This window comes from Populus nigra, chromosome 18 (genome assembly GCF_951802175.1).
Source record: "Populus nigra chromosome 18, ddPopNigr1.1, whole genome shotgun sequence".
Taxonomy (NCBI): Eukaryota; Viridiplantae; Streptophyta; class Magnoliopsida; order Malpighiales; family Salicaceae; genus Populus; species Populus nigra.
In genome coordinates this window covers 12,569,206-12,680,479 of record NC_084869.1, presented here as the reverse complement: position 1 = coordinate 12,680,479, position 111,274 = coordinate 12,569,206, and the positions used below count along the sequence as shown (strand labels likewise).

Sequence of the window (111,274 nt, the reverse complement as noted above, 5' to 3'; positions counted from 1 at the left end):
TGTCCAAAACGACATTTTTACCAGATCCCAAGAACCAAAACCAATTACAAAGAACCCCAGAAAAAACCTCAAGACAAAGCGTTAAAAAGATGGGGGGGGGGGGGGGGAAACCTCTACAGATAGAATAAAGTGGGAACCTTTTGAGGAACACCATGGGGAGAGACAATGATGTAAGATAGCTTAAATATGGTTTATAGATCACTTGTAAACATAACAAACTTAATTCCATAAAGACTCCGGCTTCTAAATGGCAGTGACATGCAGTTGAATACACGACCATTTCCCCCCACTCACCCTTGTATAGTCATTGAAATTATACAGGGTGAAGGGGAAAAGGCCTCCACTTCTAAGATGTTCAAAAGAAGTCCCACCTCACGACAACTAAAACAAGATCCAAAACTTAAAAGAATCCAAGAAAAAGAGGGGAAAAGAAAGAAAATGGCGTTATCAAGCTTCAAGATGAACTTGTTTAAATCTTTAAACAAGGGGCATCGATCAAAGCTTAGTTCTGTCCTTATAGTCATAAGGACATGATACTGACATCAACGAACGATGAAAATGGAATACATTTACCAAGTCTTCGGACTTTGCCATGTCAAGGAATCAAATATTATCAGTTAATCATCAACAAGCCAATCACAGGACCGCCGACAAGTCAAGCTAGTGTAAAACTTGTAATGACTAAATCCAAAAAATGGAAATTCCAACGCTGAAAGTGACAAGCATAACCTGTTTCTTATCGCGACCATCAACTGAACACAAGCCATTAATTCAAACACGAAACTGTAAGCCACAGAGTATCAACTATATATCATACTAAAGCAACACAACCAATAAATAAAATTAATCAGGAACTGTGGTAAGCAATGTCAACCAGTGGAATAAAGAACATCGTATCATCGTTGAATTGACAGTCTGACACACATTCTCAAAGAAAAGGAGACCAATTTAAACAAGTTTCCACACAACCATCTCAAAGATTACATACATAACAGCTTACTAATGATGCCAATTCTGTCTTCCTCTGTGTTTCCACCAGCTCAGGCATCCAGGTTCTCCATCTGAATGCTGCTTTTCAAAGGCACATACTCTCCAAGATACCCACCAAGATGCTCATGTAAGGCAGTCTTATCAATCCCTTGATGATGATAACTCTTGCAAACATAATAAAACACACTTTGCACCAACAATCCCACCAAATTCACAATCACCAAAGCCCCAACCAAGAAACCACCAACAACAATCCTTGTAAACACTCCATATTTATCTCCACCATGAACCACAACAGTTGCAAAAACCATAGAAACCAATCCACAAATAGACAAATACCCAAAAACAAGAACACCGGCCACTCGAATCTTCCCTTTCAACAACTCGTAACTCTTTTTCATAGCAACAAGACCATAAACTGGCTCCAAGACAGAAACCACACTAGCCAAATGCCAAAGTGCAGTTATATAAACATGAACAACCAAGAAAAGCACACCAATCACCATCAAGGAGAACAAAACCAAGAGGGTGTTCTGAATATCAATACCAACAATCAAAATCACCAAGAAGAGCAAGAAAACAGAATTATAAACCAACATCAACAAACAAACCCACAAGAAAGTGATAAACAAACGCTTAAAAACTTGAGGGATAGCAGACGTGGTAGAGGAAAAAGAAACAGGCTTTGAAGTGTAAAGAGAAGCAACAGTGAAAACAACAGCAGCAGTTGATAGAAGAGAGAAGGCAAACAAAAAGATTAAATAAAAGAATTGAAAAACCAAAAGAAGGGTCCATTGATGAGTGTTTTGGCTTGATGGGTGATCTTGAATTTGGTCTAATAGAGGATGAGTAAAAAGAGAATGCGCCAAGATTGCAAAAGATAAAGGAAAGATTAAAGCAACGGTGATTAGCTGAAAAGTTTTTGGTGATTGTTTTGGGATTGAAATAGATTCCTTTAAGATTTCTGGTATCGTCAAGAATTGTAGCTCTTCTGTTGCAAGATCCATGGTGGGCTTCTTCTCTGTTTCTTGAAAGAAATATCAAAGCTTTTAGAGAGCGAGACAGACGGTGGAGGAGGTTGAAGAGATGTGTCGGTGATGATGGGTTCTGGAAATTTGCGAAGCGAACGAAGGAAGGAAGGTAGCTGATTTTTTTTTTTAATTTTTTTTATTGGATTTGGTGGATTTGGAATTTTTATTGTTCTTTTTGTTTGGTTTTGATTCATAGTTTCATACACAGGGTAGATCTGGTGCAGTAAAAGAGATGTGATCATGTTTTGACATGTGAACTAGCATTTGCCTTCTTTTTTTCGTCCGAGTTTGATGACATTATATTAATTTTTCCCAGTTTAAAAACTAATCGATTTGAGGCAATTAATTCAAAAAAATAATTTCAAAATGATTTTTTTTAAGAAAGTTAACAGATTTTTAGATCAGTTTTACTTGAATTAGTTAGGTCCTGGATTAAATTTAAGTGTTTGATCGTGTCTGGACCATTCTAAACCTTGTTCTAGATTAGTTTGAGTTTTATAAGTATATTTTTCTATTAAATAATTTAAAAATATTAAAAAAAATACTTTAGAAAACCCGAACTCCAAGGTAAAATAATATATAATCGAGCATCATGGATGCCAAGCGAGTTTCTACCATTTTCACGTGTGGACCACCCTTAGTTCTCACATATTTAATGCGTATTATGAACTCCATGCCACATTAACTTAAGAAGATACATGATAGTATAATAATAATTATTTTTAAAAAATATATTAAAATAATATAATTTTTTAATTTTATTTTTAATATTATCTCATCAAAATAATTTTAAATATTTTTTTTAATTTTTTTAGCAAACTCCCGTAAAAAGAAATATGAACTAAAATCACAAGCCAGTATCCAGTTTTTAAGGTGTCTTTAGAAACTCAAAAATTTTGAATTTTTTTATTTAAAATAATCTTTTTATATTTTTAAATTGTTTTGATATGTTAATATAAAAAATATTTTTTAAAAAATAAAAATAATTATATTAATATATTTTTAAATAAAAAATATTTAACATTGAGTTAAAAAAAAGAGTCCATGTTAGCACCCCAAAATATATATATATAGATCCTATTTCGCAAGCCTAATCAAGTTCTTAACTCAGTTTGGATTCACCACTTAAATTCTCAACAACATTAATTTGAAATTTTGAAGAAGAAAGACTGATAAATAACTTTATCATTAACCATTTATATTCATAATCATGTTTAAGTCAAATGACTTCTCCTAATTCTTTGAGATATATTAATAATACCATATATGTAATTGCTTGTGAGATGTGATTTGTATACCAATTTGATTCGAAGAGAATCATTTTTTTTTTCTTGAAGTGAGAGAATTGTTGCAATTTTCACACAATTTTTCAACATCTAATCGATTTCGTTTCGAAGAAAGAAAATAAAATTAATTCATTGTGTACGTATTTTGTTGGGCTTTTTGTATGTATTTCAAAATTTAGCCCTATGCCCCTGTTTCTTGTATACGGTCTGTTGAGTCCACGTACGTATCCATTCTTCTGGCCCCTGTCGATCCTCGGCCGGCTGGCAGGTTGCCACCGGCAAGGCAAGTGTGATATAGTTAAGGGTAAGAGTGAAATACTATTTTTAAAACAAACACCTTAATTAATTTTTTCTATTTCTAAAAATTTGTTGCAGCCGTCACTCTCAACTTTGCTTTAATGATAACAAAATAATCATTAGTTATCAACACAACAACTATGGAAATTAGCCTAATGAGAAGAGGTTGAAATACAGTACATAGACAGTATCTTGCAGCTCTTGGATGTGTATAATTAGAAGTTGATGCACGCAGTGTGGAATCTGCAGAATTGTATTAATAATGTTTGATTATAATATATATATTTATCTCTGCAACGTTCATGTCTCCAACGTTAATTAGCCCTCAAACCCAATCCATGCAAGCGCGTTAACCTTGATTTGGGCCTGAAGGAACTTTTGGGTGGGGAGATTGACAGCAAGTGAAAGAAATGTGGGATTACCAGAAGAGTGGATTCTCTCCGGCGAGGTCAGCAATGGTATCTAATTCTTGGCCAAGAAGTTTTAGGACTGGAGTAGCAAATATGGAGATGCATTGCGGTTTATCATGTTTAATACTTATATTGTAAAGTATCGTTTAGGATCAGACTTGTGGTCTTAGAACTTGGTAATGTCTAAGTTTTTTGAGTTTGACATGTTTGTCAGACCTGCGTTTCCTTAGACTTGATTGACTGATAAATCTAAGCTTTTTGGATCTGACATGTTCTTCAGACCAAGTTTTTTGGGTCAATTTCTCATCAAACTTTTCCAACTCTTATACAATAGTATAACCTCTACCAAACTCAATCATTTTTTTCTATCTACTCGTGTTTGCTTAGCAACTAAGTGTTTTTTTTTATCTAAAGGTTTCCCCACACTTTCCTCTGTTACGAGATAAGCGGAACACACAAGTAAAAAGGATACAACATATACAAGCACACAAATTATTACAGGAATCCAAACCTTTATTAATCTCAACAACAAAGAAAATACATAATTTATATGTGTGTATGCTATGGAAAAAAATCACATGCTATACACAAAACTAGTATATTATACACCCAAATTGACATCTTGTACACAACCAACAACCAACACCCTCCAACTTATTTATAAACAAGCATATGGAAGATTATAAAGCATAAAACTACCATTCCTATATTTTAAGAAGTAAAGGGGTATTTTCCCTCTATGTTCACATGAACTTAGTGGGTGATTTTGACATATGACTCTATAATCTTAGTGTTTTGAGAAGTAATCTCATCTATGTTTTTGTGTTCAGCAGCTATACCCTTATGATTTGGATACTCATTTCTCTTATAAAGCTATGTTCTCATGAAATTAGTGGGTGATTTTAATTTATGATCTTATAATTTTATTGTCTTGAGAAGCAATCTCTCTCTCTCTCTACATTTGATATTGGGATTTTGGTCGAGGAACATGTGCATCAATCGTCCTGACTTGAGTTAATTTTCGTAACATTGTGTTTTGTTTACTAGGTTTTAGAATAGATGTTAGATCTAGTTGAAGGACTAATTGAAAAAGGATCTCAGCCAATGAATTAATAGGTAAATATTTGTCAATTGTTTTTTTTTGTTTTATTAAAACGGTATTTGTTTTTAATTTTTTTAAATCTTGATATTGATATGAATTTGACGAATTCTATTAAAATTTATTTGCCAATATCTTTTTTTGTTTAACTTAAAACCTGATCCAAATTAGATTTTGGGTTGTGAATTTAATGGGTTGATGAAATTTTAATTAAGGTTTATATCACAAGATTTAATAATTAAGGTTTCATATTTTTCATAACTGAATTGCAAATGAAAACGAAATTTTGATTTTGCCATTTTCTTCCTTTCTTTCTGCAAGAATAAATAGAAAGAGGGTGGTAATATGACTATGCTCAGATCTTTCAACCTACATGTAAAACCTTGTGTCTGGTTTCAAAAAAAAGAGAAAATTCTGATAAATATTTCCCTTGCTAACAATTCCATATAACTAAGCTTTTGCTTCCAATTAATCAAGTTTCACCCACACTCAAAAAAAGAAAAAAAATCTATATGGAAATTAAAAATAAAATATATATCATGATAAGCTCCATGCTAATGTGCGTCTTAGCATCCTAACTTTTTCCTGCCCACTTCCTCTTTTCATGCAAATACAGAACCTATCTGCACAAAACATAATCCAATAAATTTAATTAAGTATATATGTCCAAGAAATTAAGAATAAATAGATTAGTGCATGCTTTGTATGTTACCATATATAATTGGAGGGATCAGGGATGGAGAGACTGAAATCTTGAAGGTTAGGCTGTGTAGGCTGGACACGGTAAGGTTGGAACTGTGGAGGGAGTGGAGCAAGCTGAAGTAGACTACTAATTGGCTGATCTTCATCAGAAAACTGAAACTGCTCGAGCATTCGTTGCTGTTCCATTGGCTTCACCATTGCTGCAGCTGCCTGTTGTTGCTCCAACATGGTAACATGATGCTGCATCCCAATGTCAAAAGAAAGTGTGATATATCTGACATTGCTAGTCAGTCAAGTGAATCAAGTATAAATTCATCGAAAACTAGAGTTGAGGAATCAAAATTAAAGATTTTTTTTCCATGCTTAAAAATATATTATCGGATCAAACTATACAGATGAAAGACAATATTGTAAGTAGGCCTCAATGTAACCTAAGAGGCAAAAAATGATTTACTTACCAGATGGTACTGTATTTGTTGATTTTCCTCCTCCAACATTTTCTCCTAACACAAGAAATTTTTTTTGCAAGTGATACAAGAAAATAACAAAGTTTTCATTGGAAGATATAGATGATAAACGATTTACCTTTCTTCGCAGATTGTCCACCTGCTGTTGCAAAAGCTCAAGCTGCATTTCAGATATAAAGAGAGTTTTGATTTTGGAACTTTGAGACATCTTTCTAGGACTCGAATATTTACATGCAGAAAAAGCTTGATGGATTTGGGTGATCGACTTGCATAATAATGAATCAGAATCAATAAAATTCCTTAACAATTTTGAGGTATCAGGCATGAATTATTGACTTGCATATTTTGTTTTTTCCCCATTTGTTTCGCCTGGTTTTATTAGCTCATACTTTTGCATATTCTTGGCCTATTATATGTTGTCATTGCTTAATAAAGCATTAAAAAATGCCTTTAATTCTGTTTCCAATCAAGAGATCATCAAAATCTTCAACTTAGCATCATAATTATTATAATTATCAGACCCAGCCCAAGACCTAATTCACAAGTTTTATGACTCAATCTGGGTCACTCTCAAATCGTTGTAATGAAACCCATGCCAAGTTATAAACTTGACCCGTCAGCCCGATTTAGGTTCTAGGTTATAAATTTGATCTATCAGCACGAGTTGAGTTTAATAATTATGCTTGGCATGTATTATTATTATTGAATGATTGGAAGAGTACGGTAAAACGAATTAATACCTTCTGAGCTCGAACCTTGTTAACCGAGCACTCTAGCTGCTTTTCAAGTTCGACCAAACCCTCATGGTGCAAGGAACTCAGGTTTTCGCCTTTGTAGCATCGAACACTCAACTGAAGATCATCCGTCTCTTTCCTGATTCTTTTCGATTCCTTCTGAATTTGTTCCTAAAATATTAAGATCAAAACATCACAACCTTAATCTGGTTAATAGAGACATATCGATAAGGTAAAGGGAAGGTTTGTACCCAGTCATTGCTTTCTAGAACACGCATTCCTTTCGAAATCTCATACCTTCTGATGATGTGTGGTATGCTGCATGTGTCAAATATAAAATGATGATAGTTTTTATTAGCTCAGTAAAATATGATTTCATCAAACAGAACAAGACTATATTCATATGCGCGCAAAGGTAACAACTTTCTTAGAATTCCTTGCAAAAAAAGCTTTTAGAACCAACAGATACACAATTAAGGAATCTACTCTACAATTACCATTTGGGGCTTGCTAAGCCCTAAATTATGTAGAAATTAATAACAAGACAGAATTAAACATAAGTCATATTACACTTGTGGCAAGGCAGAGATGATCATCATGAAGCTGATTTATAGTGATATATATGTATGGACCTATAGTAACTTGGAGGTAGAAGATTGAGAGTCAAGGATGGCCAAATGTTGGACCTTGCTGAGGCTAAAGGAGCTAACAAGAAAACTTATCAATTAAGACAAATCGTTATCAGCACTGGAAAGAGCACTTTAAGGGTTAAAAAAAGAAGCAGAAGGCTGTCAAAACATATGATAAAAACATGATAAAACAGCATAAAAGTCAACATTTTCATAGAAAATATTATTCATCTCATCGATCGTAAAAGTTATATCATCGAAGAACTCATTTTTGCTCCAAGAAATAATTAGCTGACCCCCTTAAATCCATTAATGATTTAGATAGATACAAATTAAATCATTTATTAAAGGAATTTGTTAAATTTAATGGTATAGCATTATGGTCATTTTTGTTTTTTCTCTTCTTTACCTGGACGACTCATTGCAGAATTCATAAAGCTTCCCATTGCTCGAGAAGATGATGAGTCCTATTTCAGCATCACAGAGCACAGAGAGCTCATGGGTCTTCTTGAAAAGCCCTCCTCTGCGTTTGGAAAATGTGACTTGCCTGGCTGTGCGGTTCTCAATCCTAGTTATTGCTATCTTTCCTCTTCCCATTTTTCAAAGTGTCTTCTTCTCTTGTTAGGAGAATACTATGAAAAGGAAATCCTATCCTCTCTGGTATACCTCATTCAAATATTTCCTGGTAATATCAAGAGGAAAAAAACACATAAAAATTTAGCACTACTAAAAACTGCTTGATGGCACAGAAATAATGGGTTATGATTTAGGGGAAAAAATGTTAACTAGGATGCATGCTATATGTGCAGTGCTTAAAACTATTAAATGAAGAACTAATTGTAATGAGAAGTGGAAAACTTAGTTTCTAAAATCCCTAAAGACGACAGTGAGCGTTTTTGGTAGCAGATGGAAGAGATCAGAAAATCAGAGAGGTAGAGGAGGAAAACTTTTGTTTCTTTTTCTTACCTTTATTTTATCGTCTATGCTTCCTTAACTTCAAGTTCGATCAACTTTATATATAGGCCATGCTATAACCTATTCCCTAGTCTTCCATTGCTTTCTCACGGACTGGCACAGAAAAACAAAATTATTACGGCATGTTGTGATTTGTGACTGTTAACTACTCCAGCGCTGTCATGCATGCGACCTTAGCTTTTGGAATTTGCCAAATTAGGGAAGGTCTAAGTTTTGAATGAACACAAGCATGCTTGCCATGTAAAGAAACCCTATTCCCTGTGGAAAAAACAAGGTGCATGTATCCCTGGCAAATGCCTGGCAAAAATCAGAGCACTCGTTTCCATCACTTAGAACCCGTTTGACTGCGCTGCAAATGCCATGGTTCAAAATCAAGACTTTTTATTTAAATCTAATGGCACAGAAATTCTTGCACAATCCTCCCATGCTTGTTTTCTTGTGGGTGTGGTCAGTGAAGATTGTCCTAATTATTATTTTTGTTTGCTACAACTCGATAACCCCAACTCTCTAATTAGTAATTAATCTACTACTTTGCCATGAAAGGAGAAACCGCCCTAGAATTTTAGCCTCGCTTTTGACCTTTGAACATGGCTGGATTATCAAAATAAGAAAGAAAAAAGAAAACGCGTTAACATTTCTAGAGACAACAAGAATATCATCCTCCCTATAAAACCAGATTCGTGCACTATTATCTGAACGTGTTCATGAAGCTATGAAAAAACCTTTATAAATAATAATAATTTTTAATGATTGATAAGTTTTGAGTTTGAGTTATACCTATAAAATAAGTTTTTTATGGATATAAAGACGCTTTGATTTAAATCAATATCTCATCTTTTTCTCAAGTGATAAGAATGTAAAAACTCAAGAGTATAAAAAATAATATCTTTTATGTGTAGAAAATATATGTGTGTTTAATGTCTTGTTGAATGTGTTTTATATAGTAGTGAAATATCAAGTATAATATAGTGTTGTTCAGATGAATAAACACTCGTTGTTTAACAGTATCCGGTACTCAAAACTAACATAAATTTTTTATTTAATATTAGATTAAATTAAAATTTTAGAAGCATGTTTTTACGAGTTTGGTTTCTTATAAAATAGTTAGATAGCTTTAAATAATCATCTTAACTCAATAACTTAATCTGTTAGACGATGTTTCAAAATATAATTTAAATTATTTTCTAACAAATAGTGCATGCATGCCTGTCGATATTATTTCCACATTCAAATCTAACTTGAAAGTCACCATTTTATAATTTATTTATTTTAAGATTCATTTCATTTGTAGTAGATGTTAATTTAATTTACTATTTAAACAATTATGTGGTACATAACTTTTTATTGATGTTCAGAATCTATCAAATTAGAGTTTTCTTCGCTTTTTATAGTTCGGAAGACTGTAATTTCTTTCTTTTCCTTACTCGTTACGCCAAATTCATGAGTTTGAGTTGTATCTAATTAATCTTAGCCTATACATTGAATAATCGTTCACACACATATATGTATAGCTGGTATTCTTTCAGCCTGAACGCACAATTATGTATTCACACTCTTTTGTAAAACATAATATATATACACCTTAATTGAGTTGAGGAGGCATAAAGGCCACCCTGCAAAGATGGAACCAGAGCCACAATAGGCCTAGCTAGGTCCTTAACTAATGGAAAACTATATTTTCTTACGTATATATATTTTCTTACAATTAATTTGATTTATTTTCAAGGATAAGTAAATTACAAATGGAAGACTACTGTAAAGCCATCATTGACCGAATCAGAGCATCCAGAGAAAAGAAGATTATGAACATATTGTTTGTCTAAAATTAGAAGCAGTTCTACGTCCACTTCAACTTGTTACAGTGCTCACATGGTCCTCGCAGACTGATTCCACAAGCACAGTGATTTGGGTTGGCATGCAGTCCTCCGTGAAAAAGAAGATGTTCAAGTTCAAATATATGATTCTCGAGCTTCCGAAGGTACTCGATCCTATCCGAACCCTTAGCTACACAAGCCACGGCATGATCCCGAACCAAACCACCTGCAGATAATCGCTTTAACATGGTGCTGATGTTGACCCTTTGTTCCGCCGTCTTGAAATTACTAGTTATTTTTAAAAAAATTTTATTTTAAAATATATATAAAAAAATATATTTTTTATTTTTTTAAATTAATTTTGATATTGATATATTAAAATGATATAAAAATAAAAAAATTTAAGTAATTTTTTTTTTAAATCACAAAAAAAAACAAATAACTTCAAACAACCAATCCGCATTAACGATGCATCTATTTTCATGACAATAACGTAATAAAATGACAAGGCACCTGTTTTCATTACAATTAAAATACAGGACGATACACTTAACAACCGAATAAAAGAATTTAATAGTTTTTTTTCCCTATAATTAACAATTTGTATCAGTTTAAATGATTCAATTTAGATTAAAAAAATCAATTAAATGTTTTGAATTATAAAATCATTCAATTCAATTAATTTTATAAATATTTTGAATAATTCCATTGATTTTGAATTAATCTACCCATCTCTGTTTATAATCTATAAAACAAATTATGGACTGCAAAACATGTTGCTTGGCCCATAGGCTATATTAAAAACCCCAAAAACTTCCAGAATAATTGGGCCACATTTTAATTATGAGCCCAAACCCATTACCAAAACCCACTATAAAAGAAAACCCAATTCGTTTTCTCTCCTTCTTCCTCTTTACCTTCGATCTGTCACTCCCCGAAACACAACCCAAGCACATCGTATCTCCGTCCGTTTCAATTTCAGGTAACTCAATTTTATCTCCACCGTCAGATCTCTCTCTCGACATCAAATCGGGCATTGATCCATCGAATTTCAATTCAATATCTCATAACGCAAATCAGATCTGAGATTTTAAAACTTTGAACATTTAATTTTCTTTCGTTTTCTCGGTAACCAAACAGACCTGTCTGGTGATCTCGCCGTTCATTTAGATCTGAATTTCGCGATTCTTTAATCACGTAGATCTGTGGAATTTAAATTCTGATTAATTTAATTTTGTTTTGTAGGCGTTCATTTCTGTGTCAGTATATCAAGATGGTAAGATAGTCTCTCTCTCTATCTCTCTCTCTCTCTCTCTGTAATATAATTTAACTATGAGGTTTTTTTTAAAAAAAAAAAATTGGTTTTGATTTCGGTTTTAATTTGTAATGTAGGTTGTTCTCGCGGCTTCTATAGTGAGCAAGAATGGTAAAGGTGAGTTCCTTGTGCTATTTCTTTTTAGCAATTTTTTTTTATAATTTCGATTTATATAATTTCGAATGCAATTAGTTAACAATGTTTATTGTGTTTTATTTTAATCTGAATTATCTTTCATTTTTATATTGCATGTAAATCCGTAAACCTCGCGTCACATGATAATGTTTTTTATTAACAGTTGTAAATTGTCTATGCAAATCTTCGGAATTACAATTGGACATACATCTTTCTGTTTAGATTTGAGTTTTCATGGGTCCTGTTTGGATCCATGATTGGGAGTCTTATCATGTGGGACCCACAAACGCTCAAATTTAAGCAGAATGCGGAAAATGTTAGTGTTGGAGGTTCTTCCATTTGTTGAGCTCGATAACGTTGGATTTGATTTGGTTTTATTATTATTAACTGTGTTGTTGTAGTGAGGCATTTTTTGTTTTGTTGCTTTGCTTGATGCCTTTTGAGTTTCCTTGCAGTGCTTGTTTCGAGACAGTTTGTGGACATGTCTCGGATTAGAATTGAGGGCCTTCTTGCTGCTTTTCCCAAGTTGATTGGGATTGGAAAGCAACATACTTATGTTGAGACTGAGAATGTGCGTTATGTTTACCAGCCAATAGAGGCTTTGTACTTACTGCTTGTGACAAATAAACAGAGCAACATTCTTGATGATTTGGAGACTCTGAGGCTTCTCTCAAAATTGGTATTTATTTCTTATGTTTGTCTCTCTTTTTTTTTTGGCAGTTTCATATTCTTATATTGGGACTTTAAATTGTTCTATACTCTATAATGGGTGCTCAGGAATCTGGTTGGCTTCTGGCTATCCCCCTTCATTTTGTGCACCTATGGTCATCTCTGACATGTTTCTCTATCTTGTGATGTTTGTGCTATTCTCACTTGATTTGAAAAACTTTGAATCATGAGTTACTTTCTGTAAGATTCATTTCATTAAAGTACATTTAGAGGCTTTAAGTTGATTCCTTAAGTGTGCTTCTAGGTACCTGAATATGCCATGTCTCTTGATGAAGAGGGTATTTGTCAGACAGCTTTTGAGCTAATCTTTGCGTTTGATGAGGTTATCTCTCTTGGGCACAAGGAAAATGTTACTGTTGCCCAGGTTAAGCAGTACTGTGAGATGGAGAGTCATGAAGAGAAATTGCACAAGCTGCTATTGCAGAATAAGATTGATGAGACCAAGCGTCGTATGAAGGAAGAAGCTAGTAAGATTGACCAAATGAAGGTATATGTGTATAGCTACACAGAATATCTGAAGAATATTTATGTGCTGTATAAAGCACTATCAACATCTCTCAATTTATTTATTTACTTATTTAATTTTTGCAGATTGAAAAGAACAGAGGTAATAAAGGAGGATTTATGTCTTCAATGGGCTCTGGACGAATTGAGAGCAGCTTTAGTGATATGAGCATTTCCAGTGGCGGAGGAGGTGGTTTTGGAAGTGGCTCTGGGTTTGGATTAACCAATGATATTGACTCATTTGCCAGCAAGTCTAAAGGTTTATTTCTGTTTTTTTAGGCCACCTATATCCGTTGTAGCTTCTGATTTTTTGATAACTAGCAGATTAGGTTTATGTCTGTTAGATACCTAATTTTTATAACTATGATTTGTAGTATTTTTCAAGTTTTTAGAAATTTTGGTTTACCCTTGAACTTCTTGACCAGGTTTGAAACTCCTTAACCATGAGGTTATATATCTTCTTCTATTTAATTCCATTAGCTGCAACCTAATTTTGAGCATATTATTGTAAATGTCTCTGAAAAATATGGTTCATGTATCGGGGAGTGTGCTTTTAATTTAATATATCTATCTGGCATCACTAGGTCGTCAACCTTCATCTGCCACTGCTCCTCCTAAAGGCCTTGGCATGAAACTCGGCAAAAACCAAAGGGCGAACCAGTTTTTGGAATCCTTGAAAGCAGAAGGTGAAATGATTGTTGAAGATGCACAGCCATCAAAGTTAAGTTCTCATATAGCAGCAGCTCACCAACCAACTGATCCTGTTACTTTGACTGCTGAGGAGAAACTCAATGTCACTCTAAAACGGGATGGTGGAATGAGTAACTTTGATGTTCAAGGGCAATTATCACTTCAAATTCTTAACCCAGAAGATGGGCTCATCCAAGTTCAGGTTCATCATCTCTTCCTCTCTGGCACTCTCTGTCTGTGTGTGCATGGCTGCATGCACATGTGGGCATGCATGATTTAGGTAACAATAAATAATAATAAAAAAACTGTACTTGAATGTGAAAAGAATGTCTTACGTTTCATCAAGTGAGAGATAACTTGGCATCCATGACTTCACGGTGAAATTTCATGACTACATCTCATATCTGTGAGCAAAAGGGTTTCTACCATCTTCTTCCATTGGCTACTGTTTCGTAGCAAAATGCTCATCTTTCCACATCAGCCACATCATGTACATAAAGATGTGAAATGCTTGTGCTTAATCTAATGAAGTTGTTCCTTGATTTTTTCAATATTATCTGTGGCTATGTGGGACATTGCTGAAGGGTTGGACCTTTTATAATAAATCACACTGTCCCATCTCATGGATAAACTTCTTATGAATAGATTGTTTCTATGTCTAATAATAGACGCTTGACATTTACAGATTACTATAATTTGATACCCTTTGATGACACTATCAAAATATTGAGTAGGTTGTTTATATATGGCTTTGGTTTTGGTTTTGAAGTTATTTCAGTAGCTTTTATGCTTGGTATTATCTACATTATGATGCCTGGTTTATTTTGCAGATTGAAGCTGGGGGGAATCCAGGCGTCATTTTCAAGACACATCCTAACATGAACAAAGAATTGTTTGCTAATGAAAACATTTTGGGGTTGAGGGATCCCTCCAGACCTTTCCCCACTGGTCAAACTGGGGATGCAGGTGTTGGTCTTTTGAAGTGGAGAATGCAAAGTGCTGATGAGTCAATGGTGCCCTTGACAAGTGGGTACAAATCTGAAGCAGCAGCTTATCTGAGCACTGTACACTTTCTGTTGTATGTTCTAATGTTATGTTTAATTTATGCATATTGCAGTCAATTGCTGGCCATCTGTTTCTGGAAACGAAACATTTGTCAGCATCGAGTATGAAGCTTCATCAATGTTTGATCTACGAAATGTTGTGATCTCAGTTCCTCTCCCAGCCCTTCGAGAGCCACCAAGTGTTAGGCAGATTGATGGAGAATGGAGGTAAGAATTTTCTCTATTCTGTTCTTTCAATGATGTATCAGGGTGAAGTTAGTTTGGTGTGGATCTATATGTAGGGGCGAGTAGAAATCGTATTTGATACTGATGTTTTTTCTTTCTTTTTTGAACATTTGGCTTTAACTAAAGTGAGATTCATCTAATGAATGTATAAAGTTAGAATCTGATTTGGATGTCTGTTGAAAGTGAGGTGCTCAGACTTTTTACCTTAAAATTATTTTTCAAAGCAAATTAAATTAAAAGGATTGCCATTCAGGCACGTGGAGAGTAATCGTGAGAAGCCCTTAGGTGGAAGCATATATTCTCACCTAGTTATAAGTACTATGTGCTAGGATTTCAGCAGATTCCTAGGAATCCTTAAAAATCATGTGATTTTCTGGAAGATTCTTTTCATGTTATTGATTTATGCCAAGCGATGTTATATATTTGATAACCATTGTATGCCATCCTTTGTCTCCTGTTTTTCATGATTTACACGGTCCAGTCGAAGCAGTCATTCAATATTTTTCATTATTCTTAAACCTGTAGGTACGACTCCAGAAATTCCATCCTAGAATGGTCCATTCTTCTCATTGATAACTCTAACCGCAGGTAAGAAAATGTTAGGTGTTTTTATCACTTTCAGACCCTATGTTTGATATATGAAAAATACTCCTGGTTTTAGGGTTTCTTATAATGTGCCATTTAATATTTTTGGACAGTGGATCTATGGAGTTTGTTGTGCCACCAGCAGATTCGTCATCATTCTTCCCCATTTCTGTCCGGTTTTCAGCCACCAGCACATACAGTGAGCTAAAGGTTTGGTTTTGTCTAAAATCTTGGTGATTTTGTTTGCACCACCCTTAATAAAGGAACTTCAACCTGTATGTAAAATGTTTGCTTTTCCAATTTGTGAATTATCTTCCTCTGCTGGCCTTTTTAATGATTGTAGCTGTTCCACGCCTGTATGAATATTTCCCATCTAAAACTTACACTTGATTAATAAAATTCGCGTGTAATATAAGTTAAAGCCATCTAGTCAATGCTAGCTCATAAAGACAAATTGTGCGATCATCATTGCATGAAATTGTTGAGTTACAGTTACTGCCAGTTGTTGCAGTTCCGTATTCTTGTTCCCCACCACTGTGTAGTTGGTAATATCAATGATTCAAGCTAATTAAAAGCTTGTTCTTTTAGTCTACCTCCGATTGTCTTTACATCGCCCTTCATTTTCCTTTTCTTTTCGCAGGTTGTTAATATCCTTCCCCTGAAGGGTGGAGCTCCTCCCAAGTTTTCCCAGAGGACTCAATTGATCACAGAGAATTACCAAGTAGCCTGAATGATAGAGCTACTTCACTGAAGCATGAGTTATATCCGGCATGTTTAGTGTTTGTTTTTTGGGGTAAAATTTGACGCAATTTTGAGATTGTTGATCTTGGAATCTAATGCACTTATTCTCTCCATTTATTTTCTTATTGTAAATAATCTTTACGGCAACTACATCCTCACTTCTATTCTTTGTATGCCGGTTTATTTTGGATGCAAAATTTTTCGCAGCTTTGACAATGATTTTTTTTGCATTTTAGTTGTAGGTGGTTTAACTTTGAACTCTTTTGAAGTTATAGTTGGAGAAACACTGTTATGGTAAAAAGAAAATCTGTGAAACACTTGTTGAAATTCTAGGTTATTGTCTGCAATGCACTTCTGTTCACCAGATTATTTCAATTTATCTCTGTGAAGGTGGCCACCGGATAGATTCTACGTAGGTTCAGCATAGAAACATGCTGACTTGGTCGTATTTGCTTTCAGAAATGATTTGGTGAAAATATGTCATGGGATTGGTAGAAAAAAGGAGAGATTTCTTAATCGCCCGCTTCTGTCAAATTTCTGAATCTAGGTGTTTGGTGCATTGCAACATTGGAGGCCTTCGCTCAATATTCTCAGGATTGGCTAGCATATTTTAAGAAATCAAGGTTGTCAATTTCGTTCCGTTTCGTCTGGAATGATCGAAATATTTTATACCAGTTTAAAAAACTTCGGCTTAAACGTTCCGGTTTCATTGCACATGTTCCGTTCCGCTCTTGAAAATCCATTAAACCTTATTCAATTTAATTAATTAAACTATCCAAATATAAAAAGCTCTTTTTCATTACTATTTTTAGCAGTAACAATGATATTAATAATAATATTAAAAATTATTATTACTATTTTCATTAATAATGATATTAATTTTTTAAAATTAGATTTATCACTAATATTTATAATTTATATTCATGTTTTTTTTTTCATGTTTATACTTTGTAGGAATTTGAACAAAACAAGGGATGCTTTAGATTCCATTAGCCTTGATAATATTGACCTAACTTTATATTTAAAATATTTGTGTTAAAACATTTTACTTTCATAATATTTTGATATTTTGTTTAAATTGAATTACTTTAAGTTAAAAATCTATTTAATCTTGACTATTTAAAAATATTTTAAATTTTGAAATTATATTTGTGTGGCATTGTGTTTGTATTGTATAATTTATAATTAATTTATCTTGAATTTGAATTATGTTTGTTAAATATATATATATATAAACAGTACAACATTAAAACAGCACGTTAAAATATTTCAAAACTAAAACATTTTATTTTAATTAAAAAAATAAAACACCTACTCCAATGGAATTGAGAACTTGCAAGAAATACTCACAATCAATTCGCTAGTATTCTAGGTATATTCTCGGGATTCTCAAGACAAACAGTTTTTAATTTGCTATATTTATTCTTAGCATTCTCGGTAACAACATTTATTCTTATCCATCATCAACTATAAATAAGAATATTTTCAAGGCGGAAGAATAAAATAAAAACTAAATCTATGGTTCTAGGATGTATAAGAAATTGAGATAAAAAAATGATATTTGAATAGAAAAGAACTTGTGCTCGAAGTTATAAACATAAACAATTTAATATAAAAATATTTATGATTTTAAAACCTTATGATTTTTTAAATTCAAATAATTATTTAACGAAACCGAGGAAACCCTTTGAGAAAAAAATAAAAATAAAAATAAAAATGAAACTGATAAAGAAAACTAAAACTCTCTTCAAACTCTAAATTATTTACCAGTATGTCTTCGATGGAATAAAACAACGTGGTGTAGTATGGTAGAGTGGTGATAACTAGTTTTCTAAATAAACTTCTTATATATCACATCACATTTATCAAGTATACTTTTATTAAATAATAGAAAGCTACCCCTCAAAATAGATCAATAGGATTATTTTAACATTGATATTTATCTAACCAGGGTACGCTCCCTGCGCCGATGACACAGCTCCATAGAGGTCTTCTTCTGTAAAGAAATGTTCAATTCCGTTCTTGGAAGGACTTTTGTCTGTAAACTTAAGAGCATCATCAGCAGTGGTAACTGCGTTGCTCAAATCGTTACAAGCTGACCAGATGGCAATCCTCAGGCTGGCAAATTCCTTCTCTACCACATCTAGTTGGCTCTTAAGACGTCGCATTTCCTCGTCCTTCATAGCTAGCTCGTGCTCAAGACGTCGTATGTCCTCGTCCTTTGATCGTATCTGGTACTCGAAGCCATTTACTTCTCTTTCACCTACAGGTTTTTGATCCTGGAGGGAGTTTCTTTCTGCTGAAACTTCATTATTGTGATCTTCAACAACCTGGAATGAGCTATCCGTATAATTATTTGTGACCATCTATTTAGTAACAAAGTGGAAAATATGTATAATTTCGAGAGGGATATTTTACTGCACCTATGTATAATTTTGTAGCATTAATTCTGGTCTCATACATACATGTTAAATTAATAAGAAAAAAAAAGAGAGAGATTATTACCAACAGAGCATTATGTCACTGGGAAAAATCATTCAGGACTCAAATATTAGTGTTATATCGTACAGTACATCTTGCAAGCTAGCGATCAAATATGCTAAGAAGAAGGTTGATAGTTACCTTTATTTTTCGTAGCTTCTTTTTTATCCATCGAATCATCTTCTTCTTCTTCTTCAATAATCTTTAACTGCAAGGATTAAACCTACCTTATGGACTTCAATCCTCAAAGATTCTAAACGAAACCTACAAGTTTGTGCTTCACAAATTAATATTAGCAATGCTCCTCTTATACATGCGTGTGATGACCAAGTCAAATGCCATCAAAGTCAACTGTTTACCAACATACACAATTCTAATTAAAAAATCTTCTTTTTCATTTCAATTTGAAGAAGTGTCGCAACTCAAGATTTCAATTTATTTCGTGAAGTTAAAGGAATAATTTCATATCACTCAGGTAAAAGACTTTTGATTATATTGTTTTTAATTGTTATAATTTAATTAGATGGAATGAAGTTGTGAGATTACAACTTCTAATTATTTAATTATTGATTTCTTTCCATAAAGTTTTTCGATCCATAATTCGCTTAGATTTCTATAATATTCAAAGCATATTGAAGTTAGGAGGGGCAACCACTCGTCAGCACCTCCAAGTTGCCAATTAACTTCTCCGGTGGCAATTAAAAAATGGGAAAGGCCAAAGTGCTCTCTACTACTTCCGAGTTGCCGAGCAACTTCTGGGATGGCAATCAAAAAAAGGAAATGACAGAGAAATGCTCTCAAATTCATGAGTTAGGTAAGCACCGGCCCATTCAGGACAAGAATGGTATTCTCAATGGATCAGTCCTATTTCTAGACAGTAAAAGTTTTGCAAAATGAACTTCTTTTGATGATAGATGATGATAGATGGCGATCTATTAATTAAGAAAAAATTTTCTTCCTTTCTTCTTTTTATTCTTTTAGGGGCGATTGAAGAAAGAATTTTTTACCTGGGGACTCAATTGAGAGTGGCTTAATCATTGCTCCAAATAATTACCGTTAAGAAATATATATATTTATCTTGTTTTCTTATTATAAGTAAAATAATATTTTCAATTTAGTCTATATTTAATTATTTTATATTTAAGTTAAAATATATATTTTTAGAATAAACAAATTAAAAAGAATTCTAACGTCCTTCTTATTCATGTTTGTATTTATTTTATATATCTTTTCTTGTTCTTGATCTTTTGATTTTCAATATTCTTATGTCATGGGATATATTTTGAAGACATATCAACCTATCTGGCAAGTCTTTTCAACTTATATGAAATTTTTCTGGCTGTGCATGTTAGGACCATAATATATTGCACATGATGTGACTTCCTGTTGAAATACGAACCATGACATTCTAGACCACTCATGGACTAATCTTTCGAATGGCTATCCTAGTGCTGATGCAGGATATCATACTCAATCGGAGCATCAAGGATGCACTTGCTGCGGAGGAGTTGTTCTTCCATAGTCGTCTAGTATGACTGCCTTATCTCCTTATTGTTATACCTAATTTGTTGCAAAATCAATTACAATAATCTATTGCGGAGGAGTTGTTTTTCCATAGTCGTCTAGTATGACTGCCTTATCTCCTTATTGTTATACCTAATTTGGTGCAAAATCAATTACAATAATCTATTGCTTTATTTACTCACATGTTGTTCTATAATTTGTTGCAAAATCAATTACAATAATCTATTGCTTTATTTACTCACATGTTGTTCTATAAGTATATAATGGTCTAGTTGATCGCTGTGGTGTTTCTCAGCTGGCGAAGAAGTTGAATTAGGTAGAATTTTTGCAGCATTATTTACTTTCAGAATACCTTAAGAGACATCATTTCAAAGTAGATTGTCACTACTAATAGAATTTCATTTTACTATTGTAATTGTTATCAAATTCATAACATATCAAGAATCATACAATCCACTTGGATTTATCAGTTCTTGCATTCTTCCTAGCTAATACAAACTTTGTCTTCCCCCTTTACGGAGATTAGATTTCATTAATTTAATTTTATTAATCCAGCGTTAGCGTTCTTGCATTCTTTCTAGATAATACAAACTTTGTCTTTCCCCCTTTACAAGAATTAGATTTTCATTAATTCAATTTTATCTTTCCCCCTTTACGAGAATTAGATTTTCATTAATTCAATTTTATTAGTATCATTAACACTTTCATTAATTCAATTTTATTAGTATCATTAACACGGACCCCTAATCAACTCATAATCTTGGTCTTGAAGTTGATACATATCATAGCCAAAACCAATTTGTCAAAGTAACATCTCCATTTCAAATTCTTTTCTTACACAAGTTTACAACGCTACTAAAAGTAGAATCATCTTCTCACGAATGAGACAAACAATAGGTTCTATTGGCTTGAAGTAGCACGTTTGTATGTGCCGCAATTTTACTCAAATTAGATGTTTTGCCCCATAATAGAAAATGACAATTTTATATATAATTTTCAATCGGATATATAAAAAGTGATAGGTGACATTACCATTACCAGCCCATGCCCTCCCAAAAGAGGAGGTTTTTATCGTAGGGGCCAGCTGGATCGAGAACAACTTGCAAGCTCTCATCCTATGAAACAAAAGATGCCACAAGCACCGTATTCCCAATTAGCAGCCATGGATTTTGCGAGAAGTACTACAATTTTCAAGTCAATTTATTTGTTCGATTATTAATTGAAATTAAATTTGCAGGAATGCCATGTTCCCTTCATCCTTAATTTCACTGTTCTTCCTTTAATCAGTAACTAAATTAATGGAGATCTTCAATTAATTAATCTAACATGATTTAGATTCAAAATCTTCTTTGTCAATTTGATCCAATATTGATATATAATTTAGCTCTTTAAAGAAGAGGAATTAATTAACACTTAATTTTTTAGCCTCCGTTATTGTTCTTGTTTTAATTTAGCTCCATTTCTACAATAGAACATGCCACAAAAAATTCACATGACAAAGTTAACAACTACAACATCAAATCAACATCCTAGAGTAATATATGTTGCTCACGTGTCATAAATCAGTGCAAATACAAGAAAATAAATTCACAATATATCAAAACGCAAACTAATACGAATAAGGAAACACGGATATCCATGTAATCCATAACAAGTAACCTTGCTTTATTCATCAAAATCCCACTAAATAAAGATCAAATATCTAAACTATCTGATTAATCAAAGAGAAGTAATCACACCCACAAGCCCAAAAGCTAGTCAGACCACAGACACTAAAACACCTACAGTAAAATGAAAAAAAAAAAAACACAAACAAAACTAACAATCAAAACATCAGAAAGGGAACCCTTTAAGAAAAAGATTAAAGCTTGCAATTAAGTCACAAGGATACGATCTTTTTAAACAAGATCCACATAATTAACGCAAGAAATTAACAATTAGATATTACAGAGTTAACAGAGATACGTTAATAAAATATTACACATAGCTGTTCAATTAAAACACATAAGTTAACAGCAAATTAAGTTAACATACTACTCCAGGGATGCCTGCTTACGCTGCTTCTTTTTGTGGGGCTTTTTCGGATTGTGCTGGAAGGAGGAGTCAGAATGTCGGGGACTGGTGGCACGGTGAGCAACACTAGGGGTGGCAACCTCAACCACATGGACTTCTCGTGGAATAACAAAATCGGTGCATTTTACACCACTACACAATAAAACCATTAGAGATAATTCCAACAATATAAACAAAAAAAATCAGACACAACTTACTTTTCTGAGAACGACCGTATTGATATCCCCGTGGGGCAGTCCTCGCCCAGAAATGCCGCTTGACCCCTTATAAGACATTTATCACTTGTGATTTCAATTTCTGCGTCGTGCACACAAAGGGTGCTTTTTTTTGCATTGAATATTTCCGGAAAACTGCTGGACGATTCCTCCATTTCGAAATAACGAAACCTAAAAGGAAATAAATTAAAATTAAAAAAAACACCACTCTCTTTCCATAACAAAACTCTGTAGAGATAACATTACCATGTTCGTCTTCTTCGGTTTCCTGTTACCTGCAGTGATCGTCGTTTTTCATAATTGTTGTATCTGTGAGTCATGGCCGGTTATTATAAAAATGAGAGAAGATAGAAGCTGAGGGTAGAGATGTTATGAGAGTGATGTAAATGTTTTGCACCGTCGCTTTAAATGTTTTCAGCAGGTTTTCTCTGAGCTCAAGATCGTACGGCGTGATTTTGCGAGGTTGTCAAATGTAGCCGTCTCGTCACTGTTAAGTGCTAGTTAGGTTCCAGTTCGATTCTGATTGTAGGATTAGAGCTCGAAGGATGCAAATAGACTTTAGGTTCCAGTTCGATTCTGATTGTAGAATTACAGCTCGAAGGATGCAAATATGAGTCTATAATACTGACAATTAGCAATTTAATGGTAAAAAAAGAGAGACTACAATCTACACGCATTGTGGTTCTAGCATGTGAAGTCTTTCTTAAATTGAATAGACGAGACAGACAACATTTATATTCCACAGCTAGTCAAAACCTACTAAATTAATTTTATGGTTTAATGGCTACACAATTTAGGATGATGGAGCTAGCTAGCTAGGCTTCACGTGTGAGAAGGACTTGGCTGAACCTGACGTGGAAGAGAAATCTAGCCTAACATACTAGTTGACAACATGTGACGTGAATAAGATTCTTTAATTTTAAAGTTTTATAGCTCTAAACTACAGAGAAAAAAATATAGGATTTGTAAATCTAAATTTACAGTCCTTAATGGTAAAGAAATTGTAGAAAAAATTAATTTATTGTATTCTAAAAGGTTTCTTTAAAAAAATAGTATATAAAACTATTTAAATACAAGAAAAAATGCTATAATTATTAAAATTATAATTAAGTTGAAATCCTAATTTAAATAGAAAACAAATTAAAAAATAACAAAAAAATAAAGAAAAGTTCAAAACAATATCTTCTATGTATGTCTAATTTGGATCTAGCTAGAATGAAAACAACTAGTTAACTCTATATAATAAGGTTTTCAAAATAATCTAATAAAATTTCAGCACTTAACAATTGAATAAAAGTTTATACTGGTTTTATAAAACTGAATATTGAACTTATACAATAACAAATAATCTTACCATGAATAATAAAGAAAGCACTCATGTAACTAATTAAGGAATTAACTAGCATAAATTAATTGCCTTCTCCTTTTTCAGCTTTTAATATATAAAAATGTGTTTAATAAATTATTTTAATTGATAGCAAATAGTATTATTGAATTCATTCTAAAAAATTATTTCCATAATTTATCAACTCAATTCTTAACTCAGCTCAGATGATATTTTAAATTAAAGTAGATTAACTTGTGACATAATCAATCCAATAAAAACAAATTGTTTCAAAATCACATTATTTAATTTTGTTTTATTTTAATTTCTATCCAGTTACCCAACGCATAACCTGGATTTACAAATATTAATCGAAATCAAAAGATTAAATTACTTTTATTTTCCTATGTGCATCATGTTATAACTTTGAATCGAAAATTGAAAGGTTTAAAACGAATGTGTGCTATATAATGTGATTATGGAGTCATTATCGTTCCATCAATTGTAATAATACCATCTTAAATATACTCTGTCCCACTAAGAGCGTGTTTGGCAGTGTGGTTGCGGGTGCTTTTCAAATAACTTTTCGTGCCAAAATGCATGCCAACGATGTTTTTTCATTTTTTAAAAATCATTTTTGACATCAGCACATCAAAATGATCCAAAACGTACAAACCATATTAAATTTTAGCAAAAAAAAAAAACAAAAAATTTTCAAATTTTTTGGGAACGCGGCCGCAGCCGCGTTCCCAAACGGTCCCTAAGAACATACAGTGAACAATGCCAGTAGCAAATTGTGTGGTTATGGTTAGGCCGAACTCAGCCAACTGTGAAGGAAAATACAGTCCACCATCTTGGTTATTAAAAGCTTGTTTGATATTGTGATAGCTGTTGTGGTTGTGATTTGAAAAAAATTATTTTATAAAAAATATTTTTAGCTGAGGTTGGTTTAAAAAAATAAATGTTTGGTTAAAATTGTGATTAAAATTAAGGTTGAGCAAAAAATAGTTTAATATATTTGATTAAGAATGCTTTTGAAATTAAAGTTATAAAATAATTTTAAAATATATATATTAATATTGATAATTTTTAATTTAAATATTGTAGATTTAACTACTGCTATTACATCATGAAATAAATAATACTTTATATAAAATATTTTTTATTGTTCAATTAAACTATCTATAATTTTATCACGTAAGAAATTCATCCGATAAGGAATACAGTTTCAATAGTTTTTTGAGCGTACAACAAAATCAAGTAAAATATCATTATGAACAAAATTGGAATTACGATCAAATTCTGCAAAGGTTATGCTATCATGTGATTTCCTTCTAATTTATACTGTGTCATTGAATAATATTAACACTAATTTTTTTTAATAAAATATGTTTTTTTAAAAATAGATTTTTACTGTTCATGTGAACAGTGTAGTAATTTTCACTGCACTGTCCACGTATAACACAAACGAATGTGCAGAGCACACTGTTCACTTAATAAAAGTGAACAGTGCCGGCAAAGCAACTTGCTTCTCCCCTACCTGCGTTTTATGTGATTTTCAGTGGGTCCCATCAACTAAAAACACTGCTTTTCACTTTAACCGAACAACATAAAATTGTGGTTTCTTCAAAACGCAACTGCTGTCGTGTAAACAAACACAGCCAATTGTCTAAGCTTTTCACCGAGTTTTCTTTTAGCACAGATACGCCTGCATCAACTGCGATATTTTAATGGATAGAATACTGATGAGATCGTACGGCCACCGTAGGGGAAAGATCTTTTTACTTGGAAAGCAAGCTGGTTGGTTCGATTTCAAAATTCAAACGACTCATTAATGGTGCTTACCTCTCTGCCTGTCATTTTCTAATGGCACTTTCTTTTATACAACCATGGGAAATGAATTGATGGAGCATCGAGTACATGAATAAGAATTTAAGATTAAAAAAAAATATTAAGATTAGATCAAAAGATCATATGTGGTTAGTTTACCCCATGTTTATGTATATATGACCTAAATGAATTGATGAGACATAAGACATTTAATGCAAAGCCTTGCCCTACTTCCATGGCTAGGAAATTTATGATGGTGCTGAAGATCATGCACGTGTGACTGTGACGTGCATTTACAAATTGGGTCTTGGCGTGGAGGAGAAAAATTGCCAAAACATGAAGGAATGATTATATATTTTTATAATAATTATATTTTTTTTAAAAAAAAGTAACAAATAAAATTGAAACTATATTTTTTATATATAAAAAAACTAAAAGTTAAATTCATCATTTCACTTAAATCTTGATCAAGTCGATTGAATTAACTTTAAGAAATTTAGTGATATTTTTTTGTTATTTTTAAGTTTTATAAACTCTTTAGTTATTATTTAAAATATAATGACAGTCTTGTAATTAAATAGATATTTTTTGTTTATTTTTTTGTGTTAATTCCAGAGAATATAAAATATAACTTTTGAAAAATTAGGTGTCCAATATAAAAAAAATACTATATATATATATATATATATAGTAGAGAAAAGAAGTTCCGAACAAGGGAGAAAGAAAGATAGCAAAATAAAAGGCAGGAAAACAAGAGCAAAAACTATATATATATATATATATTGGTTTGTTTTATGATTTTTAATTCATAAAAATATTTTTAAGTTGACTGGGGTGGTTGGTGTTGAGGTTTAAGTTGATTTTTGTTATGTATTAAAATATTATTTTTTTATAATTTATAAATTATTTTTAATTTTATTATATTAAAATTATCTAAAAATATATAAAAAAATATTTTTAAATAAATAAATAAATTATTTAAAAAAAAATGTAATTCTAAACTGTCTATATCCAAGTTGTAGATTCCGTTTAATTGTGATTTAATTGTGAAAGTAGTGCTTTAGCAGGACGAAGAAGAGTTCGCGGAGCAACTCTCTTTAAAATGTTATGAAATAATTTTTTTATTTTTTAAATTTATTTTTAACAGTCCTATATTAAAATAATATAAAAATACAAAGAAAAAATAAATTTAAAATAAAAATAATTTTTTTAAAAAATATTTTTAAATATAAAAATAAACGGTCGGTAATGCACTGATACTGGATTCTTTTGATTATCATTTTAATATGATTTTCGAAACGAAAATCAGATTATTGGACCCCACCCTGACACAGCTTGGGCAGGCTAATGACAACCCTAGGTTTTTCGTTTATGTTTTTCGATAATAAAAATAGTCTGACACTTTGCAGTGTTGCTCTATGCCAGAAAAGAAATTATACAAGTAGGGGAAAGATTTTTTACTTGGAGACCAAGCTGGAAACCCACTCATTAATGGTTCGATTTTATACAACCGTGGGAAATGAATTGATGGAGCAGCTCTCTTGAGAGATTCTATTTTACTGCAGCTTTTTTAGTTTTCAAAGATTTATGGAAGTAATGAGAATTTATGAGGTAGATCATATGAATGTGCTAATTTGTACCCTTACACACGCGTATCGAAAACTAATTAATGAGTGGGGACTGCGTTATATGTTATCTGAAAGAGTGGGGCCAAACTCAAGCATTCACTTGTCAAAAATATCACAAGACGGGCCAGCGGGTAGAACGAGAACCAACAATCTCAGCCAAGATTGTCAAAAAAAAATATTTTTTATTGATGCTTTTGTTTGTATTTATCAGTTTTAAAAAAGCATAAATCCATTATAATAGTATAAAAATCTGTTGATTAATGATAAATTTATACTCTATTAATAACATGTGATATATATTACCACAACATGAAAATTTTCATGTAAAGTAATAGATTAATAAATTATCTCTAACAGATTCAAGACCATATAAAATATATCTAGGGGGGGGGGGGGATCATATATCTATATATAGTTAAGGAAAGCCATTGTCAATTATTTGTGATGATTTGAAGAATCGATTTTGATGTTGTCTTAAAGCCACAAGGATTAACATTAATTATTAACATTCGTGAATTGAATTAATTATATTTTAGTACTGGAATATATTCCGTTGAGGAATAACAACAACTTAAAATTAAAATTGAATTAGTTGATTTTTTAAAAAAATTTATCAATTTTTTTTATGATTCGATTTTTTTAATTATTTTTTTATTTTTTTACTCAGCCTGTAAAGACGTATTGTAAAAAAAATCATTGAGAAGCCAAATATAACTCGGCCTACTTATCAACCAAATGAATGCATCTCGAAAAGTTTTGGGTTCAAGTGATAGTGCTATAATAATGTTTTTCAAGGCCGTATCAAAGGTATTTAGAAATATAGTAATAATGGTTTTTTATAGTAATTTTATTTAAACATATATTAAAATAATATTTTATTATTTTTAAAAAACTATTTAATATTAAAATATCAAAACGATTTAAAAATATAAAAAAAAATTAATTATTTTAAAAAATCAAATTTACATGTAACACACTTTGGACCCGTTACTAATAGAGACTGGTTTATTTTATTAGTTTAGGCATTCAGCGTGGGGATGAGATTAATTGAACTAATTAACATGTAATACTTTGGACCCGTTACTAATAGAGACTGCTAGACTTAATTAACATGGGTCTGGCACCCCTGCCAGATCCATTGCGCTTGAGATCTGGATGCTTTGTCGAACCCATGGCGCCTGAGATCTTGTTGTTTTGCCAAACCCGAGCGCTTTGGTTTGGAAAATGACAAAAACACCCCTACATGTAGCATTGTTTTTGTTGAAACCCAATGGTAATTTTATATTTGAATTGTTTCAATAAAATAAAAAGATAGTGAAGCCCCTCAACACAAGTATATATTTTTCCTCCCTTTAGGGTATATATATATATATTCACTGTTTAGTTTTTTGGAAAAGACAAAAGAAGCCCTCAACCTATAGGTTAAAATTTTGTGTTTTGAAGGGCTAATTAGTATCTATACTACAACCCAAAAAACTTGAACGGATCATTGTATCCCCAATCATTCTTTTAATGTCAAATGTATCCCATAAAAAAGATAATTTCTCCTGTAATTGCATGCTTAACAAGGATAATTACATCATTACACTACTTTAATCACAATGATCTGTGTCTTGGTAAGCATAAGCAGTAAAATAGTAAACAGTGAAACACTAATCTCCTATAATATATTGTATAATAATTTGTTAATAGTACCGTCAGATTTCTTATAAAATATACTTGTAAAATGCCCAAAATTTTAGTTCAATTCTACGGTAATATTAAAAGCTATCCTTATTAAATAACCAAACTAATTTAACTTGTTGGAACTTTTTATATTTGTATCTATCGATCTGGTTGAAGAATATATATATATTTTTTATAATAATTGAGTGTATTAATAAAAAAGAAATTATTTAGAAGATGACCCCTACAAAATATGTTGAGGAATATACCTATTAAATGTTACAAGTTCATTGATATATGTCTCGTGTGAGCTCACCTTGGACCCGATCGCTCAGCTCCAAGGAGGTCTTCTTCTGAAAACATATATTCCATACCTTTCTCCGTAGGATTTTTGTTTGTAAATTTAAAAGCATCGTCAGCAGCAGTAACTGCGTTGCCCAAATTGGAACAAGCAGACTGGATGGCAATCCTCAGGCTGGCAAATTCCTTCTCTCTTGCATCTAGTTGCCTCTTAAGATGTCGCATTTCCTCATCTTTCAAAGCTAGCTCGAGCTTAAGCAGTCGTATTGCCTCGTCTTTTGATCGTATTGCCTCGTCTTTTGATCGTATCTGGTACTCAAAGCCATTTATTTCCTTTTCACTTTCAGATTGTTGATCCTTAAGGGAATTTCTTTCCTCTGAAACTTCGTTGTGATCTTCATAAGAAACATCAGCCATGCTTCGTTGTTCAATTTTAACAACCTGAAATGACGATATCCGTATACTAATCTGTGACAACCTGTGTAGTAACAAAGTGGAAAATATGTCCAAAATATCGACCATCATAATTTTCTTATAACCATAAAAATCAATTCCGCTACTCTAAAGAAAAATTTATTTTCTTCGCAAGGGCAAATAATTCTTCTTCTTTTTTTGCCCCTTATTTTCAAATTATATGCGTTTAAAAAGAAGTTAGATAGGAGCATTACTTTACTTTGTGAGGGATATTTTTCTTGCACATATATATGTATAATTTTTAAGTATTAATTCAATTTGCAAGAATTTGGTCTCTTACACGTTAAATTAGTAAGGAAAAACAAACAGAAATTATTACCAACAGGGCAATTCTGCCACCCGAAAAATCTTTTAGGACGCAAAGATCAGTGTTGTATTCACTCAATACATCTTGCAAGCTAGCGGTCAAACAAGCTACAAATAAAGTTCATAGTTACCTTTATATTTCCTCGCTTCTTTTTTATCCATCGAATCATCTTCCCCTGTAATCTTAGTTGCAAAACCAATCACTACCTTCGATGACTCCCTTATGGACTTCAATCCTGAAAGATTCTACACGAAACTTACCCAAGAAATGGATGGGTATATTTGATGGGTCACAAATCCAACTCTCTAAATCTATCTCGACCTTGCTTAGCACAGGAATAAACAATTGAGCTCGATCGCCTCTCTACTAGGATGAATGAAAGCAACCTGTTGCAGGTACATAATAGACACGGCAATGAAATTAAAGAGCTGCTGCGATTTTCTATGGTCTTGAGGTCTTCTTGAAAACCCATTGAACATCATTAGCTGAATCTGATTCTACAATACGTTCAAACCTACCAAATATAGCTTATTCTTTACATGTATGTTGGAGGATTCATTTTCTTTTACTTGGCACATTAATGTCTTTTTCCAAGAATACAATATAAACAAAAATATCAAAAATAATTCTTTCACATTATATATCCTTAGTATCCTATTAATTTTATATGAAAATATTTAAAACATAAAATATTCAGTCTACCTTGACAAGAAATCTCTAATTATTTTGCTCACCTTTGACCCGATAGCTCAGCTCCTAAGAGATCTTTTTCTGTAAATAAATTTTCAATACCTTTCTTCGGAGGACAGTAGTTTGTAAAAAGCATCCTCAACAGTGGTAACTGCGTTGCCCAGATCGGTACAAGCAGACTGAATGGCAATCCTCATCCTCGCAAATTCCTTCTCTCTAAGATCTAGTTGGCTCTTAAGATGTCGCCCTTCCTCGTCCTTCAAAGCTAGCTCGTGCTCAAGACGTCGTATGTCCTCGTCTTTTGATCGTATCTGGTACTCAAAGCCATTCACTTCTTTTTCACCTACAGATTGTTGATCCTTAAGGGAATTTCTTTCCGCTGAAACTTCGTCGTGACCTTCATAAGAAACATAAGAAATACCACGGTGTTCAAGTTCAAGAACCTGGAAAGAGGATATCCGTGTAATTATTTGAGACAACCTATTTAGTAAAGTGGAGAATATGTATCAACTATAATAATTTTCTTTTAACCATAAAATTCAATTCCGCTGTGCTAAAGGAAAATTTTATTTTCTTTGCAAGGGAAAGTAATTTTTTTCTTTCCAAAAAATCAACTATCACATGTGAAAAGGTATGACTAGGTGGGCAAGGCCTGGATTAAAGCATGTCTCCGTGCTGTAAGGCCTGTTTGTTATGTTTTTGAAAAAATTTAAAAAGTTTTTATTTTTTTATTTTAAATTAATATATTTTAGTGTTTTAGAAAATATGTTAATGTTAAAAATAAATTTTTTAAAATTAAAAGTATTATTTTAATATATTTTTAAATAAAAAATACTTTAAAAAATATTCACTATTAAACAAGTAAATATTCTTAACACTGCAGTAGTTAGGTCCTCCAGCATCTAACGCTAAATAACAAAATTTTAATATATTTTTAAATAAAAAATACTTACTATTACACTCATAAACATTCTTAGCAATACAGTAGTTAGGTCCTCCAGCATCTAACGCTAAGTGACAAACACACATAGGGTTAGAGTTCTTAGGCAAAATGGTCTATACGGCGGCTTGGGCACGAGGATCCCGAGCCAACTTTTAAGGAATTGGACTGAAATGAATCATTTGAAAGGATGGATTAAAAAACCTTCTTGGGAAGGAATCCCATGCGTCATCATTTCTATGGCCAGACAACAGGAGTTCTTGGACCCATTGAGCAAAAGCCCTCAGCTCGAAGTCTGGGTGCAAGGATAGAGGGCCCTTTTTTGTGCAGGCCCATAGGTTTTGGGTTGTTAAAAAAAAAAGGAAGAAAGATTATTGCTATTTCAGGTAACATCACTTGCAAACTATTGATTTTGTTGGCTAGAAATCTTTTGATTTTTCGAGATGAATTGCCCGATTAGAATTCAGTTTTTGAGTTAATTCTTTATTGTTTTGCCTGCTATTCTTTATATATATATATATATATAGATATATCATTTGTTGTTGTCTTCCTTTTCTCTATATTCTTCCTTTTGGTTTGTACATCTATGTTTCAGTAATTTTTAATTCTAGTTTACCAAAAACTTACTGGCACTATAATTAACTATCATATTTATTATGTATACTTTTGATTATTATAAAAAAAATAAAAAAAAATTGCAAGCTATTGATCAAATAAGCTAAGAATAAAGTTCATAGTTACCTTTATATTTCCTCGCTTCCTTTTTATCCATCGAAGCATCCTCTTTAATAATCTTTAACCGCAAAGATCGAACCAACCACTACGTTCGATGACAACAACTTTATGGACTTCAATCCTCAAAAATTCTACCCAAAACAAAGATCCATGACTTAAAACTTAGTAGCGTAATTTAAAACCACTTTGAAAAATTAATCATTTCGTTTCTATATATATGCTAAAGAAAAAGGAGAGAGACTTGTTTGTAGCAAGCGCAAGGAGTATACATAGTACGTAGTTTAAAACAATTCATGAGGTGATCAAATATTATAAGATACTCCTAATAATGAAGCAAAAAACAGTAATATTTTTAAAATTTTAAGTTTTGATTCAAATTGAACAACCCATTGCGGGGAAAATCGAAACAGCTAAATGCATGTAAGGCCCAGATTCTTATAAACAACAGAATTCATCACAAAAAAAAAAAAAAACACTCACCTAACAACGGGATCAGAGGTGTTCTTGATCGATCAAACCAGGGTACGTAACAATCAAGAACTACAAAAACATATATCTAGTTTCAGCAAATCGGAGACGATATTCTCATGGGCTTCAAAGAAATATTTTCGGAGTAACATATAATTAAGGCTAATCAGGTAACAAATCTGTAGCGGAACTCATGCATCGACATATATAAAATTCCCAGAGCATGGGACGTTACCTCCTTCTTGGGAGCCATCCTTAAAGAAACTCTCGGGGAGGGGATGGATGGAGTTGAGACAAAATGGGGCTGATTTGCCGATGGAAAATAGAGTTTCTAGATAACTTTGTGAGACATGGTCTAAGAACAAAACATGTAAGAGACAAAATTAATTATTAGCCTGTAAGAGAAGGTGACCCTTCTATTTTTTTTCTTATTCTTTTTTTATTGATTCAATCTTTATTGTTTATTATTTAAATCATTTTCATGTAATCAAAATACTACTAAGTTTGAATTCGACACTATCTGTGATGGACATTGACAGACAAATGGAATATTGATAAAACTGAAATAGGGGCTGATATTAAAATATGCAAAAGAAGGGGGTCCAATATGGTTTAGAAGTAAGAGTTGAGGGGCTAATGTAAGTTACTGTTAATTCAATCAATGTCATCCTTTAACTTCTCAAGAAATTTCATTTGCTTCTGAAAATGTTGACCTGTCCTGAGAGGGAGAAACATGGTACTTCAATGGATGTCATGGCGGCCGGACCACCGGTTTCGTGGCGGAAATAAAAGGAAAAAAAATAAATTAGGTTAGAGGTTTGAATTTTTGGAACGTGCTAAAAGAATTGACAAGGATAAATAAAATTTAATTCATAGAAAATTAACCTACAATACAACACCCATCATCCCATTAACTACTATCGCTAAGCCCGTAATTATTTAACTATTTACTATGCCGGGTAACATCGAAATTACAAATTGTTATCCTAAAAAAAGAGCTTAAGAAAGATTAAATACAAATTGCGAACACACAAATTTGTTTTTCCTCATCTTTTTTATGGATATTTTATAAATAATAATATATGACGATTAATAAAATTGTTTGTTAAATAATCATTAAATCTTTTTTAGTGGAATTTGACATTGTAAGAATATATGGTTATTAAACAAGATTTAGGAAATTTTTTTTAAAAAAAACTTAAACAGAAAGAGAGAGATTTATGCAGTCAAAATATATATATATATCAAAATTAATATTTTGACTTGTAAAATATCTATTTCAGAAGTTAATTTAATGATTATGAGAAATAAGATGAGATGGTAATTAACCAATTATAAAATTGGATGAACTGCCAAAACAACTTGGGAATTATATTAACGTTAACGTGAAAGACTTTCATAAATAATGTATGAAAATTAATATCTATTTCACTATTTAAATAATCATGATAAAAACGAGATGCCAATGATCCAGTAATAATAATAATAATAATAATCAATAAGTCTCTAATATCACACATCATTTATCAAGTATACTTTTATTAAATAATAGAGAGCTACCCCTCGAAACAGATCTATAGGATTATTTTAACATTGATATTTATTTAGCTATTTAAAACATCATTATCTCGCAAATATGGACTCTGTTTCACTTTCTGGACCTGGCTCCGATTGCGCAGCTCCATAGAGGTCTTCCTCTGTAAAGACATGTTCAATTCCTTTCTTGGAAGGCCTTTTGTCTTTAACCTTAAGAGCAGCAGTGGTAACTGCGCTGCCCAAATTGGTACAAGCAGAGTGAATGGCAATCTTCAGGCTGGCAAGTTCCTTCTCTCTTAGATCTAGTTGCCTCTTAAGATGTCGCATTTCCGCGTCCTTCATAGCTAGCTCGTGCTTAAGACTTCGTATGTCCTTCATAGCTAGCTCGTGCTCAAGACGTATCTGGAACTCAAAGCCATTTACTTCTCTTTCACCTACAGGTTTTTGACCATTGTGATCTTCAACAACCTGGAAGGAGGTATCCGTATAATTACTTGTTTAGTAACAAAGTGGAAAATATGCCCATAGTATCGATCATAACACTATTTTATTTTTTATTAAATAATAAATAATAATCATAAAATAAATATTTATATAGAGATATCTGAAACTCAATGCACAAAGAATAGACATCTAAGTATAGAGAAACGCAACTTTCTTGTTTTTGAGAAACTATAGCATATAAAAGGAAAAGCATGTTGAATAGTACTAGTTCTCATTTTTTAAAAAACAAATCACACACATATGTATATTTATTTAAACTGCAGGAAATAATATTACCCTGCCTCTCCTGATTAACAATTGTCATGGCAATTAATTAAACTTTAATACGCAAGAGATCAAGGGTACATATGCATCAAAGTCACCAACGTGAAGTCATCCGTCCAAAAAGATGTGCTTTATTTTTCAAACAGATGTGACAGCAGAAACTTCGAACAAAGTAATGCTATTTGGTAATTCTATAGAATTAACTATTTGGTAATTCTATAGAATTAATATAGTATTTAAATATATTTGCTTCCTATTTTGAATGCTTATTCCTTTCAAAGAATTAAAAAAAAAAAAAAAAACTATCAACTACCCTAGACCGTAGCCCCAACCAAAGTGGCAAATCTGGAACAAATGTTATAACACTAATCTCCAAGTCAAGACGGTGTATTTCTTTATCTCTGGCATCATCTTTTTCCTTCTTGCTATCAGACACTGGGTAATTGAGGCATTTTAATTCCTTCACAGGGGTAAGAATTCTTCTTCTTCTTTTTGCCTTATTTTTCAAATTATAAACGGGTAAACAGAAGTTCAGTAGAAGATTAGTTATTACCAGCAGCAGGGCACTCATGGCACCCGGAAAAATCTTTTAGGGCTCGGAGATTAGTGTTATATCCAGACAATACATCTTGCAAGCTAGCGATCAAAAATGCTAAGAAGAAAGTTGATAGTTACCTTTATATTTCGTAGCTTCTTTTTTATCCATCGAATCATCTTCTTCTTCGATAATCTTTAATTGCAAAGATTGAACGATTCACCACCTGCGACGACTACTACTTTATGGACTCCAATCCTCGAAGATTGTACGCCAGGCTTGCAAGTCTGTGTTCTACAAGTATTAGCAATGGCAGCTCTTCTTATATATGCGTGTGTTGACCAAGTCAAATGCTATCATAGCCACAGCTGCTAGCTAAGATACACAATTCTTTTTATTTTATTTTTTTTATTGAGAGGATTGTTGTAATTATTTTTAAAAATATTTTTTATATAAAAATATATTAACATAATATTTTTTTTATTTTTAAAAATTATTTTTAATATTAGTACATCAAAATAATACTAAGAAAAAACTAAAAAAATATTAAATTAAAATAAAAAAAATTTAATTCTTTTTAAAAACTATTTTTAAACCCATTTTCACAAAAAATCTATCTACGCTGCTTCCTTCAATGATGTTTGTCTTTTTTTGCATTTTCTTGCTTTGTTTATTCTACGTTATTTGTGACATTTGTGAGTCTTTTCCCGCGTTGAGGTTTTCTCTTGCATGAAAGACATTGTGTTTGGCAGTGTAGTTGTGAATGCTTTTTAAATAATTTTTTGTGTTAAAATGTATGTTAATAATATTTTTTTATTTTTAAAAAATTATTTTTGACATCAACACATTAAAACAATCCAAAATATACAAACCATATTAAATTTTAATAAAAAAAAATTTCAAATTTTTTAGGAATATAACCGCAGCCGCGTTCCCAAACGCTACCGAATCTTTCACGACTTTCCTTGTTATTTCTTGTCCCATTTATCTTCACTTCCTTTTGGGATTTAAAAGTTCTCTGTTCTTTCAAGAAAATAAGATTTTTTTTTAAAAAAGGGCATAGTTTTAATTAAAAAAAAAAGGAAAATTATAGATTGATTGAAAAGTTTTCTGAATTGACTTGCTATATTTATTCTATGTTATTATTGACCTTATCTTTTTTATTTTTTTTCATATGATACGGGATTCATGATGCATCATTGATAAATACGATAATTTTATAAATACAATAATTTTAACCTAGTCCGTCTAAAAGAGAAATTTTTACAGTCTCAATCTTATTAGTATATATTTTTAGAGATTTTTCCAGTTACAGTAATGATCATCAAACTAATTACTTTCATAGTATTGAAACATGGTTTGGAATTAATGAAAAATCTGGGTTCTTGAATCATGACATGATCTTCAGCTTAGTGGGACAACTTTTCCGTGCAATACAAATGAATGGTAACATGCTGATTGCCATGCCTATGTATATGATAAACTCATTGAGTTCACATTAACAAGTTCATTTTCTGAGTTATTTTCTTATACAGTCCCAGGAATCAGGGCAGATTATGACAAAAAGCTGATGCACACACAAGTTCATAATTGAAGCACACAAGGACAGATTACTGCGCAAAGAAAAAGTCTTTAACCTTATTCGTGATATTGAAGCACACAAGGACAGATTACTGCTTATAAAGATATTAACAACGCCAGCATATTGCATTTGGCTGGAATAGTTGCGCCTGTGGATAAACTTAATGTTATTTCTGGGCAGCTCTTCAGATGCAGCGACGAGTACCTATCTCTCTAGGTTCTTCTGTCCCTGCAACTTTTTTTTTGCATTTTTACGAGTTTCAGTATGATCCATTCTGGGCAGTCGCCTGGAAAAGTATAGATATGCTATGTAATAATACCAGCTGAACAAAGAGTTCTTGTAACATTTGCTTTGACAATTTCTTGAGCATTTTGGTTAGTGTATTATGATAAATAAAAGGCAAAAAAAATGTATTTAGTTGAGGGAATAAAAATAAAACTTAAAATAAATCGGTTTATGAAATATTTTTTTCGATTAATTTTTTTTTTAAATGAAAAAAATTAAAAAGACATAATCATATTTCTTTTTTATTTTTGGGACAACATTGGAATGGTATTTAAATCATGAAAGTAATTAGAGGAGAAAAAATTATCTTGGTGGTTCAGGACGAATGGCCGAGAAAAAACTTGAAAATGTCATGAAAAAATGAAAGATAATAAAATTAAAAAGAAAATTAAAAAAATAAAAAAACCTAAATCCAACGATACATTGATTCCCCTCTCCTAAAATTACCTCTTAATTTTCTCAAACGCATCGATAGACGTGGCATCTTCCAACGCATCAGCTGCACATTGTAACATTGCTCCGGCAGGCAGCTGGCCTTCCTCCACAACTACTTGAAAAAATGATCGAGAAATTATTGAAAACCAGAAACCCTAAATCCCCAAATTCCAGCAAATTTCCCCAAATTATGACGCGAAAATCCTCTCTGTTAAAACAAACCCTAATTTTATCCGCCTTCACAGTCCTCATCATCTACGTCTCCTTCAACACCTTCCTCAGCTACTTCACCACCACTGCCATTGCTGGTGTCTCCGCCACAACTTCATCATTCTTCGCCGAGCAGATTTCCAGAGAGAATTTCCAAGAATTTCCCGTGAAAGCAACGGGAAATGAGAGGAAAGTTAGGGTATTCATGCACGATCTGCCCAAGAAGTTCACAACAGGAATCATCGAGAATCACGGGCTGGCGCGTGGCTATTCTAACTTGTCTAAGGTGAGTTACCCCGGTCACCAACACATGGGTGAATGGTACTTGTATTCGGATCTTTCCCGACCCGAATCGGACCGAGTTGGATCACCTGTGGTCAAAGTAAATGACCCAGAGGAGGCTGACTTGTTTTATGTTCCGGTGTTTTCTTCTCTCAGTTTGACAGTGATTCCAGTTCAGGTCGGGAAAGTGCCCGTTTCGGATCCGGTTTATAGTGATGAGAAGATGCAAGACGAGCTGGTAGAGTGGTTAGAGAAGCAGGAGTATTGGAGGAGGAATAATGGAAGGGATCATGTGCTTTTTGCTGGGGATCCGAATGCCCTTTATCGGGTCTTGGACCGGGTCAAGAATGCAGTTCTGCTGCTGTCGGATTTCGGGCGGGTTAGAAGTGATCAAGGGTCATTAGTCAAGGATGTCATCGTGCCTTACGCGCATAGGATTAATGTTTATAATGGCGATATTGGTGTGGATGAGAGACAAACGCTCTTGTTTTTCATGGGCAATCGGTACAGGAAAGATGTAAGCTTATTGACTGTCTTAAAGCTTTATGTGATGTTGCCGAAAGGAAATATTTATATTGTGTTTGAGGAAATGAAAGATCAAATATTTATATGCAGATTCATTTAAAGCTAACGTTCTTGGCATATGTTAGAGATATTGTGGTTATGCCCTTGTTTGGTTGAAAGAAGGACGGCATTGTGAATTCTTTTTTACACCCCCCCCCCCCCCCCCCTGATGGGTGTGTAGAAAAGACCTTAGTTTTTAAAGGCTGTAGAAATTTGTTAGGGAAATGTTATTATGAGGCCGTATAAAGAATAATTTTTTTAAAAAAATTTAAAATATATAATTTTAATGTATTTTCAAAAGAAAAAAAAGCAACCATTACACACTTTTAAACGAGCTCTATGACATTGAGAAATTAAAAGTATGATTATTATGGCTATATGGTGCAGTGAAATTTATGCTCTGTGGTCCAGATGTGTGGAAATTTGCACTTGTATTTCACCAGTTGTTTTATTGCTGTTGGTATCAGCATTAGCATTACTAATAATGTGAAGTGGTGATACTATTATGTAGATTTGATTAAAGTGACTATCCTTGGCATTGCCCAGAATGAGAAAAGGGGATTATAGTTTTGCATGTGCTGATGTGTTTTAGTGAAAGAAAATGTCGTGTGATAACTGATATTCATGATGTTATTTTTTGTTTCAACCCGTACTCTTTCAGGGTGGAAAAATTCGTGATATGCTTTTTCAATTGCTTGAGAAAGAAGAGGATGTTTTAATAAGTCATGGGACACAATCTAGGGAAAGTCGGCGCACAGCAACGCGTGGCATGCATACTTCAAAGTTCTGTTTGAATCCTGCTGGCGATACCCCATCAGCTTGCCGTCTTTTTGATTCCATTGTTAGCTTGTGTGTGCCGTTGATAGTCAGTGATAGTATTGAGTTACCGTTTGAAGATGTCATAGACTACAGAAAGATAGCAATTTTTGTGGATACTGAGTCGTCTCTAAAGCCAGGATATTTAGTTAAATTGCTGAGAGCAGTATCCACAGAAAGAATACTGGAATATCAGAAAGAGATGAGAGAGGTAAATTCTACTTGCATTTTTCTTATAATCAAAACTTCTATTTTGGTGAAGGTGTTGTGCTCTTTGTTGCTCTTCTTAATTCTTTCATTGTACTGCAGATGTTCTTTAGATGTCACATTGATTGTTTTTTTTTTTTTTGGTTTTCTTGAGAATAAAGGTGAAAATTTTTGTTTAAAGTAGGGATATGGAATTCCTCTCTATTAAATAGATGCGGGAGGAGAAAGAATATTACTAGTACAATCTGAACTTTCTTTTTCCTGGCCCAAGGACAGCTAATTAAAATGATCTTACACAATTTTGTTACGCAGATGACCATAATAAGAACCGTTATTTGCATGCTGTGTGTAGGTGTAATAGAAAAGATTCTAGCTTTTGAAATCTGACAATTGTATTCAGTTCATTTTTCTCTTCATCGTATAGCTGATGTGTTGAAGTTGTTTTTTAGTGATCACAACTTGTGGTGTAACATCAGTTACTTGTATTTAAGTTCTTGCCATTTGAAATGTGTGATTCAGGTGAAACGATATTTTGAATACAGCGATCCAAATGGAACTGTGAATGAAATTTGGCGGGAAATAGGACAAAAACTGCCTCTTATTCAACTGATGATCAATCGTGAGAAACGGCTTGTTAAGAGGGATTCTACTGAACCAGACTGTTCTTGTCTGTGTACAAATCAGAGTACACTTTTCACCTCCTTGTGATACCAAATTCGTCTCGAAACAGATGCGAAGGCCTAGTTCAGATGTCTCCTGATGTCTCTGGGGAAGGCTCTTTCCTGCGTCCAGAAGAATGCCGAATGTTATCGTGTAGCTTTATTGTCTGAAGTAGAATGAAGGAAGCCCCCTGCTCCTTGGAAGGTTGGTTTTTAACAATGCACCAAGGTGACCGATCATGAAATTGTCTTACACAGCAAACATAGCTATAGATTTCCTTTCATATTTTTTATATAATTCTTCACAGGTTCACACACAACTCATGCATTTGATCAGTCTCAATATTGGACTTCCTAGTTGTAGAATGTTTTATACATGTAGAAAATAAAACTTTCCAAAATTTTGTTTGATTCTTTCACATCCTTGTTGCTTGCTTTGATAACTAAGCTAGCTTTAATTTTTTTTGTATGTAATACCATCACTTCCTATAAATTTCCAATTTTTAGCATCTCGTCTGATCTTGGATGTGGCCAATTGCATTCAGGATTACGAATAGCATCACTAACTTTAGCGATCACGCTACTCTACAAGTTAATTTTTTTTTAACATAAAAAAAATGTTCAGCCAGTATTTTTTAAAAAAATAAGAAAAATCTAAGCTAATTAAACAAAATATTATGAAGTGTATATCACATATTTATATGTGATAAATTAATTTAATTTAATTCAATTCAAAAACAAATTTTTCTTTTAAAAAAACTAAATTTAACAAAGAATAACAAATAAAAAGTCATGAGATAACTTGTGTTATTTTTATTTTAAAATTAATGAGAAATCTTATATAAAATAAATAATAAATAATAGGATTTAATCTTCAATTAAATAATTGTTAAATAATAAAACTGAAAAAATATTAGTTTTAAAAAAAAATAAAAAGCAAGTAAATCCAGGTGAATTTTTTAAATCTGAATTAATCTCTTAAACTCAAAACTCGTGAAATCATCATAAACCAAAGCTAGATTAAAATGTTTAATTATCAATCAATATAGCATTAAAGATAAAATTAAAAAAAAATATTAGTTTTAAAACAACTTAAAAAAATAATATCGAATTTGATAGGAAAAAAACTAAAAGACGATAAAATTATAAAAATATAATTTCAAAAAATTATCTCAAATAAAATAAAAAAATAATAATAACTAAATATAACACAAAAAAATAAAGAGAGGTGAAATTAATAAAAATTTAATTTTATAATTTTTTTAATATATTAAATAGTAATTAAGAGAATCTGAATTAAATAAAAAAAATTATAAAGTCTCTTTAAAATATTAGAGAGTCAAATATGAAATAAAAAAGAAAAAAAAACAATCAACAAACACTGTTTAATGGTTTCGATGTGATAAATTTTCCAAAGTTTAATGGTTTCGATGTGATAGCTTTTTGATAGATGATACTTTTGAAGAAGTCATGGGTAAACTAACTTCCATTTACTTAGAGGGGGGAGATTTGGAAAAAATGAAAATTATTTGGGTTTGATGGTATAATATTAATGTAAGCATTGCAAAATAAAGAAATATATTGTGAATCTAGTTGGGCTAATCCAAAAATATATCCTGAATCTTGCAACCTAGTAGAAGTTGAATTTTGCAATGCTTGCAGTAGTTTAAAGATATGTTTGAGATTGTTATAGTAATGAGTTTAATGATAGTTTAAAATGTTTTTTTTTTAGAAATATATTAAAATAAAATTATTTTATTATTTTAAAATTATTTTTGATATTAATATATCAAAATAATTTAAAAACATAAAAAAATTATTTAAATAAAAAAATTTTAATTTTAAAAATATAACTTGAACAACATTCCCACCCTAATTCATGAAAAAAAGTAATTTCTAGCATGTAGCGGTTACAAGCAATTGAATACGCAACCATTTTCCCAACTTCCCTCTACATCTAGTCAGAAGTCAAAGAAGGTGAGGAGAAAAAGCTTTCGACGATCAAAAGAAGTCGTTGCAGCTTACAACTTTAACAGATCTGAGTATAGAAATAATCCAAGAAAGTGATGGGAAAAAAACAGAAAATGGTGTTATCAAGCTTCAAGATGAATTTATTCAAATCTTTCACAAAGGTGGCCATTTCATCCATCTTCCACCCAGGACATGTAACTGCAAATGATTGAGAGATTGACCCGGAAAGAGAGAGAGAGAGAGCACGAAATCCATCAAGGATGCCTTCTTTTTCAGCCACAGCTTTGGCAGCATAAAGAAGGTGGCCCAACACCTCTCCGTGTCTTGCTTCCGCCTAATAAGAAGGAATAATCAACTGCTAGCTACCATTTTAAATTACAAAGCTGTATAGTCATTTCCATAAAGTAAAAATTCCCACAACAACAACAAAATTACAAAATAGAGAATAGAAGGATGACATCAATACAAATAAGAGTAAGGAAACCAAAATAATAAGAAAATGAAAGTAGAGGGACTAAATGCATCATTAACCTAAGCCACCAATTTTATTTGGTTAATATTAAAAGAGAAACAGAGGGGAGGGATGGGCGAAGGTGGGCTACATAAAAGATGGCAAATTTTGTTTTGAGACTGCCAGCAACCAGTTTCAGGGGCTTCTCTATTTCAGCTTCATCAAATGGTAATCTCTGTCGTTGGAATTTTTAATTTTTTTATCTACCAATAAATAAGAACTATTTATTTCTGTGATTGAGGAGGTTGTTTTTGCAATATTCAGGGGCTGTTCCAGGGACAAGTACTAGAGCACAAAATGGAGGGCCAGTGATCTTAGAGTTGCCACTTGATAAGATCAGGAGGCCATTGATGAGAACCAGAGCTAATGATCCAAATAAGGTGAAAGAACTCATGGATAGCATCAAAGAAATTGGTCTTCAAGTACCTGTAAGAATCTTTTGTCTTTTGTAGTATATACTTGCTGCATTCATTTTGGTTTCTGGGTTGCTGCTACTTGAATACTTAAATTCTTTTTTTAATAGTAATTGCCTGTCTCAATTTTTAATTTTTTTTGTTTGGTTGGTAAGTATATTGATGAAATGAATACGAGTGGTAGAAATTTTGTGACATTTAGGTGAAGTAACATGACAGAATATAGACCTAGAAGATTAGATTTCTTTCATTTTAGAAATTTTATTTTTTAATTTTCCTATTTAGAATTATTAGGCTTCTTGATTTTTAATATTTAAAGGGAATAGTTTCCTGTTTTTACTTTCCTTTTTCTAGATTTTTCCATATAAAGGGCTGTAATAGTTTTGTGAGTGAAACATGAATGAATGAATGAAATTAAGTATTTTGGTGTCTCCCATAGTTATGGATTTTCTTCATCATTGTTTGGGTTTTGACTTGTAACAAACCCACCAGAAAGTCTTTGAGTTGTCGAGGGATTTGATTTATAACAAACCCCATTACGTGTCAAGTGTTTTGCTGTCAATAAAAAGATAAATGGAGGGGAAAAGGTTATGAATTTTGAGAACAATAAACTTGAGTTGTTTGAGTTTTGTGTATTGTTTAGATTTTAGGCCATGTCATATTTATCTGTATCATACTCTATATACGACTGATATCTAAAAATAAATTTACAAGAATGAAAGGCCAATCTCCTTCAAGTCGTTGATTCGTGTGTCTAGGAAGATTGAAGGCTAGTTCCAGATATGTATGAAACGCAACCTATTCTCTTGAAGTCTGACTTCTCTGTGCAATCAAATGGCTGATTTTATCGAAACAAGATTTGCAAGATGAAACTTGGGAAATCTTGAACATGTTTCCATACCTTTTGGCATGCTTGAAACCATGTAGCAAATACACACAAATCACAGAGTTCATATTTTTGGCCCATTATATTGAGTTTTATGGTAAATAAGAGTGCAAAACTGGTGGCCTAGGTAGATAGTCTCATTACAGCTGTATCTTTCCTTTGAAGATGAGAGTAGTTGCATCTTACTCATTCTTCATTGGATTTCTTACTTTCCAATTGTTGCTTGAGGAAAAGAAAGAAATGGATCGCATCGAAGTGACCTTTAGTCCCCTCGTTAATCTAGTGCTAGAAATTCCTAGACAGATTTGATATGTGCAACTCAAATGGCATGAGTTCTAAAGAAGCTTTGTTTCCTTAATTTCAAATTCGTTGTGCCATCACTATCCTTTATAATCATTGCAGATTGATGTGCTTGAGGTCGATGGAGTTTACTATGGTATGTGCTCATATGCTCATATGAAAATCTTGTGTTTCTCTTCACCATCTCATATCATCACTGTTCTCACTTGTAGGATTCTCAGGTTGCCATCGTTATGAAGCTCACCAGCGCCTTGGGCTCCCCACAATTCGTTGCAAAATTCGACGCGGAACAAAAGAAACTCTAAGGTTTACTTTGATCTCTTGTCAATCCTTTATGATCTTCATCAAACCCTGTTAATAAGTAATTTGATCCTGCTTTTTCCATTTTATTTTGCAGGCATCACCTCCGCTGAGTCCTGGTATGAAGTCTTTTCCAAGTGATTAACCTGTAACTTAGTTTGGAAATCGCTATTATCCTGGACCGCTGTACTCTTATTGCAAGTAATTACAAGGGTTATATCAATATCACATATATACAGGTGTTACAGTTTATACATTTTATCATTCTAATAAAAATGGTCATACACAAGCTTCTTTTATGACTCTAGTAGTTTTGTATTCTAGTATTTTTTTCCCTTACATTTCTAAGCTATTTTAGCTATAATGGGAGAAATATGATTTCACATATTGGTGCCTTTGGCCTCCTAAATGACGCAGCTGCATTCCTTGCACATGATGAATGAGCAATGAATGAAAGGTTTTCACCAGGTTCACTTCTAGTTTATATCCTTCTGTGTCTGAGCATTCAGTATTTCTTCTCTTCACGTGCTTCTTCCTTAGTGTTGTTTCATCTAGAATTTGCATGCCAACGGACGGATGTGTCATCTTCCTTGCCTAAATTTCTCTAATTAATTCTCTACTCTCTCCATGCTGGCTGACACACACACTCCGTAGAAGAGAAGGATGAAGAAGGTAAGGAGCTCGTAGAAACCGGCTTTAGTATTTGTATTTCTTAGGTATAGCTTTTAGTTGGGAGATAAAAGACAGGAGGGGTGGAACTATGGAGATGAGACAGTAAGAGATGAGACGTGGGAGGAATGACTGATTTGTATTTGGTTTGGTGAACAGGACGGAAGAAATTTCATCTCCTTCTCTGTGGACAAAATATAACAAAATTCATTTAAAAAATATATACTTTACCCCTATGCATATTCTTGCTTGTTTCCAATAACCATGGTGGATAGGGTAACTCAAGGGAGAGAGGATTCTGATGGAGTGGTGAAAATTTTATATTGAATTTAGGGTTTTCAGGACCGCATCTTGGACTTAAATATATGGGCTTGAAAGTGGCCTTTTGTTTTTAAGCTCAATTAATTATTGGAATAGAGGCTCTCCAATATTTAAATTAATAAAATTGTAGGAGAGAAATAGTATGGAAGGAAGAGAAATAAAGTAAAGATTTGTGGGTTATGTGCGAACTCATGTTCTTAAATGAGCTGAATGATCTAAATATTTTTCTTAATTTATTTTTATGATAATCTAAGGTATTTATAGAGAGTGAAATAATAATAAACAATAATTGTAATAATAATAAAAACTTAGTCAAGTAGGTTAAAAACCTGGATGATCCGATGATTGGAGCTTGATCCATTTAAAACATGATTTTTAACTCGTTGACTTGAAAAAATTAATGTTGTTTTGATTTAATTTTTTTAAAAAAATAATTGGGTCGATCATCTTGGCCGCGAGTCTTAACGTGAGCACTTTCCAAGTTGATCTCAAGATGGGTTTTATAACTATACTTGGAACTTGGAAGTAGTAACTCTGCTTAGGGTGCGTGCGAGCTCGCTGAAGAGTAGTTTGTTGAGCTGGATAGTAGCAGGATGGAGTAGCGGGAGGTGGGTACTTTTTGTGAGAGAGGAATAGTATTTTTTTTCCCCCCTTTCTCTCGTTTCCTTTTTTACTTTCCTCCTTTTAATTCAATTCCAGAGATTGAACCAAAAGAATTATATAACCGTTAAGGAGTGAACTGAAAGGAAAGAAATGGAAATAAGGGAAATTGGTCCGCGCGTGTTGCACACGCACAAGCAAGTGAGCCATATCTTGAAAGCAGCATGCGTGGCTCTCTTCTAACTTTAATGGTGATTATTTTTTTGTCATTTAGTTTTTTTTTTTTACGGTGTCGCACGTGTCTTTTGATATGGCTTTGATGTCTTATTATTATTATTTCTCTAAATAAGTTAATTGAAGCTAATGTTATCATTAAAGGTAACTAATAATTGTTTGGAAACACAATGTAAACTGTATTTTATAAAAAAATTTTGTTAAAAATTAAATTTTTTATATATTTTGGATCGTTTTGATGCGCTGATCTTAAAAATAATTTTTTAAAAATAAAAAAATTCATTTTGATGCATTTCGACACGAAAAGTAACCACAACCATATTTCCAAACACTGCTTTGGTAATAATTATTTTTTTATTTTTTTATATAAATATATAAGAATAATATTTTAAAAAAAATTATTTTTAATATCAACATTCAAAACGATATAAAAATATATAAAAAATAATTTTAAATAAAAAATTAAAATTCACTGAATCCTAGTTTTAGAACACAATACCAAACTTAGATAAGTATGTTTTTGTCTTTAAACAGCTAGGAGGATTATAATATTATATTTGTTGGTTTATGCTGTCCTGTTTTGTACTAACAACTCTTTAACTACTAAATTTGTTCAGTTCGTTTTCTTTATGTCCGAGCTAACTAAACACCAAACAGTTTCAAGTTTCAACGCTGACGGCTAAAAAGGGTAGTGGGAAATGAATTTGATGGGTTGGTAACATGGAGGCCAGATGTAGAGAATTAAGAGGTGGATGGATACATACACACACTATCTATCTCTCTCTTACATATTACTCCTCAACTACACTCCTCCGTTTCCAAGCACTATAAATCCAATCATGCTGGCTTAATGTCTAAGTCAAGTATGCTCTCCTAATCCAAATCTTACTGAATTCTTCCATTGTACGCCCCGCACGTGAATCCCTCCAATCCCCAGCCACCATCGTGAAGAAGTCAACCGTCCAGTAAAATCATCGCCGGTTCTTATGCCCGCACGTACACGGTTGCAGCAGATAACTTGTTTAAAATTACAGTGGTGAAACCTGAGTCGACTCGAGAAATTTAGATCTTGACGCGAGCTAAATTTCTGGGTAAACTAGATAAAATATTCATCTAATAAAACGTGGTTGATTTTACTAATTTTTTAGTTATTTAGCCAAAACTAGTCGAGTTAACATGAAGGAGATTAAAAAATATATAATCAAAATGACATGGTTTTAATGAAAAAAAAGAAAAATTACTTTTAATATTCTATAATTTGGTTGAAATTATATTTGTCTATCAACTTTTTAAAAGTTATAGTTTGGATAGTAAATAAATATAAAATAAACTAAACTATAGAATGGTTAAGAATGTAAATCGATACTCTTGTAATGAAGTTCAAGCCACAAGGTGTGATTTTTAAAAAATTAATAGGTGAATGTAATTTCAACTAAATTATAAATTTACAAAAATAATTTTCTTTAACAATAATTGACTTGATAAATCATGGGTTGATTGATAAGTTATCATTAAATTATTTTTTTTCAGATCATATCTACAGCCCCATAGTTTTTTCAGAGTTAATTTTAGAATATTATAGATGCGAAGGAAATCAAATCTTGATTGTTGGTAAATATCAGGGGTTAATTTATTTGTTTATTTTTAAGTTGGTTATGCTGTTAATTAACAAGTCTATCAAATAACAGCAGCTTGATAATATGTCTAACTTAACTAATGGGATGATAATACGTAAAAAATAATGCAATTTCGCGCACATTTTTTTATTTTTTATTTTTTTTTAACTTTCGGCACCGTTACTGTGGACATTGACTGAAGCCCTAACCTATCAAATTTCATTTTGAAAACCTTAGGTTTATTAATTTGGAACTTTATATCATCACTCGTGACCGCTATCATTTAAATGGGCTGCCTTAAAAGGAAGCTCATAGGACCTTGTAACCAGCTTAAAAATATGGACAAACTCACCATATGATTAACATTTATTTCTGGATTAGATTAATTAAGATATGATTAGGGGTGTTTAGCGGTCATGTTGGGTTTTGTCGGGTCAATACTCATAATTATATTCAACTAAACTTTTAATAATTTATAAATTATAAATATGAGTTGGTTAGATATATTACGTTGAGGTAATTGTTTATGAATATTATAAATATTTATAAGTTGACCATCTAAATTTCATTATTTTCTGAGGATTATAAAATAGATACACTTTCAAAAGCATAAAATAGTTTTTTTTTAATTCATCTTAATTAATATTGCAATGTATTTTACATTATATCAAACATGTAATCAGCACTAAACATAAAAAATGATATATTTAACAAAAAAGATGAAAAAAATTCATTTAATTTTGAAAAAATAAAATTATTTTTATATTTTTATCTCCATTATTTTAACTAAATATTTTTTTTTCTTTTCATGGCGAAGACACTAAACAAACTCAACTTTAAGAATCAAGCAAGCACAGGACCGTACCCACACTATAAATATTTTTCTATCACCCACTCCATTTCAGACGCAAATCTAGAAACTAATTTGAAAAATATTTCGTATTATTAAATTGCCGTGTTAATTTATAAATCACCGTGTAACTATTTTTATAAAATAATATTTTTTTTGTTTTTTTTATTATCATTATCATTAGATTTGAACCAATTAATTAAATTAGTAAAAACTTGTATATATATTAATATGATACAATTAAAACTTGTATCTCTTAATTATTTAGAAATATAGTTATGATTATTTTTTAAAATACTTTTCATTCATAAATATATTAAAATAATAATTTTTTATTTTTTAAAAATTATTTTTGATATAATATATAAAATGATTTTAAAATATAAAAAATATTAATTTAAAATAAAAAATTAAAATTAAAATTTTTTTAAAAATATTTTTAAAACACAAAAATAATAAATTTTTAATTTGTGAAACCAGCTTTAACACCTTTGAAATATATAACAAGGAACGGTAATCTTCTCTACACTCCACCAATCATGCTGCTGTACTTTTATTATATACGTGCATCCCACCATCTCAAAAGCGTCTCCTCATCAGAAAACCGAAGAAAAATAAAATAAAAGGGACCATCTGTCTGGCTATTTTATTTTTCTTAATAACTAATTAAATTGTCATTTACATGTCATTAATTTATAATAATAATAATAATAATAATAATAGTAAATCCGCTTTCCAATTTTCTTTCTCCATTAAATAAAAAACACAATCACTCAGCTCTCCTCCTCCTACCCCCAGCTCTCTCTCTAAAACCCTCTCCTATTCCTCTTCAAAAGACTCAGATCTGAAGCTTACGCCATTATTAACTCCACTCTCTAGTTTTCCATTCCTGTAAGCCTTTCTCTCTCCTCCTCTAAAGACTGTGCTCCAATTCTTAGAGATGATAGCCGTGGTTTGCATTTCGAAATTTCTAGCTTGTTTTTCATCATTTTTTGCTTATTGAAACCTAAAAGAGTTTGCGAAGTTACTGATTTTGCACCAATTTTGATTCCTGGCTGCATTTTGCTGTTTTGTTTAGTGTGTTTGTGCTTTGTTTGGTTGCTTAGATTACTTACACATTTGTTCTTTCTTTTTATATTTTTTTTCAAAATCTAAGTTGGTAAGAGAAAATGTAAAATCCGTTCTTTATTTATTTTGCTGTTAATATAACGGTTTTTGGAAATTGCTGGTATTGTTAATTTTGGAGAGGTCATGTTTGGTTTGTATAAAAAAAGGAGTGAAAAATGCTCTCTAGTGGATTTTATTTCTCTACTGAATTAAAATTTTGAAGGAAAAAAAAAAGCGTAATTGCGTAGCATGGAAGGTTAAAACAGATAGAGATGTAAAATAGGAGAATCCATTTCTGTTTTTTTTCTCTTTGTAAATGAGTTTTTTGTTCTTTTAATTTTGTAGTTCTCGGATACCAAACTAAACTTTTTTTTTTTTTTTTACGATATTTAATGCTGTTACTAATTTTGGGTAGGTCAAGTCAGGTTTGGTTGCTTGTGATATAGGAGTAATAATTTGTATATCTATTTACTCTTTATTTAATTTCTGTTTTAAAAAAGCGAAGAATACTTAAAAGATTTTATTTTTATACTGGGTATTAAATGGTGATTGGTGAGTACATTAATATTCAAAATTTTTAAATAAAAAAATGGATAATTTTGTAATTTGGAAGCTAAAACCTGATAGGAAAAAATGGGCAGAATTCATTACTGTTTTAGATGTTTATTGATGTGGTTTTAATCCTAACCTGCAGGGATTTGTGGTGGAGTTGATATAGTTAATTAATTAATGGCAAAGTCGCGGCAACATTATTCAACACACGATGCAGCTCTTTCACCCACTGGTGTAAGATCGAGGGAATGGGAGGGTCCATCGAGATGGACTGAGTATTTGGGTCCTGATTTGAGTTCGCCAATGGCATCGAGGTTGTCTAGGAATAAGGTAGGTTCGGATGGACAGGTTCAGAGTTCAGGTGGTGGATCTCATAAGGGTTTGAATTTGCAATGGGTAGTTCAACTTACTGAAGTAGCTGAAGGTCTTATGGCGAAAATGTATAGATTGAATCAAATTTTGGATTTCCCGGATCCAGTTGGTCACTTGTTTTCAGAATCGTTTTGGAAAGCGGGCGTGTTCCCGAATTATCCGAGGATTTGCTTATTGCTTTCTAAAAAGTTTCCGGAGCATTTCAGTAAATTGCAGCTTGAAAGGGTAAGAATTTCTGTATTCTGTTAGAAGAAATGTTGTTTTGTCTTGTTGGCCAATAGTATAGTTCTTTAACTTGTGGAAAACTGATGCAGGTTGACAAGGTTGCTTTGGATGCTTTGAATGATGGTGCAGAAGTTCATTTGCAGAGTTTAGAGCCTTGGGTTCAGGTATCGAGTTGGTTTTCTGTGAGCCTTTTTTATCATGTGCATGTACAATGCTCAAGATCTCAGATGATCATTACTTTTAGTGATTACTTTAGGAGATTTAGGACTAGGCCTTTGTGGCTGATTAAACCTCTGTCATAGTTAAACATGTGTTGGTTAATGTATGAAAGCATTCAACTCTATAAAGAATAGCTTTTGTCTCAATGACTGAGTATTCAAGTGCTTTTCTTAAGAATCGTGATTGCTAAAGGAAGAACATGCTGGAAGGAACATGTTTATGTTTTAATAATTGAAAGTCTATTTCAATAGGTGCTGACAACCATATTTATAATCTGGTCCTTGAACTCATCAGGTTGTGTATCATACAAGAAGTCTTATAAGATTCAAACTCAGGGTAATTACTAATTAGGAACTACGGTTTCTGCCACTTAGTTGCTCAGTCTTGCCTTGGTACAAATTACCAGTAAGTTGAACCCAGTTTGACTTTTGGCTGGAGCCCAAGTAGTACTGTAGCTCGACCTCTTGAATCTTTTCGTAGCATCGTAACTGGGTTTGATTTCATAAAGTCTCAACAGACCAGGCAACCAAGTGACGAGAGATGTATCAGCTAGCATGGCTCTGCTGTAGCATATTTATCATGCTTGCCATCTAAAAGTGAGAACCTGAGTTGCTAGTGTATGGAGCTAATTTGATGGTGCTTATTCAGTTAAATTCTGTTCTGTATTAGGCCCAAGAATTTCTGATATACTTTAGTATAATGATACATGATTTCATAATGAAGTGCAGTTCAATTGAGGTAAAACCTTAAAACTATATTTATGTTAATATAATGCCCCTAGTAGGAAATTTGAAGCCTTTTGTTTCACCTGTGGACAATGGGACACAGTTGATGTATTTTAAAGACTGATTTACCATCAATAATTTGCAGTGTACTGTGGAAATGATCACTTGAGGAAAAATGTAGTACTACTGTTGGTTAAGTCATCTAACATTGCATGCAAACCAATATGAAGTAATGACGAGGTTAACTTCAATTATTTTTTGGTCTGAACCTGGAAGATAATCACTGGGAAGGGGAGGAAGGGATCTTATGGGGAATTGAATTATTGATATATAATATATATTTCAAGATACATACTTGTGCAATTGGTTGTTGGTCAGGCTTAAATCTGAACCATATAATTTTCCTTCTCTGTATCTATGTAAAACTTAATATCCTAAAAGGTTGATACAAGGGAGACAACTTTAGGAGGAAGCTCTTAATTGCTCAACTACAGCTTTGTTGCATTTTAAGTGCTAACTATCTCAGCCTAAATATAAATATCTCAAAGAAATGATCTTATTAACGTAGTCTAGTTTTATTGAGGTTTGTTGGTAGAATGGGATCATGAAAATTGTAAAAATACTTAACGTTATCATGTCTAATATTTTTGCTGAATAAATTTTTTACACCTATATACTAAGAAAGTTCCCTCTTTCATCATTTTTTAAATCATTTTCACCTCTTGAGAAAAAGAAGAGATTGTATTTGCTAGAGGAAGGTATGTGATAAATAAACTCATAACTAATTACCTCGTCACTTAAAGAATGGTAATAAGCTTAAGGTCACATATTTCCTAGTGTTATGCAAGAACTCATGCGTGCTCCTAATTTCTAAGCTTTCCTTGAGAAGCAAGCAATTGAGAAAGTAGCCATCCATAAAAATGTTGGCGATAGACAAATGTTGGCCCTCAATTGCATTTTAGGTGGTCCTGATTTCTCTGCAAGTATTATTCCACTATTGATCATTGGATTGATCAACATTGACTTTGGCATTGGTTGCTGACACTAGTTAAAAGACTAAATACCCTTGCATGTATATTTGTTTGAACATTATCATGTATTCAAAGGTTTGACAAATGAATATTCTCTAACTAATCATTATACTAAGCATCGTTGTCAAATCAAGATTTGACTCATGAATTGGAAAGCCTAATTATGGTACCGTAAATCATATTGAATCGTGAATAGTAATATTGATTAAGAAATGAAAATAACACTATGAAAGATAATTAACACACCAAATATTTCTAAAATAAAGGAAAAATGAACATTTACTGAACAAAATGTGCATCAATTCATCTAATAGTTCTTAGTCATTAAATGACCCAAGTCTCAAAATTCAACATATTTGTTCATTGGAACTTGATCATTCTAATGACTCATCTTATAATACATCTTAAGCAACATTCTAACTAGTTACACCACTAGATTTCCTAGTTTAATAAAAAGTTATAATCTTTCCCAATTTCAATATAACCTTTGTCATGCTTGTTGTCTTTGGCACTCTTGCTTTCTTTCACCCTTTTCTTTTTTTGTGAAAATTAATTTATTCCTTGTTTCAGTTTTCAAGTAGAAATATTTATCAAAGAAAATTGCTTATACATTGCTGTCATCCATGACTTCTAGACTAAACCTTCCTATTCTTGTCATCTCTTTTGAAATCATGTATTTTACTTTCATTTTCTATTTGAGTTGACTTGTAAAATCGAATCAAATCGCGACTGAATCGCAAGATTTATGTACATACGAGATTCACCCTACTCACCCCATGATTTGCACTTGTTTTCTTTGTGAGATGCATCGTATTGTATGTGAATTGAGATGAATTGTAAGATTCGAATTGTGAACCGTAAGATTTTAACAACCGTGATACCAAGTAGGAGCAGATGATAACATGATGGAAAGGAGAAAGGTCAATAAAGCAAAATGGGGACCGGAAGTCCTGCCAAGTACATGCTGTGAGATGGGACAGGTCGGATATGGGTGTGACTGACAATCACTGATAGAAAATAGAAATTGTTTTTGTGTGGCAAAATGTTTGCCCACTTCAGTACTTCTGCAGTAACAAAGACAGAAAATGAGAGAACAGTAGTCATAAAATGAGGATAAATTTAATAGTGAAAAAGAACCCAGATATCCTATCACTTACCACTCAAAAGGGAGATGAAAACCGTGCTCTTATTTAGATTATCTTAGAATCTAAGTGATCAGCGCTGCAATTTTTTTAGTTACCATATTATTGGATATATTTGTGAGGTTTGATTGTGTCATCTTTTCTTATTCTTCCTTAGCTGTTGTTAGTTTCAATGGTACATGTTGGGAATGGCTTATGGTAGTTATTATGTTTGTTACCCAATATTTTGATTAAAAGGATTGTTTATAATTAACGATAAGAAATTGCTTACTTTCTGATCATTAGAGTTTGTAAATAAAGATTTATGGTTACTTGGTAATTGTTTGCTTTTGTGTGGCCAGTTACTTCTTGATCTGATGGCATTCCGAGAACAAGCTCTGCGACTCATATTGGATTTAAGTAGTACTGTTATTACCTTGTTGGTGAGTATCAAAATCTTCTCCTTCATCATGCAAAATGTATTCAGTTTGATACGAAGTACAATCAATCAACCTCGATAGCTGAAGGATCCATAGAACTTTGGCCTGTTAATATGTATGTATCATGCACTGGATGATTGGATGATGTTAAATTGATCCTTTCCTTGTTTTCCTCCAATTCATTTAGAAGAAGAGAAACATAGTGGCTTGATTTGTTTATGGTATCTCTGATAACTTGGTGCAGTATTTTGCAGCCTCATCAGAACTCGCTTATACTGCATGCATTTATGGATCTCTTTTGTTCCTTTGTCCGTGTTAATCTTTTATCTGAGAAGGTAAAGTGGGCTTTGTATCCTTTTATTTAATATGATGCGCATAAGCAGGCTTCTTATCTTGTTGACACCATTGAAGTTTGATGCCTCGTACAGATACCAAGGAAAATGATGTTGCAAATGTACAACCTTCTGCATGCCATGTCAAGAAATGACAGAGACTGTGATTTCTATCATCGGTATGGAATACATTTGAGTAGTGCGGTTATCTTTATATGTCCTGGGCCCTGGGCCTGATGGGTAGCAACACAATTTTATCAGTCACTGATAAACAATAATGAATTTATAGTTCTGGCTTTCCTTTTCTGTTTCTCAATATGCAATTTCCTGAATGAGGATTTCATCACAGAATGAAAAATTTGATTTCTGTCTAAGCATGCTGTGGATATCTGTGCTTGAACGGGAATGGAAATGTGGATGTCTTCTTGCTTTTTATGCTAGAACTGTAAAAGAAATTTGATAATCTTGATTAGTGAATGGGTTTAACAACTTGGTCCAGTTCTTAAAGGTTAAAAGTACAATGATCATTATCTTTATGGTTTTCTATTTGCAAAGAAATTCAATGGCAGGCAAATTAAATTCTTCAGTTTTGTAATGATGTTATTTTTTCACTTATAGTAAATTTATAGTTCATGTGTAAATAAATGTGATAAGGTTATCTATGCAAAGCTCAAAATGTCTGGTTTTGATGGAATTAGGATTCTGCTTGTGTAGGGAATATAATATGTAAGTTTTGCTAGTATAATCACTCTTGGCTCTGCTTAAGATGTTTGAGGTCAACAAGACAACCTGGTCATTCTATTAATAGGAAGGAACTCAAGGCTAGCAATCTTTACCGTGAATCTTGAATTCTGAAGCTACCCATGAATCTGAAAGTAATGAGTTCAATCGACCTACTGAATCAGTTTTAGTATTAACAAGGCTGCAAAGATGATTTAAAGTGGTTCCGGATTGAGTTTGAGCTGCATTTCTAGAGATTTTATTTTTTGTCTCTGCTTGCTCCTCATAAAATATACCTTTTGTAATTGGCATCTCTAGCTCTTTGTCTTAGACTTTTTTTGCCGAGCCACCACTAGCACATTAAAGTAATGACAAATGGTTTACTGCTCCTTATTTAAGGTGCTTTTCCTTTATATTCTAAAATTTAAAATGCTTGACTGTCTAGAAATCAAGGACAGCGGGGAAGGCTTGAAAAACACTTGGTTACTCTATGGATTACAGGGCATGTAATTGTCCTTTCTAATTGAATCTTCTCTTTATTATCTATCTTTGAAAATCTATTTTGGCTGTTCTTATAGGTAGGTGTAGAAATGCGGTAACTATAGATACTAGTAACCACAGTCACAAACCTGAGAGAATTTGGGGGGTGGGGGGTGGCGACTGCTGTGAGGGCAAACATAAGTGAAATAAACTGAAGAATAAAGAAATATGTATTTCACTGATTTTACAAATTCTCGATGCCTGGTGTTCCCCACTAACTAGAACAAGAGTAGTTAGGCTCCTCTACATATTATTGGCTAAATTTTTTAATTGACAGGCTCATGCAACATTATTCTTGAGTGGTAAAACATTCCTTTTTTATGTGTTCATGCTTGGATATTGATCTTTTGTAGTATTTTTAGTATGTTGCTTTAGTTTATGTTGAAGGCACTGCATTGTATCTCATACACATTATGCATTTTTGATATCTCTCTCCTTTTGTATTGCAGGTTGGTTCAATTTATAGATTCTTATGATCCACCATTGAAAGGGTTACAAGAAGATCTAAATTTTGTCAGTCCACGTATTGGAGAGGTCATTTTTGTTTCTTTTCCATTGAAAAATTGATAGAAATATTGATGATCATATCTCTATTTGTGTGTTTGTCCATCTTTTTTCTTTTGGAATTACATGTTCTAAGATATTGGTATCTAGCCTTCATCGCTTGTTTTTCTCTCTAATCTTCATAGTGGGGTGATTCTTCTGTAACAACAGGGGGTTGGACCATAAGCTTTTAAAATTTATCATATAGCCTGCTAGTATCAGGATGGTGAGGAGATCTCTTCCTCGTTCTTTTCTTCTTCTATCAATCATAAGCTTACAAATTGTCTTTGAATAAAAAAAAAAGAAAAAAGAAGAGGCAATTGAATTATAGAATTTAAGACATCTGTAATGGCCATATATGTCAAGCTCCCCATCTGAAGGAAAGAAAGATTGTTGGTCATTAGCTTTACCTTTCCCTAAATTTGGTTATGTGATGCTCACATCATAGTGTGCTTATCATGGTTATGCTGTCATGAAAATGAAGCTGCAATAAGTAGTCCTTGTTACATAAATCACACAAGAGTTTGAATGTTAACAAATTTGGAAATCATACTTGTGTTTGCTTTTGGTTTGATTGCTCAAGTATTTTGGAGCTTAACTTTCATTATTTATCTCCAGGTTTTAGAGGCTGTAGGCCCTATCGTTTTCCTATCTACAGATACAAGGAAACTCAGAAATGAGGAAATCATACTTGTGTTTGCTTTTGGTTTGATTGCTCAAGTATTTTGGAGCTTAACTTTCATTATTTATCTCCAGGTTTTAGAGGCTGTAGGCCCTATCATTTTCCTATCTACAGATACAAGGAAACTCAGAAATGAGGGATTCCTAAGTCCATATCACCCTCGGTATCCAGATATACTAACAAATTCTGCTCATCCTATGGTACACTGTTCTTTTGAAAGATCTTGACATTTGGGTTAATGCTAAACTTAAATTTTCTTTAAAGTTCTAAATAGCCAAAAGTAGTTACTGCTAAACTTTGTTGATGCTAGCTTTTGGACCTTTCTGCTAATTTCAACGGTTGTTGTTATGTCATTTTCACATTTCAGAGAGCCCAAGACCTAGCAAATGTTACTTCTTACAGGGAATGGGTGTTACTTGGATATCTTGTTTGTCCCAATGAGCTGCTTCGTGTCACTAGCATTGATATTGCTCTGGTATGCCTTGCCTGATTAATGGTCAGCTCATTCTTGTGATTCAACAATGCTTTCATAAAATATCAGATACATGCTGCAAGGAAGAAGCATGTTTTTAGATACTCGAATACTGAACATACTGTGTGAATGATAATTTCAACAAGATAAGTTCAACTATATTTTACAAAATGTTTCTCATTATTAACAGCCCAACTTCTTACAAGCCCATATCTTTCAAGTGCAGTTGACCACATGGTATATTTCTTATGTGTATCAATATTACCTTCTCATGAAAGAGATCATACTTTCTTTTAAAGTTCCATTTTTGTGGATGTTGCCTTGGTCCCACATTTATGACATGTGAACCTGGTTTAGAAGTAAAACATTTTCTGATGATTGATTGTAATGAAGCATATGAAAATTTAATTATGGATTAACTGAGTCCTTGTACTTTCAAAGTTTTTGGAAAGCTAGTTATCATCTAATGAGAATTGTTCGAGAAATGAATCAATACTGATTTCATTCTATGTAGTTGATAAATATTAATATAGAGTGCCTTTCTGGCTTGTTTATATGGTAAAGCATACCCCGTGGGTTTGAAGTAATTGGTGGTGAGTTGTATTGTGGTAAATTCTCTCTAATTCATTTTGCTGATTTCACTGCACCTTGTTTTTTAATTTTATTTCTTATGAGATATTTGGTAATATTTATCTGCTAAGCTGATAATATGAGCAGTTTTTTTCCCTTTTGGTCAAATACTTCCCTTTTTTGGTTCAAGTACTTCTCTCTCTATTGCTAATTTCTTTTCCCTAACACATTCAAATACATATATTGTGTCTCTTTATTTTCCATTAGGGTTTATCAGGAATTATCTGGATGCTTTGTACATTTGTCTGCTGATGCTTCTTTTCCACATGTGTCCTTAATTTTTAAAATGGTTCTCAGGTTGTACTGAAGGAAAATTTGATACTTGCAGTATTCAGGGATGAGGTGAGTAGCACTGTCAATTGTCCAGACGGTGTTCTCTGGTTACAATGGCTGATTTTTATCAAAATCTTGAACATGCAGTATGTACTATTGCACGAGGATTATCAGTTATATGTTTTGCCTCAAATATTAGAGTCGAAGAAGATGGCCAAATCTGGGCGCACTAAGCAAAAAGAGGCAGATCTCGAGTACAGTGTGGCAAAGCAGGTTGAAAAAATGATAAGGTAAAAAACTTAGTTTTGATTTGATAGTATTGATGGAAGGAATGAAACCATTGCTGCCTCCCTCCTATGGTTTTTCTATCAATAATTTGTCTCATATTTTTCTTCACCTGGTTTCTGAAATTACTATTATTAACCTTAAAAGATTGGATATGTGCTCAATCTTTTATATGCCTATTACTTTACTGGTGAAATTACTAGGCATTTATCTGGAGAACTGGAAGCTATTTGCCTGTCACATTCTGAGGAAGTTACCAAAGTTTGTAGATAAACAGAAGGGAGGGAAAATAGAAAGTCATCTTTTTTGGCCATAGTTCTATCATCAGAAAGCATGTCGTATGGGGAAGCCATCGTTGGCCTGGTTACAAAAATGATTAAGCTGTGAATCTAGCAAAATAGAAATATTGAAGAATCCTGAAAATGTGATGGAAGAAATGATCAACCTCTGTACTTAGAAATATTTTGATCATTTATGTTAATGGTACTACATGTTTATATGGCTGGGATATTCAAGTCTACCAATGTTGCAGTGAAGTCCACGAGCAAGCACTTCTATCTTGTGATGCCATTCACCATGAGAGGAGAATATTATTAAAACAGGAAATTGGAAGAATGGTACTGTTTTTTACTGACCAGCCAAGTTTATTGGCACCAAACATCCAGGTATTTAAAGTGATAGTACCTTTCCTTTCGTTATCCTTTCATTTTGCTTATATTCAAAGTTCTCAAAGACTAATATTTAAGCACATGGTTGACCAAATCTGCTATGTTAGGAATCCTTCTGTTCAGTCTCAATATAAATGCAGTAGTTTGCTTCATGTTTTCACATGTAGGCATGTGCTTGCACACACACCTGTAGAAAGAGTTTGGACCCTCAAGTTTTTGCCAAAAAATAATAATAAAAAATTATATAGCTGATTGATATTAATTGAAATTTACTTCTAGGCTAATAGGAATTGAAAACAGTGAAGTGGGGTCAGGTGGGTGGACCGATCTGACTTCTCTCTGAATATTTTTTACTTGCCACAGTACTAAATGTGGATTTTTACCCACAAATTCTTCTTGGAACAATCATTCTCTAATGGTATGGTGTTTCCTACAGATGGTATTCTCTGCCCTGGCTTTGGCACAGTCTGAGGTTATCTGGTATTTCCAACATGTAGGAATTGCATCATCAAAATCTAAAGCTTCTCGAGCAGTACCAGTTGACATAGTACGTTAAGTTCTTTCATATTCACTTAAATCGTGTCACTATAATTTCATATAAGTTGACTATGGTTTTTAGCTTAAATTGGTGTTATTTTTGGTGGCAGGATCCAAATGATCCTACTATTGGCTTTTTACTTGATGGAATGGATCATCTATGCTGTCTTGTGCGGAAGTATATTGCAGGTTATACAGGGTTTGATGTAATTTGTTTTTCATAAATCATATAATTTATGTTGATAGTGCACTTAATGTGCTAAATGGTGAAAAGTGTTTTGGTTATTTCTCATTATTTGAGTAAAGAAGCAATCATTTTCCATTGCCTCCTACTGAGTTCAAATCCATGACCCCTTATGGACCAACACCCCCCCACCCCCACCCCAACCCTCTAATTTCTGGCCAATGGTCTTTCTTTAACAATTCCCCCAGTTAGTCAGAAATGTGCTTACCTAGTATAATATACAGATGAATTACTAAGTCAATTCAAAGGCTATTTTCCACTGAGGTTTTCCTAGAATTTGGGTTGCTTATTAAACATATCTATGCACTGATTTTTCCTCTTTCTTCATGAGGACGAGTGATATAAATGATCTTACAAGCTATTTTGTCGTGACAAATAGAAATGGTCTTATATGTGAAGGACATGCTTAACATTGATTATGCAGTTTGATAAATCTCTAAGATAGCACATGGAGCTTTTTACGAACTGGGTTAGGTTTTCAATTCGAGGCTCTATCATGGCTTTAGACTGGTGTTGTTATCTTATGTTTTCTTATTGTTGCTAATCCATCTGCATTTATTTTGTTGATTGTTGCAGTCGCTACTCACCATTTCTATATAAAAAATAGAAAAATCACTATATTTTTTGTTCCAATTTGCAATATCATGGAATGAAGAACAGTTATTATAGTGCTGGGAAAGTGTTAATTTTATGGAAACTTGATTTTGTCTAACCCCGAGGCATTTGTCATCTTGTTCATATTACCTGAAATAGTGCAGCAACTAGTTATTTAGCATGCATTTATCTAACTCCATAGGCCTCAAGCATGGACAAACAAGTCTTTAAACATTTTCATATCCAATGCAGCTATCAGAGGCTATGCATTATCATACCTGTCTTCATGTGCTGGTAGAATCCGGTTTTTGCTGGGAACTCCAGGAATGGTGGCTCTTGACCTTGATGCTAGCTTAAAAGGGCTTTTTCAGCAGATTGTTAAGCATTTGGAAAACATACCAAAACTGCAGGGTGAAAATATTTCCGCCATCACATGTGATTTATCTGTAAGAAATCTGTGGAAATCATGCTTTTGATTTGTTCTGCTGAAGTTTTCTGAACTTGAATTGACATTGGGGCTTTGGAAGTATCACTGCCTATGATGAGATTTTACAACCCTGTGGTTTTTTGAAGTGCTTGTTGCATAATATTAAGAATTAGATACCTTCATCACATGAGGATTTCTCATTCATATCTAAAAGACATTTATGATTGGGTCTGTTGAAAGAAGGTAATCAGCAGATATTGTTTGAAGGAAAAGTTACAGAGTGATGATCTCTGTTGGTCCTTTTAACTGTGACTTGAAAGAAGCATTGGTGAAGTCAGTCGTACTGCATTTATGCTTAATTTTTTTTATGCCTCCTTATTGTGGTTTCTGTTAATTACTTGAAAAAATTGTTTGTTGCCATTTCTTTCACCACTGTTTTCATTATCTTTCAAGAGTTGTTTACTTCACAAGGGCATCGATAACCATATCATGGTATATCTTTTTTAAGCAGGAGTTTCGTAAAGATTGGTTGTCAATATTGATGATTGTAACATCCTCTAGATCATCCATAAACATAAGACACCTGGAGAAAGCTACTGTATCCACTGGAAAAGAAGGATTACTGTCAGAAGGAAATGCTGCATACAATTGGTCCAGGTATTCTCCAACTCTTGTTCGCTGTTATGACTAGTACTACTGTTAGGTTGCAGAAAAGTTAGCCTATGACTGGACTAACTTCAGGAAATCAATCCACATGGTCTAATGTGATTAGTTTGGGATCGACACTATGATTTGAGTGATACAATTATCTAACACTATAGAAACTATAATTATGAAAATTATATCTGTGAAGTTAAAAAATCAACTGAATTATTTGATGGTGAATTGATCTCATTCAGATTCAAGCAAAAGCCCTTAAAGTCGAGATGAGGAGCGTATTGTTTATTTTATTGAAATTACTTGGAGTAAGTGTAATAGAATTTGAAAAATTACTTATGTGCGCTCAAGGAATATTTCGAAAAGCTTAAAACAAACAGTTATTCTCATTACAGTTCGTTTCTAGCATAGTGCTCCATGACTCCCAGATGTACCAGTTTGTGAGAGTGAAATTTTTTGTGGTGGCATAGAAATCCACTTTGATCATGTTCGTGTTTGGTGTGGATTTATGCAGTGACCTTTGCATCAAGTAGCTTAAACTTTGGGCTAAAATGTTAAATGCTCTTCCTGGGTATGGAAGCATGGCACATTATACCAGTTAATGCTGTCTGGTTTTCATTTTAAACTTTGAAACATGTGCTAGACCAATAATTAATGTTAGAGGATGGCTGCTTAGAAAAATGTGAAAATAGTATGGTGAAATCATAATTCTGAGGTTTTTATGAAAGCCTACAGGCATAGGTTCTCTCTTTTCGCCAGAAAGCATCTATGTTTCATGCTCTATTGTACTGTATTCAGGTGGTTACCTTGTTCATATGGAATATTGTTGAAATATACAGATAACATATATGAATCACTTTCAATTGCAGATGTGTTGATGAACTAGAATCTCAATTATCAAAGCATGGAAGTCTAAAGAAGCTGTATTTCTATCACCAGCATCTTACAGCAGTAAGCTCCTACCTATTTTAGTTTAGAACTAGTTTGTATGCCCATGTTATGTTGCAGTGAGACCTAAATTTTTTTAAACCTAAAAATAATTTTTAGGTCTCAGGAAATTCTTTGGCAATGTCATTAAACCTGAAAACATATCTGTTTTGAATATGTTTTTATAAATATAAATTTTCCTATCAATGTATCTCTTGTTTATCTTAGCCAACACAATATTTTTAATTGAAAGCATTGTTTCTATTTTTAAAAAAAATTATTACTGTTAAAGCAAGTTTTTTAAAAATATCAAAATAGTATGTCTATGTTTTGTGTGACTGAAAGCTTAAAAAATCATAAATGTAATAAAATCATGTTCCAAATCTATGTAAGCATTTTAATAATAAACAACCGATTTCAATTGAATTATCATAAATTATTTATTGTTAATATTATTATTTTCATATCAAACACATAATAATTGATTTTTTTTAATTCAAATAAAAATTTATAATATTATTTAAGAAGCACGTCAAAATTGAAGAGTAAGTAAATCTATTAATTTTTTTATGGAATGTCCGGAAAAAAAAACCAAAGAAAAAAGGCAAAAGAAAAATAAAATAAAAGGCCCAGCACTTGGGCCACGCCTGCTCAGCAGGCTAGACATGCGCGCCTGTCCCTGTTTTATTTTTTTAGACAAGTCTTCTGTCAGTGTGTCCCCCAACGCTCGAACCCGTGATCTCGTGCTTGTCACGTGACTAAGTTGGGACTTGGATTTGTGATAAAACAATTAAAAAAATATATTAAGGTGCTTTACTGTGAACAGTAAAGCACCATAAGGAACCTAGTTCTGTTAGTGTTGCAGGTTAATTTCAAGTGAAGGCTGGCTCTTCAAAATACTCAACTGGGAATTGCCAGACTGGATAGGCTCCCCGAAGATAGGACATAGGACTTTTAGGCGGCCCACTTAGTTGCTTTTTGTTTCCACTATTATCCTCTTTGGCTTTCTTTTTTCTTATGGGCTCCTGCTTTAACTAACAAAACATCTTTGCCCATGGTAGGTCTTTCGGAATACCATGTTTGGACCAGAAGGGCGTCCTCAACATTGCTGTGCATGGCTTGGTGTTGCTAGTAGCTTTCCAGAGTGTGCTTCTCCAATTGTTCCGGAAGAGGTGATCCATTAACTTGCTTTTTTTGGTTTGGGAGAGGGGCTGTAAATGATAATTTTTTTGCTAAGAGAAATTGAAATGGGAATGACTTGATTTTGTTTCATTTAATCCATAACACTCAGCATTGAACCATACTTATTGAGGGCATGATTGCATGCTTTATAAAGAGGACGACTCCCAACTACTGCTTTTGCCCCAACCTTGCTCTCCATCATGCATGCCGCACATTTCCTCTCATCAGAAAAAAATGGAAACTTCATGAAATTTACTTTATACTTTACTGTAAACAGGTAACTAAAATTGGGCGTGATGCAGTCCTATATGTTGAGTCTCTTATTGAATCTATCATGGGAGGATTGGAGGGATTGATCAATATTCTTGATTCTGAAGGAGGATTTGGTGCCTTAGAGACTCAGGTTTTTTATTTCAAACTTGTAATTTACTATATCAAATAAGGAAATATTCAAGTCTACCAATGTTTAACAAACTGTTGTTTTCGGAAATCTCAGCTTCTTCCAGAGCAGGCAGCTTTTTATTTGAATAACACATCCAGAGTTTCAATTCCTACATCAAAATCTCCCAGGGGAGCAGTTAGTTTTCCATTGCCCGGCCATGAGAGTTATCCTGAAAACAATAGTGCTATAAAAATGTATGGCATTATAATATGTGCTGTTTTTCTTGGATAATCTGCAATGATACAGCATGTCTTGATTCTTGAGCATGTGCTGATGGCAGGTTGGAAGCTGCGATGCAAAGGTTGACCAACTTGTGTTCAGTTCTGAATGATATGGAGCCTATATGTGTTCTAAACCATGTCTTTGTTCTGAGGGAGGTGAGGCATGCTGAGTTTATGTTTATTTTTTCGGGTTCAGTATAGGACACTTTTGTTGTGTTTGATTTGTTCTTAATTTTGATTCTTTTAAGTATAAATTTACTAAATTGGGAAGAGATGTATCAAGCCAGGAAAAACTATTAAGTTTTGGGAATACCCCTTTGAGCTAAATTTTAATTAATATAATTCTCTATTTGAGCTATGTAGAACTGGAAGGGGTTGGTTTCACTTCCTTTTAATACATAAGCTGTCTCTGTGCAATAGCATGGTCTAAATGCGTGTCGACTCAGAAAATATCAAATTGTTGGGATTCAGCTATAACAGTGTAGTCTTCTGTGCAGTACATGAGAGAGGGCATACTTGGCAACTTCAGGAGGAGATTGCTTTCAGTGTTAAAAACTGACAATGATCTTCAACGGCCTTCTGTCCTAGAGTCCTTGATTCACAGGCACCTGAGCATTGTCCATCTAGCAGAGCAACACATCAGCATGGACCTTACTCATGGAATTCGAGAAGTTCTACTAACTGAGGCCTTCTCAGGACCTGTGTCTTCTCTGCAATTGTTTGAAAAACCAGCAGAGCAGCTTACTGGGTCAGCCACTGAAGTTGTCTGCAACTGGTATATAGATAACATTGTCAAAGATGTATCAGGTGCTGGGATCCTTTTTACACCAATCCACAAATGCTTTAAAAGCACAAGGCCTGTCGGTGGATATTTTGCGGAATCAGTCACTGATCTCAGAGAACTACAAGCCTTTGTTCGTGTATTTGGTGGCTATGGAGTTGACAGGCTAGACAGAATGATGAAAGAGCACACAGCAGCCCTATTGAATTGCATTGACACATCATTACGGTCAAACCGTGAAGTGTTAGAGGCTGTTGCAGGCAGCATGCATTCTGGTGACAGAATAGAAAGAGAGGCATGCTCGAGGCAGATGGTGGACTTGGACACAGTGATTGGATTTTGTGTTGAGGGAGGACAAGCACTTGCTTTTGATCAGCTTCTTGCTGAAGCTGCTGGGGTCGTGCTTGATGAAGGTGCACCATTGATATATTCATTACTTTCTGGGGTGGTTAAGCATATACCTGAAGAAATACCTGAAAAGAAGGACATCAGAAGAATAAGAGGGGTGGCAAACAGTGTTAATATAGTTGGAGATCATGATTCTGAATGGATCAGATCAATTTTGGAAGATGTTGGGGGTGCAAATGATGGTTCTTGGACATTGTTGCCTTATTTATTTGCCACCTTCATGACATCAAATATATGGAATACTACTGGCTTCAATGTTGACACTGGGGGCTTCAACAATAATATCCATTGTCTGGCAAGGTTGGTTTTCCTTGTTCCACCATGTTGTTAAAATGTTGGGTTGACTTCAATTGGATATTCTTCTGAACATAAGAACTTCAATGCTTTTTGAACATGTAGTGCATATGAGCTAATGATCTGCCGTCAGGGTCAGGGGCCCGTAACGAGCATTTCTATTCAAATTACTTTTGATTGGGTTACTGGCCACCTGCCATTTATCTATTTTATTTTTAAATTCTGAAACTGTAACCAATGGTCTACTGCATATGCCACTAATCTTGGTATAATATTTGCTACATGAGGGAGCATCATCGATGTCTGTACACATTAATTTGGTTTTCAGTTTGAACACAAGTCAACAGCTATTGCCTTCTTTTTGTTTCACCTGATGAGCAACCATATTTACTGCAAATTTATTAGGGTCATGCATATGCCATTTGTTTTTAAAACTCTTAGTAAATGAAATGGTTTCATCCATCCATTATTATTAATATTCCTTTTCTTCTACAATTGAATATTCTTGGCAGGTGCATGAGTGCTGTGATTGCAGGAAGTGAGTTAGTGAGATTGGAACGTGAACATCAGCAGAGACAGTCTCTCTCTAATGGTCATCTTGGTGAGGCTTTGGATCCTGAAATACATAGCCGTTTGTCTGCTGAAGCAAGTATAAAGTCTGCAATGCAACTTTTTGTCAAATTTGCTTCTGGTATTGTGTTAGATTCTTGGAGTGAAGCTAATAGGTAAATGTGCAATGCCTGTTATGTGTACCCTCACATTGATAAACATACACGCATACAAGTTACATGTTTGCACGACTTTTGTTTGCGTACAATCATGTTAATCATTTGAAGTCCATTTCAACATAACCACAAGCATTTCTTAAAAACTTACATTAAGTTAAATATGTGGTGGCACCATTTATTCTTTCAGCTCACATCAAGTTAAATATCTTTTTGACCTCTCTGTTTTCTCTCTCATCATTCTCGTATCTGAATCTCTTCTCTGCTTTCTGTGCAGATCTCATCTTGTTGCAAAGCTGATTTTCTTGGACCAACTTTGTGAGATCTCACCTTACCTTCCAAGAAGCTCCCTAGAAGCCTATGTTCCTTACGCAATTCTCCGTTCAGTTTATAGCCAGTACTACATGAAATCTCCATCCATGCCTCTGGCACTACTAAGTGTCTCACCCCACCATTCACCTGCCATATCACTATCTCACGCCTCTCCTGCAGCAAAGCATCCTCGTGGGGACTCAACTCCACAGCATAGCGGCAACGAATCAGGTTTTTTTAAGGGATCATCATCCCATAGCCAGGAACACCTTTATGATATGGATAGTGGAAGCCTGCGCGGCACAGATGGTAAACATCGAAATGTTCGCCGCTCCGGGCCTTTGGATTATAGTTCAAGCAGAAAAGTTAAATTTGTTGAAGGCTCAACTTCAGGGAGCACAGGTCCGAGTCCACTACCGCGGTTTGCCGTGTCAAGATCTGGGCCGTTAATGTACAAGTAGAAAACGGTAAACAATTGCAGGGTCATGAGGGTTGATAAATTATGAGCATCTCATCAATCATCAGTTATATATAATTGTTAATCTAGCAGACAAGGTTGGCATTATGTAAATGTCATAAATTCTTTGTTTTTATCTTCTTCGTAGCCGTACTGCCCCTAATCATATAAATTAATGTCTTCTGTGAGAGTTCAACGTGGTTAGTTTGATTTCTTAGAGGCAAGTCAGTTATCTTCAAGATATAAATAAGACTGTTTGGGATTAGTGGGAGGGAGAATGAATGAAGTAACAATTTCTGTATCAACTCCTCTTCTTCTTCTTCTTAGTCTTCTTGTTCTAATTCTTCTTTTCTCTTATTCCTTTCTAGTATTAACTTGTTGAGGCTGAAGCCTAACAATTTCTCAGTCTGTTGATCAGCATTTCAAGATATTTGAGCTCCATTTCTCTTGGAAAAAAAGTTATCTAAATCCAATGTCTTTGTTTCTATTTACCGAGACTCGATATTGCTTAGGGTTTTAGACAGCATTTTGTTCAGGGATGTGGATGCGATTGTGATAGCAACGAGGCTCTCTGTTGTGGTGCTGTGGATGTTAAACAATGGCCATGGTTATAACTTGTGTAAATTTGTTTTAAAGTTCAAATACCTAGAATAATCTAATAAACTAAAGAAATTGAAGAAATATAATTATTGGGTAAAGTTTACACCTTTCCCTTTTTCTTATTGGAGGGTTTTTGAATGTACAGTAAGTGAATATTATAAATCAAAATAGATTATAAAATCTTTGCTGAAGTGCCTACATTTTTGTTTTTAATAATCTCAAGTCAAATTCTTAGATATTTAAAATTTAATTTTTTTAATCATTTGTTAAATATCCTGATTTGTATAGCTTATAACAAAACTAGCTGGAGGAAACAAAATCTACTGTAGAGAAAATAAAATAAATTATAAAGGGGGCGATTTGTAGAAAGCCGAGAGTATATACACAAAGATGTTACTTTATATACCCAAGTGGATGCTTAACAACTGAATGTATGGATCATACTGAAGGAGAAATAATTTTATAAATGTTTAGTGTATTTAATAACGTGCTCAAGAGTGTTAAAATTATTAAATGGTTAGATTGCAATGACTATTATATAACTCAAATAATTAGCTTGTTAAAACAAATATTTAGTACCACAAGATGGTGACATTTCTATTTAAACTTGATAATCTTGGACATAATCTAGAGGAACAAGGCAGAGCTGCACTCAAAATGTAAATCAAATAATAATTATAAAATTACAAAAAAAAAAAAAAACCCGGAAGAAGAAGGGGTCAGTGCAGTCTATTTTCTGCCTTTGATCCATGACAGTACTGAACTAGCAACTAACATTCACAAAATACCCTTTGACTTCACCTGCCAACTCTCGCTTATTAAAATACCAAAAAAAAATGGACTTTTAAGATAAGAGGGGAAAAAAAGAAAGAAAAGTAAACTCCAGTCAAGAATGGCTGGCTGACCACTGTCCAAGGAAGCTGAATATTCAACAGTTTGTTTTAATTGAGAAAGACCTCAAGGGAAATTGAAAATTCTACTCTCCTAAATGTGTAACAGTAGTAATCACAGACATTAAACCTGGCTTTTGCTTGGCAGATCGATTTGATAATTTATTGATTGAACTTAACTTGAATTAAATTTTATTTTAGATTATTTTAAAAATTAATTTAGTTAAATTTGATAGACCTGATTGATTTAATTAGATCAACTTTAAAAATATATATTATTTTATCTAAAATAATATAATTGCATTTAAAAAAATCTTAATAATATTATTTTAGAATTAATATGAAAAATTTACAACTTGAATTTTGAACCGGGTTAGACCGGTACGGATATGATAACTATGATAGGAGTTTTCTTACCGCTAGAATTGATGGAAATTTCCTGTCCTACTGTAACCGCGCAGTCCTATAAATGCAGCTTAAGCGCAAGTGTTTTTTAATTTATATTCATTCTTGTTAGAAATACCACCAAGGCCATATGGCTCCCAAAATCTTGCTCTTTCTCACACCTTTATTGCTTTGTTATGCTGCCTCCATCACTTCTCCTGCTAAAGGTGAAGGATTGAAGGAAGCGGAGGCTCTTCTAGAATGGAAAGCCAACCTCGACAACCAAAGCCAATCTTTCCTGTCTTCGTGGGCTGGAGACAGCCCTTGCAACTGGTTTGGAATCAGCTGCGACAAGTCTGGCAGCGTCACCAACTTAAGTCTTCCAGGTTCTAGTTTGTCAGGTACAATTCATAATCTCAGATTCTCATCCTTTCCCAATCTGGTCAAGCTCGACCTTAGCGAAAACTCACTCTACGGGACCATTCCTTCACATATTAGTAATCTTTCCAAGATCACTATCCTTGATTTGTCATACAACAAAATAACCGGAAATATTCCATCTGAAATTAGCTCACTGAAAAGCCTCACAAAATTTTCGCTTCTTTCCAACTCCATGAATGGCCCCATCCCTGCGTCTATAGGAAACTTGAGCAACTTGGAATATATTTATTTTGACAGGAACAGATTCTCTGGTCCCATTCCTGTGGAAGTAGGAAACCTCAGATCTCTCATTCACCTTATGTTGCCTAATAATAGTCTCAGTGGCATAATACCAGCTTCTATAGGAAACATGAGCAACCTGCAATATATTTTCCTATACAATAATGAACTGTCCGGTTCCATCCCTGCCGAAGTAGGAAACCTGAGATTTCTCTTTGACATTAATTTGCATGGAAATCATCTCACTGGCACAATACCAGCTTCTATGGGAAACTTGACATCATCTTTTATCGCTACAAACTTGGCATCTAATAATCTAACAGGTAGAATTCCTCCATCTTTAGGAAATTTAAGAAGCTTATCTAAGCTTCATCTTCAGGAAAACTTTTTTTTTGGCCCCATTCCTCTAGAATTGAACAATCTTACACATTTAATTTCGTTACAGATATATTCTAATAGATTTAGTGGACATCTACCGCAAGATGTGTGCCTTGGTGGGTTACTTCAAAATTTCTCTGCGGCTGATAATCATTTCACTGGAGCTATCCCAAAAACCTTGAAAAATTGCTCTAGCCTGATAAGACTTTTTCTTTATAACAACCAACTTAGTGACAACATATCTGAAGCTTTTGGCACATACACCCATCTGAACTATATAGATTTGAGTGATAATGAATTGTACGGGGAACTTTCATGGAAATGGCAGCAGTTTCGCAATCTGACAGCCTTGAGAATCTCTGGTAACAGAATCTCTGGTGAAATTCCAGTTGAGCTTGGAAAGACAACTCATCTTCAAGCTCTTGATCTCTCATCAAATCAAATAGTTGGGAGAATTCCTAAGGAATTGGGAAAGTTGAAGCTGATTGAACTTACACTCAATGATAACCAACTTTCAGGTGATATACCTTTTGATGTCACAGCGTTATCTAGTCTTCAAAAGCTTGGCCTGGCTGCAAACAATTTTAGTGCAATAATTCTCAAACAGCTTGGCAAGTGCTCAGAACTGATATTCTTGAATGTGAGCAAGAATAGATTCACAGGCAGTATTCCTGCTGAGATGGGGCTTTTACAGTCTCTTCATAGTCTTGATCTCAGTTGGAATTCCCTGACAGGAGGCATAGCACCGGAGCTTGGACACCTGCTGATGCTAGAGGTATTGAAACTCTCCCATAACATGCTGTCTGGTTTCATTCCAACCAGTTTTATTAGATTGCAAGGCCTCACAGATGTGGATGTGTCCTATAACAAGTTAGAGGGTCCCCTTCCAGATATCAAAGCTTTTCGTGAGGCATCATTTGAAGCAATTCGCAACAACACCAACCTCTGTGGCAATGCTACTGGTTTGGAGGCTTGTGATGTTCTCATAAAAAACAGAACTGTGCATAAAAAGGGCAACAAAGTTGTCCTTCTGATTGTACTTCCTCTGCTGGGCAGTTTGTTGGTCCTCGTTGGATGTTTCTTTATTGTTTGCCAAGGCACAAAGAGGAAAAGGTTATATGAAGCACAGAGCAAAAATGTTATCGCAAAATGGAGCCCTGAATGGGAACTGAAGTATGAGAACATCATAGAGGCTACAGAGGGATTCAACTCCAAACATTGCATTGGTGAAGGAGGGTACGGAGTAGTTTACAAAGCTGTGCTTCCAACAGAACAAGTGCTTGCTGTGAAGAAATTTCACCAGACACCAGAAGTTGAGAAGATCAGCTTGAGAGCTTTCAGAAGCGAGATTGATGTCTTAATGGGCATACGGCATCGAAACATTGTCAAGCTGTATGGTTTCTGCTCACATGCCAAACACTCATTCTTGGTATATGAATTTGTGGAAAGGGGAAGCTTAAGGAATGTACTGAAGAACGAGGAACAAGCAGAAGAGATGGATTGGGTTAAAAGGCTAAATCTTGTCAAAGGGGTGGCCAATGCTTTATCCTACATGCACCATGATTGCTCACCTCCGATAATTCATCGAGACATTTCAAGCAACAATGTTCTCTTGGATTCGGAATATGAGGCTCATGTCTCTGACTTTGGCTCGGCTAGGCTCTTAATGCCTGACTCATCGAATTGGACATTATTTGCTGGCACCTACGGCTACACAGCTCCAGGTATGTAGTTAAATTTCATCATCGCCTTGGGGTTGTGTACTGCTTCTTTCGAAAATTCCCAACTAATTTCCAAGAACCGGCAACTTCTGTTGATGATTAATCTAAAACCAATTAAAAGGGTGCAAAAATTAACGAAGTTCAGTGTCTCTTCACTGACAACAAAATAAAAAATTGTTTTTTTTTTTAATTTCAGTTTTCCTTTTCTTAATTTTCTAGTTTTTTTCAATGAAAAATTAGAAAAGTATTAATTTATTGAGAACGAAGATAAATTTTTCCATAAAAAACAATAAACACATCTAAATTACAACTATTTTTCATTAAAAAAAAATCAGAATCATAATTTATGACAATCATCTTAATATTTTTATATTTAATGATATATCTAATTATAGGATATTAATTTTATTTCATTCAAATTAAAAGTTACAGTGGAACAAATTTATATTGTTAACTAAAAAAATCTTTATGTTATTAGATTTATAATTTATATATGGCCTTAACTAAATATAAAAATATATAATTTTAATTTTTTACATTGCAAAAGAGCAATATACATAAAGAAAAAATATATTGTTCATCTCTTTTTTTCTTTATTTTAGAAAAGTAGAAAACTTACAAGGAAAAACCGTAAACAATATCTAAAATATGTTTTTCAAAGTCAGTATAAATTAAAAAAAATGAAAAATTAGTTTTCTAGTTCCTTGAATGAGAAATATTACATTTAAATTAAAATTGAAATTCAGTTTTTTCACTCCACTTGTTTTTTTTAAAAAAAGAAATATTACTCTACTTTAACGTTCCCTGCATCACATTCCACGATAGGTTGTTTGTTTATAGGCGCTGTCAATTCTTTCAAAACACGGGATGACCAGTCTCTTTTGCAGAGTTGGCCTACACAATGAAAGTGGACGAAAAATGTGACGTCTATAGCTTTGGAGTAGTAGTATTGGAAGTGATGTTGGGAAGGCATCCGGGAAATTTCATCTCATCTCTGATGTCATTGGCCGCCTCCTCCTCCTCCTCCTCCTCCTCCTCACCATCTCCATCACCATCAGTCGGTGGCAATACGCTCTTGAAGGATGTTTTAGACCAGCGCCTCCCACCACCTGAAGATAAACTTGCAGGGGGTGTGGCCAGTGTCGTAAAACTAGCACTTTCTTGCTTGTGTAGTGATCCCCGATTTCGGCCAACAATGCGACAGGTCTCTTCAGAGATTACAACTCTTCGGCCTTCATTGCCAAAGCCATTCTCCACGATAGAATTGAATGATGTATTGCATGACGGAATTGCTATTGGTTGAACTTTTACTGTCTTCTTTCCTCAATTGTGTGAAACAATCGGTTATGAAAAATGCAAGTATTCAATGATCAAGTCATCAAACACCTTGTCTGGCTTAAATTTCTTGTCTGTCTTAGATTTTCCGTCCGAAGAATCAGTTCATCACTGGAAATTAGTCTCGAAATCCCTTTTTGCCTAATCTTGCATGTGGCCTAACAGAAATGTAGTACGTGACTGTGATGAATACACAAATATTGTTTATAGTCGGTAGATGGTAGCAATTTCTTATTGGGCTAGTTGTACAGAAAGTAAAAAAAATACTATACACCTAACAATAATCCATTAAAGTCATAATATTCAACTATTTTTAAATAAATAATTGACACAATATAAAAATCCTCACGGCAGCTTAAACTTTTAGATTAAATAGTCGTTTGATAGCTGAAATTTTTAGGTTGAAAGATTGTTTAATGTGCTATCCGACTGGCGTTGCTTAAATTCTTTGATTAGTTAACTCAGTACGTAACATAAAGTTTTCATCAACTGGTTGTTTGATTTTGTCTCGCAGCATTATTTTTTTTGGTTGATAGCGTATATTACAATAAACTATAGGCTTTCTTTTTCTATCTTTCTATTCTTTTTCACTCTCAACACACGGCAGTTGTTGTCTAGAATAATCAACGCACGTCATGGGAATTTCTCTGTTCGACATACACTTTGAAAGGGTCCAGTGGAACTCTTGACCTAGCTGCTGCTACTGCTGCTGCCTAATCTTACAATGTAGCTAGCTGAATTGATAGATCGATCAGAATGCACCTACAAATTAAGGAAGCGACAAGGGTATAACAAGAAGACACTAAAACAATATAGTTCTAAATCTGAAATTTCAGGAAAACATCACGATAGGTCCAGTTCTTGTGATAACAACAAACACTTTATTTCCTATCAAGAATTGCAGACTACAGTGGTAAACCCCTCTTAAGAAGCAATTGAGTATTCTTATGTACCTGTCCCAAAGGGTACCTTCAAAATTCTTTCCCAGCTTGAAAACTTTCAGCGTCCAAAATGATAGGCGTTAGTTTAGTAGTTGTCAACACGTGCCCTATTATTTTCATTTTTGGCTGCCACGCTCTCCATACGGGGACTCTTAGCTTATTTGAGGATAATTAAGCATAGTCTTGAAAAAAGAGTTGATAATAATCAATTCCTTTAGCATTTCGTTATTGTCTCGAGATAAAAGAGATGGAGACTATGAAGATAAAGAAAACATATATTAACATTCAGTCCCCGCAAATTTTTTCAAATTTGTGTTCTAAAAATAAAATATAGCGCAAATTTTCGTCTTAATTTCAGTCCCCGCAAACAGTAAAGACACTTATTCATGTATTAACATCAGTTCAAGTAGATTTTTAGTCTAGAAAACAAGGACACACAAATTGACATCCTGGATTTTTACAAGAAGCGAGAGGCCTACGTCGTAGAAAAATCTCTACACCTACGCTCTATATTGACGAGGGTCAAGACAGAGCCCTACATGTCTTACTCAAAATTGAAGATATTAAATCCCCTTATCTTCCTCATGAGTCACGTTACTTTCTCAGGACTGCATAGATATTGAATGTTAGCAGTCAATCCTTTGGGACAGGGTACATAAGAATACTCAATTGCTTCTTAAGAGGGGTTTACCACTGTAGTCTGCCATTCTTGATAGGAAATAAAGTATTTGTCGTTATCACAAGAACTGGACCTATCGTGATGTTTTCCTGAAATTTCAGTAACTATATTGTTTTAGTGCCTTCTTGTTATACCCTTGTCACTTCCTTAATTTATAGGTGCATTCTGATCGATCAATCAATTCAGCTACATTGTAAGATTAGGCAGCAGCAGCATCATTCTTCTCGATTCAGAATATGTGGCTCATGTCTCTGACTTTTGGCACAGCTAAGCAGTATCGCTAGGCTCATACTGCCTGACTCTTCTAATTGAACCTCATTTGCGGGCACTGTAGGGCACAAAGCTCCAGGTGAGTTAGCTTCCCAATCGATTGGTTTTTGTTTTATTAATTCTATTGAAAAATGAGACGTTATGTGCAGCATAAATCATTATTTCAGATGGTGTGCATTTTCTAGGCATTTATTGCAGAATTTAATTTAAGATCAATAACATGGCAATATTACATCGAAAATGATGATTAAAGAATTTCAATTATATTTGGCCATGGATGTTATCAATGGTGAAACATTACTTGAATTAACAGTAATGCATGGCCATTCTTCAAAAGATAACAGCATGATCAGAATCTATTTCAGAGAGGGCCCACACAATGAAAGTTAGTGAAAATGTGATGTCTATATAGTTTTGGAGTGATAACTTCGGAAATAACGATGGGAAGGCAACCGCGAGATTTCATGTCATCTTTGTTGTCCTTAGCATCCTCCTCTTCATCATCATTGCCATTTAGTCAGCATGCAATCTGTTGAGTGTGGAGACAAATTCACACAATTATAGCTTCGATGAGATGTAAACAAGGCTTGAAGAAAGGCTAGAAATTAATGAGTCAACAATGGCCTGAAATCATGGCTGCAAATCAAGGGGTGATTTGTGTGATTTGTTGGGCTGAATTCATGCTGCAAATCAAAGAAAGATTTGTGGGTGAAAATGGGATGCATATGTCCTGATCATTTTCAACTATAAATAGAGGTCATGCGGAGTAGTTAGAGTAAGCAGTAAGAGAGGGAGAAAGAAGCTGCTTGGGCAGCAGCTGCAGTGAGAGAGAGATGTGAGGCAAATCACTTGAGAGTAGGAGTAAAGTTGATGGTTTTCCTCAAACTCTTTTGTTGTAGATTTGAGTATTTCTCTTCATATAGTAATATTCATTGTTTCTTGGATGTAGACAAGTTACAGAAACCACGTTAAAATATTGTGTTCAGTCTCTGGTTGAAGATCAACCAATCCTAACAATTGATGCTAAAGCTTTGGTCGAAGAAAACATGTGTTTGATTTTTGAGTAGAAATGAAAGTTGTCCAGATTATTTTTTGGACGTACCACTTCAAAGAGAATGTCGAGACAAACACAACGGTGAAACCTGAGCGCACAACGGAGGTCGAGCAGTAACCCATGCGCCAACACAGGTCGGTGAGGAGCCTGCCCACACGCACCAACGTGCCACATGCCCGTCCACAAGCTGTCTTCACCCAAAAACAGCAACCCGACCCGAAACCGGTGACCTAACCAATATTGGCTGACCCGAAAACAAGAGATGACATCCTCAATGATGTTAGAATGACATCATCATGGCTAGTCAGCAGTCACGTCACCAATGTGGGGGATACACTAGCCACTTCAACAAACCTCGAGTCAAACCGAGCAGAGGTGGGATAAGCCTATCCGAGATGGAGCCAAGTTGAGTAGAGAGTTGAAGGTAGTGCTCCTACGAGGGTGATCGTAAGATGGGTAAATAACCTAAGATGCTCATATCATATGTGATGGAGTAAGAAAGGAAGCGAAACACAGCTAGCAAGTTGAAATTAGATGTGGTATTTTTTACTGATATGGTATTGTTCAAATATATGAAACGTCAGTAAGGTGAAATTCTATTCAAGAAGATTGAGTTTTAAGCTGCCCTTCTTTCCTTCAAAACACATGCTTTAACTAATCTCTCAGAAATAGCTCTGAAACCATGCTAGAAAGAGTTAAGGTAAAGAGGGAGGAAGGGAAGCATGGTAGAGAAGACAACTCCCCTTCATATTTTCTCTCTCATAAGAGAGGAAGCTCCCATGAAACATAGATTACAACAAAGGTCAAGAGCGTCGGTGTCCTTGAAAGGTCTCCTTGAATCATCAGTTGCCAAACAAAGGCTCTGTGTGGCCGAGCAGAGAGGCACTGCGGTAATCTTAGTGAATCCCAGGAGTCTTGGCTATTTTTGGCTCACATTTAAAGGAAAAAGAACATAGGATATTACTATTTATTTTGGATCATATATTTTATGGAACTGATATTAACTAAAATGTTGTATATATAAAAAAAAACAAAAATATTTTAATAAACAAAAGAAAACTAAGGCATTAACCGAATTAATCGCCATACAGCATTAGCAGTGCAAACTATTAAACAGGACAAAATAATGGATTTTTTTTTCTGATTTTAGATTGATTATGAGTACATTTTCGTACTGAGAGAGGTATTTTTGATGTATTTGGATAAAATGGATAGATCCAAGCCTGAAAAGTAACCTAATCGTACTTGTGTGATGAAAAGCCCTGTAACTTAGATCTGGTTTTCAGATTGAGTTTTTTTTTTTTCGGGAAATTTAATAAGTCAAAGGTCAACTTGTTCTAGCCATCGAAATAACTTAAAAGTTGTTATTTTTATATATTTTGTTATTTTTCTAATTAATTTCAGATGTTTAGCTTTATTTTTTTTATTTATGTAATATTTTTCTATTTGAATTAGAATTCTGATTATTATAATCTTGTAAAATTGAATAATTTTTTTCTGAAATTGATAAACTATTTATTAATAAAATTGCAAATTATAATTTTTATGTGATACTTTTTTCTAGAAAAATTATCTCTTTTATTCTTTGATTTCTATTCCATTAGTTTGACTTAGGATGCATTATCTTTTATTTTTCAACGTTAAACAAACACTCAAAACTAAGTTAATGGAATATATTTTCCAAACAATCTTTGAATAGCATCAAATTTTTTTAAAAGAATCTTTTTATTTATTTTTTGATTTCTGTTCCATTAGCTTGACTGCTTCGTCATTTTTCTTATGATGCATTATCTTTTATTTTCCAATGTAAAACAAACACTCAAAACTAATTCAATGAAATATATTTTACAAACAATTCAATAAATATTATCAATTTAAAATATATTAATCTCAAAATACTATTAACTTGTAAAATTCACCTCTCACAATCATCATCGTCCCACAATCACCATCATCTTTACTATGATCACCTCACCACTACTATTCTCTACTACAACTATTATTTTATTATTAATATAACTATTATTTTATTATTTTTCTATAATAACTTAATTTCAACCATTATCATTCCTCATAATACCACCACCCTCATCTTTTTTCTACTGGTATAATCATTATTTTATTACTATCTCAACATCATTATTACTATAATAACAATCGATATCATTTTATTATCATTATTAAAGAATGAAAAAATAATATATATCACATGAAAATATTTTTTTTATCCAAACAATGAAAAATAACTCATTTTTCTTCAAAAATTCTTTTTCCCAGAACAAACGAACCCTGAATTTCATCTAAGATTGCTTCCTTTAGCATGAATCGAAATTGTTTTGGAAAATAAAATTAAAAGCAATAAAAGATTAATTGAATCTCAAACATGCAAAACTCACATCCGCACCCAACAATCAATACCACTGCATTTTTCAAAGTTCAATTTTGTGGGGATAGAATTAGAGAGGTGCGTGGTCCATTACATTCCATTACAAAATAAAGATTGAAACAGAAGATGCAAAGCAAGAAAGTTGCAGCGAGGCCACCCTTTTCCGGCGGTATACGTTTTGAATTTGGTTTCTTCATACGGACTTGAAACCTGAGAATATGCTTTGCTAATGTGAAGGGAGAAAAAAAATATTATTGTGACTTTTTTACTTCCATATAAAATCATTCCATGAGCTATGTGCACAGAAGAAGATTTTTACCGTTATGCTCAGATGAATTTATTTGCCACCGAAAATCCTTACTCTGACTTCTACTGTTCTACATAGTCATCTTGTCGATTAAGGTACGCACCGGTGTGATTGAGTTTGGTTCAAATTTAAGGATGGATTGCTAGAAATAATTTATTTGTGAATGTATCACTAGTGAGAATGTGGATGAGTACTTATGCTAAAGATATATCAAGAATGCCTTAAAAAAATAAATCTATTTGGTATATTGAGTTTAATGATTTGCAGGTTTTTTTTATTTATATATATGCCAGAATTAATTACTTTTTTTTATATTGAATAAATTAGTAAAAAATATTTAACTCCCAAAAAAAAAAAACCCTGTCAATCGTAGAATGTGTACAGTGGGCGACCCTAGCCCCACTACCTTGAATTGCTTATACTTTTCAACTGCTTTGTACCCATGGAAGGCAGTAAAAGTATGCTTTTCCAAAATCATAGCTAGCTTTTCTCAAACGCCGAACAGAAACAAAGTCCTGGCGGCTCCAAAAGAAAGAGGATAGTGATTGAAGCTATGTACCTAACGCTAAACAGGAACTTACCGAGACATTTTCTTGAAATTATGATAACTTTGTAAATAGAAAATTGAAGATAAATTTAAAATTTATCAAATATCGAAGGATGATTTTTTAAAAAAAAAAGAGAAAAAAAAAGACAGAGAATCAGATGTTACGACCATACGAACAGTGAAGAACCGTTAACGAGGCCAGATCTTTTAGTGTATTTAAGTAAAAGGTAATTTTCTCATTGTCAGACCAACGTTCTGCCAATTGCGACATCACTGGCTTAAATTTGAATCTTTGTTATTATCCTATGCTATCCTTTGGGAGCCCTTGAATCCGCAGTGGCCAATCAAAAGCTTCCTCTGGCCTAAGCACTAACAGAAATACACCACAAAGTTCTTCATTTACAGCAAATTACTGAAAAACAAATCTATGAGGTTTATGTGTCTCCGATGTTATTAGCCGAAACAGGACAGGTGAAATAGCTCCTGGATTGGAAACTGACTCCTTTTGCTTCGCATTTTATTAAATTAACTGTGGATGTTGGAGTCACTATCCAGAATATCGGATTCTGGGAAGGCTGAGAAGAAAGAGTTCTTTTGGATTCAGAATTTCAGTAGCTTCAAGCGTTTTATTATTCCGACTTCTGAATTGACAGGAACTTCAGAAATTCTGTCAATTCAGAATGGATTAAATACGGAAAAAGAGACAAAAATTATCTCAATTCATGATTCATTAAATACAGAAAAATAAAATAGGATAAAAATATTTTTTTCAACAGATGATCTGATATTTCGATGGCCCCACTGTCAAAGCCATTCTCCATTGTAGAATTGGAAGATGTTTCGGTTCACAGAAATGCCTCAGGCAGAATTGTATCATGAAAACAATAAACCACCATTAAAAAAAATCTGGTTCCTTTTGGTGTTGTACGGAAATTAGCCTTCAGTAAGTGTTCATGTGTACGTAAGCATTTCATGCTTCATGTGTAATAAGCGCCTCATTTTAGAAGTTGAGTTTTAAATTATTTTTTAGTTTAAAAATATACTAAAATAATTTATTTTTTATTTTAAAAAATTTATTTTTATATTGATATATAAAAAATATCTAATAACATAAAAAAATAATTTAACATAAAAAATTAAAAATAATAAAATATCAATTCAACCACAACCATGACACCATATAAGCTCTACAAATATAGAATTTAGTAGCAATTATAGTTCAAAATACTTTTCATTTAGAAATACATTAAAATAAAATATTTTTGTTTTAAAAAAATTATTTTTATATTAGCATATTAAATCAATCTCATTACATTAAAAAAAATAATTTTAAAAAAACAGTGAAGAAACATGGTTTGAACGTTCCCATACACTTCAGGATGCTCTGAACATCTAGAAGGTGGTGGTTGGAGATTGTCACGAAAACAAGAAAAGTTGAAGAGCAAAGTTTTATGTTCATATTTGTAAATACCTAGGAAAGACTCCATGGCTCCCTATGTGACCCTGATATATGGTTTTTGCTCATCCTGATCAAGCAAAACCATAAAGACCATGGCATCTATGTCCAAAAAAACAGTATCCATAGCATCCCAGTATTCCTTGTTCTCCACTGCTCCTTTCTTGGTTTACTTTTTGCTTGGTTTAGCTTGTGTTTTTTCCCCTTCTTCTTTTGCTGAAGCTACTATAGGAGATCAAGTCACACAAGGATGGAAGGAAGCAGAAGCACTTCTAAAATGGAAAGCAGATCTTGACAATCAAAGCCAGTCTCTCCTGTCCTCATGGGCCGGAGACAACCCCTGCAACTGGGAAGGAATCACTTGCGACAAGACTGGTAACATCACGAAGTTAAGTCTTCAGGATTGTAGTTTGAGAGGTACGCTTCATGGTCTCCAATTCTCATCCTTTCTGAACTTGATCGAGCTTAATCTTCGGAATAACTCACTCTATGGGACCATTCCTTCACATATCAGTAATCTTTCCAAGCTCATTGTCCTTGACTTGTCTCAAAATCAAATTTCTGGAAGCATTCCATCCGAAATAGGTTCATTGACAAGCCTTGAGTTATTTTCTCTGATGAAAAACCTCATCAACGGTTCTATCCCGTCTAATTCTATAGGAAACCTAAGCAACTTAGTGTATCTTTATCTTAATGACAATGACCTTTCTGGTGCCATACCACAAGAAGTTGGAAGAATGAAATCTCTCGTATTGCTTAATTTGTCAAGCAACAACCTTACTGGTGCTATTCCTTCGTCCATTGGAAACTTGAGTAACCTGGTTTATCTTGACCTTTTGAAAAACAAACTCTCTGGTTCAGTCCCTGAGGAAGTAGGAATGCTTGAGAATCTGCGTACACTTCAATTAGGAGGGAATAGTCTTGATGGTACCATCCACACTTCCATAGGAAACATGAGATCTCTCACTGTCCTTGATTTGAGATAAAATTATCTCACCGGTACAATACCAGCTTCTATGGGAAACTTAACAAGATCTCTTACTTTCATTGACTTGGCATTTAATAACCTGACCGGTACGATCCCTTCATCTTTAGGAAATTTGAGAAGCTTATCCTTTCTTTACCTTCCTTCAAACAATCTTTCAGGTTCTTTTCCTCTAGAGTTGAACAATCTCACACATCTGAAACATTTTTATGTAAATTCTAATAGATTTACTGGACATTTACCAGACGACATATGTCGTGGTGGACTCCTTTCGTTGTTGTGTGTTATGGACAATGACTTCACAGGACCTATCCCAAAAAGCTTGAGAAATTGCACTAGCTTGGTGAGACTCAGAATTGAGAGAAACCAGCTCAGTGGAAATATATCTAATGATTTGGTTGTTTATCCAAATATGACCTACATAAATTTGAGTGATAACGAATTCTATGGTGAACTTTCTTGGAAATGGGAGCAATTTCAGAGTCTGATGACTCTAAGAGTCTCTAACAATAGAATATCTGGTGAAATACCAGCTGAGCTTGGAAAGGCAACTCGACTGCAGGCGATTGATCTCTCTTCAAATCATCTTGTTGGGGAGATTCCTAAGGAACTGGGAAAACTGAAGTTACTTGAACTCACTCTTAACAACAACAATCTTTCAGGTGATGTTACTTCAGTTATCGCAACGATACCTTACATTACAAAGCTTAATTTGGCAGCAAATTACCTGAGTGGATCGATTCCCAAACAACTTGGAGAGCTCTCAAATCTATTATTCTTGAATTTCAGCAAGAATAAATTTACAGGTAATGTTCCTCCCGAGATGGGAAATTTACGGTCTCTCCAAAGTCTTGATCTTAGTTGGAATTATCTCCAGGGATACATTCCACCGCAGCTTGGACAGTTCAAACATCTAGAGACATTGAACATCTCCCACAACATGATGTCTGGCTCTATACCGACCACTTTTGCGGACTTGTTGAGCTTGGTGACTGTGGATATAGCCTGCAATGATTTAGAGGGCCCCGTTCCTGATATTAAAGCTTTTAGTGAGGCTCCATACGAGGCAATCAGAAACAACAACTTGTGTGGCAGTTCTGCAGGTTTAAAGCCTTGTGCTGCATCTACAGGCAATAAAACTGCTTCTAAGAAGGATAGAAAAATGGTTGTCTTATTTGTCTTCCCTCTCTTGGGACTCTTTTTTCTGTGTTTAGCCTTGATTGGAGGTTTCTTAACCCTTCACAAAATTAGAAGCAGGAGGAAAATGTTAAGGGAGGCACGACAGGAAAATCTGTTCTCAATATGGGACTGTTGTGGGGAAATGAATTATGAGAACATCATCGAGGCTACAGAGGAATTCGACTCCAACTATTGTATTGGAGCAGGAGGGTATGGAGCTGTTTACAAAGCTGTGCTGCCAACAGGAATGGTGGTTGCTGTGAAGAAATTCCACCAATCACAAGATGGTGAGATGACTGGTTCGAAAGCTTTCAGAAGTGAGATTCATGTCTTACTAAGTATAAGACACCGTAACATTGTGAAGTTGTATGGTTTCTGTTCACATAGAAAGCACTCGTTTTTGGTTTGCGAGTTCCTAGAAAGGGGAAGTTTGAGAATGACTTTGAACAGTGAAGAACGAGCAAGGGAATTGGATTGGATTAAAAGGCTAAATCTTGTGAAAGGAGTGGCCAATGCTTTGTCCTACATGCACCATGATTGCTCACCTCCTATTATTCATCGAGACATTTCGAGCAACAATGTCCTCCTGGATTCAAAATATGAAGCTCGTGTCACTGACTTTGGCACAGCTAAGCTCTTAATGCCTGAAGCGTCCAACTGGACATCAATTGCAGGAACTTATGGATACATAGCTCCAGGTATGCAGTTTGGTTACAGAATCCATTTCCTAATAAGTAAATCTTTCTTACTGTTTCCAATGTAACAAAGCATGACTGAAGACTTTGATTTGCAGAGTTAGCCTTCACAATGAAAGTGGATGAAAAATGTGATGTCTACAGCTTTGGTGTGTTAACATTGGAAATAATCATGGGAAGGCATCCAGGAGATTTCATCTCAGCTTTGCTATCACCATCATCCTCGTCAACATCATTGCCAATGAGTCAGCATACAATCTTGAAGGACGTACTAGACCAGTGTATACCACCTCCTGAACATCGAGTTGCATCAGGTGTGGTCTATATTGCCAGACTAGCATTTGCATGCTTGTGTGCTGATCCACAGTCTCGGCCAACAATGAAACAAGTCGCTTCTGACCTCAGCATTCAATGGCCCCCATTGTCAAAGCCATTCTCCAGGATAGAATTGAAAGACGTTTTGTTACCCAGAAATTCCACAGGCTGAAAATTTAGCCAATCATTTTACTGTCATTCCTGTGTATCATTCTCCTTTAGCTTTCCCCCTATCTATGGTCTCCTTCCCAGCCTTGTGATAAGGAATACTGAGTTCAGGTTAATTTTGTACTTTGCTTCGGTTTACTGGACGGTCAACGGGCCTTGTCATCAGAGAACTCTGTAATTTTGGAAGACTTTCACAGCTTTCTGTGATCATACTGAATTATGAGTGCTAAATGCTGAATCGAGCTAAGATCAAACCAAAACCCTACAGCAACAAAATAAAAACAGAGCGTCTCTGTACCAAAGAAAAACAGAGCATCTCTGTATCTTTCCCTTCCTCGTGGGCTTCGAAAAACGTAATCGTGCTCCACTGAAATAAAGCCATTGGTATCCTTCCAGGATCAAGAAACTCCAAAATTAAAGAATATTCCATAACCTTCACGAATATTAGAAAATATGATTTCATATACCTTGTCCTAGCCCTCAAGCAAACTCCAACAAAACTTTACAAAAACCCTAATCCAATACTCCTCCCTCACCCATTCCATAACTTGAACAACGATGCACTGTCTCATTGTAGAGAATAAACCCAAGTCAAGTCTCTTCTTTAAACTCATCAAAAAGAAGATAAAAACCGAAAACATCCCAGTTAGTGAAGTGCTTGTGGTTTCAAAACTAAAGTCTAATTTTGGACAACTTGAAGCAAAACACAAAGCAAAAGTTGTGCGACTTGTGTTTTTTTGTGGATTAAAAGGTTGTTGGCTTTGTAAAGAAACTTCTCAGGATGAAGAGGGATTGGAAAGATCAAATCAGAACACTGTCTGCAAAACAACGATATTGGACAAGGATCCTAAAGATCCAAGTGATATGGTTAAAGTTAAGACAATTTGGATGGCGAGAGAGGAGGGAGAGAGGCGATTTGGATTTCAAAAATAAATTTTATGCGCAATGCATGCTAAACAAGTTAAATATAAAGGTAATTTTAAAATAAAACACCACCAAAATAAAAGATTGGAGTCCTGTCTTATGTCTTTATATTTCTTATGGAAAAAAACAGAGCAGAAAATCCATCCCTGTTACTGAACTAATGCAGCTTTAAGAGCCTAATGTCTCTAGAAATAATTCTACGCACTGGTAGCCAGAATTGTCACTATGCTCATCTATTTTTCCGAATTGTGTTTTACAATAGTTAGCAATTCTAACTAAGAGCTTGATCACGAACCATGATTACGGCCACACCACCAGATAATTTAGCATTGCTCTCTGAGAGCTTTTTTGAGGGGGCAGCATTACCTGTTTCAGCAAGATCCTTTCTTACCTGCAGAATTATTGCCTGAATTTCAGCTTTATTTGATGGGTCAGCAACTATGGTTTTTGAATTACTTGTTATGGTAACGTTTCGAGCAACACTAAGTTGATCCGAGGTTACACTTTCGAGTGCCAACACAAAATCACCCGAGAAAAAATGAGCACCTTATGAGTCTAGGACGGCATGAATTACACAGCATGTTGGAAGCAATGACCTACCTATGAATAGTCATATGAGAACAAAATACAATCTTGGCAAGCATCCAAGTAAACAATTTATCATTTCTAGAGCGAAAAAGTAGTGATAATTTTTTTTAATTGAGAGCTAGGTAATCATAAAAGGATTTTACAATCTTAGCTAGAATCAAAGTAAAAAGTTTATTATTTCTAATGGACAAAAAAAAGTAAAGATTTTTATAATTGAGACCTAGGTACTCATCAAAGGACTTCTTTATTACCATGACAAACTCAAAAGTGTATGAAACATGTATGGGTTATGTCATGACCCGATTTCTGGATCCATGATCGGCATATAAACAAGATTTCTTTTCAAGGTTCCATACTTATACGAACTCAAACTTACATACAAACTTATCATTCAAATAACTCAATCGGAGTTCAACATAGCACTAATAACAAAATTAACTTCATAATATAATTTAATTGTCTTAATACAAGAGTTAATACAAATTCATAGTTATGGAGCACTAACAAAACATAAAGAAAAAATATTAATTACAACCAAAAGAGAAGGTTTTGAAGGTCCCATATAAATGATCCGCTAACAAGCTATAAGTTTGAAAAACATAAATAATAAAAGGGTGGGTTCAACAACTCAGTGAGTAGATAGCGTTCAATTTATACACACGAGGTAATACAATAATAAGAAATATATACACAATTATGACTTTAGATTCTTAGAGGAAGGTTTTTCAAATAAGCCATAACAAGAATATCATAAGGTAAAGCTTGACAGAAAATCAAAATGCAATGAGCATGTGGCTCCGTATTATAGGATGATCAGTCCACACAAGTTGGTGACTCCCCCGACCAACTAGGGTTCAGATACAATGTGCACAAAGACTAACACTATTCTATTAGCATGGTTATTCTAATTGTCATATCGTAGGTTTATATCATAATCAAACAAACAAATTCATATCTCAAGGCTCAACTCATGACATCAATCAAATGAGGAGCTATCAATTCGGAAATCAATTCAAAATATATATTGGTTCATATCAAGAATTCAAATTCAACAATTGATCATGCTTTATCATAATAAGGATAATAATCAACATATATATTATCAAGAAGCATGATCCAATTCATATTAACAACTCAAATATTTATAATATTTCTCATGCATATGGAAAATTATCCACTCACTTGACTCAAAGCGAACAGAACTCGAAAGCAGATACCAAAGGAAATCCTATTGATATCCCACAAGTAGAATATCAGGATTATACAAATACAAAAGAGATATATTCAAAAACGACTCGAAAGGAATGTACAACCTATTAAATACACTTAACTAAGGGTCTATTCCATAATCCTATATGTTTTTGAACTAAAGTAGTTATGTGATGTTTTGAAAATGAAAGAGAATAAGAAAAAGCAACAAAGCCCTTGGAGGCTTAGAAATATATATAAATGAATAAAGGGTATTGTAGTAATTGAACAAAGAGTTGATAAATATAAATAGGAAAAGAGAGAGAGAGAGAGAGAGAGAGAGAGATCTGAATTCTTAGAAAGAAAACCGTGAGAAGGAAAGAAGAGAAGAGGAAAAAATAAAGGAAGGAGAAGAGAGTTAGAGAAAATAAGTTTAAAAGGTAAGATTTAAGCTTTAATGTGTATAAATGTGTTTTCTTTTAGTTTTAAATTTCTGTTTTGTTGAATATTAGGGTTTTGAAGATTTTATTTTGGGTTGATTGATGCATTGATTTGAATGTTATAAGTTGATTATTATGGGTAATGAGTTATTTAGCTGATTTTGAAAGATTTTTGATAAAGATGATGGTTTTGAGTTATGATTTGTTTAAATGATGAAGTTGAGATAGAAATATTAAAATATTAGTAGGTGATCTGTTGAAAATCTGGGTTTGAGGTTGAAGATGATAAAATTTCAGTTTGGTCCCTTGATTTGTGAAAATTTCAGTTTAGTCACCGAACTTTAGAAAAATTACAGATAGGTCCCTGAGGCATAATCCAAGATTCTTGACAGAATTAAAGATTAATTATGGGTAAAATTCCAGTATAGTTGTGAATTTATAACATTTTTAGTTTGGTCCTCCAATTTGACAAAATTACAATTTGACCCTAAATTTTTAATAAAATTCTAGAATGGTCCCTAGAGCATAATTAGAGATTCTGGACAGAATTGGGGATGAATTATGGGTAAAATTCCAGTATAATCATGAATTTATGATATTTTTAGTTTGATCCTTCAAATTGATAAAAGTACAATTTGACCCCTAAAAATATGATAAAAATTTCATATTGGTCCCTAACTGTAATATTAGCTTTTCCAAACTAGTTTGATAAATAATTGAGGGACCATTCTAGAATTTTTTTTTCATAATTCAACCTTAATTCTATCCAGAATCTCTAATTATGCTCCAAGAACCATTCTGGAATTTTATCAAATTTTTAGGGTCAAATTGTAATTTTATCAAATGGGAAGACCAAATTGAAAGTGTCATAAATTCATAACTATATTGGAATTCTGTCCATAATTCATCTTTAATTCTATCTAGAATCTCGGATTATGCTATAGGTACCAATCTGTAAATTTTTCAAAGCTCGGGGACTAAACTATAATTTTCACAAATTGAGAGACCAAATTGTAATTTCATCATCTTCAACCTCAAACCCAGAATTTCAACAGATCACCTACTGATATATTAAGATTTCTAACTCAAATTCACCATTTAAACAAATCATAACTCAAAATCATCATCCTTACCTAAAATCTTCCAAAATCAACTAAATAACTAATTATCCATTACAATCAACCCATAATATTCAAATTAATTCATCAATCAACCTAAAACAAAATCTTCAAAACCCTAATATTCAACAAAACAGAAATTTAAAGCTAAAAGAAAACACATTTATGCATATCAAAGCGTAAATTTTACCTTTATACTTATTTTCTCTAACTCTCCCTTCTTTCCTTTATCTTTCTCTCTTTTCTCTTCTTCTTTCCCTTTTCTTCTCTCCTGCCGTCACTCACACTAAATTTTCAGATCCCTCTTTCCTTTTTTTTTTTATTTATATTTATCAAGTTTTATTCAATTATTACAATACCCCTTATTCATTTATACCTAATTTTAAGCCTCCAAGGGTTTTGTTGCCTTCTCCTACTCTCATTTATTTTTCAGATCCCTCTTTCCTTTTTTTTTTCTATTTATATTTATCAAGTTTTATTCAATTACTACAATACCTCTTATTCATTTATACCTACTTCTAAACCTCCAAGGACTTTGTTGCCTTCTCCTACTCATTTATTTTCGAACATCACGGGTCACACACGCACACATACAAGAAGAGCAACCAGTGGAACACAGATATGCACAAATAGGAAGGCTCGTGAAGGCAACACAAACCCAACTTGCCAAGGAAGATAGATGGTTCAATAACCTATATCTTAATATATTTAAATATAGTACAACTAAGAATAACCAATTAAGTCGGAAAGAAAGAGGCCAGTTCACCTGTCATAAGAGCAATGTCTTGCAACAATATTGCTTTCTTTCGATATCCAAATCCAGGGCATTTGACAACAGCAACGTTGAGCAAACCTCGCATTGTGTTCACCTCTAGTGTTTCCAAAACCTGCTTTGGGATATCCTTGGCAATGATTAACAGTGGGACACTTAGCTGCATAGTCTTTTCCTATACAGGAACAATTTCTTGGACATTTGCAATCTTCTGATCCGTTACAAGGACTTTGGCCTTGTCAAACTCCACCAAAGATTTTTCCTGGTTTGTGATGAATTGGGGCGGCATATAAGCCTTGTAAATCAGCAGAGAGAGAGCACCAAACTTAAATCATAATGAAAAAAATATATATCCATGCATCAATAACAGAGAAAACGTTGAAAAATTTATACATGCATGGGAGCCAGAGGGTTTACACAGTATTGCTACCCGGTTACTACCCTGCCAAATATGAAAAGCACAAGCTCGGTCATCCTAAATATTTACAGATAGATGGGTGGTTTATCCATTCCAACTATGACTGACAAAGATATGACATCAAAACTTCTACCATAGACTTTGGTATTATGCCATTTTTTCAGTGATTTATCAGACACATTTTTCAAACCATATTAAAAACTAGAATCAGTTTAATCACCTTCATTCCTTCTATTATCATACACGTATCTGAGGTCCAAGATGATTCAAGAGAGATTACTCCATCAGAGCCAACATTCTCTATAGTTTCAGCAATTAAGTTCCCAACGTATTCATCATTTCCAGCAGAAATTGAAGCAACCGCTGCAAGGAGAAGAAATTCTAAATTTTAGTTTCCAGGCCAAAATGAAGGTTTTGAACAAAATCTAAACAAGGAAGCCGGAGAGACCCTTTATATCATCCTTCCCTTTTACTGGAAAGCTATTCTTTTTCAATACCTTGACCAAATCTTTGACAGGCACATCCATTCCTTTCTCTACAGAAACAGGGTTAGCCCCAAAAGCAACTGCCAACATTGCTGTTTCGATCATTTCACAAGCCAAGATAATAGCAGTAGTAGTGTCACCTCCAGCCAAATCATTCATTTTAATAGCAACATGCAATAAGTCACTTCAATATCACATATTAAATCATCAGCCAACATCAAATAACACATCAACAAAATATTAAGGAGAGGATAATGTAGCAACCATGAATGACCTCTTGGATTAACATTGCTCCAGCATTCTCATTGAATCCAGAAGCTCGATAGCTTGAGCTATTGCAACACCATCATTACTTGTTTTAGTGTATTAGACTCCGAAAGGGCAACACTATGCCCTGCGTAAACACATATCAATGGCTTAGAAACATCACTGTCAATAAAGACTGACAAATTACACAAGAAATGAGATAACTAGTAGTCACGATCCTATTCTTTGAACAGAACAAGATGTCAATTTTTTAAGAGAAAAATGAAGATAGAAGAAAAAGAAAGAGAGAAAAAGAAGTAAATCCCAGGTTGCCTTGAGGTCCTGAAGTGAGAGAAACAGCAACAGCAAGCTTATCAATTCCTCCCTGCAAGGCTTCTCTGCATTCTTTACCAAAAGATATCTTCTTTGGACCTGCTCTAACCACTAATTTCTTCACTGTTTGATGGTTTCTCCATAGCCCACTTTCCCTTGTGTTCCCACCAAAGCACTGCAACAATATTCCATGTTTATACATCAAAATCAAAACATTCACACACCCACATGTTTATGAAACTCAGACACAAACACACACAGAGAGACACAGAGATAGAGATAGAGACAGGGAGAGGGGGAGGGGGAGGGGGAGGGGGGCGAAAACTTGCAGAGAAGAGGGGTTGTTGAGGAAAGGCAAGGGGTTTGGAGATGGAGAGAAGGGGAGACATTTTTCTGGTTATTCGTTTGTTGAGCAAAGTCCAGGCTTGGAGGCTTTAGAGCGGGTTATAAAGAGCGATTGTTTTTGGGTTTGAAAAGCTTTTTTTATTATTATTATTATTTGAATTTTTCATTTTTATTTTAAATTAATTTTTTTATTGTTTTTAAATTATTTTAGTGTGATGCGATTAAAAATAAATTTTAAAAAATAAAAATATATTTTAAAATATTTTAAAAAACAATATGATATTAAAATGACTTTTAAAATATTATTTTAAAATATTATTTTTATATAATAATATATTATAATAATATATTTTTATATAATATTTTGATTTATTTATTTTTATAGTAAAAAAATATTTTTATAAGAAAAAATAAATTTTTTAAATTATTTTTATTGGTAATTTTAAATTATTTTAATATATTAATATCAAAAATAAATATTTTATAAAACAACTATTATTATAATAATAAACCAACTATTCAACTAATATGCTACTATCTAGTTGTTCAATTGTGCTGTTTTACATATGAGGCCCAAATTTGTTCTAGCCCAAGAGATCTAATAGTTCAAGCTCAGAGAATGATGAGGAAAAATCAAGAATTGTACGAGTGAATTAACACGTAATGATAGTTCTTGGTCAAGGGATGGGATAATAAAACTTACAAAATCATATTCATTTTTTTTTTATCTTTCATGATATACTTCTTCTCAAGATTCACAGATCTGGTACATTGAAATTGAAGATTATTTACATTGAAATTGGAGAGTAATGGTTTTATTTATTTATTTATTTATTTAATCTTACTCTTAAAATCACCAAAAGGACCTAGACAAAGAAGGCCCACTAAATCATGGGCCGAGAACCAATGTATTGCAATTGCATGTTCTTCAGCCCATAAATTGGAAAATTCTAAATTCAAACCCTTTAATTTTGTATCACTCAGAACTATTTTATCGAGTAATATCAATCGGTTGGTCTTGTTTACTATTCTTTAATTTTTTTTCTAATAATTGATATTTTGAAAAAAAAAAACTCATGCAATATTAATATTATAGCATTATTTGTTATATTCATTTTATACTTAAATACAAAGTTATTAAATTTAGTGTTGTCTATATTTCAATTTCAAAAACTAGATTATAAATTAGACGGATTAACTCGAGTTGATCAGGTTAATCAAAACTATGTTATTTCAATAATTTTTTTAAAAAAATAAAAAAATATTTTTTTATAACTATTTGAAAAAAAATTCATGCAACATTAATATTATAGCATTATTTGTTATATTTATTCTATAGTTAAACACAAAGTTATTAAATTAAGTGTTGTCTATAATCCAATTTCAAAATCTAAATTATAAATTTGACGGATTAATTTGATTTGAACAGGTTAGTTAAAACTATGTCGTTTCAATAATTTAAAAACAAATTAAGAAATTATCTTTTTATAATTATTTAAAAAAAAACTCATGCAACATTAATATTATAGCATTATTTTTTATATTTATTTTATACTTAAACAAAAAGTTATTAAGTGTTTGACATTGCATTTTGAAAGTGCTTTTAAAAAAAATTAAAATTTGGTTTTGCTTTAAATTAATATATTTGATGTTTTCAGATTATTATGATATGCTAATGTCAAAAATAATTTTAAAAAAATAAAAAAAATATTATTTTAATGTGTTTTGAAATGAAAAATACTTTGAAAAATAACCGCTACTACACTTTCAAACATCCTTTAAAAATTTAGTGTTATCTATAATCCGGTTTCAAAATCTAGTTTATAAATTAAATGGATTAACTCGAGTTAATCAGGTTAATCAAAATTAAGTAGTTTTAATAATGTTTTTTAAAAATAAAATAATTATCTTTTTATTAATCGAGTTGGTTAGGTTAATCAAAATTATGTTGTTTTAATAATTTTTTTTTTAAAAAATAAGAAATTATCTTTTTATAAAAAAAAATATTGTCCCAGATTTTAATCGGATAATAGATTGAATCACCACGTCAAAAGTCACCTCCGATTTGCCTTTTTTTCAACAAAACATCCAGGCCAAGGAATAGGCTGGCTGGCTTTCGAGTCAACTCGAGCGTTGACCAGAGTAGCTCATGCATAACTATTAGCCAGTATCTAGTATAGGATGCGGTTCTTCTCATCTTCAGAATGTACAGATTGCACCCAGAACCAACAAAATTCCAACAAATATAAGCAATAGATTAGTGCAAGAATGGGCAAATTCCATGCACCAAACAGGAGAATCAAACGGCTAATCTGATCACAGATCATCTTGTACCACTGTCGGCTAGAAGCCTCATACCATACATACTAGTATATTACTCTGTGTTCGGGTGGTGGCCCTCAACAGTTGGCCTCACAGCTCCATGCTGACCTTGTCTAGAGCACCATTTTTGTCTCTGCAGTTTCTCTCTGATTTCCTGTCGTCCATATCCCCCCGTGTAACTCCTTTTTTTATCCATAAACTAAAGAATCTGTGTGCTTTTTAAGCCAATACCATCATACATATATACAATCTGTGCATGCTCCATTAATTTTCTTAAGTTTATGCTAAGGAAGGATAGTGAAATTTATTACAAGTTGAAGACCAAGAAAATTATAATCATGAAAAAACTCTCAAAATATTGAAGTTTATTTTCACAATGAACTCCTGCATAAAAAAGATTGAGTTTAATAGGTTTAGGTATCATCTCATATTCATGTCCTGCAAAAAGAGAAGTTTTTTTTTTTATGAATAGATTAATCCAATACGATCGGCCTAAAACATAATTATGTGATTCAAATTTTATGGGGGAAAATGTTTGGAATGCGTCTAAAATGTAGAAATCCATATTAAAATACTATCCCAACGGTTAAAACTCGAGGGGAAAAAACAAAGAGAGGGGGGGGGGGGACAAGTCTCTTATTTGAGTCATCTTTCTTGCCATTACCTTCTTCAAAAGTAGGGAGAGATCGTGTTAATTAATTGTGTTAGTGGTGGACAGTACTCTCCAAATTAAAAATCAGAAGTTAAGCCTTGAGATTATTCTCCTTTATCCAAAAGTAACACACCATGATACCCACCGAACCAAATAAATAGCTACGTTTCAAAACTCAAGCACAAACCATATTTAACTAACCAAATGATTAAAGCCCTAAACACATAATTAAAAAACCAGTCCATTGTCGGATGGTGAAAAGCCCATAAAGAATGTCAAACCGTAAATCACGATTAATAAATAATCAAAAACATCATTAACACTAATCATAAACTATCGGTTTGTTTAATGTAATCACCCGACAACTCTACGTGGTAGCAGTGTCTCTCTCTCCTCAATATTTTTGCCCTATTCATCTTCCTTCCTTTCTTCCTCACCTACCACTTGATTTGGCGTTGTCCCTACACTCTCTGGTGACAAATATCAGCTGCTGATTCGTTTGAGCAAATCTTTTTGGCCTATTAAGTCTTGGAACATGAACATTAGCGTCGGTGATCTACGAGGAAATGACAACGAAAGTGAGAGCTTCCTTTGATGCTAAAATCGGCGACTTAATTTAATCTGTTGACAAGAGAATAATTCTGGGACCCAAGAGGAGAGAAGCCCGTGCGGGAGAAGATATAATTGAAAATGTACATAGCTAGCAAGCTTGCTAGCTAGGTAGCTAGCTAAAATGTGGAAGAAACAAACAAAGGGAAGGACCAGCCATGAATTGTGGGCTTTAATTATAGAGTATAGATTTGCCACTATTTTACGTCAGTAGAGAAAGGGGGCGCAACCACTGCATAATTTAGCTAGATCATAGAGGAGAATGATCAGGGATGATTGATTGTTCTAAGTTTATTATCCATTGAGTTGTTTCCATTGTGTCTTTAACTTGATAACAATGTTTCTTTAGTGTTTGTTAGCATGGGATTTTAGTGTTTTCTAACATCATAACCCATGACAAAGTACTATATAAAATAAAATAAAAACAAAACTTGTTGCAATCAACATGTTGTTTCAGCAGTTTTTTCTTGTTTGTCTTGAAAAATGTAGTAAATTAGAAGAGAGTTTTCTGATCATGATTCTTCACCAAGAGTGATCTTGTAGTGATGTATAGAATTTGGAGACACAACACCACTTGACATCCTTGCATAAAACGACTATTTTCTCAAGATTTTTTTTTTCAATTTTTAATTGTGTGTTATACTTGGCTCTAAAAATCTTAAGATATTAAACAACATATACATTTATATTTAGATAACGTTTGGTTACTATCTCCATCTCCAGATAAAAAAATATTTTTTATTAAAAAACCAAAGATACATATAAACATAATAAAAATAAATCCATTTTTTAACAAATATCTATTAAACTAAAAAAGGTTTTAAAAAATATGTCCTTGTTGTCACCATTTATCTTAATGCTACCTTAATTTTTTAAGATTCATCAATAAATACCTATTATTTTTTTATCATAAGATCATGATGATTTGGATAAAACATATAATTTCAAATTAAACAATATATAATACGTAACTCTCACATCAGATTTTGTTCACACTATCTTGGCGAATTATCTAGAATTCCTCCATCTCATTGAAGTAGAACCTAAACCTTCTGTACATAAAAGGAAATCCAAGAATGAGAGAAGTACATTTTCAAATTAGAAAGATAATCCATCTCCTTCCTTTTTTTAAATCCCAACAAAAGATGATAAAATCTCCACATGAACAATTCTATACTTGGATTAGAGCTTGTGCTACTTGTAAGTTCAAATTGTGCACGAGAGTGGTAGAAGTTAAGGGAAAGGAAAAGTCGTGTTGCCTCAAAAGAGAGGCACCACCCCCATTAATTTCTTGTTTTAGAAATAGCTTGCTAGGAGAGAATTACCAAATTAAATGGCATATTCAACATTCAACTAGGTTGATGGCTACCTTCTCAACTCAATTTGTAACTTAACGTCTCCTCTACTGCACTCAATTAATTTGATCCACTAAATACATAAAGCAACCTACCTTGTACTAACACAAATTCTGGACTATGATAAAATGGCATGCGTGCTTCTTAGGGGACCTCAAGAAACCCCATGCTTCGAAAGGGATATCATAAGCCTTTCAGTCCACTCTCATTCTTTTACTTAAATTTGTCGGATCTATGACTCTTGAAATATTGCTCTGCAACTTGTAAATCTTATTAAATGTTGTTGGTTTTTCCTTAAAAAAAAATGATATGTTAAGTTTCCTAACATTAATCAGATTAGTTAAATTTATATCTTTTAAATTTAAATTAAAACCCGACTCGATTCAAGTCATGAGATTAGAATTTCTCATGAAAAAATTATCAAAAAAACATTTCAATCTAATAGTTTAAGCTATTAGGTAAAGTCACAAGATATGGTTTACATTGTTCTCTAACGCATCCCCTTTAAATGAAAATTTTTTAGACTTGAAACTTGCACAGATCCATATTACTTTGTGCTTTATTTTTATCAAATAAATAAGAATGATGAGATTTAAATTCGTGATCGCTTGGCCATCAAGACTTTGATACCATGTCAAAAAATAATTTTAATCTAATAATTTAAAGTATTAAATGAAATATTAAAATATAATTTATATTATTTTAAAAACTATACTTTTTACTTACAAAGTTTATATTAAAATCTACACGGTTTAACATTTGAGTTGCGAGTTTTTCGAGAATAAGTATGCATGCTTTTACTTGAAAAGTTTATTCTTCCAAAGATCCATGCGCAAATTGAAGAGGAAACGAAAGAATTGAATTCAAATTCAAAACAAAATGGAGGACCGTCTTCCTTAGCTTCTCACGTGTGCTTGAACTTTCCTCCCTGAATCATCTTTTACTCCAATATTGACATTAAAGAAGAGGTGTACTATCCAGAGTCTGGCACCCAATTAGAACAAGTTGGCACATGTGTTCATTTGGTACGGAGCCACAGACAACTGTGATTGACAACGTCGAAACCATGGGTACATTTAAGAGGGGGTTCCCCGTCCCATTGGTGCTGTCTGGATCTGCAAAAATCTGAAAAGAAAGATCTCAACGCTAGTGTTGTGGCCATTGTCCAATGCCATATCTTTATCTCTCTACCATGAGAGAGAGACTGCTAGTCTAGGTACTAAAAAAAAAACTGTAAATTCTTTTAGTTTTAAAAACTTAATATCGACTTCATGTATTTGTATAATTATTTACAACATGATTTTTTCAAAAATATCCTTATTTTTTTTTAAAAAAATCATATTTCAACCACTAAAAACATTACAAACAAATGCATTTAAGGACTATTTGGATATTTAAAAAGAGGTTAGCAGTCGGTTATGATCACAAAGTAATTTTATGAATTTTAAAATTAGAATTAAAAACTTACAAAACTATAAAGTACAAAAATTGAAATATGATTTGCACGATTTTAGACTGTCTATAGGGTAAAATTTAAGTGGTTTTACTTTTCTTTTCTTTTTTGTTACCTTGGTTTCGATTTTTAAAAAATGATGAAAAATATTTTTTTTATAAATATACCAATATTTTGTATATATAAGTTATAATATACTTAAAATCCAAGAAAAACACTAATTTTATTTAGGAGATATTTGAGAATGTTTCCTATAAATTTAAGATTTTTTTGTTTAAAATTAATTTTTTTATGTATTTTATATTTCTTTAATGTATTGATATCAAAAATAATTTATATAAAATAAAAATAATATTATTTTAATATAATTTTTTAAAATACATTTTAAAAAATCAACACAATAGCATTTTCAAACATCCAAATCATATAAACCCCATTTAACCGTTTAAGATTAAAAAAAAAAACTAATAGATAGAGTCATAAATAGGAAGATATTTGGCACCGAATGTCGGTACAACCGTACATGAATGCATGGGTGCCCTCTCCTCTCTCTCTCTCTCTCTCTCTCTCTCAAAATGAGAGAGAGAGAGAGATGAGAAGAAAAGGGTTTTGAGACCTTCGTACAAACAACCACCACATCTTATAAGGCCCTACTGAGATTTTCTCGCTGACCATCGCGGGTACAAGACTTTTATTTGGTTTTTATTCGAGGAAAAAAAAATACAGAAAGAAATAAAAACAAAATGAACTCTTTATTTCATGGTTACCACACCTGTTATGGGACTGATTAAGAAATAAGTCAATTAGTCAATTTAAATTAATATCTTTTATTAAAATAATATTATTTTATTTTTTATAAAAATAAAAAACAAAACCATAGTATTAATTTGGTTGAGTTCGATCAGATTAATAAAAAACCTGGTTTGAATCAAGTTGTAAACTCTAGGGCTGTATTTAACGACAAAGATTTTATTACTATGTGTTTGGTATGAAAGATTTATACATCAATTTCATTTTGTTATTTTTTTTCGTTTTCAAGGAAGAGCATAAAGAAAATGAATAAAACATGTTTCATTATTTATGGGTAACAGTTATGGCAGCTACCAGCTAGGTGTCAGCGCTTGCTGTATCCCTCCTTTTAATCATGGCATACATTTCCCAAAATACCATGAAATTTAAATAACTCTATGGTCAAAACCTTAAGAAAAAAAAGAAATCGAGTGTGCTCAATGGGCATTGATTATGATTTTATTTTATTTTATTTTATTGCGGGAATAGGAGGTGTTCTTTGACCATTTTTTTCACCAATAATTATGTCCAAATTTCCTAAACAATAAAAGATAAATAATCTTATATACAGGAGCAATAAAGTTTTATTTCATTTTGACGACTATATTAATTCCTAAGTTTTAAATGTTAAACAAAAGATGAAATGCAGCGTGGGCGGGAGGAGTTTTAAGTAATGGTGGCAATCATTGATAAATTTTCTTTCCGTTTTTTTTCCCCCTAATAAGCGACTTGTTGCCTTGTAATTTCCGTAGTTAAGAAACCTAGATAAACCCAACCTGGTGGGTGGTTGACTGAGGGCATAACTCAAGCTAAATCTCACAATTAATAGAGAAAGATAACACGGTTAAAAACTCGAGTTGATTCATAACTCGATAAAAATTCTACTGATTTTTTTAAAAAATTAAAACAATTTTATTTTGATTTTTTTAAAAAGTTAAATTAATTTATGTCATGTTTGCGATTGTGGTACATGATATTTTTTAAAAAATATTTTTTACTTGAAAATGTATTAAAATAATATTTTTTATATTTTTAACATCAATATATTAAAATAATTTAAAAGCACTTAAAAATATTAATATGAAATTTTAAAAAAAATCAAAAATTTAGAAACTACATCCAACTACACTCCGAAACAATACCTTGAATTATCTTGTCCAACTCATTACACAGAAGAGCCTTACTCCATACCATCTTCCTTGAGTTTTAAATGGTAAGCAAAAGAAGAAATGAAGAGCGGGCGGGAGGAGTTTTAAAGTAATGGTAGTAATCATTGACATATTTCTTTAATTGCCATTTGCCTTTTAATTTCTCTTGATGGATAAGCAAACGACATAAAGAATTGAAGACTCCTTTAACTGTCCCTTCTTTAACCCCAACACAAGAAATACACTTTTTTGAATCCAATAGAATCAAAAACAAAGATTTATGCCTTCTCTCGTGGCGGGCTGAGAGATTGAAACTGGAAAGCAGAAAATCGGATGATAATGTTCTTCGAATTCAAGAATAAATTATCTCAAGTAGCATTAGCTCGGAGAATTTCGCTTTGAAAACCAAGTATAAATGCTCGTTTGTTTTCTTGATTATTTTTCAAATTTTTTCCTGTTTTGTCTTGCCATCCAATTAAAGTAAAATTCGTAAGAGATAGAAAAGTTTATCTGTTTATAATACTAAAGTAGAAAAAATTATAATTAAGATTAATTAAATATTATTTGAGTGATGTACTTATTATAATCTTACCATAAACAAATGAAAATACCGTAAATGAGGAGCACACAAAAAAATAAAATAACAAATTTATATTCAACAAACCTAAGAAAAGAAAAAAAATATTAGTTTTGAAAAATCTTACTAAGAAAAGACAAGAATACCATAAAGAAAAAGCATATAAAAACATAAAATATAAATGTAATTCCAAAAAGCCAAGAAAAATAATAAGAATCTTACCATTTTTTTTTTGCAAATATTATTAAATTATTTGTGGCAAATATTATGTTGTTTTAGAAAATATTATTGGTTGTCATATTTTAAGAAAGTTTATGATTTCTTAAAACACTCAAATCGGCAAAACAACGGATCATTAGCTAATACAACAGAATAATAAAAGAATTAAACAAAATTAAGGGTGTTGATCCAACAATTAAGGAAATGTGCTCCTCTCTTAACCATCAAGGCTCAAATCTCTTATATTAGATTTTGCCAAAAAGTTAATTCTCCCGAATTCCCAATTTTGACATAGGTAGGGGTGAGAAAAAAACCAAACAACCAATTAAACCGACCAAACCAGAAAAAAATAACTGTGAAAACCAAACCGTGAAAAAAAATCGATTAAAATTTTGAAAAAACCGACTGGTTTGATTTTGGTTTTATAAGCCTGAAACCGATAAAACCGAACTAAACCCAAACCGAAAAAAACCGAGGAAAACCGAAAAAACCGAGCCAAACCGGTTTGAACCTGTTTTTGTCCTAAAAAACCAAACCGAACCGAACTCGGTCAGTTTGAACCTGTTTCGGTTTGGTTACTTTTTTTTATAAAAACCAAACCGAACCGAAAATAATTACCCCTAAACATATGCATCTTCTCTTTTACAAGGCTAAATGAAAGTTTGTTTTTGCATTATAATTTATTTTTCATCTAAATAAATATTTTTAAATAGTTTTAATATACTAATACAGAAAACAAGATAAAACAAATTTAAAAATACATAATTTCAATGTATTTGAAATTTTTTAAAATACACTGTATCACAATATCAAACACACAAACTAAATATAAATATACAAAAAGTAATCTAAAAATAGCCGTAATTGTAAACCCAAAAAGATATTAAGAGTTGAAGCATCGAGTGTCTAATGTCACAAATTGCTTTCATCTTCTTAAAGTTATATGATAGATTATGGATAAAAATTAAGTTTCACATCTTTATAAAGCTAGACAAAACATTCACCATGCATGATTTAAAGGAGGAAAATTCTATTAATTCACAAAAAAAAAAAAACTATCTCTATCAATAGTTTAAATTGACCATCTCCTGACAAACTACACTTAAATAAGCATCCTTCTTTAGTCTTTTGCTACTATTATTTATTTAGGCACACAAAAAGAATTCACATTGTTTTTTATTTTTTATTTTTTTATTTTCGGTTCCCTTCTCCTCATTTTTTTTAAGCACTCCACGCCAAAAACCATCTGCTCCGTTCAATTAAATTAAAATAAAGAAAATAAAAGGATAGATAAATAAAAAAAATTAAAGAACAGGACAAGAGATCAAGAATCTGAATAAATAAATAAATAAAATAGAAAACTCAAGCTACTCATCGTGCCGATTAATCGCCTAGAAAGGAATGTTCCTCGATGGCTACATCAAGACACCACAAATCCTCACTATATATACACTCCCTATGATCCTCCTCACCTCCATCACCATTTTCACTTCTTTCTTCTCTCAGAAAACATCACACAGTGTTTCAACAATCAAAGCTCAAAACCTGCAAAAGATCATCAACAAGTTCAATCCAATGGCAGCAGTACTCGCATCTACCATGCCTGATGACTCTTCCTTTGATGTAGACAAGCTCACTTATGAAATCTTTTCAATCCTAGAAAACAAGTTTCTCTTTGGTGGATATGATGATCCAAAGCTCTCCAAGAACACTCACCAAGTCCCAATTCAAGAACAACTTAAGCCCACCAAACAGTTCAATGGTGGTAAGGTCAGGATCCTCTCCATTGATGGAGGAGGTGCCACTAATGGAATTCTTGCTGCTAAGTCTTTGACATACCTTGAGTCTTGCCTTCGTCAAAAGTCAGGCAATCCTAATGCCTCTGTTTCTGATTACTTTGACGTTGTTGCCGGCTCTGGTTCTGGTGGTGTTTTGGCTGCCTTACTCTTCACTCGGGGCAAAAATGGACGCCCTATGTTTACAGCCGAAGAAGCTTTGAATTTTCTTGTCAAGATTAATAAGAAGATGAACAGATCACAAGGGGTTTTCGGCAAATTGTTTGGTTCTGCGAAAGCAGAGAAAGTTTTCGCAAAAACTTTCGGAGAACTAACTTTGAAGGATACAATCAAATCTGCTCTGATACCATGTTACGATCTTTCAACACACGCACCATTCTTATTTTCTCGTGCTGATGCATTGGAAATGGATGGATATGATTTTAAAATGAGTGATGTCTGCCTTGCAACTTCAGCTGATCCAACAATGATTGGGGCCGTGGACATGCGGTCAGTCGACAAGAGGACTAAAATTGTGGCTATTGATGGTGGGATTGCCATGAACAATCCAACAGCTGCGGCAATCACTCATGTCCTGAACAATAAGCAGGAGTTTCCACTCTGTAATGGGGTGGAGGATCTTTTGGTGGTGTCACTTGGAAATGGAGAGTCAGATTTCGGTTATCAGAATCAGAATTCGACACCTGCAAGATTTGTCAGGATAGCTGGAGAAGGAGCATCTGACATGGTAACCACATTATTATTTTACTAAGTATTACATGTTTTTGTCTCTTTTCCGTGTTTGTTTCTCTGTTTTGTGGTAGGTAAGCTAATTGAATTTGTTCCTTTATCAGGTTGATCAAGCTGTTTCAATGGCGTTTGGTAACTGTCGGACCAGCAATTATGTTCGAATTCAGGTACTAGATTCTGTCAAATTACTGAAAGTAAAATAACACCAAATCTCTAACAGTTTCGCCGGAAAATGTAGCTATCAAACTGGGATGGAAGTTTAATTTTGCTTGCATTATTGGGCTAATTTGATTATGAATTTTTTTCAGGCAAATGGGATTATTGCTAAAAAGCATGGAATTGCGGATAAATCAATGAAATCCAACAAGAAGGCAGATTTATTGGCAATGACAGAAGAGATGTTGGCACAGAAAAATGTGGAGTCTGTGTTATTTGAAGGGAAGAAGATGGTTGAGAGCACAAACTTCGACAAATTGGAGACATTTACTGGAGAGCTAATCAAGGAGCAAGAGAGGAGAAAAACAAGCATTTTACCAACAGTGGTGTTGAAGCAGAACTCACCCTCACCAAGAACATCATCTGCCACAACTCTTTCAACATTATCTTCATATTGATCAGTAGATTTGTTAAATTAATATCTTAATTTGAGAGAGAAACAAAATTAAATGCTTTTGCTGCCGCTCGTGATGATTGAAGACATCCGAGATTGAGCTGAGCTAAGCTTCTGAGTGCAATTGCAAATTCTTTCGGTTTAGCATGTATAGTTTTATACTATAATTTAGAGGTGTTTGTGTATAGTATGGAATTGTGAGATTACTTGTTGCAAAATTAGAGGGATTAATGCAATTAGAGTTGCTAGCTTGCCGATGTTATGTAATTTTTGATGGATTGAGCCACTTTGCGTATTTCGTTGTTAGTCTTGGTGTGATTTGATTTTTGATTAGATTGAAAATTTGCTAATTAGCGAAGTGAGTTCTATCAAATACTGATTGCTTTCTTTGTCGAGGTTCACATTTGTTCTTCTTTTATGCTGCTGATTTCTTCATCTTGTTAATCAAATAGTGATTTATGATCAATTAGTTCCATCACACTTGAAATTTGCCAAGATCCCAAAAAAAGGTTTAAAGTAATGTGGCTTTATGATGTAAGGTGTGAAATGGGATTTGAGGAGCTTTGTGGTTCAAAAAAAGCTGGGTGCACTAGAGAGAATGGAAAGCAAGATTGTTCAAATTAAAGTGTGAAATGGCTTTGTTTGATTTCCCCACATCATAATTAGCTGCCTCCAGTCTGCTTTCCTATGTGGTCCATAAGATCGTTAGACTCCATCAACGAAGAAATCCATCGTTAGACAGGATGATTCTACCAGACATCATTTCCTATGGTATTCTCGGATGCAAGGACGACAATGGGCATCCACATATCGGATTTTGATACTATTCATTTTCATATCTGAATTCAAAACTGCTGCCTATACTCGACTGGCATGGATTTCGGATACCCAAACTTGAACTAATCGGGTATACATTACTTAGCATTTTCGATCCATTCCCTGTTTTTGACATTTGGGATCCAATTCGAAGAGTCTTCCCTCTCGCTTCCTCAATCCCCTCATTGAAAACTCAACCTCTGTTAACACCCGGTTTGATTGGAATGAGATACCAGAAGCCCATGTCTTCAAGGCAGATCTTCCACGACTTAAAAAGGAGGAAGTGAAGGTTGAAATTGACGATGACAGGGTGCTTCAGGTTAGCAGAGAGAGAGGAATGTAGAGAAGGAAGACAAGAACGATATATGGCATAGGATAAAGTGTAGTAGTGGCAAGTTCTTGAGGAGGATTAGGCTGCCTGAGAATGCCAAAATGCATCATGTCAAGGCTTCTATAGAGAATTGAGTTTTTATCGTGGCTGTGCCTAGAAGGAAATCAAGAACAAGAAGTACTCTTAAAATATCCAATTCATTCAGGATTTTGAGTGGGATATAACAATATCCATTACCCCAACTTTTTTTTCTTTTGTGTTACGTGAACTCAATTCAAACAGTAACTACTCAGATCGGTTTGAGGATAAAACTACCATCCCTACTCAGATCCCATGGACATTCTCATAACTCTGTAACCACTGATATTTTCTTTCGTTTTGCAGCTGTTTCTATTGGAGTTTGTGTAATTTTTTCAAAAACCTCTTACTTCAGTAAAGTTCTAATGATTTCCCAATCCTAAGAAAGTCTATCTTTGATATGTTAAACAAGTGCCTAACGTGCTGATAACTAGGTGATGAAAGTTTGTGAACTGTTAGGAACGAGAAAATGAGTACCCCATTTTACAGTCCAATGCTTTCTATAAACCTCCAAAGCAAACATATTATTTTAAGCATATACAGATAAATGTTCTCAAAACTCTTAACATAAGGAATCTTGCGAAGTAATCCATCACCTCAGGCATACTGAGAAACAGTTTAAAGAAAGAAACCGCGTTTGTGACTGAGACAACTTACCTACCAACTTCTGATTTCAGCAATAAGCAGATCTAATTCACTGTCCGTATCCATCACGCAGTCCATTTCAACACATTACAGAACAGATGCTGCATGTTTATCAACAGCGAAGGAAAATCCATCAGGATGCATATTTTCTCCCTCAATAAATAAAAAAACATGCACTTCCTCATTTCCTTTTTCCTCCATGGAATATCACGGGTGAATACTTTAATCTGATCCACCAAAAATCTTATGAAAATTCTAGCTGCAAACCTTTCAAGTAAAGCAGGATTTATCAAAAAAGTTCAAAAATTAATCACCAAAGGTTGCAACTACCTAACTGGCCACATCATTTCATTGGATGAAAGCCTGGAGAGATTATTTCTTCTATTGAATAATTGTTTCTACCAAATTTGTCACACAGGAAAAGGGAAATCAGAAAACACTTTGTTGGAAAAAAATATCTTAAGATAGAAACTTGCAACTTTCAGCGTCCTTCATGAGGCATCATCTGGTTAAGCGATTAGTGGAAATATGCCCTATGTAAGAACTGCCTCGAGTTCTACTTTGCCAACAGTCCAATCAATGCTTTGCATCTTCTTCTTCACAGAACTTAGCGTACTCATCTGAGTTCTTCAAGTTCTTTAGTTCACTGTCATCTTTAATTTCAACCTTCATAATCCATCCCTTCTCATAGGGGCTTGAATTGACCTGCAAAATAGTAGAAGACAATCGATACAGAGAATATCAAAGCACTTCCTTAATTACAGAGTTATGACATGCTGAATTTAAAGGACAAGTTAAGCAACCAGTACTGTCAGACTAACTTTGATTTGCAATAGATATAAATACAGCAGCCACATTACATGGTATTTCAGGGAGTAGTAAAGAAAGGAAAGTGAAATTCACTTGTTAAGGAAGATTTGGTCGTTAACATTCAGTTTTAAGGAGTTCAGAAAACTAGTAAATGGCTCGAGAGAGCTGTTTATTTAGCAAGTCCATTTCTATTCCTCAATTAAGGGACCTCAATCTATACAATCCATGATTTGTAATGTAATCCATTGAAATGAATTACAGAGGTCTGAAGTTTCAGGGAAGGAGAGGAAAAAACTATATATATAAAAAATCCAACCTAAAATTTTTGATTTATAAAGCAATCTCAAGAAAAAGAATATGGCACCATGTAAGTAGACTAACCAAACCAGGAGAGCTGTTCAGTTCTTCATTAACTTCGACCACATCTCCCGAAACAGGAGAATAGACATCACTGGTAGCCTTGACACTTTCAACTGCGCCAAATCCAGAACCCTGATTCACAGTAACACCCACTTCCGGTAATTCAACATACACAACATCACCTAAATGGTCTTGAGCATGATCGGTTATACCAACAGTAGCAGTTTTACCATCAACCTTTACCCATTCATGACTTTCAGCATACTTCAAGTCCTTTACAACTGCAAGTGAATTGAGAAAATGCATATGTCAGGAAGCTTAAGGTGTAGGAGATAAAAATGAACCTCCAAAACCCTAGGAAGTGAAAAACCTTTGAAAAAATAGCACAATATCTAGACAAACAAATCTGAATGGATGCTGAATGCTAGATATCAATTTGAAAGAACATTCTGAGTAGAAAAAAAAATATTGAGGACCATTTTGTGATGCAATTATGAAAATTCTAGGACTGCAATCAGAATTTTCCCATTAAAGGAGCACATTTACACAGAAAGCACAGACACATGCTAGCTTGTGCTTGCTATCTGCATGCACAAACACAGGCAGTGGTAATACCTATTAGAAGATCTTTACAACCTTTCTCAATATCAAATTTTTCCTCTTTTTTATTTTGATGATGATGTAAACAACTTTGAAGATTATGACACAAAACACAAGGAATAGTAACCACAGGGCCCTTCAGCAAGTTCAATCAAATGCATCAAAATTGGACTGATAATTTGTCTGCAGATTATAATTATCCTATCAGTTAAAGAGTTAGCTTGAGAAATGCGCGTCATTGGACATCAAATAAAAGATGGAAAGGACACTATGCCGCGAAGGGATCCTTGGTTTCAGGAGGAACAATGACTATTGCCCAAGCAAGCTCTGTCTCCAATGATCTTTTGATCATACAAGCATGAAGGTTCAAAGTCAGGCTTATGCAGGTTAAAACATTTAAAACACTATCATAGATACCCATACAACATAAGAACTAGTGCACTAATAATACAATCAAAGAACAATATTTTCCCTCCAAATTTCATCATATGATTTTAAGGTAGATATATGACATGGAGAAACCAAAGATAGTCATCAGAAAACCACAGGTCTTATGAGTCCTCTCCAAACTCAAAATGAATGGTTCCAGAATAGAAGCATCACCTAGTTCAGGGTATTTCAGTAAATTATCTGGGTAATAATTTCCAAAATTTCTTGTCTTCCCTTTATCCATGCCATAAATGAAGCCAATTATCAATATTCATATATAATCAGGAGGCCCTTACTCAAGGAGATAGATCATAAAGAAACCAAATAGCTGACTTTGAAGTTGAACAACTGGATGATATAGCCGTTTCCAGTTATTTTGTTTTTTATTTTAACAAAATTTAAAATTAGTAGAATTAACAACACCTGTTTCATAAATCTTGCTCGTGTGCACAAGAACCTACGTTAAGTTTGCAGAATACTGCCTTTTCAACATTCCTGAATTCTAATCTACAACTCAAATTCAAAAAGAAATCTTTGCTTCAGAAAAAGAATGAAAGTAAAGAGTGCTGCCACCAACAGAGAGTTGACGACAGGAATTGCCATCACAGCTGCATTAGAACACCACACCCCAAACTGTGTAACAATTTTATTTCAAAAAACCTCTATGCCATTACCATCCTCACCGCCACCATCATAACTTACAAGCTTCAAAAGAAAACAGATTATTTTCACTTTTCAGAGTTCCAAAAACAGAAAAACAAAAAAGCCCCATGTTCATTTTTTACTACATAAAGAACTGTCATCATTATCAGACAACAACTTAGTTATCATGTCTCTTTAACACAAGAAACTAAATCAATGAACACAAATAGCAATCATGCTTATGCAACAAACTCATCAATCTAATTTTAACGAAAAGAAAGATCGGAATCAATGTCTCTATTCCTTCACTGACTAGCCAATTTACTCTCTTCATTCAAAAAAGAAAAAAAAAATTAATATATTCAAATTAACACCAAAACCAAGACACCCCAGATGCCAAAATCGAAACTTTAACCAAAAAATAATCAAAGATCAAGCATTTCATTAAAGCACATACATAAGATCCATATCTACATCAACAACCATTATTATCAAATGCAGAAAAAGACACAAGACACCATTAAAAAAAAATTAAGAACAGATCAAGAAACCAAGAAAAGAATATGGTTGAGCTATGAAATTTACCAGAAGCAAACCCTCTATGAGAAACAGAGATCCTAAGGTAAGAAGCAGCCCTTGAAGCCCACAACAATCTTGAAGCCATAATAAGAGAAAGTGATGAATCTCAAACAAACTCTACTCCTCTTACAGAACACACTACACTGACTCTAATTTTCCTTTTCTCGTACTACTGCCACTTGAGCTTTTATGTCTTGGAGGGTTGGTGAGGGTTTTATTTTTGTATATTAATTGTTGGTAAAATATATAAATAAATAAATAGTTGGACTTTGTATTATATATAAGAAAGTCCAAAACGTTTTACCCAATTTCAGTTAGGTCCTAAACACTGAAAATCCCATTGCTTCTCCCATCTATGACATTATCCAATTAATCCTCTCCTTGAATTTTTTTTGCCTTTATATCATAAATTCAAAAAACCCTATTCATGTTAAAACAAACTTTTATATTTTAATTTTTAAGAATATAGTGCATTATTAAATAATAGTACAATATTATAAATATTATTACTATAAATTTCACTTTTCACGTGAACAAGAAAATATTATATTAAAAATATTAAATAATAATAATAACCTCTTATTATATAAGGTGATTGGAGTTTCTCTAACTCAATATATATTCAAAATACATGGATGTAACTATATTGTTATTTCTGGATATCATTAAATAATTAGTAAAAAAATTAGATTTTCATGATTAAGAAAATAAGGAAACTTCGAAAAAAGAGAGACAAAAAGAGACATGGTATTTAATGTATTTGATTATTTATTTAAAAATGATATTTATTAACATTTTGATACTTGATAAGAGGAACTCCTTTTGTCCTGAGGAGCCTAAATTTTTTGTTCATCTAATGATTGTTTATTTGAAAAATGGGGGATCTAATTGGAAATGTATTTTGTTTGTAACCCAAATGAGAATAAGATGATAATTAGAGGAAAAACAAGATGTCATTTTCCCAAAATAAAAATAAAAGAGAGGATATGGTGGTGGGTCAATGTGTCAACAAACCCATTAGGCAGAGAGTTGGTGACTGCTGACTATTCCTCCTGTCGCCACTTGTTAGTGACTGGTGATCAGTGAGGGCCCTCGGATGGGGCTGGTGGGCTGCCGGTGGGAGATGTTTTCCTTTGAGGGTAAATTA

General features: G+C 33.2%; 13 protein-coding genes, 2 long non-coding RNA genes and 1 pseudogene across 24 annotated transcripts; 7 read left to right on the top strand and 9 right to left on the bottom strand.

Annotated features, from left to right (window-relative positions):
* Nucleotides 1-814: 814 nt before the first annotated feature.
* LOC133678396 (uncharacterized) lies at nucleotides 815-2,261 on the bottom strand. The gene has a single exon (XM_062100687.1). It carries the CDS (start codon nucleotides 1,995-1,997, stop codon nucleotides 1,041-1,043), a length of 957 nt encoding a protein of 318 aa, XP_061956671.1. The 5' UTR covers nucleotides 1,998-2,261; the 3' UTR covers nucleotides 815-1,040.
* A 3,560-nt stretch (nucleotides 2,262-5,821) lies between these two features.
* On the bottom strand, nucleotides 5,822-8,242 carry LOC133678344 (MADS-box protein defh21-like). The gene is made up of 5 exons (XM_062100638.1): nucleotides 8,055-8,242; nucleotides 7,268-7,334; nucleotides 7,023-7,187; nucleotides 6,401-6,442; nucleotides 5,822-6,055 (listed from the first exon to the last, which is right to left on the bottom strand). Exons 1-5 carry the CDS (start codon nucleotides 8,240-8,242, stop codon nucleotides 5,822-5,824), a joined length of 696 nt encoding a protein of 231 aa, XP_061956622.1.
* Nucleotides 8,243-11,339: 3,097 nt separating this feature from the next.
* Nucleotides 11,340-16,638, top strand: LOC133678610 (coatomer subunit delta-like). Its single transcript, XM_062100987.1, has 12 exons — nucleotides 11,340-11,416; nucleotides 11,680-11,710; nucleotides 11,827-11,866; nucleotides 12,340-12,563; nucleotides 12,858-13,100; nucleotides 13,205-13,376; nucleotides 13,702-14,009; nucleotides 14,638-14,833; nucleotides 14,925-15,078; nucleotides 15,622-15,684; nucleotides 15,795-15,891; nucleotides 16,322-16,638. Exons 2-12 carry the CDS (start codon nucleotides 11,708-11,710, stop codon nucleotides 16,409-16,411), a joined length of 1,590 nt encoding a protein of 529 aa, XP_061956971.1. The 5' UTR covers nucleotides 11,340-11,416; nucleotides 11,680-11,707; the 3' UTR covers nucleotides 16,412-16,638.
* A 1,514-nt stretch (nucleotides 16,639-18,152) lies between these two features.
* Nucleotides 18,153-19,172, bottom strand: LOC133677870 (uncharacterized). Its single transcript, XM_062100005.1, has 2 exons — nucleotides 19,045-19,172; nucleotides 18,153-18,752 (listed from the first exon to the last, which is right to left on the bottom strand). Exons 1-2 carry the CDS (start codon nucleotides 19,081-19,083, stop codon nucleotides 18,366-18,368), a joined length of 426 nt encoding a protein of 141 aa, XP_061955989.1. The 5' UTR covers nucleotides 19,084-19,172; the 3' UTR covers nucleotides 18,153-18,365.
* Nucleotides 19,173-22,341: 3,169 nt separating this feature from the next.
* LOC133677970 (uncharacterized) lies at nucleotides 22,342-22,806 on the bottom strand. The gene is made up of 2 exons (XR_009835872.1): nucleotides 22,698-22,806; nucleotides 22,342-22,632 (listed from the first exon to the last, which is right to left on the bottom strand). It is a non-coding gene; the product is annotated as an uncharacterized LOC133677970 (long non-coding RNA).
* Nucleotides 22,807-29,330: 6,524 nt separating this feature from the next.
* On the bottom strand, nucleotides 29,331-31,438 carry LOC133678493 (uncharacterized). Of its 4 annotated transcripts, none has more exons than XM_062100798.1 (3): nucleotides 30,946-31,435; nucleotides 30,374-30,629; nucleotides 29,331-29,903 (listed from the first exon to the last, which is right to left on the bottom strand). In XM_062100798.1, the coding sequence occupies exons 2-3, from the start codon at nucleotides 30,410-30,412 to the stop codon at nucleotides 29,475-29,477; spliced, it is 468 nt and encodes a 155-aa protein (XP_061956782.1). In that variant the 5' UTR covers nucleotides 30,413-30,629; nucleotides 30,946-31,435; the 3' UTR covers nucleotides 29,331-29,474. The 4 variants fall into 4 exon arrangements, with proteins under 4 accessions (XP_061956782.1, XP_061956783.1, XP_061956781.1 ...); XM_062100799.1 differs by having other exon boundaries at nucleotides 30,978-31,435; XM_062100797.1 differs by having other exon boundaries at nucleotides 31,036-31,435.
* A 3,104-nt stretch (nucleotides 31,439-34,542) lies between these two features.
* Nucleotides 34,543-36,245, bottom strand: LOC133677875 (uncharacterized). Its single transcript, XM_062100010.1, has 2 exons — nucleotides 36,056-36,245; nucleotides 34,543-35,080 (listed from the first exon to the last, which is right to left on the bottom strand). Exons 1-2 carry the CDS (start codon nucleotides 36,092-36,094, stop codon nucleotides 34,700-34,702), a joined length of 420 nt encoding a protein of 139 aa, XP_061955994.1. The 5' UTR covers nucleotides 36,095-36,245; the 3' UTR covers nucleotides 34,543-34,699.
* A 1,125-nt stretch (nucleotides 36,246-37,370) lies between these two features.
* Nucleotides 37,371-38,359, bottom strand: LOC133677876 (uncharacterized). The gene is made up of 2 exons (XR_009835855.1): nucleotides 38,230-38,359; nucleotides 37,371-37,731 (listed from the first exon to the last, which is right to left on the bottom strand). It is a non-coding gene; the product is annotated as an uncharacterized LOC133677876 (long non-coding RNA).
* Nucleotides 38,172-41,374, top strand: LOC133677874 (probable arabinosyltransferase ARAD1). Its single transcript, XM_062100009.1, has 3 exons — nucleotides 38,172-39,226; nucleotides 39,935-40,300; nucleotides 40,816-41,374. The coding sequence occupies exons 1-3, from the start codon at nucleotides 38,342-38,344 to the stop codon at nucleotides 41,002-41,004; spliced, it is 1,440 nt and encodes a 479-aa protein (XP_061955993.1). The 5' UTR covers nucleotides 38,172-38,341; the 3' UTR covers nucleotides 41,005-41,374.
* A 2,084-nt stretch (nucleotides 41,375-43,458) lies between these two features.
* Nucleotides 43,459-45,635, top strand: LOC133678028 (sulfiredoxin, chloroplastic/mitochondrial). Its single transcript, XM_062100178.1, has 5 exons — nucleotides 43,459-43,605; nucleotides 43,702-43,865; nucleotides 45,139-45,172; nucleotides 45,249-45,342; nucleotides 45,434-45,635. Exons 1-5 carry the CDS (start codon nucleotides 43,536-43,538, stop codon nucleotides 45,447-45,449), a joined length of 378 nt encoding a protein of 125 aa, XP_061956162.1. The 5' UTR covers nucleotides 43,459-43,535; the 3' UTR covers nucleotides 45,450-45,635.
* A 4,723-nt stretch (nucleotides 45,636-50,358) lies between these two features.
* LOC133678797 (protein NAP1) lies at nucleotides 50,359-69,076 on the top strand. Of its 5 annotated transcripts, none has more exons than XM_062101302.1 (24): nucleotides 50,359-50,517; nucleotides 51,428-51,882; nucleotides 51,972-52,046; nucleotides 55,341-55,421; nucleotides 55,673-55,753; nucleotides 55,847-55,929; nucleotides 57,460-57,544; nucleotides 58,172-58,435; nucleotides 58,603-58,710; nucleotides 59,635-59,679; nucleotides 59,758-59,900; nucleotides 60,428-60,560; nucleotides 61,000-61,110; nucleotides 61,211-61,289; nucleotides 62,191-62,384; nucleotides 62,874-63,022; nucleotides 63,892-63,973; nucleotides 65,011-65,121; nucleotides 65,409-65,534; nucleotides 65,628-65,767; nucleotides 65,854-65,950; nucleotides 66,292-67,283; nucleotides 67,790-68,002; nucleotides 68,280-69,076. In XM_062101302.1, the coding sequence occupies exons 2-24, from the start codon at nucleotides 51,463-51,465 to the stop codon at nucleotides 68,773-68,775; spliced, it is 4,308 nt and encodes a 1,435-aa protein (XP_061957286.1). In that variant the 5' UTR covers nucleotides 50,359-50,517; nucleotides 51,428-51,462; the 3' UTR covers nucleotides 68,776-69,076. The 5 variants fall into 5 exon arrangements, with proteins under 5 accessions (XP_061957286.1, XP_061957289.1, XP_061957287.1 ...); XM_062101305.1 differs by having other exon boundaries at nucleotides 50,360-50,517; nucleotides 58,310-58,435; nucleotides 62,877-63,022; XM_062101303.1 differs by having other exon boundaries at nucleotides 50,360-50,517; nucleotides 62,877-63,022.
* A 1,699-nt stretch (nucleotides 69,077-70,775) lies between these two features.
* Nucleotides 70,776-74,787, top strand: LOC133678147 (MDIS1-interacting receptor like kinase 2-like). The gene is made up of 2 exons (XM_062100361.1): nucleotides 70,776-73,407; nucleotides 74,292-74,787. The coding sequence occupies exons 1-2, from the start codon at nucleotides 70,797-70,799 to the stop codon at nucleotides 74,705-74,707; spliced, it is 3,027 nt and encodes a 1,008-aa protein (XP_061956345.1). The 5' UTR covers nucleotides 70,776-70,796; the 3' UTR covers nucleotides 74,708-74,787.
* Nucleotides 74,788-82,283: 7,496 nt separating this feature from the next.
* Nucleotides 82,284-85,952, top strand: LOC133677887 (MDIS1-interacting receptor like kinase 2-like; annotated as a pseudogene).
* Nucleotides 85,953-86,722: 770 nt separating this feature from the next.
* On the bottom strand, nucleotides 86,723-92,661 carry LOC133677888 (chaperonin 60 subunit alpha 2, chloroplastic-like). 3 transcript variants are annotated; one of them, XR_009835857.1, is made up of 5 exons: nucleotides 91,919-92,661; nucleotides 91,618-91,817; nucleotides 91,390-91,532; nucleotides 90,746-91,046; nucleotides 86,723-87,036 (listed from the first exon to the last, which is right to left on the bottom strand). XR_009835857.1 is itself a non-coding variant. In XM_062100023.1 (5 exons), exons 2-5 carry the CDS (start codon nucleotides 91,811-91,813, stop codon nucleotides 90,991-90,993), a joined length of 444 nt encoding a protein of 147 aa, XP_061956007.1. In that variant the 5' UTR covers nucleotides 91,814-91,817; nucleotides 91,919-92,661; the 3' UTR covers nucleotides 86,723-90,990. The 3 variants fall into 3 exon arrangements, 2 of the variants coding, with proteins under 2 accessions (XP_061956007.1, XP_061956006.1); XM_062100023.1 differs by adding an exon at nucleotides 91,145-91,193 and having other exon boundaries at nucleotides 86,723-91,046; XM_062100022.1 differs by lacking the exons at nucleotides 86,723-87,036; nucleotides 90,746-91,046 and adding an exon at nucleotides 91,056-91,193.
* Nucleotides 92,662-103,171: 10,510 nt separating this feature from the next.
* LOC133678026 (patatin-like protein 7) lies at nucleotides 103,172-105,187 on the top strand. The gene is made up of 3 exons (XM_062100176.1): nucleotides 103,172-104,225; nucleotides 104,332-104,394; nucleotides 104,536-105,187. Exons 1-3 carry the CDS (start codon nucleotides 103,278-103,280, stop codon nucleotides 104,839-104,841), a joined length of 1,317 nt encoding a protein of 438 aa, XP_061956160.1. The 5' UTR covers nucleotides 103,172-103,277; the 3' UTR covers nucleotides 104,842-105,187.
* A 1,788-nt stretch (nucleotides 105,188-106,975) lies between these two features.
* On the bottom strand, nucleotides 106,976-110,340 carry LOC133678027 (glycine cleavage system H protein 2, mitochondrial-like). The gene is made up of 3 exons (XM_062100177.1): nucleotides 110,134-110,340; nucleotides 107,899-108,158; nucleotides 106,976-107,412 (listed from the first exon to the last, which is right to left on the bottom strand). Exons 1-3 carry the CDS (start codon nucleotides 110,210-110,212, stop codon nucleotides 107,284-107,286), a joined length of 468 nt encoding a protein of 155 aa, XP_061956161.1. The 5' UTR covers nucleotides 110,213-110,340; the 3' UTR covers nucleotides 106,976-107,283.
* Between the last annotated feature and the right edge of the window lie 934 nt (nucleotides 110,341-111,274).

What these genes read in the sequence shown, in the direction of transcription:
- LOC133678344 (XM_062100638.1), bottom strand. Translation starts at nt 8,242, where the DNA reads ATGGGAAGAGGAAAGATAGCAATAACTAGGATTGAGAACCGCACAGCC. An exon ending in TTCTAGAAAGCAATGACTGG is followed by an intron (nt 7,188 to 7,267) that starts GTACAAACCTTC and finishes TTAATATTTTAG; the next exon opens with GAACAAATTCAGAAGGAATC. An exon ending in ACAAGGTTCGAGCTCAGAAG is followed by an intron (nt 6,443 to 7,022) that starts GTATTAATTCGT and finishes TCTGAAATGCAG; the next exon opens with CTTGAGCTTTTGCAACAGCA.
- LOC133677874 (XM_062100009.1), top strand. Translation starts at nt 38,342, where the DNA reads ATGATCGAGAAATTATTGAAAACCAGAAACCCTAAATCCCCAAATTCC. An exon ending in GCAATCGGTACAGGAAAGAT is followed by an intron (nt 39,227 to 39,934) that starts GTAAGCTTATTG and finishes GTACTCTTTCAG; the next exon opens with GGTGGAAAAATTCGTGATAT. An exon ending in ATCAGAAAGAGATGAGAGAG is followed by an intron (nt 40,301 to 40,815) that starts GTAAATTCTACT and finishes TGTGTGATTCAG; the next exon opens with GTGAAACGATATTTTGAATA.
- LOC133677888 (XM_062100022.1), bottom strand. Translation starts at nt 91,813, where the DNA reads ATGAATGATTTGGCTGGAGGTGACACTACTACTGCTATTATCTTGGCT. An exon ending in AGGGAAGGATGATATAAAGG is followed by an intron (nt 91,533 to 91,617) that starts GTCTCTCCGGCT and finishes TTCTCCTTGCAG; the next exon opens with CGGTTGCTTCAATTTCTGCT. An exon ending in TGATAATAGAAGGAATGAAG is followed by an intron (nt 91,194 to 91,389) that starts GTGATTAAACTG and finishes CATATTTGGCAG; the next exon opens with GGTAGTAACCGGGTAGCAAT.
- LOC133678027 (XM_062100177.1), bottom strand. Translation starts at nt 110,212, where the DNA reads ATGGCTTCAAGATTGTTGTGGGCTTCAAGGGCTGCTTCTTACCTTAGG. An exon ending in TCATAGAGGGTTTGCTTCTG is followed by an intron (nt 108,159 to 110,133) that starts GTAAATTTCATA and finishes ATTCACTTGCAG; the next exon opens with TTGTAAAGGACTTGAAGTAT. An exon ending in TGAACAGCTCTCCTGGTTTG is followed by an intron (nt 107,413 to 107,898) that starts GTTAGTCTACTT and finishes ACTATTTTGCAG; the next exon opens with GTCAATTCAAGCCCCTATGA.
- LOC133678026 (XM_062100176.1), top strand. Translation starts at nt 103,278, where the DNA reads ATGGCAGCAGTACTCGCATCTACCATGCCTGATGACTCTTCCTTTGAT. An exon ending in GAGAAGGAGCATCTGACATG is followed by an intron (nt 104,226 to 104,331) that starts GTAACCACATTA and finishes TTCCTTTATCAG; the next exon opens with GTTGATCAAGCTGTTTCAAT. An exon ending in GCAATTATGTTCGAATTCAG is followed by an intron (nt 104,395 to 104,535) that starts GTACTAGATTCT and finishes AATTTTTTTCAG; the next exon opens with GCAAATGGGATTATTGCTAA.
- LOC133678028 (XM_062100178.1), top strand. Translation starts at nt 43,536, where the DNA reads ATGGCAAATTTTGTTTTGAGACTGCCAGCAACCAGTTTCAGGGGCTTC. An exon ending in AAATTGGTCTTCAAGTACCT is followed by an intron (nt 43,866 to 45,138) that starts GTAAGAATCTTT and finishes TAATCATTGCAG; the next exon opens with ATTGATGTGCTTGAGGTCGA. An exon ending in GGTCGATGGAGTTTACTATG is followed by an intron (nt 45,173 to 45,248) that starts GTATGTGCTCAT and finishes TCTCACTTGTAG; the next exon opens with GATTCTCAGGTTGCCATCGT.
- LOC133678396 (XM_062100687.1), bottom strand. Translation starts at nt 1,997, where the DNA reads ATGGATCTTGCAACAGAAGAGCTACAATTCTTGACGATACCAGAAATC.
- LOC133677870 (XM_062100005.1), bottom strand. Translation starts at nt 19,083, where the DNA reads ATGATTCGATGGATAAAAAAGAAGCTACGAAAAATAAAG. An exon ending in AGAAGCTACGAAAAATAAAG is followed by an intron (nt 18,753 to 19,044) that starts GTAACTATCAAC and finishes AGCTCATTCCAG; the next exon opens with GTTGTTGAAGATCACAATAA.
- LOC133678493 (XM_062100798.1), bottom strand. Translation starts at nt 30,412, where the DNA reads ATGATTCGATGGATAAAAAAGAAGCGAGGAAATATAAAG. An exon ending in AGAAGCGAGGAAATATAAAG is followed by an intron (nt 29,904 to 30,373) that starts GTAACTATGAAC and finishes TCGTCATTTCAG; the next exon opens with GTTGTTAAAATTGAACAACG.
- LOC133678797 (XM_062101302.1), top strand. Translation starts at nt 51,463, where the DNA reads ATGGCAAAGTCGCGGCAACATTATTCAACACACGATGCAGCTCTTTCA. An exon ending in CCATCACATGTGATTTATCT is followed by an intron (nt 62,385 to 62,873) that starts GTAAGAAATCTG and finishes ATCTTTTTTAAG; the next exon opens with CAGGAGTTTCGTAAAGATTG. An exon ending in TCTTGGAGTGAAGCTAATAG is followed by an intron (nt 68,003 to 68,279) that starts GTAAATGTGCAA and finishes CTTTCTGTGCAG; the next exon opens with ATCTCATCTTGTTGCAAAGC.
- LOC133678147 (XM_062100361.1), top strand. Translation starts at nt 70,797, where the DNA reads ATGGCTCCCAAAATCTTGCTCTTTCTCACACCTTTATTGCTTTGTTAT. An exon ending in CTACGGCTACACAGCTCCAG is followed by an intron (nt 73,408 to 74,291) that starts GTATGTAGTTAA and finishes TCTCTTTTGCAG; the next exon opens with AGTTGGCCTACACAATGAAA.
- LOC133678610 (XM_062100987.1), top strand. An exon ending in GTAAGATTGACCAAATGAAG is followed by an intron (nt 13,101 to 13,204) that starts GTATATGTGTAT and finishes TAATTTTTGCAG; the next exon opens with ATTGAAAAGAACAGAGGTAA. An exon ending in ATTTGCCAGCAAGTCTAAAG is followed by an intron (nt 13,377 to 13,701) that starts GTTTATTTCTGT and finishes TGGCATCACTAG; the next exon opens with GTCGTCAACCTTCATCTGCC.
- LOC133677875 (XM_062100010.1), bottom strand. Translation starts at nt 36,094, where the DNA reads ATGATTCGATGGATAAAAAAGAAGCTACGAAATATAAAG. An exon ending in AGAAGCTACGAAATATAAAG is followed by an intron (nt 35,081 to 36,055) that starts GTAACTATCAAC and finishes ACCTCCTTCCAG; the next exon opens with GTTGTTGAAGATCACAATGG.